Raw genomic sequence first — 110,545 nt, 5'->3', positions numbered from 1 at the left:
GTTGAAAGACACATTTTTGAGATTCTTTCCAGTTCTCTTCTTTAAGAACACCCCTCTCCCTCACCCAAGAGGACCAGCTGTGAGCCCTTCTTCCCATATTTATACCAAATAAAACCAACCCTCCTTGACTAGAGAAAAGGTGGACACCTGGACGATGAACTGGAGCAGTCTAATTGTTTTTCTCTTGAGAATTTGAACTGAGAGACTCAAGCTGGGAATCACATTGTGGGGATCACTGGAGCTGCAGGAACCTATCAAATGTGAGGCTATGAGAGTCATAGGGGGGGCATGCCTGTGAGGGGCACACAGAGAGCCAGTCTGTGGGGAGGGGCCGGACAGGACAGCGGAAACAGGGTAAGAGTGTGCAGCCCCAGAGAAAGCTGTGGGTTCCTGTAGCCTTTCAGGTTCCCAGTCTAACTCTGGAATTGCATGAGCGCTGCTGTATAAAGTAAATCTTCTTTTACTGAAGCAGCCAAAATGGGTTTCTGTTTCTTGCTACCAAATGAGCCCTAAGGCAGAGTGAAGCCATATTCTTTTAGAAATTCTCCATCTCTGACTGCAGTTACAGCAAGGGAGTATTTGATAAGGACATCTTCTTCAACACACTTCCACAGAAGATGTGTGGATGCATTCTTCAGAGACTACCAGCACTTAAAACTTGCTGTTAATTACAGTATTGGATTGATACATATGGCCTCAGAGAAAGCCAGGCCACCATGTCTTCTAATTCCATTCCTCTGTAGAAGGAGTTGTCAAATTTTATGACTCACTTTGCATTTGCCCTATTCTTTTCAAAATGAAGATGCTTCATTTTCCTTGGTGAAAAAGAATGGCAATCGAATACTTTTGCCTTCTTCCTGACGTCTGTTAAACATTTACCATCTTCCCCAAGGAGATAGGCCCATTCTTCTCTTGGTGATTTTCTCCTCAACATTGCTAAACAACCTCTGGTAGCTTTAAGGATTTTTTCAAGCCTCAACTTATTTGGGAGTCAGCAAAGGACTGTTTCTGATATGAAAGCCAGTTTACTTACCTTTTAACCTAATGGAAAAGGTCAAAGTAAAATGTATTTGGGAGAATACAATTTAAGGAGAATGAAACATGTGATAAGAATAACTGTGGTAAAGAGATGAGTCAAGAATTCACCTTGTGGGGAAAATACATATGACTGCAGGGTTCTGAAGAATGTCGTGACAGCCAAATAGAATAGCTCGAAATTTCCTGTGTGGTTGTTTGCCTTTTCTTGGTATCTCTGCAAATACGGTCTTTCACAGCTAAGGTGTGTGCCGTTTTAACCTTGCAATTAGAATGCTTCCAACCTTGTCCTGGTGGACAGACAGTGTCCTTCTACTACTCTGGTTAATGAGCAATAATAACAGCAGCAAACATGTTTACAAAGAGGCTCTGAAGCCAAACTGCCTGGTTTTTGGATTCCAGCTTCAATGCTCAATAGTGTGACCTTACAAGTTACTTAACTTTTTATCCCTCAATGATGTAATATATAAAATCGGATAATACTAGTACCTACCTCACAAGAAGGATGTGAAAAGTAAAAGAGTCTGGTGTATCATAGGGGCTCAATAAAGTCAGCTGTAATTGTTACTATTGAACAAGTCACTGGTTTCAGGCATAGGCATAAGGCAACATGAGGGGGGATAAATGTAGAGTCATAGTCCTCCCAGCGAGAGTTTACTATTCCTCTGGGTGACATAAGTGAGGGGTTATGCAATCAGATTTTCCTTCTTAGTAGCCTCATGACCTCAGCCAAATTACTTCTCCAAGCTTTGGTTTGTTTATCTAAGCTTGGACATAATAATAGGGCCTGCCACATCGTAAGTGCTTGAAGTTACTTATATATACAGTGCTTAGCAGGCTTTAAGTACTAAGTGAATATGTATTGTCATTAAATAAATGCCATAAGAGTTTTGAAAATGATGAATACTGCCCCAATTTCCCCAAAGTAACTGACCGTAGAAACACATACTAAAGTGTTCTGTACAGGCTCTCACAATGCTGTCCTCTTAAAGCACACCCTTAGGCAAAGAAGTAGGTATAGTAATACTTCTTTTGTCGTTTTTCCTTTTGCCTGCTTTAAGATTCTGTCTTTGGTTTCACCAGTATTGTCCGGGGAAGTTTTTTTGTGCACATCCTGCTTTGAGCTTGACATGTTTTAAATATGGCTTGCTATTCTTTCCATTTTGGAAAATTCTCAGCCATTACCTCTTCATGCCTTTATTTTGTCCCATACTGTGTGCTCTGCTCACTCTCTCCTTCTAAGATTACAGTTACATGCATATGAGATGTTTTCACCTCTCCCATATGTCTTTCAAACTCTTTTTGTCTATTTTTCACCCTTTTGTCTCCCTGTGATTCAATCTATGTATTTTCTTCTGACTTACCTGATTCTTCAGCTGTGCCTAATCTGTTATTCAAGTGAATTCTTATTGAGTTCTTAATATCAGTTATTCTGTTTTCAATTTCAAGAATTTCCTTTATAGTTTTTTAAATTTTATTTTTATGTCCTGTTCTCAGCCAAAGTTCTCAGTCTTGCCTTTTAATTTCTTAATGTACTTAAAAATTCCATTGAATAACTCTAATATCTATATCCCCTATGAGACTGTTTCTATTGTCTTCTGTTTTTCTTTAGTCTCTCCTTATGTGCTTGATACTCTTAAAATTTATTGCCAGACTTTGGTATGAAACATTCAGAGATAATCTGTGGCCATCGGTGATGTTTTCTTCCTCCAGAGAGGAAGCGGGGCTGGAGCGGTAGCAGAGGCTGCTCATCTCATCCGCCAGGCTCTGGCCTTTGAGGGCGATGTACATCCAGTGCACTTACTCTTTGGGTTTACCCCCTTAAGATGCCAAACACCCAGTGAGTTTATCATACCTCATCTTCTTTGGCAACCTTTGAACTCTGATTTTTCTTCCCCCCAGTACATGCATCTGCTGAAAGCTCTGTTCAGGGTCCTACCTCTCAGCCCCCACTGTTAGAGGTGGCAGCCATCTGAAGAACAGCAGTTCAAACTCAGGCTCACTTCTTTGGGCCTCCCTTTCATGTTCCCGTATCAGCACCCCATGAACCCATGAACCCATTCCCTTACCACCTAGATGGCTTTTCTAGTTCTCAAAAAAAGGATTGGTTCAAAACATCCTACTCCATGTTTGCCAGAAGCAGAGCTCTTGCCTGTGTTTTTGTTTTGTATCTGATGACCTTATTCTTCAGATTTCAGGCAGCATGCAGATTTCTTAAAAAAATAGTGATAGAGTTCCAAACAGCTTGCCAAACAAACTTTTAGTGGGGAAAATGGGTTTTAGAGCCATGGGTAGGTCAATGGGAAAAGTTGGAAACATCCTTAAGGAGATCCAATCTTCACCAAAGACGGTAAGGCCAGCATATTCTTATATGTTATAAATCACATCATAAATACCTCGAGGAGTCTTTTGTGCAGCCCCTTCAGTTTCCGAGATGTTACTAAAGTACTTGGGAGCCTTTATTCCTGAACTTTAAGATTTAAACACCCTTCTTCTAGTTCATGATCCTAGGGTTACTTTTGATGAGTAAAAACGATTGATTCATTGCCGTAAAAAAGGCAACTGCATGGTGACAGTAATCTGTTTTCTGTGTGTGTGTTTGAAAGAAAACAATGCCAAATTAAATGACTACAAGGGATGAAGGCAGCTGCAAGGTTGGAAGGCAACTCTGAAAGGTTGGAAAGGACTTAATGTTATGTGGTACAATTCCCTTAAGAGTTATGCAGCAGATACCTGTTAAATTATTTGTTGAAAAAAATAAATCTCTCTTCTAGACCTCAAAGAAATTTGAACTGATTATGCCAAGGACTGCCATGAGCTGAGAGGACAGCTCCTGCCTGGCAGGGAGCATTTGGCCTCTAGAAACTGAGCCTGGATAGCAAATCCAGTCAGTGCTTTCTTTTCCTTCTTCTGAGTTGGTATGTGTCACTTTCATCTTTATTTCATTAAAAGTTATAAACTCTTTATGTCTCTAGTCCAGGTGAATCCCTCCCTCTCTTGTAACTTGCATTGTCTCTCCTGTTGGCAGAACTCACACTTGTTGAAGGACAGGAGCCTTAGCTTCCAGCCTCTGTCACAAGAGAGACAGGAAATCCCAGTGGTAAAAAAAGAAAACAACAATAGAAAAGATATGCTCGTAAGAATAAGAATGCAGAAATGGTCTGCATTCCTTCCTCTCCCAGATGCTGTGGAAAGAGATACAGCCACTCCAGAGCTTTCTATTCAGATATGGCAGAGGGTGGACTGTGATCTGGATCATGCATGTTGGAGTAACACCTATGTTAGGCTCACTTTTCCTAACAACTACCAGTAACCGAATGTTCTCTACGGACCAGGCACACAAATGATGGCATCATATTTTAACTCATTATTTTCACAGTAACTCTGTAAGACTCACGTTGTTGTTTTTTATTCTTTTATGAGATGGTCATTCAGGTGTAGCCACAAAGGGAGATGGAGCAGAAGCTCAGGAAGAAACAAAGTTTACTCACAGATCTTAGAGACAGAGGTGCATAAAGCAGGGTCACAGGTAAAATGGCAGGGTGGTAGGAGGCCAAAGACAGGTGTGGTAGGAGCACCTGGGGCACAGCCTTTACTGGGGTTCCATGGCAAAGGCAAGGCAGGGCAGGCACACAGTTTAGGTTAGTTAATTTGATAGGCTTTGGCCAAGGGGGTGGTCTCTAGTTTCCTGGTACCTGGCCCTGGGATGATTAAAGCAGAGGAATATTGCCTCTGGGATGCACTGGCCAGATACTAGAGATCAGACTCAGATAGGGATTGGTTCATTTGCATATCAAAGGCCAGACTTGGATAGGGATTGGTTAGTGTGCCTATCAAAGGCATGTTCCAGGCTGGGCCCTAAACATTAGTTAGTCCAGAGAGGCGCAGCCTCTCTCCAGACAGAATAGTTTCTCATGATGTGAAGACGTCAGAATATACAGACCATTATATATGTACAATAAATTAGTATTCTTATATAGTAGAAGAGAAAACTGAGATTCAAAGAAGTTTAGTCAGAGCTCAACTGGTATTTATCAGAGTGGGATTAAATATAAAGTCTGAATGACCATAAATGTTTCCTGAATTAATTTTTCCTTAAGTAAATTTCTTTCAAATTACACTGGATTTTTTCCCAGACATGCATTTTTTAAAAATGAGGTAACACCTTTAAAGTGATTTTATTTCTTTGATGGATTAATGTGCAGATTCATTGTAGTTAATCTGCACATTCACCAGAGTTGAAGACACTCTGTAATTAAAAACATTAATCTACCAATATTCTCCAACTATTCAGTTTCAATGAGTTTTCCATTTCAAGTTACTTGCCCTGGAGAGTAGGCCTTCTCATTTGGTCAACCATTCAGCTTGAGCTGTGCGCAGTATGGTGTTCAGTTTTTTCTACCTGGGACAGAACTCATAAAAGTGGTCTTAGTGATTTATGTTATACTGAACATCCCAAAGAAGAGTTGTGAGGTCTTGGAATTGTATTTTACATCTTCATTTAGGAAAAGACAATCTATTCTATGGGAGACAGATTTTTTTGTTGTAACAGAGGGGACAAAAGTGAACTGTTATCAAGAATGTGACCTACCTATAAAATAGGAAAGATAGAACAATAAAAAATTTAAAGATTTTTTTTTCTGGAGAACAGAGCTCAATGTGAGAAGTGGGAAAAGAAACTTTGATGGTAAATACAAAAATATTAAACAAACAACTAGGCTACAGATTTTAGATCGACCCTGTATGTTAATAGTTGGGAGACTGTATTTTTATCTTTCTACATTAGAATTTACCATAGTCCTGCTTCTTTCCAAAGCAGACTTGGAGGAAAACCTCAAGAAATGATAACATAAAATAAGGATAATAAAAGAAAATTCTGTTTCTTCCTACTCACAACACTTCTGACACCTAATGTGCAGGTTTTCCATATCAAGCGATTCTCCAGTTCTCTGCGGACATAGCTGGGTGACATACAATTTAATTCATCATGACACCAGCTGCCCAGAGTTCATGTGGACCCTGCATGTTAAGAGCACAGGGCACTTCGGATGCCAGCCGCAGGGCCCAGGGTTTCACTGGTAACTTCTGACTGACCAGCTACAAATCAGGGCTTCCACGATCCTGTCCCTGGGTTCAATGTTTTGCTACAATGGGTCATAGAACCAGGGGAATACTGTATTTAATAATTACCGATTTATTAGAAGGGATACAACTCAGCAACAGCCCAGATGGAAGAGATGCTGGGGCAACCTCTGTGGGATGGTGCAGAGCTTCCGTGCCAGGCGGCCACCCTCCTGGCACGTGGGTGTGTCCACCAACCTGAATGCTCTCTGCACAAAGTCCTTTAGGGTTTTTATGGAGGCTTCATTACAGAGTATGATTGATTTAATCATTGGCGATTGAAGACTGAACTCAATATGCTACTCTTCTCCCCTGCTCAGTCTCAGGGAGGGGCTAAAAGTTCCAATGTCTAACTTCACAGTTGGTTCCTCCGGCAACGAGCCCCCGTCCTAAGGCTATCGAGGGCCCCATCGACAGTCACCTCATTAACTTCAACTCAGGTAAGGTTGCAAGGGGCTTATTATGAATAACAAAAGACATTCCTTTCAGCCTTGTTCAGGAAATGACAAGGGTTTTAGGAGCTCTGTGCCAGGAACCAGGACAAAGACTAAATATATATTTTTTATTCTATCATAACATCTCAGGTAATAAAACGGAAAGAGAAAATCAGAACCAGTTAAAGCAGGAAAAAAGCACAGATGCCAATCTGCTTTAAGAGTTCAAATAACTTGTGCGGCAGAATTTTTAACTCTGAGCTTCCTGGTAGACACTTTATATATATAGAAAGAGCAGATTAGAGCAGTTTTAGGTTCACAACAAAATTGAGTGGAAAGTACAGAGATTTCTCATATACTCCCTAACCTCACACATGCCTATCCTCCTCATTATCAACACCCTCCACCAAAGAGGTACATTTGTTAAAAGTAATGCACCTACACTGACACATCATGATCACCCGAAGTCCATAGCTTACATTACAGTTCGCTCTGGGTGCTGGGCATTCTGTGGGTTTGCACAAATGTAGAATGACATGTATCCACCATTACAGCATCTTACAGAGTCGTTCCACTGCCCTAAAAATACTGTGGCCTGCCCATTCATCTGTCTTTTCATTAATTTCTGGCAACCACGATCATTTTACTGTCTTGATAGTTTTCTGGCAGCCACTTTTAAAAGGGAAACTTGTTAAAGCAAGTGTTCAGCAGAAAATAGAAGACATAAAATTTTCTCAGAAGAGGCAGAATTGTTCATTGGCCCTAAATTCTGTAAAACTTGTTACCTGATGGGGTCAAAATACGCACATCAGATAATATCCACAACAGTCTTCCAGAAAGTGCAGGTACAGATATTATTTAATTATGTCTTATAATAATCTAATAAAAGCTGAAAGTCCAACCCAGTAGAGTCTTCTAGGTTCTAAGTTGAGTTCCAAGAGATTAACTTGATCCAAAGTCACTATCTGGGAAATCCACAAGAGTTTATAGGTAGCATATCCCCTATCTAGACTGCCTTCTTTAAATATAACTTATTTTAACAATGATTTTTATAAGTACAAAAGTTTTGCCTAGAGAACTGGTCTTCTGGTCTTCTGCGGTGTTTGAGAACAGATCCGTGTCTTAGAGATAAGGAGGGTAGGTTGATCATTTATTCTGAAAGTTTAAAAGCTTACCTAGTAGCCCCCCTATGTACCTTGTACCCCAGTGGGATGCAAGAGTATTTTAGGCACCTCTGAGTTTGCTCAAAAAGTTTGATAAAAGCTCAGTTGATTTTAGAGATTTATAACACAGCATGTCAGAGCTGGTTTAGGCATGGAACTTTTAATGCAAATATTTCCAGTTGCCTGCCTTGAACAGAGAGAAACCTTAGTAGAGAAGCATTTCATTCCCAGCAGTAAAACCTTGCCTGGAGGAGGTAATCAATATTAGCTGAGCACTTACTACATGTACAATGTGCTAGACTAAGTACTTAATATAATTTACTGAATTTAGTTAGGTAAATTATATGTTAAGAACTCCCAAATAAATCTGTTGACTTGATTTATGATGAAAATCATTAACTAAGTGAATTTTGGAGAATGACTTTCAAAGACAATGATTTTTTAAGTGAGTGATGTCACAATGAATGTTAAGCTTTCTTTCTGGTAATAATTAAATACTACATTCACTGGCTTCTTGAGGCTTCTTAAATACAAAGACAATGCTAAGTATTCAATGAAAAGTTTTTATTTTCCTCCTTGGCACATTGGAAAAATACGTTTTCCAATTTCTCTTCCAGTTAAGTTGGAGCAGTGTGCCCAGGTAGTGGCTAATAGAATGCCACAAATCCCCAGGCGTGTCTGCCCTGCTCTCTCCTCCCCAAGCCTCCCTTGTCCACGTGCCTACATGAGGAGAATCCCAGGAAGACAGAACCACAGGTTGGAAGATGCCCAGATTCCTGAATAGCCACTTATAAAGGATCTTTTAGGAAAGCTGTCCAAACTGCATTTAATTTTGCACTAATGAGAATAATTTTTACTGTTGTTAAGTTTTAAAGAAGCTAGCTAGTGTTACCACTCCTGGCTTTCTGATGCTAAAATTTCATTGTCAACAGAGAAAAATCTTTCTATTTTTATGCATAAGAACATAAATAGAAATTCCTGTATAAATTTGTATCAGATTTCAAAGTTACTATTTAAAAAGGCTGAGAGGGAGGAAATTAAACCATAGCTTTATTTTATATCTCTTGAAACCACTTTCTCATTTGTTGGTCAGCCCCTCATGGCTGTTTCACTTCTTCCAGTGATACTACTATAGAATTAAAGGACTACGAAATAGTCTTTCATGGTCTCTAGCAGGATGATTCGAAGGTGGGTGAGAAACATCAATAGCAAAGGTGTCTGCAGCTTGCTGGTTCTCCTGTGAGCTGTATTAGACCAAAGACTTCAGTTGTGAAAAGAGCAAGCAGCACAAAAATTTGAAGGTCAATCTTTTAAGTTGCTAATTTTTAAATTATGTTTTAATTTGTTCATATGGTGTGTGCTATATACTCTAATGACTTTTGTAACTCTTAATAAATATTCTTATTTTTTCCAATAAGTTTTTAAGTGATCCTGTGGATAAAATGAAAGTTCCTGTGGCCAGGATTCTTACCTGGCCCTGGTTGTCTAGCTCACTACACACATGTGGACAAGTTGTTATTGACTTTATATAAAGAGCTCCACCCAGTGCTCTGGGTGACACAGTGGCATGGCTGCAAGGCTGCAGGAGAGCAGAGATGAGACTGGAGTGGTGACAGCACTGGGGACAGAGACTGAGATGGCTGTAGGGGCAGAGAGGCCCAGAGGCAGAGACCAGTTGTTGCATGCAGACTCGCTCTGAGTGGACGGGATTCTGAGTGGACGGGATTCTAGTGATTGACCTAGCACCATGGAAATAAAGTTGGGTATATCCTTTTCACCCCAAGAACATTCTGCTGTCATTTCTTTGGTCACATTAAATCCATAGTAAACTTGCCCGGGTCTGAAACCCATTGGCAAGACAGAGCCTGTCACAGCAGAATTGCTCAGGTGCAGGATGAGGCAAACTACACAGGTGTGAAACTGCTCTGGCTTCACAGCCTTAGGCCCTCCTGGAGCCACTAGCTCTTGTTACCATCTCATAGGCATAGCATCCAAGGTCTCTTCAAGGGACATACCCAGTTCTGAGAGTCATTGAACTCAGGTTGGTCCAGTGCTATGGTCTGCTCTCAGGTGTATTTAGTTCTCTCTGTCTCAATGCAGTTTATCAATCAGGGTCCATTTTTACCAGTAACATGGCAACATAAACCACCTTATCAGGTTGCCAGGGAACAGGGGTAGAAAGTTAACATAAGGTCAAATTCTCCTGCAGAAGGAGAAAGGATTTTGTTAACCCTTTACCCACCTGGAGGTTTTCTGTCAACTTGATTGTAATGGATTCTTTTACTATATTAACAGATTATACTTGTTAATCATTTATTTAGGGCTTTTGCATTGATATTCATAACTGAATGAGTTTTATATATGTGGGTATGTTTGTGAGCATATGAAAAGGCTATTTTTCTTCAGGTTTAAACACAATGACTTACAGATATTTGTAGCATTCCTTTTTTGATACTTTAGAAGAGCTGAAATAGTACTGGAATTATCCCTTTTTTCTTTGAAGGCGTATGTTCTGATTGCAGGACAACTATAGCGGCTGTGTGTAGGCTAGAAAACTTACAACACTTACCACATACTATTTCATAAAATCTTTACCCATGATCACTTGGAAGGCCCTACATCTATCCAGATAAAGGGAATATCATTGTAAAAAACGAATGCTAGTGTATTTTATTGCTCCTTGTTGCTTTTATAAGGTACCTTAAGGAAGAGATGAACTCAGCCAAGATCTGGCTACTTTGCGAGTAGAAATGGAAGGAAATGAGAATATTCTGAAATTTCAGGTCTCCCAGAGTTGAAAAAGATAACTGCTTTGAATACCAAACATTAATATAAATAAAGGGATCCAAGCCTTGTGGCAAGGATCAGCGTAAGGGTGTTGCCCTCTCAAGTAACCCTATTATTTCAGCCAGCCTCAAGGTGGCCTCCATTAAGATGAAAGAGTAAGGTATGGACACAAGGAAGAAAAGAAAGAAAGCAGGCTTAAGAACTGGGACTAGAAAGGACTTTGATTATGGTTATCCGCACAAGGGACTGACTGGAAGCAATTAGATCAGGAGACTTAGTTTTAAGGAAATCTTGTAGCCACAGAAACCATGAGTCTGGCTTGAAAATGTCTGTGTCTGTTAGTGCCTTAAAGCAACACTCAGGCCTTTACATTTTTTACCAGTAGAAAAAGAACTGTAAATGATGTACAGCCCGTAAGGATAGCATATGCTCCAAAGGTCACTTCTGATGTGGCTATGGAGGATGAATGGGCAAGGCTGTAGAAGCAGGGGTGACCTGATGGTCTGGCCAAAGCACTCCTCACTGCCAGAGCAGAAAACCTCCATAATTCTTGCTCAGCGGGGAGTCAGAATTGCTGTGAACAAGTAGCTGTGTGTTCCTCAGCCTTCTCTTTTCTTACTAGGAGTTTTTAGAACAATATTCCTGTCCCTGTGCCACTACTGTATATAGGATGGGGGAGCAACAGCTTGCTTAACAGTTTGCATGACACTACAACACCTTGATAAAGCGCATCTCTCCCCTCTGCCTGGACAGCACCTCACCATACATCCTCACTTCATTCAGCCTCTGCTCAAATGTCCCCTCCCACTGGTGACCAAATCACTCTACCTAAAATCATACCTCATCTCTTCCTATTACCTTATCCTTCCTTTACCCTCTTTACAGCTTTAGCCTCTCTTCATAGCCTTTCTTGCTGTCTCGCTCCCCAACTACAATGTAAACTTAGGCCATGACTTTGTCTTGCTCCTAGCTGAAGTCCTGGCACTGAGACGAAATGGCCAATACACTGTAAGGTCTCAATAAATATTTGTTGAGAAAAAAACAAAACACTTAAGAGCTTCTAACATCCAGGTGTTTTAAGTTGTGTTTGTTTGGTTCTATTTTGTTATTTATTTGTGTCACATTGTGCCCAGTGGTAATTATTTGTGAGTGAGAAAATTGGAATTACTACTTTCAAGGTGCATTATGTGATACGAAACCTAACTAAGGGGTTTTCCTACTGGAAAAATACAGATGTTGCTTAAAAAACAACAAAAAAGCTATTTTGATCTGTTTTTTTCTTGTTTTGAAGACCTTGATAATGAAATGCCACTCCCATGGGAACTTCACCTCTTTTTCTGGAATGATCACTGGCCATCATTAACTGTCGTGTACTAACCAGTTAGGCCTTGGAATTCCTTTAGAGTCTCCTCAATCCATGATTCAACAAAGACTGATATAATTAGCTCCTGCTTACTCAAGGGAGAAGCTAAAGTTCAGCAGGTAGAATTCAATTCAATCCAATCCAACCTATTTAATATTTGTTGAATTTAAGCCTTGTGCCAGGTACTTTGCTGGGCATATAGTAACAACTGCCCTTGCCCTTCTGTTGATTAGATCACTATCTTGGGGACCTTGGAATGGTAGAAAAGCATTTCCAACACAGTGCATTAAAAGTTACAACATGGGACGTATAATATCATAGAAGCACATACCACAGGAGTCTCAAGCCAAGCTAAAAATCAGAAAACCCTTCCTGGGTAAATATTAGCTAAGCTTGGACCCAAATGGTAAATGGAGAGTGTCCAAATGAAGAAAGATGATGAATGGAATGTTTTCTAGGCTAAGGAAAAGATACGGAAAAAATAAAAGAGGCACACAGATGGGCATTACACTTCTGTTCCAGGTATTCCATCTATTTTCACCCATGATGTATTCTCCTTTCTTTGTATCTCATTTTTAGCCTGTAGGTTAGTCCCTTCTCTCTAATTATCCATTGCTGGTGGGACTTATTTGCAAATCCAACCCAGGAACCAATAAACGCAGATAATGGCTAAGGAGTAGCCACTGGAACCTGAAACCAAGCCTACATTTTTAAGAGTTAAAAAATTTGATTTTCTACAGAAAAAAATATTTTGACTCCTACATTTTTAGGCTTCATTAGAAAGATCTGAAACGGATGACACCAAGCTGTTTGCCTAAAATAATGTCCCAAGCCTGAGTTGGCATGGATATTTCCTGAGATTAAAATGGAAACTTGTTTTGTTAACAGAAAACAATTTGGAAATCAAAGAGTTGTTTAAGTTGAAACCGTTATTTTTCCTTTTCTTGCAGAAAACTCCTGTTTTTATACACATGAAGAGATCAGGATAGTGAGGCCACAGTGCCACAGAACTTTCCATGAAAAATTTGAAGTTGGAGAAAACTCAAGAAGGAAATGAAGATAGTAAAAAATGTTTGCCGTGCAAGGAACTCATTTGACAAAACTTTAGGAGCATGAGGCACAGTTCTAGAGGCACGAACAAAAAAGTTTGTCCTTGAAGAGTTTGCACTCTAGCAGAAAGAAGACATACACTTAAGAAACAAGCAGGTTATATAGGAAACTAGATGAGACATACAGAGAAAATACAAAGTACAACAAGAGCAGGGGGAATCTGGAGGGAGGAGGTTGCTGTTTAAAATTTGGGTAGTCATGGTTCATTTCTACAAAGAGATGACATTTGAGCAAACAAAGACTGAAGGACACGAGAATATGACCCACACAGATATCTGGGTACAGGCAGAAGTAACAGCCAGTCAACGGCCCAAAGACGGGAATCCCTGAAGTGTGCAGGAATGGCAAGGAGGCTATGGACTAGGGGAAGAGGGAGGAGATTAGGTCTGAGAGGTATGGGAGATGGCAGGCAGATCATGCACAGGGGAGAAGTCGAGTGACTTGATCCGAGCTACGTTTTAATGTGTATTTTAGGGTTATCATCGCGTGTTTCATATGAACAAGGTCCCTTAGTGCATTGTTTTTTACTCTACAACCGAGCAATGTTTGCTGACAGTGGTTTCTAGATGACCTGGGCAAGATCAGGCTCCACGAGACTGCTAAGCAGTAACAGCTCTCGGTTTGGAGGGCACGTGTCCCGGGAGGGGACAGCCGTCGCTGTCCTATTGTGCTGGAGTTGAGCTGGCAGAGAAACAAACAGTCTGCACGTTCTATAAACTCAACTGGAGAACCCAACATTTCTTTCGGCTGGTTACAAAATTAAAAATATGCCTTTGCCAACTCTGCGGGAGAAGCCAACTCCCAGAGTTTGCCTTTGCTAATTTGTCCAAGTCGTGCTGTGGTTTTAATGAATACAGACCCTGTTCCGCTCAAGCTCCATAAACCTCTCTGGTCTTGGGCTTTTCCGCCCTGCGGTGAAAGCTACGGCGCGCCCCTGCGGTCACCACCTGCTCGGGCGGAACCCGCGGAGCGCGCACCTACGCCCCGGGCCCCTTTCCTCCCCGCCTCACCCTTTCCTGCCGAGCACCCTGCTTTCCCTTGCCCTGGCCCGGCTTGCAACTTTCCTTCCAGCCTGGCGCTCGCCCCACTTGGCTGGCCCCCAAGGGACGCTGCCTTCCTTCTGCGCCCCCGCCTTCCAGCTTCCCGCTCAGGGGCCGCGAGCCCTGCCCCTGGCCCTGCGCTGGAGGGCGGCTAGTCGGGCGCGCGCGCCCCCCGTCCGCGGGCCCCTCCCCGCCCGCGGCGCAGCTCCCCCTGCAGCACCTCCCCTCGCTGGGAGGGAGCCGGAGGGGGCTCCCGGCGCCGCGGCGCAGACCTGCTCGGGCCGCGCGCCGCGCCGCTCTCCTCCCAGAGCGGCGGCAGTAGCGGCGGCGGCCGCAGGGGGTTCCCGGCGCCCGCAGCTCCTCCTGGGAGCCGAGCGCGCCTCTCCTCGCGCCCGGCATCCCTAGCCAGATCCCCGCGCGCAGCTGCGCGGCCGCCAACATGGATTTGCTCCTTGTGCTGGTGCTCGGGTCCTCGCTCTACCTGCCGGCGGCCGCGGAGTTCGACGGGAGGTGAGTCGGACCCCAGGGCGCCCTCTCCTCCTCCCGTCTAGCGCTTCACGCTGCCTGTCCGGGGGTCCCCTCTCCCTGCTGGGTTGCACCATCAAAGAGGCGCTCACCCCTTCCAGAAGATGGGCCACCGCACAGACTCGGCGGGAGGAGAGCCGTCGAAGCGCCGTTTTGGCCGGTGGTTGCCCAGGGTTGGGGAGGGTGCGTCCCCTGCGAGTCCCGGAACCCAGTCGCGGCTCCCGGCGGGGCGAGCCGCCCACCCTCGGCTCCCAGCTTGGGAATTAGGGCTGCGAGGGAAGAGAGGCTCGAGCCCGGCGCCGCGGCTCCGAGGACGCGGGGGAGCCGCCAAAGCGCAGCGGATGCGCAGGACATCCCCGGCCAGGAGCTCCCGCTCTGGGTTTAGAGGGCTCTTCGGTGGGGAACTTCCAGGTGGTCGAGGTCAGATCCCGGCTTGGAGCTGTCGGCGCCGCTCACACAGCCGGTGGGGGCGAGAAAGAGACTGGGTCCAGAGGGACCCATTTGCCTTGCAATTGGTTTTCTTGAGGGAGGAGACTCAAAATAAGGACTGAGGTTGGGGAGTGCTACGTGTTTGTGCGTGTGTGTGTGTGCGCGCGCGCAGGCACACAGCTCCCGTCCCGAGCCCTGGGGCGAGCCCGTCTGCTGCGTGCTCTGACAGGTTCCGACAACCCCAGGCCCGTCGCCGCTGTCACTCAGTCCGTCTTCCAGCGGCAGCTCTCGGCGCTCTCCTCCCCGCCGCCGGATCCGCTCCGGCGAGTGATTGAGTGTGTGTGTGCCTGTGTCGGGAGGGAGGACTTGCTTGGTTACCCCACCAACGTGCATTGACAGACCAGACCCGCCCCGAGCGCCGATCGCTACCTGGTTGCGCAGACCTGGCAGGAGTAGCCAGCAGAGATTTTAACCTGGGTCACAAGCCATCCAGTCTTCCTCTTTCAGAGACCCCCCTCCGCCCCCGCCAAGTATCTCCCGGCGCAGCCTTTAAAGACTGCCGCACCTGTTTTACTTGCAATCTTGGAACCAATCAATTCCACGACTGATTGGTTTTCTTGTACCTGGAGAGGAACCAAAAGGAACCAGTAGAGCGCTGAGAGAGAAAAGCGCAACCGCTTGTTATCACCTGGTCGGAGGAAATAGAAAGTTTGGGGTTATTTTGTACTTTGGGCTTGGGGGAGTAAGGGGGAGATAAACGAAAGGGGAACTGAAAAGGTTAGGAGCGGTTAAGTAAATATGAGCTGTAAAGCAATCCTTGGCCTACACTCGGGTATGTTGTGCATTTCTTATATGCACGTTTGCAACAAGAAATAATAATTTGAATTTGAATCAAGAAAACATGATTATGAATAAGTTTTCATGAAGCTTTTAAAAGATGTCTATGTCTAAAACAGCCTATCAAAATAATGATCCTCTGTGGGTAAAAAGCCATTTAGGTGTGAATCTAAACAAGGGAATGATTTACCAAATAAAGTGTCAAAGTGGAAGCTGGTGGATATCGATATTCTGAAATTGAGTAATTTCAGAGTCTTTATATTATTGAGGAAGGTAACATGAATTGTTGATTCAAGGAAGTTTCAAAGCACAAGGAAACTTGAGATGGTAGCTGCACTTTAAACTCTCCGTTTTAAGCAGACTTCTTTTCCTAGTCCTTTTTTTTTTTTCTGGGAACTTTTTCAGCCACAGAGTCATATCTCAAAAAGAGTTCTGGTTCATTTGAGTTTGAGGAAACTCTCCGCTTTCTGCTCCTTCCCAAATCTTTTTATAAGGTAAGAATGTAAGGCAGAAAATGTTTTTCTTTCTGTTTTACATGTTTTATATCATCTCAGTTTATGATGAAATTGATCAAGTTTTTCCTCCAGTAACAGGTGTCCTCCATGAGGCATCTGTTTTATTTCAAACTTCAGAAACCAACCTGTGAGTGGCAGCCTTGAGAATTCTCGGTTTTTAGCTGATGCTATTTCAATTTGAAAAAAGATCTTCCTCTCCCTTTTCCTCTCCTATTCCTGTCCTGTGTGTGTCTGTGTGTGTGTGTGTGTGTGTGTGTGTTAGTGTCTGAAATGTGAAATTAAATCATAACAGAACTATTTCCTTCATCCTTAAATTTCTGCAGACGTGATGGAGTTCCTAAAAAACTGTTGGATATTGATTTAAATTTTTTATTCTGAAATTATAACAAAGAGGAAATGAAATTTTAACTTCAAAATGTATTTATTTTTAATCTTTTTGTTTGATAGGTGGCCCAGACAAATAGTGTCATCAATTGGCCTGTGTCGTTACGGTGGGAGGATTGACTGCTGCTGGGGCTGGGCCCGCCGGTCATGGGGACAGTGTCAGCGTGAGTATCATCCCCCCGGGACCTCCGCGTCCTCGGAGGTGGGGCTCTCCATGGTCATTCATGGCTTCACTCTGCACACCAGTGGGCTCATTCCTGAGCAAGGCTTGGTGGTGTGGTTCTGACATGGGAATTTTCTTTTCCTGACTCCTTATTCTGCCCCGTTTCTAACTGAGCCCCTTGGAGTAAGGTATTAGTTTTGTTATGCACAGAGAGCCACCCAGGATGCTCATTTTAGCATTTCTCCCCAATATCTCCACCTCCTGTCTGCTCATCCCGCTTACTCTTTTCCTTGCTCCAGGCTCTGAAATGGGGGTAAGATAATGAGTCTAGACTGTATTTACACTAAACAGACTGAACTTCATAGCACTTATAAATCCTTACCATAGCTGTTGTGGAAAGTGGCCTATTTGTAAATCTTTTTTTGAAGTGAAATTGTATTGACTGTGTTCTCAAGGGACCACCCACTATAATCAAAAAATAGATTATACCTCTGGACACCTCTGAGAAAAACATCATTATTAAGTTCTCTAAGTAAGCAGCATCATGTATTAAGTGCCAAATCAGAACATTGATTTTTACCTCTTCTCTGGATATTTTAATGGTAGAAATCAGAGATGCAGCATGGAAGTTTGAGAAATTTATTCCTAGCATTTCTTTTTGGATCTCAAAATTTTATCTTACATACCCTACAAAAACATCTGCTAATGATCCAGTAAATTTCTAGGGCATCTTTAGAGTGCTAAGTTGGGATGTCTGGTGAGATGAGGGCACCTAAGCTGAGTTCCATATAAGCCACTGTGTTATTGCTAGTGAGAAAGGGGTTTAGAGGACTAGAGAAGTGCAGTTAGGAAGGCTGGGTTTGGAAAAGGAGGAGCATCCTTAGAGATGTGTTGGCAGTGTGAGGGAGCAGGTAGAAACACTAGGAGTTTCCTCAGCTATTGTAATCTTTGAGAATTCCGCACGATATCTGTCCTTAACTTTGTGAAGGAGGGAGAGTAGAGTCACAGGTTGACGTCCCTGGTTGGGGACGTTACCCTGGTTAGGTAACAGGAACTAATATTTGCCTGCCTGCTTTCTGCAAGCGACGGGGCCAGACCTTTTGCACAGTTGGGTCGTTGCATCTTTTTGTAAAGGGAGAGGTCAGTAACTCCAGTTGCTGGTAAACGAAAGAACTGGGCAAACTAATGTGTCCCCCACTGGTTAGTTTACATTGTTAAGGGGAGATGGTCAAAAAGAAGAGTGTTACCTGGTGGAATATAGTCTTCTGCTAGTCCTACGACGATGTCAGAAGTGTTTGCACAGCTGGAGGCCACAGGAACAGGATCTGAAGAGTACTCAGGCTTTGGCAATCAGAGGGTAAGGAGAGGACCCTGCTCTTAGCCCATACAAGACACAGGCCTTTCCCAAATAAAAAATGAGTAGTTTCTTTGCAGGAATGGAGATAGATGGTTTCCTCCTTCTTTGCTGCCCTAAGTCACAGATATCCCATAGTGAATGTGGACGTGCTCTGGGTATGTGCAGGTGCCCAGCCCCACCCAGGACAAGCTGCCTGCTGGCGGGCCCTGAACACAGCGGGTGCACGTACCTGGAGGCAGAGGCATAGGAGGACAGATGCTCTCCGCCAGATGTGCTGAAAGAATTGCGAGGAGAAAATTCCTCTGTCTCCTAGAGGTCAGCTGATGGTGGAATTTCCCAGAAAGAACCTCCAGGAGCTGTCCATGTCTCTTTACCATGTAATTACATTTTCACTAGTATCCACCAGAATGGCAAGTCTGACTTTGAGTGAGTGTACAGACCTTTCAAATTACTGTGGCCTTAGAAAATGTAAACATCCAAGCAATTTCCTACTGTTTCACTTTATGCATTGTTGCTTTCTGAGCAAATATGGGACACTATTTCATTAACTTCTGTACCTTCATTTTGTTTCCAAAAGAATGCAAAGTGGGCAAATTTGATAGTATTTATAGTATTTGATAATATTTGATAGTATTTATCTTTTCCTTCTTGTTACTCCTCAAGAATATGAGGAAGCTGCAATATGACATGAGTTAATTATTGAAATGGTAGTGTTGTAAAAATGTGTAAGATGGTCCTGTACAGATCACAGTTTATCTTCACTTTGATTTGGTGAAAGTTTGAGAGGACAGCATATGAAGGAACATGGGCTCTGGAGCTAGCCTGCCTGGGTTTAAATTCCAGTGTCACCTCTTATTATATGACCTTGAGCAAGTCATTTAACCTCTGTGCTTAATTTTCTTCATCTCTAAAGTGGATCTAAAATAGCACAATACCTCATAGGACCATATGAGTTGTAAATGAGTTATTTGTAAAGCACTTAAAACTATTCCTGGCCCAGAGTAAATGCTGCGTATTTGGTAAAATTAAAGAAATATAAAGGACTACTGCTATGGAGACAGTGTTACAGGATTGAACATCTCGTGCTGTCAGAATCTTTGTTCTCTAGGCATGACACATGTATTTTTTTACATTCATACTGCCAAAATACAAAATGGTTCCTAGGTCCTCTGTGTTACAGTAAAATGAAATGCCTTTATTGAGAATGGGCTAGGTGGATCTTTACCATTAATATGGCAGATGGCAAAGTTGTAAAAATGAGCACAAAGATGGATGTTCCCTTGGGTGAGTTTCATTTTTCTAGGACTTCAGAGGGTCTGAATGGCTCTTGTCAGCTCAGAGTTCCCTCTGTTTTTGTTTGTCTATAAACAGGTAGAGGAATGTGGGGTGAGAGGTCAGCTCCAAGTGGGAAGAACAGCATCAAAAAGGCTTGTTAAGAACAAATGGAAAAATCCTGATTAGTTTTTAACAAAAGATTTTGTGAAATGAAAACCTTCATCAACACGTTATTCCAGGAAAATGCCCTGCTGTTCATGAACAATAACGTGGTAATGGATCACCCATAAAAATTCCAAAGAACTTCTGGGAAATTTAAAGTGAAAAATGTTTTTGCCTTTCTGACCCTTAGATAATCTGGGTTCTTTCCCGTGAGGAGCATTCTCCCTTCCTTACAAAGGTGCCCTGGTTCTCGGTTTTTGGAATGATTCACTTTGGAATTTTCCTTCACATCAGTCCTGCAAAGAAAAAGGAAACTATTCCCCAGCTGTACACAGAACGTCCCAATTTATCCCTCTGAGGATGTATGTGTAAATTGCGGGGATGGGGGTGGTGCCCTCCTTGTTCTCTGTATCAGATCTCATGCCCTTGTGTGAGTGCTTATTCCATTTGGTTTAGCATCACGTGAGACATTGGCTCAATATTCATGGGAGTCAGCTCTAAGTATTTACACACAAAGTGCTGCCTTTCATTGTCACACACTCCATCCTCCCCACTTTCACGGACTTGCTGGGGGAGGACACCTTGCAGGGGCTTGTGGTGCTCAGCCTCTGCCCTGGCTCACTGTGTCTAACCAGGAAGCCACACTCAGCCAGACTTCCCATCTCTCCCTCTGAAGCTTAGGAAGAAGCAGAGGCTGTGCACACAGGTATAGGAAGCTGTCCTCCTGCTTCTTGCCTGGGCCACCAACATGTACTCCAGCTTTCTGGCCTGCCTGTGGGGGAGCATGATCTACCCCAGAAATGGGGCACTGGGGGTGAGGGGCTGTTTTCCTAGTTCCCTTACAGGCCACACCCTGACCTCCTTTCCATTAGTTGATTCTTTGCTTTGTATTCCTGACTTGTTCTCACACTGTGATCTCTGGTTTTTTAATTGTCTTTGGCTTTATCCCTTTTGACTGTTGATGTAGCTTCTTTACTGTAAGGTGAAATAATTCTTGATGTGTGCTCTTAACACACTGATGGTTATGTATTTACAACAAAGCACCTTACTCAGATTGTCACAGAATGTGTGTATCTTGCTTTATAATTATTCTGTTTCTCAACTTTTTCATCATATAAATGGCACACTTCATTCCAATTATTCTAACAATTTCTCTATTCTTACCAAGCAGAGATCTCTGAAATAAAGACATCCCAGACTTTGTATATTTAATTTAAATAGCTGTGCATGCCATGGAACCAGTTCTTCACTAAAAGCACTAGACAATTGGGACACCTGCATTGAGCCCTGGCCTTTTTTATATCTGATTAGCTGTTTAACATTTCTCAGCTGCAGTTTTCCTGTTTTACAAGCAGACTTCTAAGGTGCATTGCAGCTCTGAAATCCATCTGAGAAATTCCTTACTGTAGAAAAGAGTGCATAGGATCTAGATACTGTATTTCTATAAGGTTGTCTTTTTCTTTATTTGGAGATTTTGCTGTATATGTGGCTATGACAACAGTGTTTCTGTTGAAAGCACTTAATAGAGGTGTGAAGAAAAACTCAAAATACAAGTAGTTCCAGGTTTCAATAAAACTCTTCAGTTTCTGACTTCTTTGGCTGTCAGTGAGAAATTTGTGGTTTCTGAAGGAAATTATGTGAATTAGAGTTTTGTATCACTTTTCCTTACAACCAGGCAAAAGGCAGATGGTTTTATGTTTCTCTGGAGATTTTGGAAATATATAAAACCTATACCTAGAGTTCAATTTTGCTTTATTAGTTCTAAACCTTGTTTCCACCTCCTCCCTGAGGTTAGAAAAGGTTACAACTGTACAGATGTCATGTAAAGTGAAAATTTTGAATTCTTATCAATGTTAGATCCTGTACAGGTTAATTCAACAGAGGGACTGAGAAACTAATTCATGCTGAAGTTATTTTGGACTTGTCAAATAATTGTCTAATGATTGTAGAAAGAAAAATGAGCAAATTGTTAAATTAATTCTTTTTTATTTCAAAGGAAAAGCCTTAGTTTATGCAAGTAAATTTAATTTAGTAAATGGAACATTTAAGTTTCATGTTTCATTCCTTACTTGTACCTGGGTTCAGAAACAGCCTCATAAATGAAACATGATTTATTAATTTTTTCTCCCTATGCTGGTCATTGGCTTCCTGTCACTAGTCACAAAATTATATAGGTTATACCTTTATTGGATTATTTAGATTTTGAATGCTAAAATCATCAAGAGTAAATAAATACTGGAGTTGTCTTTGAAGGCCACACAGTATCTCCAGAAGGAGGCTGTGCCTGGTGACTAGCTTCCCTTTGTAGTCAACAACTATGGCAATCCCACTGGACAGGAATGAGCATTTTATAGATAAAGCTTTTCTGTCCTGCACAGTGGCATGTACCCCAGGAATAACTGGGGGTCTCAAGGCAGGTTGTGTTGCCCAGAGCCACACGGAAGGTTGCTGCAGATCCTGGGAGAGCTTCCTGGAGCTGAGCACACACACTTGACTGTCTTAATGTTTATTAGCTTCCTTCTCTAATTTTTGGGTGAGAATGTAGACTCAGGTTCTTTCTTTCTCTGTCTTTCTTTTTTTTAAGGTAGGAATAAAAGTAAGGCAGTGGGCAATCATAACTACTCTCTGCACTACACCTGAATTGCCATGTCCCTGGAAAGTGAAGTTTTTTATTAAGATTCTTCAACCAGCACTTTCCATGGAAAGGTTATTTAAGAACACCATATACTTTGGGTAACTTCAAGTGGTCTTGGAATGTAGATTCCAAACTAAGGTGAAAGCAGTTTGACCTCTTCAAGCAGGGAGTTCTGAGTGTGTGTAAGGGAAAGAAAAGTTTCACAGAAATTACTTCGGTCCTTCATTCTTTTCCCCCACTAAAGCTGATCTTTATATAATACTGTGACGATTTACTTATTTCCTAAGAGCCCCTCACAAAGTTCATCTGGACAGGTCTTAACTTTCATAGCTTATTAGACATTTTAGTACTTTGCAAGCTGGGAGGTCACGACAAAGGGAAGTAAGTGCTTGAGCTGCCTTCAAATCCCTGCCACTGGGCTCTGCCGCTGGAGAGAAGAGCTCATGTGCACGTGCGCTGCACCAGGAGGCACTTCTGGCTGCAGAAACAACACTGGGTTTGCTCCTTGAAACTTTCTGATAAGTCCTGAAAATATAGGCATGCTTTTTTCCCCATTTCCCCCATTACATCAGTGTAATAGACAGCATTTCTGCATGGTGCTTTTTATCTGTAGAATTCAAGCTATATGCATTTTTGAGCCAGTTGAATCAACTGGATGCTTTTAAAGTGATAATCCAGTGATGCTGAGTGATTTTATGCAACATTTTGCAGTGAGTAATGGAACATATTCATCACAGGGCTGGGCCTTTATCACGGGGGAGATGAGAGAGGAGAGCGGCGTGCTAATGGTCTCCCCCCTCCTTCCCTACCACCACACAGAGATACTGTTGCCCCTTTCCCACCAATTTTGTGCAGGTTTATAAAATGTTCCCATCAATCTTTTAAAAATATTTATTTGTAAGAGAAAAGGCATTAATTTCCTCAAATACCCCTTTTCAGAGCAATAACTATAAGCAGCTTTTTTGTGTACCTTTCTGAAATGTTTTACATACTTACGGCAAATTCCTATACATCTCCTCCCTTATCTCTTTTATGAAATCAAAATATGCTCTATACACTGTTCTGTACATTGGTTCTTTTTCTTAACAATACATCTTGAAAGGCTCTCTTTATCATCAGTACATGAAGAGCCTGCTCACCTTTTTATGGATTTATAGTATTCCAGTGTATAACTAGCCCATATTTCATTAACCAGTTTCTTATTGCTGGACATTTATATTGATTCTAGTCTTTTACTAAATACAAACAATTCTAAAATAAGTAACCTTGAACATACAATGAAAAAAACATTGTTTTGCTTGTGTTTTTGTATTTCTGCAAGAGAACTTTTTATATGGGACTAAATGGCTTAAACATTTGTAATTTTTACCAGTTGGCCAATGGTTTCTTACTTGCGAGTAAGTAGATAATGGGATTGAAATGCTGACCGAAGTTTGCTGTATTGTTAATTAAAGGCCAGTCCATATATGTATATATTTTTTCTTTTTAGTCCATGTATCTTCGAGACCAGTCATCAGTTGATGGAGTTGGTAATCCAGAGGCATATTGTGAATAGAGTGCAGATAGGTGTCTCTTATGATCCAGGATAAGGAGGTTCTGCAAAGAAATCAGTGGGAAAATTGCTTATATCGACTTTGTATGAGTTATTGTTTTCATCAGTATATAAGCAATTTTGCTACTTTCTTATTTCCAAGCAAATTATGACTTGGGATAAGAGATGAAATACAAACATTGCTTCCAGTCATCATTTATCCTACTTATGCTGTTACATGGACTGAAGGCCAGTGAACTGAGAAACAGCACCATCCCTGCCCAGTGCTCATTCCCTCAAAGCTCCTTATGGTCACAGGTGTGCACGGAGCCTATATGACCCTTAGTTGTTACCCTAGTTCACCTGGATCTCGTGGAAGCCCGCCTGACTTAAGCCACTTAGGCTCGGATAGACTCCAGGCAGTCTGTGGTAAGTACACTTGTGTCCCCACCCAGACCCAGGCTTAACTCTCTTTCCCTGGGGTGTGAGGAAGGGCTGATGCTCAGGCAATTGGGAAGCCCTGGGGGCAGGGAACCTGGGACCCCACTGCACACACGCCCTAGGAGAATCTCTCAAAACAGAGGAATAGCTTGATGTGTGTCTTGAGAGGGCACCAATGCAGAGGGTATCTCCAAGGGAGAAGCACAGAAGGGGCTTTGAATGCCTTTCCTCGAGATCAGGGTCAGTCAAGAATGTAGCCTGTCTGAGAAGTGTCACTTCGTATCAGCCTGGAGCAGAGCTGAGTTTACGTTGCCAGGGCCAAGATTTTCCACTTCATGGGAACAAATAAATAACCAGTTCTCAAAGATAGTAGGATGTAGCCAAGATACTTTGGCTTGAAAAAATTTCAGTACCAGTCACTGATTATAGAAAAATACTAGTAGCAGAGGCCTAATGTAATTGACAGAGCATTCCTAAGACTCTACCAGGATAAATTATTTGCAAAATGTATTCCAAGTTACTAAAAAAATTGGTGAGTTACAAGATATACAGTTCAGTTAAATAATATCAGATATAAATAAACCTTCCATTTTAAAGCACTAAATGTTCCTTTTAAGTTTTCTGATTTCATCATTGAATTGCTACTAATGCATAATTAAAGATATAATTATGGTCATAATAGAATTGATCCTATATTCTTTCATAGATTCTCCAAGAATTTCAGTTTTAACTTATTCTGATGAAATGCTGCTAAGTCAACTTGTTATTCCTGACTGTCATGATGGAAAAACAGGTGAATAATCAAAATGGTTTCTTAGCTTTAGAATATAGATTTTGGGAGAAGAAACAAGTTTCTCCCTAGTTATATTGAATTAAAGGCCTTCATTTCCTGCCATTTATTAACTAAAGGCTGCAGCCAGCCATGGTAGGTACTAGATGTCAGGGGAGAGCCAGTTTGGTTAAGGATTTGTCATAGATGATATGCATGCAGGTAATCTAGAGCCAACTAAACATTAAACCAGAACACTTCATTTGGACAATATCTTGTTGATCGTGGTAAATTAATGATCCAAATTCTCCAGAACTGACATTGTTTTCCTATAATAACATCATCACATCACAAGATTGAGATTGCCTTTTGTAGATACTGTTGACTTCCTGAAATTTTAAGAACTATGTCATCACAATTTAAATATGTGCTAATGTGCACAAAGGAAGAAACAATTGGGATTTTTAGATTTATGCTTATTTTGCCCAAAACAGTGTTGTTTTTCTAGAATCTTAAGCCTTGTTTTCATATATCAGGGTTCTCAAACTCAGTTTCTATGAGAGACCCTAAATGTGCTGCTAAATTTACAGGAAGTAACTCCACAGGTAGACTTTCCAAATGTAAGCTTCCTGCCACCCAAAATATTTTTCTAAGCCTCTGGGACCTTCTGTGTTATTTCAGTATTAAGATTTTATAGGTACTTGGTCATTATCTGCCAAGTGTTTACATGCCAACAAAATAGCAAATACTAGAAAACACAAATTGCAGCTCATGCCTAGTTATGTTTTTTTAAAGTACATGGGTGTTTGGAGTGGATTTTATATTATATACACTTACTGTGATAACAGTTTCTACTGGATAAATTGTTCCATGTGATTCCATAACTATTTCAGGTGTTTTGAATAGGTAGTGGTGCTTTCAACATCCTTTGTCCTTCGGATTGAGTTTTAAAATGACTGATGAATTAAAAGATTCATTGTATCTTGGTGTCCATGTATGACCAAGAATTAAGACATTCCCATGTGAGGTTTCGTATCCTAAAGTTAAAATGTTTTTTGAAACAAGTTGGGGAAAGAAAATATAAAATTGTGAAAAAATAATTTGTAGATCTGCTAAACCTTCTCTGATCTTGTAAGGAAGTCTGGTGAATTCTGTAGCTTTAGTACCAGTAAAGTAGTAGATTGAATGTTGGACTCATCCAAAGTCTTACTCAGAATGCTATTCGTGGGATCTGTTGTCCTGGATATTGGTGCTATAAACCTGCAGAGTTGAACAGTTGTCTATGAATAGAGTTTGCCAGGCTAGTATCAACTTGTTTGACAATGAGAAATACAGCATGAAATTTAAGGTTGGGCTGTGGGGAACTTTCTAGACTTAGCTACTTTTCCTAGCTGAAGATGAGGCTTGAGAGACAGAAGTACCATGATGTCAGGGAGGACCTTTCCCTTTCTTGCATGTACCTGGCATTTGTCATCTGTAAGGAAGTGCATGTTTCATGTTGTGCTCTTTGCTTAAGAGGCTGTGTGACTCCTGTCTGGGTTGTGTAAATTCATCAGTAACTTAGTCCAAAGTATTTTATTATTTCCTTTTCAAAGGTTATGCTTGGCCTAACATTTGGGCATTTTACAATCTTTTACAGTAAATTCAGCTGTACACCAGAAGACAGGCATACCTTCGGATAACAAGTGGGCTTATTAGTTCCTTAGGTTTTTTTATTCCTTATCTTCTTACACTGTCCAAAGCCCAGGATTGACTCCAAATCTGTAAACCAGTGTTTTACAGGCAAGAAAAAGTAACCCCCTTATTAGTTTCTGTAGTTTGTATTAGTCACAACTTCATCAGAGTGCTTATTATTTTTAACTATGCCTAATACTACTGAGAACCCTCACTGTGTCACTGAGACCCCTTATCTGAAGCAGTGGTTCTCGGGCAAGTCGATCATAGACTGTAACTGAGTGCTTTCGCTGGCAACAGTGCGTGTATTTACTACTGTGGCTATTTACAATGGCTGTGGAGGAAGCAGATTGCCAGGAGAAAATGGGACAGATTTTTCTATTCTGTTACGTGCTGCTAATGAATCCTGTTTTAGTGGCTTTCACAGTGGAGTTTATACCACAAAAAAAATACATGTAGGGCATTTATTTTTTGTAACTTTCACAAAAATTGTGGTGATGGTTGTCTCTGAAAATTTCCTTATACGTTGATAGAGAATAGATCCCAGAAACTTCCTGGAACTAATCTATTCCAGGTTTAACATTGCTTTGATTTAAAATGCAGTTTTGTATAGTTTTAAAAGACAAATTTTAAAATATGGAACATTGTTAAAATTTCATGCTAGAAGTCTTATTTAATGGATACACATACTGATACCATAAAATTTACTAAATCTGTGTGTGTCAAGGCTAATTTATGTTAAGTAGAAGAAATGTGACCCACCTTTAAGATATGATGCAAATAAGCTATACAGAACTGTTGGCTTCTTGGTACTAACATGACTACTTAGAAAATAATGATGTTTGCTATTCTTTATTGTTTCACTTTTATTTAAAATCATTTAATATATTTTTCTTGATAAATTAGATTACTCAAAATTGGCAATTAAAGAATATTAAAGAAACGGTATCCTTTTATATTTTTCTCTTCTCATATAAACATAGACTTAACAATTTTCCTTAATATGTGATCCAGAATATAATTTGCAATTTATATTTTGACCTATTTTCAGTTTTTTTGCTTAGATTGACCCTGATATAGTTTAAGAAATGTGTCAATATCGAGATATGGTGAGTTCTTTTAAAGTTTAACAACAGCAATAAAAAAAAACTAATTTATTATAAACCTAACCAACATGAAAAAAAAAACCTCTAACAAGTAGGTGCAATGTGTGCTTTTAAAAATACAGAGCAGTGATTCTGGATTGCTAGTTAAATTATTACTTTAATTGAATAAAATTGGACTTAGATTTTTTTTTCTTCTGACATTACCCAAAAGACGGCTCCATTTTTATTTTAAATTATACAAATAAATACACAAATTGAAAGTTAAAATGAATATTCTATGCCTTAAAGAGGGAAAGTGTTCATCTAAGAGAGAAATCATAAGATCATCTCTTTCCTTACTTCTAGGATTTCTTGGCCAGTCGAACCCTGACCATTATTAGCAGCGTTTCAGGTTTCTTCCATTTACTTTCATTAAACTGGGTTATTTATGTATCTTCACATGAAATGGCTGAGCTTTCTTGGTAATTCTTGTTGCTATCCACAACCAAAGCAGCCATGCAGAAGATAATGCTGTGGAAGGAAAGAAAAAACCTTAATATTTCTTCCTCAAGGCTGGAGAAGGGGAACATACAGTGTGGAAGGAACAGGTAAGTGAAGATGTGTCAATTCCCAACCTACCAGCATTGGTTACTAATTGACCAAAAGTTTTAATTTTTTTCAGATATTTTGTCCAACACTCATTTAAGTAAAAGGATACTGTCTCTTGGAACCAAAAATTAATATTCTGAAAATGAAAAATTGGATTGGAAGGTACAGTGTCACAAAAGGTCTGAAATATTTTAATGTAGAATTTGGACTATGAAAGAATAGCACAACTTCAATTATTGGGAACTATTTTTGTTACAAAATGTTTTTTAATGACAAAATGGTGACTAAAATATTACTATTTTAAACATGTCCTAGATTTTTTTTTTTTTGTTTCAGAAGAACACTGAGAGTTGAATATGTGTAAGTCTCCGGGAATGTAACAAGTTGATAAATACCCAAGTCCAGCCTCCTTACAGAGAAAAGATCTGGAATTTCTTTTTTTGGACATTTGTTTTGCAGCTTTCTACGTCTTAAGGCAGAGAATAGCCAGGATAAGGTGCCAACTCAAAGGTTAGATGAACATATTTCTTGAAATAATTTTGGCTAATCTATGTCATGAAAGGCATAACATCTAAATAGTAACTTCACAAAGCTATCAATAAACTTACCATTAGTTGTGTTTCTGAGTTGCCTTTTGTGGAAATAACTATATTCCTTAGAGGTAATGTTTATGCATAATCATACTAAGTTACTTTTATTTTAGTTATTACATTAAACTTTTCCCTTTCAGTTCATAATTCCTTTCTCCTGTTTTATGAATCTAATAAATTGACCTCCATTCTAACCTAAAGAACAGTTTATATTTTTAATACTTATAGAAGCAAATAAAATAAAGTCCACCAAATGAAATTACTAACACCAGGGTACCATTAACCTGGGAGAATTGTATCATATCTCATATTCATTAATTTTCCATGGAAAAATTCAGGTAAGAAATATTTTTATTGTATAAAATATATGCAGTGTTATAATACACCTATGAGTATACATGCTTTTGTTTTGATACATAAGGGCTCCTGTTTAAAATATCTTCAGAAGTGAATAATGTCACTTAACAAATCACCTTTTATAATACTTTATTGGGAAAAATTGGTGAAATATGTGAAATTCTATTTAATAGAACTAGTGCCAAGAAGACAATGTACTTTAAAGTGATAGATGAAAGATCCTATTGCATGTCATAGAAACTTTTTAAGGGAGGATTTTAGTAGAAACATTTGGGAACAAAATTGATAGTGCTAGAAATAAAAGTTAAAGAATTTCTTTGTTCAGGGAGACAAAAATGCCAAAGTGCATGTTTCTTATAATTACTAACAGGTACAGGAGTAACTAGAAGAACTGTGGCTAAGGTTAGGGAGGCAACACCAAAGAAAGAGTAGATATTGAGTTCTGTCACCAGTAGATCGGGGTTCAGGACCTCTTCCTGTGACTTACCAACTATGAAGTACTAGACATTTCACTTTAATGAGCCACAATTTTCTGATCTTTATACTTACTTTGTCAGGCTGTTGCTGGATGGAAATGCCCAGTGCAGATCAGTTCTTGGTAAATGTTTGCTGCTGTTAGTGCATGGTTAATATATAGAATACAAACGTACAACTGTGGGCACCCTAGGGCCCATCAGTATCCATGGTATAGGGTGTTTTTAAGTACATTTTGTTTACCACACCCATCTTTTAGAGAAGTAGAAAGTATCTCAAATTACTCCTTTCTAAAATAAAAACTTTCATTGGATAGCTGTCTGCACTTCTGAACCATTCCTTTCCACTTCTCTGAGAATATCCACGTGCAGACCTCAGGAGTGGAGTATGGCTTTGGTTACTGACCCAAAGGAAAAAGGACTGGAAGAAACTAGAATTGTAGAGTTCAGTTAGAGTTTCTGTGTGTGTATTTGACATACACTTATTTAACAATCCAAAATTGTATGTAGAGTTGCTGTGATTTATTTGACAAACATTTTGAGCACTTTCAAGAGTCAAGAAGCTAAGTTAGGTGCTGAGAGAGACAAAGATGAATCAAACAAGGACACTTGCTTGCAAGGAGCTCTTTTGGTAAGATGGTTGTCTCTCATTCATTCCAAGATTCTAAACTAGGAAAGAGTTGGGGATGAAGAGTTGGGATTGTTGAGAGGAAGAACATTTCCTACTGGAGAGGATCTCCAAGGAAGATCTCATGGACTTGGTGGCTCTCGGTACATTCATTCTTTCAGTAGATGTGTTGAGTCTGTTCCCTGCCTGATCTTAGGCCAGCCGCTGCAGATACTACCTGCAAGACGGAACAGCATGCACATCATTCACTGTCATGTTGAACGCCCACTGATGGTGACAATACTGGATGGGAAGTCTGTTTTGATACAGGACACTGTGAAAGTATATCTCAGGAGGTAGTATTCCAGCCCGGGAGTGATGGAGTGGTGGCCCAGCTAAATCCTGAGGGATAAGTATGTCCAAGGAAGGGCACCCTGGCCAGACTGAAAATGCGGAGTGAGGGGCATACACCAGGAAGTGTGAGAGCCGTAATCTGCACTGGGATATATGTTGGAAGTGTATCCAGTGAGAGATGTGGTGGGAGAAGTAGAAATGGGCTGATGCATGGAAGGCCTTTCATGTCATCTTAAATAGATTAGCCTTTTTCCCAAAGCTGTAGGGGGGAGCATTGTGATGATTCTAAGCAGGAAAATTATATAACCAAATTTATATTTCAGGAGTTACAAGCTGGTGCTAATGGGTCAAATCTAGCCTACAGGCGAACCTAGTTTCACTCACAGGGCATTTTAACATTTTCTGAAATAGTTGCCAGTGTCTCACAGCAAACACGAGTATCAGGCTTTGTTAAAAAAGCAGTGGTTCTGTGTTGCTGCAAAGATGTTGCTTAGCAGCTGCCCCATTTGGAAAAAAGCATATTCTCCAGTTTACCACGGGGCCCACTTCTTCAGGGCGAATGCCTGGGACCTGTAGGCATTGAGGTTCTGGGGCCAATTTCTGGATGTTTTCCTCACTGGCAATTTAGAGAACAGCTATTTGAGGTTTAGGACTAGAGGCTATTAGAGAAACCAGGTCTTGTTTTAGGCAGTTGTGGTAGGAACAGAGGGGATAGGGTTTGAAGGATATTAAAGGAGAGGAAGGTGAGGTGTGCCGTGTTAGGATGGCGGGGAGCGCACCTCGCAGGCTGCTACTGCTTGTATGGCAGCTGCCTGCCTCTGTGAACTGTGTTTTTGAGAAATTTATCTACCTTTCTGAGCAGTAGCTTCTTTTTTGGTAAAATGTAGAGAAAAGCCCTACTTCACAGGGTTTTTATGAGAATAAATGAGAAAATGCTTACACAGCACTTAGCTCAATCACTGGCTTGGGGTTTCAGTAAAGTGGTAGCTGGTGATGGTGACGATGGTTGTAAGAAAGGAGGGCGATGGGCTCAAGCACAACACCCGTTTCTGGTGTGTTACTCGGTGAGCCAGAGAAGATGGCGGAAAGGCACGTGACGACTTGTGTGTTGGATGTGACGTGTGTGCAGGCCCTGTGCGACCTTCAAGTGGAGACATGTTTTGTGTGGTTGGGTTCTGGCATCTGGAGCCCAGGGGCAAGGTTTGAGCAGGACACAGGCTGTGATTTGATCATCTGTCCACCACTGCCCTACTCAGACCTCCGTTCCCTTCCGTCCCCTTCAGTCAGCATCAATAAGCATCACAAGCACCTCTATAAAGGAACAACTTTCAACAGAATTGGAAGTCTGTAGGAGAGGAAAATGCTATTACAGGTTGGCTGAAATATGATCTAAGAGCTTTACCTTCTTGCCAACAATTCTTTCCAGTTTACTATTTTGGCCTACAGTTGAAAGAAATGAATAATTCAACATTTGTGTATATCAGGACTGGAGAAAAAGTCTACAAACATGTTATTATTTTTCCCCTTTTGATTGCTCTTTTCTGCTTTACATCACTATCACTTCTAATTCTAAGCAAATATGCAGCTACAAGTGAATCAGTGCTGGGAACAAATGGCCACACTTTTGAAATTTGCATCCTTTCTTACCTGAACATACTGAAAACCAGCCCTGCTTCAAGTCCTGGCTCGAATGCTACCTTCTCCTCTCTGCCTGTGGACGTTAGACGACAGCCCCTGTTCTTCCTCTGAATTTAGTTGTAACACTTGCATGGAGCCTGTCATGCTGCCCTATATTCTGGTTATTTGTGGATCTATATCATCTGTTCTGAGATTCTGAGAGACTGTTAGTTACCGAAAACTGGGGGACTGAGTCTTATACATCTTTATATCCGGTGCAGTAGCTTCCTCAGTGCCTAGTCTAGTTCTGTAGACTTTGGAAGGTGTAAGCATCAGGCACTTTGGTATGAAAGGGATAAAAAAGATGAACATGATGCAATCTTAATAAGCAGATTGGTTTTCAGGAAAGACAGTTTACTGGGAAAATGAATGTATTTCATTTGTCTGCCTATCTTAGGACCTTATTACATACCACAGATCTTAACTCGTGATTACAGTTCCAAGAAGAAATCAATTTACATGCTTGAAAATACATAAAATGTAATCTGGTTGGATCATCTAGTGCTTACAATCCATTGATTGTTTGCAGTTATGGACAGAAACCTGATTTTTTTAATACAAGGCCCTTCAGGCTGAGAACTGCCTCATCTTTGAAGCACTGTTTTCTCGCTGTGTGGCCCTGTAGCACCGGACTGCTGTTCCTGCCCAGACCCTCTGCTGCCTCACACCTTTTGGCTTTGCTTTTGCTGCTCATTCTGAATAAAAGGCCCTTCTCCCACCCACCTGGTGAATCTTTACTCATCCTTTAAAATTCAGCTCACATTGCCTCTTGCAAGCCTTTCCTGACATTTTTCCTACTCCCACCTCTCTGCAGAAAAATTCTTTCTTCTATATTCTTTTAACATCTTGTACACCTGTCACATCTGTCTGTGTCACAAGACTGTACACTATTTCAGAGCAGGTACTGTGTAAAGAGCTCAAAGTCTAATGGGGGAGTTAGATAAGAAAAAGAACTGTGTAACTATGGTGTAGCATGATGTGTGTATATATGAACATAAACACATACAAATAATTTATGATAGAGCTGTGCACAGGGACTTAGGAAAGCACTGAGGAGGGCTTCAAACTCAGAATGAGGGTCTAAAGCAAATCTTAGAGATGGAATGTTTAAACTGGATATTGAAGCCTGTCTAGATGTTATTTGAGCAGACAAGAGGAAGAATAACATCCCCAATGAAAGCATCGAGGTATCAAAGAGACAGAACTTCCTGGTGACTGCAATTAGTTGGTATATTTGTAGATGTGATTGGAGATGAGGCTGGTGAGATAGGCAGGAGTCAAGTCATGAAACGCAGTGTTGAATGAATTACTGTGATGAGCCAAGTAAATATAATGAGTCAGTAATTGAGTGTGAGGAGGAGAGTGGTGTGGTGGCAAGGTCCCTTTCATAGCAGACTGGGTCTGGATTGAAGTCCACAGTACTGGAGGTGGGAAGACCATTGGGCCATCATTTGTTTAACCAATCCCTTGTTGATGACATTTAGGTTGTTTCTGAATTTCTACTTGAGGTTCTTCATCAGATAAATTTAGAAGAATTAATCAATTAATGTTTTTCTTTAAAAAAAGGTGACAGTTGCCTCACAGCCTGTGCATCTATGTACAGTCATAGAATTGATTCTATTTTTAGAATAATATGTAGCTTATTTCATAATACATCAGTGATCCTTTTAAACATAGAGATTCTGGTTGCTGAAAGAAATGATAATAGCTACATTAAAATTTTCTGGCCTTTTGAGATGATTGCTCAGTAAACCTGCTCAAAATTAGGGCATTGTCTCCTCAACTCAAACAAGTATATTAATTTTCACATAAAAGAAATACATTAATGTGTTTCATTATATTCTAATGAATTATTTCTTTATATAATCTGGTGTCTTACAAATTTCCTTTCTTGAAAGAAGATTTTGGGCACCACTTTCTTTCTGAAGCCTTTGCTGAGTTTCTTAAACCTGTGTAGTTGATCACTTCCTTTTGTGTACCTTTTACATACATCCATAATTAAGACATTTTTGTTTACTTCCATCTCTCCTTATTGGCACTTTACCTACTTGAGGATGAGGACTTGATATCTTACTTATTTTCATATCCTCATTTCTTAATACAATATCTTAGACTCTGGAGTTTTTCTTTGTCATCCTTACTATCCTCTTGATAGCTAGCATTTATTGAGCTCCTACTATGAGATAGCTACTGTTCTAAATGATTTTTTTTACTTTCTCATTTAACTCTTCCAACAGCTCTGAGCAAGTTCTTTATGTACCAGGTGGGTTTACTATTTTTAAGTAAAAAATGGTAATGCTGCCAGCTTCCTCTGGTTCAACCTATGATCTCCATTTTAGATCAGGGAGAAGCTACGTGATCTGGATAGGTCCCACATTTCCTAAGGGACAGAGATGGGACCCCGGCAGTCTTAACTCCAGCATTTGTGCTCTTCTCTGGAGCATGGAAAGTAACAATGGTTCACAAGTAATAATAGCATATGCATATTACCCTACTTAAGTTTATCAATATTTCCCATTTTTATAGTAGAAAAATTTTAAATCCACAGGTGGGTTGAAATTATAGGAACAATGAACACCTCTATGCTCTTCATCTATAATTGTTAACATATTATACATTCTCTTGCCCCCTCTCTCTCTCTCTCTCTCTCTCTCTTGCTGAGCCCTTTGAAAGTGACTTGCAGACATAATGGCACTTTGTACCCAAATACTTCAGCATGCATCTCCTAAGATCATAGATATTTACCTATAAACCACAATATTGTTGTCACATTTAAGAAATTTAACATAGATAAAATAATATTATGTAATAAACAGTCTATATTTAGATCTCCTCAATTATCCCAATAATGATTTCTATGGATTTTTTTCTTTTTATTCCAGACCCGGTCAAGGATCACATGCTGCATTTAGCTGTCTGGCCTTTTTTTGGTCTCCTTTAACTTAGAACAGTTCTATAACCTTTTTCTTTTTTTTTTATACTTTCTGACAGTGACATTTTTTTCAGACTCTGGATCAACTGTTTGGTAGAATGTTCCACAACCTAAATTTGTGTGTTTCTCATCATTATATTTTGATAATATTACTATTAGCTAAACCTTTTTTTGCAAGAATATTACATAGGCGGTTATATTATGATATTCCCATTGTACACAATGGCACTTTGTTCCATTACAGGGGATGCTGTCTGATCAGTTGGTTAAGGTTCAGTCCACCAGATTTTTCTACAGAAAGGCACTTTCTTTTTATAATCAGTGAGTAGTTGTGGGGTGATACATTGAAACTGTTTAAATATCGTGTTCCCTAACATACTTCCAACCAGTGAAAATTTTAACACCTATGGGTAATTTTTGCTCAGATTAATTATTTCAATGGTGGTTGTAAAATTGTGTTTTTAAAATTCTGTTGTCCCTTGGTCCTGTTTTTTGATATTCTATAAAAAGGAGCTCTGTCCGTTTATTAGCATCACTTTGGACCCATGGATTCTTCTATTATTCAGTTGTTATCAGCTACTAGCCTTATTCTTCTTGGTCCTCAAATTATCACAAATGTGGTCTGGGAACACCTTCAAGCTGGCTCCTGTGTTCTTTTTGCATTTCCATTATTCTTTGAAAACATCCTTACTTTTTGTTGCAGCAAAATATTCCAGCCTTCCGGGCCCAGCTCTGATTCCTTTTATGGTGAAATGGTATCTAGAGATGAAGATCTGGGTGCTAGGGATGCACATTGCTACTGTTAGCCCACTGAAAAACAAACCCGAAAAACCTACTTCAAATAAATGGTAACGGTTTCTTAGGTGTTCTTAAAGTCTCATTTGGTATTGTAAATTCTACTCTTACATCACAATGGAAATAGAAAAATTTTAATCCCAAGTAACCTGAAAATGACAGCACTCTTCAAAAGATGATTTTTTTTAAGAGGAAAGGGACAGTACTTAATTATGATAAATAAAAGTTGGCTTGAGGTACACAGATACGGACGCAGGCACTTACTCTCTTTAGTCTGCTTCAGGAGTTACAAGTGAAATGGTGAGAGATGAAATGGGTACTTGGGGAATATGTCTAACTCGGATGTTCCCAAGGACCAAAATAAAATGGTTGTCAGACAGCTCCTGGAAGATATTATATAGACCAGAATCCCTTATTTATTTTAACATTACGGTCTTAATTATCAATTGACTGATTGACTTAATACTTGAATATATAGTTTACTATTCATTTAAGTTCTTGATAAAAGTACTGTTAGATAAAGTATGAGAGGAAAATATCATAGATGTAGCAACATTTCAAAAGAGATAATCTCTCTTCATAAATGATTCAGAATCTGGGATTTATACAAAACAAATAATGAAAGAGATTATTTAATGTGAAATATTCTGGCAGTGTTTTTAAAATTTTCTTAAGTCTATAATGATTGTGTTCTTCAACTTTTTCTTCCTGCAAATGTAATGTAAATACCTTTATGCCATTAATCATCACTGACATTCTCTACCCCTCCTATCATGTCCCGCCTAGTGTTTTTACTATAATCTCGCTCTCATTCCTTCCATGTCCATTCAAAATGCTAGGCTTTCTGGCCTTTTCTGAGCATTGGAACTAGTGGAATGGCATGGAACTGGGATAAGAAGTTTTTATTGAAATTGGGCAAGTCACTTAAATTTCTGTGGCTTCCCTTGTCTGCTGGTAAAATGAGAGTCATGTCTTTCTCTCTCTGCTATATAAGGCAGGATCAATTTAATTAGTCCTAGAAAATGGTTTTGAGTTTTGTATTGCTAAAAGAATTTAACAGATAGTATTTTACAGAGAGTACAATAAGAGGCACTTTCATACCAGATTTTAACTACACCAGGAATTTCTATTTAAAAATAGGATAATTGACACTATATCACAGGCTATTGGGAAGGCTGAAGATCTTGGAATCTGTAGGATTCTTCCCTCTGGATTTTGTTTTACCTATGCTAGGGGATAGCTCCAGGCCCTTTCCAGTGGGGCTCTGGACAAGCCTGCCTCCATTGCTTCCATGGCCATACGGCAGTGAGTCATTGCGTGTCTCTTTCAGCCAGTCGTCTCCCATGGCCAATCGCTCTTGAAGAAGACAGTCCTCATCATACATTCCTGTTCCCCTCAAATGAGTTTGTCATGTCTGAGTTCTCAGAGGCTTGTTAGATATAATGAGAGCTCACTGAGATCCCCCAGTTCTGCACCCATTCATTCTTCTGCCCTACCCTTGCATACTTCTTTGTCACCTTTGTCTCAAAATTACATATCCTGGAGGACAAGGTTCTTTGTTCTGCTGTTAGTGGTGCTGTGTCTGAATAGGAACATGGTGTAGTTTGCTAAAATTACAGATGATCCTTAGGACTCTAAAGACAATCTTATTTACATTAAGAAAATCCTTTTCATGTTCCCAGCAAAATCTGAGATTGAGCTGGCCTTTCCCTAGTCGCTCTTCAGAGCCACCAACTGCTTGGACGTATCCTTATTTGCTCAAATGTTGACACAAGACTCTCTGTGAGTAGTTTACAGGAGATAAACACAATTGATACGGAGTTTAATTTCCCCTAACATATTCAATAACTCATTACTTATATTTGTGTCAGAAACTCAGAACCCCAGTTACACCAGTTAGGATAAGTTCGTAAGAGTAAAATTTTAGATTGCAGTCAAACGAGATTTGGACATAAGGCATGAGAGAGCTATGTTTGTTTTGCCAGTTGACACTTGTTTTTCTAGTGTAAATAATGACTTAGAGGTTATTTTAAGAGCATGTTAGAGATTATGCTGCAGGAATGTTAAATCTGAGTGTGATTTTCCCACTTGGGCTTAATCCTGGTGTTGGATTTGGGGAAAAAATTGTCATCCATCAGCTATCTATGATCTGACTTGTTTACTGAGCTGCTAAACTGTATGTGAGACCAGACAATGGTGGACTATCAAATACAGCCCAAACTTGTCTAATCCATGTCAAGGTCAGAGAAACAGTGCTGCCTTTTCTGATTAACCTTTAGCACCAATGGGCATGTTATTTCCTCCAAATCATGTACCAACTATTTTTTATGATTTTAGAAGAATACTAAAAAATGGACCATTTATTATCATTTTTTCCCTGACCTGCTTATCCACAGCGGTTGTAAAAGTTGGTGTTCTGGCTCCTGGAGTAGGTTTTCAAAAAGTAGACCAGTTTAACAGAAGCTGGAATAAATTTTCTTTAGTTTCAAGAAGGATATGTAGTTTTCAATCTAATTCTTTAGATTCAGAAATGAAGCTCTTTAGGTATTTCTGTAACTATATGGTATAATAGGAATAAAGTAAATTTGACAGATTGCATTTCTTTACTAGGATCTACCCATAATATTTCTATCCTAAGTGTGCATCCAAGGATAACATTTGCTGGCTTGATAATAAACACAGATTAAGTCCAATTCCATAGCTTTGTGCTCAAGGATAGTTAAGAATTGTATTTGGCTTCAAGTAACAGTGACATAAAACCAGTGCCCTAAACTGCTAGGATGGCAATTTAGGGTTAATATTATGACTTCTTGCTCTGCCCTCTCTTCCATTCTCAGGTTTACCTCATGGTCATAAAGTGGCCCCTGTATGTGGCCTGACTTCTATATTCCAGGGAAGAGCAGAGGAAGGCATACAGGTCAGCCCCTTCCAAGGCCCCATCCAGTAACGTTTGTTCACATTCAGTTGGCCAGAATTTAGTCACTTGGCTACCCACATCTGTCAGGGAACACAGGGAATGTAGTTCTCCTTTGCTAACCCAGTCCCCATTCCCTAAACAAACAAACACAAAACCTATTCTGCTTTAAAGGAGAAGGGAAAAATAGATGTTGATAGGCACCCAGCAGTTCCTGCCAGCAAAGCCTTTGTGATTTGCCCTAGCCTCTCTGTAGGTCTCATCTGTTGTTCTAAGCACCAGACACGGTGGCCCTCCAGAACACTTGGCACTCCGGGAACCCCCTCCATTATCCTTCCCCAGGCTTTGCTCGCATCCTGAAAGGCCTCGGCTCCCAACCCCACCAACAGTCTGAGCCTCTTCGGTCTACCTCGTTGCTCAGAGCACATTTCCTCAGGGACCTTTCCAGGGCCTGCAGGCATGGTTATTATCTGCCCCTCTCACCTTCCTTTTTTCATCTCCTCTCTGTCATAGTTCTTGTTACTTTTCGGCCAATATATTTTGTTTTCACAGCTAATTTTTCATATCCTCAGTGACTCTCTCACCCCTCACCCCACTCGCCTAGTGCAGCACGCTGTATGTAACACATGTTCAATGTTTGTTTATTGGGTTCATTACAGACCTAATGCCAGGAGGATAATGGGAGAGAGAAACTCTTTGGCACATTTCTCAAAGGGTTTTGTTTTGGTGAGGGAATAGAGTCGGCTCTCGCAGCACCAGGCCACCCTCCCGTCCCTAGCTGGTGACTGATGCACAGGCTGTTGGTGACTTCAGGGAGCAGCCTGCTGGGTAGAAGTGCAAACCGCAGTTCGTTTGAAAACACTGATGCCCTTAAACGTGTAAGAAACTTGAATATCCTAGTCTCTCGGAATGTGTGCGTTTGACGTGCCTGGGATTAGGGCTCTCCCCTGAGAACAATGAGAGAGGGAGGGACAATAAGCACTTCTTCCTCCACAGCACCTGTGAACACTGTGCACGGGCAGCCATCAAGCTGGTCAGGGGCTCTAAAGGCGGGAGGGCCTGGGTGCCTCCCGTGTACTTGTCCCATAGGTGTCCTCTTCTCCGCATTACTAAGTGGCACTTTGTCGTGTTTTGGGAGGTATTTTCCAATTCCAGTTGCTTTGAAAGGTTGGTACCTTAGGTGATGCTTTTGATTTGGGGATGCAAGCTCTTGTGCTCTGGGCTTGTGTTCACATATAAACATTATGGTTCATGGAAAACTTTTTCTTTAAAACAAAATGATTTAAGTTGCATTTCTTGGTTATGGGGCCTAGAAATTACATACAAACGATTGATTTCTGGACTTGTTTTCAAAAGTGCATATAAACCATCTGCTAGGTGTACAATTGACTAAAGAATACTGTCGGAGGCCCTCCTAGATTGTGTCTTCTAACAGATCTAAACAGAATTGCTGCCCTTTGAATTTCATGCCATGTTTAAAGTTAGATTTTAGAATTTTCCAAGTCTCTTTCTCTTCTATTTACACTCTAGAGTCTGCTCATCTTTTCTTTCTGCAAGCTTTTCCAATACCTGCTGAGCAGCACTCCCTAAGGATTAGTACTGGTACAGGGTCCAGCAGGGGGGACAAAAGGCAGGAAAGGCCTGCCAGTAAAATTGGCGAATAAGCCCTGTCCAGTGCCAGGCGAGGGAGGGGTTAGTGAGATGCCAGTGAGGAAAGGTAGAAACACCAAAAATGACGTGCATGTCAGCTTCACAGGCATGTTAGAATTTTGAAGGAAACAATGTTTAAGAATTGTCAAAAGAGACTGGGAGCAGATCCCAGAGAAGAAAGGAGCCTGGGCTAGTATGGGAAGGAGCAGGTGGCAGGGATTCAGAGTTTAGGGCCATTGTTGGCCCTGTTCCCCCTGGTCCTCAGGACGTGCTGCTCTTCACTCAGCGGCCACTGCAGCCTGTCTCCTCCCAGTGCAGACACAGTGACGCCCTCCTTGTGGCAGTGGGACTCTTTCTAGTCCACCCTGTGTATCACCACCAGGCAAATTCCCAGAATTTTGCTTTTTATCAGGTGATTCTGATGATGATAAGTTCCCAGCAACTTCCTGTTTCTTATAGATAAAGTACATATAGGTCTGAAATGTACAGAGCATCATCACCAGATGCCACTGACCTGTGATTGTCTACTTTTTGCTCTTCCACTAGCATTTACCTATTTCTTTAGCTTGACAAGCTGCCTCAGTGTCCCCTAAGTAAATGATGGTCCATTTTGCTGTATAATTCTACTTCACATCGTCTTCTCCCTTCTCTGTCTACCCAAGTTTCAAGATCCAACTCAAGTCTCTTCTGTGAGGCTTTCTGTACAAATCTATATGGCCATGCTTGTGTGAGATTATCTTCACAAATTTCATATGTACCACCCATTTTGCTCATAAGTAAATGTTGTCTTGAATTGAAAACATGTGATTGCTTTGTCTCTTCATCTTGATTGTGAGCTTTTTGGGACCAGTGATCACGCTATGCAATGATTTTTTCTTCTGCTGTAGCATTTGGCCTAGCACTGTGCACATACTTGGTACAGAGCAAGGTCTCTCAACCTGGCTCCATTGCATGCTGGGGTGGGTAATTTGTTTGGGTTGGGAGCTGTCTGAGCATTGTAGAAAGTTCTGCACCTTCCCTGTATTCAACCTGCTAGATGCCAATAGCACTTCTTCCCAGTGTGGCAACCCAAACTGTCTCCATTTATGCCAAAATATCCCCAGTTGAGAGTCCCTGTTACAAATAGAATAAATTCTAACCACTGTCTAGGTGGGAATGGAAGAATGTAAAAAGCTTTAAGTGTTGATTTACAGCATTTTGGATTTTTGAGAGAAGACAAACTCAACTCAGTTGATGGAAGATAGTAAATGTAAAATAGAACTTTCTCCTTGCCATGACAGCCCATAGGAAGGCCAGTATAGATTGATGAGCACCTGTGCTACACCTTAGGGCTAAGAAAGCTCAAAATGACAGAAGTGGTCTTAAGTTGAAGTTCCAAACATACTGAGTTTTAGCTTTCAGTTCATTCTGAACTGTTTCATATTAGAAATACCATTTCCAATAAAACAATAATTCTAATGTTTATTGGAAATTTATTTGGAGTTTATACAGACATCTCTGGAATAAGAGCTACTTTTTGAAATGTATTTGAGAGAATGAATATGAAATTATGATTGCAGGTTATTGTAAAGTGACTATTGACACGTATCAGTTGTGTTTACTCATAATTTTACATATTTTCCTCCTTTTTTTGACTAGAATATTGTACTCAAGTTTAGCCAATTTTGCAGCCCCATGTGATACACACACATAGCACATACGAGTGTGAGAGAGTGTGTAATCTAGACAGGGCTGACCACTCCACAACACACTGATAACTGTATATTTCTGCTACTCTGTTGTAAGTTCATAGTTATTTTCTTTTATTATCAAACTAATGCATGACATAGACACTATACGGTTAATATGCTGCTGACCTAGAAATGACGCATGCTCTTTTCACAGCTGTGTGCCAGCCACAATGCAAACATGGTGAATGTATCGGCCCCAACAAGTGCAAGTGTCATCCTGGATATGCCGGGAAGACCTGCAGTCAAGGTAGGTCCAGATGGACAACCAGGAGTCCCCTCTATTCCTGCCTAATATAAACATCTTAAGTTCTCGTTCCAAACCACGTTTCCTTGGCTATTGTTTCAAAATACATGAGCTGCCATTTTGCTAAAAGATAACAAGATAATAATGGTAAATCTAAGATTTGTTTCATCAGAGAACAATTAAAAGAATTTCATTTTCTTATTCACTGATAAAAATTTAAATGTATTTTGAAGAAAAGAATCACAGCATCAATAATGTAGAAGCCTTACTTTCTGCTACTGCTGGTTCTTCAACTAACCAGTTGGGAAGCGTTGGCAAGTTGTTAGTCTCCTTGGACCCCAGTTAAATGAAAGCCCTTTATAATCCCAGTCAGGTAGGAAGTTTGAGTTGAGATTTTGAGGTCCCTTCAAACATGGAGCCCTTTGATTTTTTTATATTACATTCCCTCCACCTGATCTCAGTTTGCAGGGTTCCTCTGAGAAATAAAGATTTTGACTCACTTGGCTAGTTATTTTAAATTGGCATCAGTTGCTTAGAAAAGCAAACATTTACTTAGCACTCCCAGTGCCCCAGGTACTTAAGTACTATCTAGTACTATCTATTTTCACCACTACAACATCAGGAGGTAGAGTGTTACTGGGATAATTAGTTATAAATAATAACATTATTATTTCATTTTTCATTTGAAAAGATATGAGGAATATTAAGTGTCTTGTCTGAGTTCACAGATTTAGTTGGTAAAGACCTAGTATGTCAACCTAGAGCTATTGTCTATATAATTCCTTAGACACCTTAGCACCTTAGACAATCTCTGACTCTACCAATTTGGTTTTGTATGAAAAATGTATCATTGGAAATATTATCCTCTGACTCATGCTAGCAAGTCTGACAAGGCTTGTTTTTTAAATTAATTTCAGTCAAAAACTTTCCACCATTCGGAGTAAAAAAAAACACAAATAAAGGAAAGTTAGGGTTAGGTTTCACTAGAAAGTTAGGAGGATAAAAGAGTCAATTTTTTGCTTAGTTCTTAAATTAAAGTAACACTCGCTATCATTCTGAATGTCAAATGAAACAATTCTGTGGAATCTGACTGTCCCATACATACTTACTTAAGCTCCCTCATCAGATGCAGAAAAGATTCTGTCAAAACACTACTGTTCTTCAATATCTGATACTCCTTGAGGTGTGTCACGTAAACTCATGATTCACAGACTTTTCACAATAATCCGGAACACAATAATCCAGAACAATTGTGTATATTGTTCCTGATCAGATGAAATCCATGCTAGTGAAGTGGGGCATGTCCTATAGTAGGACAAGCTGTTATTCTAAAACATGTTCTATCTTATCTGCTATTTGATTGATAACTGAATTTTTACAGTTTTAACTTGAAATTTACCAACCATACCTGGATAGTACATTTGAAATAAGTAGGGTTCTTATTATCTCAATTAACTTTTTTAAAAATCCATCTGCTTCTCCTTCCCCCCTAAGTTTGCAGGTGGCAGTGTGCCTAGCTTTGATTATTGGGTTGTCAGTGTCCACCTGAGTCTTGGGATCTCTCTTTTTTTTTCTTCAAGTAGTGAACATAAACCATCAGGGGTTTCATTAATATGTCAGCACCATAAAACTTTGTTGTCCTGGTGCCAGGAATTTCTACAAAGAAGGTTATTGTAAGAAGTCACATTGAGGTTGTAGAGAAATGCACTTAAATTTATTTGTGCATCAACTTTAATGTGCTTCAAAGACACTGAAACTATCATTGAAACAGGGCTGCATCTCTGAGTGTCCCTTAGTTTCAGAAAACCAGTTTATCACAAGTTTTTTCTTTTAATATGCACTTGTTTCTCTAAAGAAAAATTGAATATATGGAGCTGAAATTTTGCCTTCCAAAACTATATTCCTTCAGGAAGAGAGGATTTCATTAGCAGCAAAATGGGATTTTATACCTGCAAGAATAGGGCTGCCACTAAAATGTAATTTCAAGTCCATCTTGAATATAAAACTGCAGCTTACAGTAAACTTTGTGTTTTAATCATCTCTTTCTTTGCTTTCCTTACCAAGAAAGCAGTTGTGGCACATTCCTGATGGAAAGATCGATGCTTCTGAAGGCAGGAATCCTTTGTGTGTGTCTCTGATTTCTGGGTTACTGAAAGCTGTTACAGTGACATGCATATCAGTGCACATTAAATATTCATTAAATGATAAATTGTTTCATATAATGGTTCTCAGACCTGAATGCCATAGGAACGTGGAAGAGTTCATGGAGTTTTCCAGTACAGGACCTTAGATACTCTCTGACTCCAAGGACTGGGGGCCCTTGTCAGGGTGAGAGAGGCTGCTGTGGAGGGAGCTGGGGTGGGGAGAGCTGTCAGGAGACCCCCAGATGTGTTATTAGGGCAAATTGTCTGTCTGCTGCACAGCAAATTAATTTGGACTATTTCTTTCTGGATCATACATTTTAATAAAGTAGAGAAGATGCCTTAGAAGCATCGGAAATCAAGCTGGTTTCTTTTTTCTTGGGGAGAGAAATGTCAAGAAAAGATATGTTTGAAATAATTTCACAGAACTGGTAATCAACTTCTGATTAAAAGTAGGTTTTGGTATAAGGTAAGTAGTTGCTAAAAATTTTGTTGTGAGTTGTGTATTATGAGACATAACCCCTTAGAGACATGCTTGGCAGAGGGAACAGCTTGTGTACATGACAAGCACTTAGCAAGTGCTTTTAGCACGGCCTGAGGACCAGCCAGCATAGTAGGGCAAGCCCACTTGGGGACTGGCTTAATTCAACAACCTTGTTATGAGATGAGTGTGAATCTGCTGGTGGTAGCTTGCTCTTTTCTCTGAGTCATTTACTGGATTTGCTACAGCTAATCATAGGCTTGGATTGATCACGAGCATACCCCAGAAGGCCCGTGGTACACAAAAGATGTGTACCTAACCCAAGCTCTGACAAGATTTGTTTTTCTCTACCTTACCTTTTGTGGTAATTTTATTCATGCATATTTTTCCCCTCCTTGAGTTTCTATACCCATACAAATCCTCTTCTCCCTCAGTCAACAAAGAATACTATTACATAGTAATCTTTTTTATAACTTTCCCACTAGGTAATGATTTTTAGCATTTAATATGTCACATTATTGCATATTTTTGAAAATGAATGCCATGTGCTTTGAATTCACAGTGTTCTCTGTAATATTTCAGAAGAAACAAGTTGTAAATTTAAATTACTAATGTTTTGACATGGCTACTGTTTCATACACTAAATTCCTCATCCCAAGAAAAAAAATCAGTGTCTGTATACGGAACCAGATGGTAAACTTTGATGGACCAGTTAAATAAGAAAGTTGATTGTTTTCCTTAGTACAACAGTCTAAACGCTTTTAATATTAAGGTAGTTTCTTATAGCCTTCCTTTTTGAAAGATGTGTGGGTTCAATCCCAGAAACCTATGTTCATTTAATTTGGAAGTTTAACTGGCTGTTAATACTATGATAGTCTTGAAACACGATGTGGTCGCCTCTTTGACTCTACTTTTGAGTATTGCCCATCTTGTAATATTTGGTAAGTTAATAATGGCAACAGTTAATATCATTATCAGGAAGCATCTTACATATATCCTAATGAAATGTGGCCTAAATGTAACATAAGTTCTTAAATTTGAATTAAAACATTGATGATCCATCATAGTATTTATTTAATTAAACTTTTTATGTGAATCATAAAGTTGTGCATAATTTTGGAGTATTGTAAATTATCACACAACAAAATAATACAGGAAAAAGTCTTCAGTTGGTCATTGAAGACCTCCATGTCACTGAATAGAGCAGGTTGATTGTAATTAGTTTTTGTATTATCTGTTTTTTGAGTTTTCTTTGTTGATGTCTAAGACCATGCTTTTAAAAATGACCATCTTTCTTTTCACGGATTTTTAAAAATATTGGTATGAGAATGATGAATTATTAACTTACAACATATATGTATTCTTAGGAAGCAAGCTGTCAGTGATGCATTTTAAGGAAAATAGAAATTAAAATAAAAAAACGAGAAGAACTAGAAGTGAAATTTTTAAAGTAAACCATTTTTTTTGCACTCCACCACCTTTATGTAATTGTTTAATATATACTTATAAAGATTTTTAGGGCTAAAAATGACAGTTCAAAGTTAACTCTTATTACCTTCTCCCTGGTGTGAAGACGAACACTTCTACCCAACTCCTCTTGACCAAGGCAGTGAGCAGCCTCTTTTCCAACCCCTGGATCATCAAGCCACAAGTTTACCTTCAAGGGGTGAGCGTGCATTATGTCAGGTGGTCTGCACTCCCACCTGCACGGCTTCCTGCAGTTATGTCACTTCTTGCAAAGACTAGCCCCCGGAGTGCCCAGCCTTCAGCATCCTGAGCATGTGAAGCAGCAGCAGGAACTGTCCCCTGGTGCTCATTCTCTGTGCTCTGAAGAACCTAGTGCCTCCACTGTCCTTTCACTGCATCAAGTATCATTGCTTTTCTTTTTCTTTTCTAGGTTTCAAAATGTTTTCTAAAAATCAGATGGTAAAATAACTTTTGTTTTCCTATGTAGGTAAATTTAGGAATTCCAGAGGAACTGAGAATGGCTTTTGATGGCCATTGCTAAGTCGATTTCAGAAGTGATGAAGTCCTCTTCCTCACCATCATATTTGAGTCTAGAGTTTTAGGTTACCTGGAAATCAAACCATACACTAGCTTCCTTCTTTTGGTGTACACCTTGTAGAAGCAGAAAGCCTAGGCTCTGGTTCCAGCACGGCTGTTACATAGCTGTATGTTTATGAGCAAGTCATTTAATGTGTCTGGGAATTAGCATGCCAGCTAGTAATAGGAGGAGAGTTATTTCTGCTCTATTTGCCTGCAGGGCTAGTGTGAGAATAGGAACACCAAAAATATTAATGTCTTCAACATGTTGGAAAGTTTTGTAGAAAAATTAGGAGGCAACATGATTTTACAGTTCTTCCAAAAGACTTTATCCATCACTCTTAGATTTAGGAACTTAGAATGACTGAGTTAAAATAATTTAAATTTTTAATTACTGTTTCTCTGTTGATAGAGAACTTAATGCATTTGTGTATCTTCTGCACAAAGAATTAGAGCAATGGGATTACTTTCAAAGTCATTGATAATTTAAAGAATAAAACTTGTGGCAGTTGACATACCAACATCTGTATGTTTACAGCCTTCACCTTAGTCAAATTGAATGTAAAAGGTTAGACTTCTGAGGCATTGCTCAGTTTAAGCGTCAAAAGAAAAAAATGTCCAAATGCATTAAATGAGTGAAAGATTATTTTACTTAAAAATCCACTGGGCTATCTTATTCAATGATTCGAATCTAGATTTTTCAAGCTACTTTTCAGTGCCTGCATGCTAATAAAATTTCTGATTCTTTTTTTTCCTAAAGTGTAATCCTATGCTATGCAGCTTGCATTTTTGTTCTGGACCAGCTCCTTTCTCTCTCCCTCCTCCCCCTTCCCAAGCTCCTGAGTCCACCAACCTGCTCAGGTGCACTCCTGACCTGTAATAGATGCTCTTTAAAAGTTGTATACCTAGTGATTAAAGTGTTTGAAATGTAAGTGTTTTAATTGTGAAATTTAAGTGGTTTTGATTTTAGTATATGATAGAATTCATTAATTTTTTAAATATAAGTTTTCCTTATAATTCATAGTACATTATAAACCTCTAGAGAAAGAGTAAGATTAAAGTAAATTGAAAATACTAAAGTTTTCTTTCCCAGATTCTTTCATCAACTTTGAAGACTGATTTGAGAGAGTGCAATCAAGGAGAGTTTTCATGTTCTTTATATTGTTCTGCTTATTATTATAGGAGCATTTACTATAAATTGGAAATGTCATTTTTGAATTTCTGGCTTAATTTGATAGTAACACAAGTGTTACTAGGCCTTAAGTCCAAGAGATTTTGGAAGTAGCACAAATTAATTCAATTTTATAAGGCACTAGGTCAATAAGAAAATAAGGTGTAATAATCATAGACTAGAAATCCTAAAGTAAGTTGAGAAAAAAGTTCATCACTAGGACACCAGATGTTTTTAATCTTTTGAAGCTCCCTGTTTTAGCAAGAGTCAGATATTTGGTAAATATTGATAATTGTGGATTATTGTGGAATCCTATTTCATAACTTCTGTGGTGCTGGTTTGGAAGGGTCACCATGAAGTTTTTAGGACACATGCCGGTGGCAGACGAGCAGGGATGGCAGTCACGGGGGCCGTCACAGCCGCCAGCTGTCAGGCAGTATCCGCTCCATCGCCAGCTGTTAAAGCTTCCTCTAATTGCTTTCATCATATTTGGATACTTATGTGTCAGTTTAATAATAGCCCCAACAAAATGTCTCTGCATTCACCCACCACATGCTGCACGCTGGTTTCTTTTCCATACTATTCCACAGAGTGAATCCCAGATGCCTTTTTAAAAAAAAATCTCAACTGGTTTTTCATTTCCTTTCAATTTCACTATTCATAACCTCAAAGTGCTTTTTCCATGGGAAGGAAAGGAAAAATTTGGATTGAAGACCACCAACAGCCCCAGCCTGGATCCTGGAGACTCTCAGAGCAATCTCAGAGGGTCCTTTATTGACTAAGACTGGAGCTGCCTCAACTGGGCTTCAGCTTTAGTCCATGGAGAGGGTGTTGAAAGAAATTTCCATCAGCATAAATACTCCTGTACATGAGCTGCCTGGAGCTATAAACATCTGGCCAGTTCCCACCAGGAGCCCACAGAAGTTTCTATGGCTCTTTAAAAATAAACCTAAGGTTTCTTAATTAACACATTTTACAGCCATTAATATCCTTCCTTTGAGATACAGAATTCAGTCTTGCTCAGTGAGTTTGTTGTTCTGGTCTTATTTTTGCTGAGTGCAGAAAAACATAAAGCTTTTCTCTAAAAATGTACTCAGATTTAAATACTATTTATTGTAACATCAATCAGGGATTCCAAAGCCAGGTGGGAACTTCAGGGATGTATTAGGAAAGATAATTAACTTCTCTTAGAACATGAGAAAAGATTCCATGACTAATTTAATAAGTACTGAAATACAAGGTAGAAGAATATGAGTGGAGTGAATCTCTTTCTGTCTTTCCTCCCTAATTTTACAGTTGTACTTCATTTAACAGAGAGAGAAATCAAATTTTTGTTGATACTATAATCAAAAAAGCAGATTCTCTGAGGATATTTTTTTTTGAAGTATTTTAAAATCTGATGCTGTTTTGAATGCCCTCAACTGGGCAGAAGACAAAGTGGAAAATTGGAAAAAGTATAGGAGATGAAGAAGGTATCTGGTTTATTTATTTAAACCTCCCAGGCTTCCCCTATTTAAGGATCTGCTTACAGTTGTGTTAAGGTTAGAAAAAAGACCAAGCTGGAAAACCAGTAAAATATGAAAAAAAAAATTTAGATGAAATAATTATTTGGTGGTTTTATAAAACAATGTAACTTGATGGTTTAGTTAAGTAAAATATGTAGATTTCTAATAAACAAGGAAGATGGATCTAAATTTAATTGGATTCAATTAAAAACACCTTGCAACTAGATGTATTTCTGATTTGATGATATGGATTAATAGGTAATTAAATTATGTGAATCAGGTGCTTATGCTGGCAGTTCTAGACAAAATTAACATGTGGGTATATTTCTTTTTAATGAAGTCTATATTTTGGCATCACTATCTTAGTATTTATTTGCTCTTATGAATTTTATGTTCACTTGAGGCAGTGTTAAGCTTGGGCTGGAAAATTCGTATAATGTGAAGTCTATTAATTCATTTCCTATTGATATTTAAACCTATAAACCAAAAGAACATAATAATAATCCATTATGCATCACTCCTAGTATTTCCATATGCTTTTCTTAACTGCTGAATGAATGTAAATATGTGGAAGGGTCTTTTTTTTAGTTTGTTTTGTGATTTGAATGCATAATTAAAGGCAGAAACAAGTTTCTTCTTTACTCTGAGATTAATATAGAATCTCTGAGATTGAGTGAGAAAGCACCCAACAGTGATCATTCTAATTCATGTAGCTCTTAACCTCTGAAATTATAGCTCTGGGGGAGAAGGTTGAAGCAGTCTAATGTTTTAAAATTCATATATTGTAAACTAAAATAGGCTCATATGATCGCTTTTTTTTAAACGGAAACAGGAAGAAATGGGAAAGGTTGATCACATAGTCAGGAGTAACTCTAGTAGGATAACCCAGATATTTTGAGGATATTGGAGTCAGACAGATGGAAGAGCATCTCCACCTAGGCGGAGGCATGTGCTGCTCTTTCCAGGGATGACAGGTAGGCGTGTGTCTGTGAAGTGACTCTTCCTAACTGTCCTCTGTGGACAAAGATCACATGTACTGTGTAATTTAAGCTCCAGGAATTCACACGGCCTTCCCATTGTTATAAGGCTTTCCATCACTTCTGATAGAAAACTCACGGCTGCTCCTCATGAGACCTGTATTAAAATTAAGTCAGCATGAACAGGCTCCATCTCTTACGTAAATGATGGGTTACTATAGCTTGACTGCCTTTTCTCCTTCATCCTGCAATATAGAGAAGTATTTAAAATGAGGTTGAGTTGTGAGATGGTCTCATTTCTCCGCTCCACCCCCTTCTTTTCAGATCTAAATGAGTGCGGCCTGAAGCCCAGGCCTTGCAAACACAGGTGCATGAACACCTACGGCAGCTACAAGTGCTTCTGTCTCAGCGGGTACATGCTTATGCCGGACGGGTCCTGCTCAAGTATGTCAAGAATCTTAACTGTTTTACAAGGGCTTTGGGCTTGATTTCATGTTGTGCTCTGGTTGTGTGTGAAAGCGGCCTCCCAGGTCCTCCTGAACAGGATGTGAGCGTGTGTTTGTATGTGCACCTAAGGTATTGAAAGTCAAAATAGGAGCCGCCCATTTTAAATGTCTAACATTGTCTCACCATGGGTGCCAATGTGAAATTGATTTGGAAGTGCAATTTAGAACAAGAATCACAAAACTAAGTGTATTTTCCAATGTTTTTCCCAACACATTTTTCCATGTCTTCTATCTGGGCATAGAACTATTCCAGCTAGAGAAACATTAATGACTATTTGAGGACCATTGCTATCCATAAGGATGAACATTAAACTATTTGCTGGTAGAGAATCCATCAAGTACATTGATTAAAAATAAACCATTCATAAATATCTTCTCACTTCATTCTCACCTTTCTTTACAGTAGTCTAAAGACTAAGTAATATCTCTTTTCTAAAAAAATCTAGTTCAAATGAAAAATTATAATAACATGAAAGCAGATTTCATGTGTCTTTGTAAGAAAGAAATGTATGGTGTTTCTTATTACCATTTGGATGTATTTATAACATGGACAATGCCCGGATACTTTCTGCAGCCTGAATTGAGATTGTGTTTATATGATACCCAACCATTGATGACTTGATTTTGATTTTTTACTAAATTGTCTGTTAAATTATTTAATTATCTATTAGTTAATTATAAGTTATCTCTCCCTAACTGGGTTGCATTTTATAAAATAAAAAAGATTAGCTAATGTTATTTAGCATTGCATATCTAGCATGGACATTTCTGGAGTGGGGTGAGTTCCTCTACTAGAATCCTCTACTGCTGTGAAAGTCGGTGGGAAATCTGCTGTCTCTGGGGAAATTTAATGGGAAGTTGAGAAAGTTGCTTGTATGTTTTAAAACCATCACTTACCACAAGTAATCTGGAAAAATACCTCAATCCTCAACTTCCTGGGCCACTGGAGAATTTTCCAGATAATCTATGTGAGCTAAGGTATTACATTTGTCTTTTAACTCTTCATCTTCAAATGCATTATAAAGATGTTCCCCAGATGATAACAACTGGCTCACTTTTTAATCCCTGGGGGAGGAAGGGCTTTCTGTGCCTCCCCCTGTTTCTGACTTTTTTAGACTGTTGTATGATTGAGGCCTTTTCATCTTCATTGTTGATTCAGTGTCACTGGTATAAAACCAAGTAAAAAACACAGTTATTTCAGTTACAAAATTTGTTCTCTACACTTCTAGTCAGCCAGTCACTCTTTCCAGGTGCCCTGACATGCTCCATGGCAAACTGCCAGTATGGCTGTGATGTTGTCAAAGGACAGATCCGGTGCCAGTGCCCCTCTCCTGGCCTACAGCTGGCTCCTGACGGGCGGACCTGTGTGGGTGAGTCATAAAGCCAAAATTGCTGTCAGCCCCTTTAAGATAAAAGAAGAAAGTGAGCATGATTGCAGTAAGGAGAAAAGGCAGTCAGATCAGGTAATTAGCTATCCTTAGAAGACAGCAGATGTCTTAGAAGAGGACCGTTCTCTGTGAGAGGAACATGGATTCCTTGTCTCGCTAAAAATGAGGGGCAGGAGGAAGCTTCAGGCAGAGGAAACCACACGTGCAAAGCACTGACGCCTCAAGGACCACAGTGTCCAGGGAAACCGGAAAAGCTCAGGATTTCTAGAATGTGAGAGGCAGTGAGTGATGAAGCTGAACAGGTAGAAGGGGCTAGACTGTAATTATTGTGCTAAGAGTTAGAATTTCTTCCTATAAATTAGGGAGGCAGTATAGGATTGCAGTCGCGTCTGGGCTTTGATTTCAAGGCTGGCTCTGCCATATATTTGATATTTAACCTGAGGCAAGAGACTTCCTGTTTTTGAGCTTGAGCTTCCTCATCTTTGAAATGGGAGTAATGCCACATAGACCCTCATGAAGACTGAGCGAGCTGGGCAGCATACCTAGCATGTAGTAAGCACTCAATGAACAGAGATATTAAGTGATTCGAGAGATTTATTGAGTACTTTCTATTTTGTAGACTCTGTGCTAAGTGCTAGGATACACAGCAATGGGCAAAGCAGGCAAGATTTTTATTTTCACAAAGCTGATATTCTAATGGCGGAGACAGAAAAGAAACAAATATCCAATAAAATGACAAACATTGCTGAGTGTTAATATGAGGTACTAGGAGATAGAAAAACAGAAAGGGTCTATTTTAGAAAATGGATGAGGAAAGCTATAAAGACAGACCCTGACCACTGGCCATGTGAAGAATCAGCTTGCAGGACATGGCAGGGAAAGAGAGGCTGGCCTGGGTGAGGTTTTGAAATAAAAAGCCGGCACTGAGTATGAGGGCTGGTGGCTTGAGACACAGTCAGCAGGTGAAGTAGGTAAGAACTATTGCACAGCCATCAAGGACATGATGAGGAATGAGGATTTAATTCCAAAAGCAAGGAGAAACAGTTGAAGAGTTTTAAGTACATGGGTGTAGTCCAGTCTTATGTTTTAGTAAAACCATGTTGACAGCTGAGTGGGAATGCTTTGGAGGGTAAGCCGGGCCCGAGAGAGTTGGTGTGGAGGCTCTTGCGGCAGCCTAATCTGGGGACAGTCACATGGACCAGGGTGGTGGCAGTGGGTGAAGAGAAGGGTAGGTGAGTTCAGGCCATTTTTCAGAGGTAGGGTGGGCCTGGTGATCGGGGGTTCTGGGGAATAGGGCTGTCAGGGGCGGCCCGTGTTTCTAGCTGGAGCAACAAGGCCGGGCACAGGTGCAGTGTGTGAGGACAGGTGGGCAGGAGGAGGATGGCTGGGTGAGGAGGAGTTAAAATTTGAACGTGTAGAATTTATGTTGCCCATGGAGACAACCCACCGGGTAACATTTATGATGAGCCACTGTGTGCCCGGCGACCATTTGCTGACAATCATTTATTTTAAAATCTACTTCACCTGAACATGCTGTTATTCTTCCTAAGACACAGCTGATTTTCGTTTCTAGATGTTGATGAATGTGCTACTGGAAGAGCCTCCTGCCCTAGATTCAGGCAGTGTGTCAACACTTTTGGAAGTTATATCTGCAAGTGTCACAAAGGCTTCGAGCTCGTGTACATCGGAGGCAAATACCAGTGTCACGGTAATGAGCCCCTGCCACTGCCTGTGTTTCTTCTGGTGGTGGGGAGAAGTCTCTTAATTGTGGTGACGACTGGAATGTCAGATGGAGGGGAGGGTACTGGCATTAAATTAAACAAACAGAGGTCCAATTCAGCCACTGGTAGTTCTGAACGCACACATATTTATTTCTTGTTTATCTGCTGATTCTACATGGGCCCCCACACTGCCAAAAAATAAAAACAATCCAACATTTTTTTGAACCTGTGTATGTTTTGTAAGCCATCACATTTATCTTCCAAAGAGACCTCCTCTTTTCCTACTCCCCCGTGCAGACATCGATGAATGCTCCCTCGGTCAGCACCAGTGCGGCAGCTTTGCTCGATGTCACAACATACATGGGTCCTACAGGTGCAAATGTAAAGACGGATACCAGGGCGACGGACTGAGCTGTGTGTGTGAGTAATGCTTGTCTCCCAGCTCGAAGCTCCACCAGGAAATACAGGATTACACACAGGATAAGGAACGAGATTAATCACCTAAGAAGTGTAATGTTCATAGGTAGTAATATTAGTCTGTGCTTTCCACAGACAATAAAATCACAGGCTCAGGTATTTTTAAAGACCAGTATTACATTCTAATCTTAAAAGCCTTCAATTCCTTGACTAAAATCTCTCAATAGCTGCCCTATAGGCAAGAATTCAGAGAGCCTTCCCTGAGAATTTGATTGCATTATAGTCAGAAATAACTGTGTTTGTTGTTAGCATTAGAATATAATGGTGGGATAATCTGAGTACATTCTATTCAGATTATTAACATTTTTTGTTCCTCTGTTTTATGCCCTCTAATTCTACTACTAAAAAAACCATCCCCATATTTATTTTCTCTAGTGTTTCAGAAGTGTTTTGATTTTTAAAGTTTTATAAGCTCTGTTTAGAGTATGGCTGTGTTCATAGATGAACATGAAAAGAAATACCCTCCCAGATAAAGTTGCACAAACCAAAGGCTATAATTTGGCATGCATTTTGTGTAACAATAGATAATTTTTTAAATTTCTGGAGTATTTAATGGAAATCATGAGGTATAAAATTATGAGGACTAAAGGATTTTTTAAGGGTCATGTAGTCATACTCCCAGTCTGGAGTGTATTGTTCCAGGAATATTAAATATTAATTCCTTTTGGTGAAGATAATCAAGGAAGAAGATTCCACAGATGATTTTAGTGATCTCATGTTTTCTTTTTAAAAAGCAGTTGTATAAATTAGGAAGGAGGAAGGGAAACCAGTTATGGAAACAACATGTAAACATTTAAGGAAAATGTTTTTGCATGCATCAAATTTACATAAATGTGGAAAAGTATTAGTCTTTAGACAATTCTAAGTATGATTTTATAATACACATGTACCATAGGGACACTTAACAGATTCTAAATGTACATTTCTAATATTTGAAAAAACAGAATGTCTCTGTATTTTAAAAATCTCATTCATTGTTTCTACTTTACAAATACTTAAAACTTTGTGTTTCAAGTAATACATATTCATTACAGAAACAATATAATTTTTGCATACATTCTTGGGATGGATATATGTATATATGAAAAAAAGTACGTATCATGTACACACACATGTTTGCTCTTCAGAAAACAGCATGACATACAGTAGGGGAGTATTCTGAATGAAAAGTAAGCCTGGCTGGCATGAGTTCATTTTGATGGTTTGTTTTTTACGTTTTGATGTTTTACTTTACAAGGAGAGATGTTTACATACTAATTTAAATCTTTTGATTCTTTTAGATATTCCAAAAGTTATGATTGAACCTTCAGGTCCAATCCATGTACCAAAGGGAAATGGCACCATTTCAAAGGGTGATGGAAGACACAATAATTGGATTCCTGATGTCGGAAGTACTAGGTGGCCTCCGAAGACACCATATATTCCTCCTGTCACTACTAACAGGCCCACTTCTAAACCAACAACAAGGCCTACACCAAAGCCAACACTGGAGCCTCCCCCACCCCCTCCCCCACCCACAGGACCCAGAACACCTCTACCACCTAGCCCAGAAGGACCAACCAGCAGACTGACAACGGCAACCCCAGTTGCCACTACATCGCTGAGACAGAGTACAGTCGACAACAGGATACAGACGGATCCCCAGAAACCCAGAGGAGATGTGTTCAGTGAGTCATATGTTAGCATATTTCTTAGGGTTTTTTCTAGTTTTATGGAGGTAATAATTGACATACAGCCCAGTATAAGTTTAAAGAGTACAGTATAATAGTTTGACTTACATATATCGTGAAATGGTCACCCCAGTGAGTTTAGTTAACATCCATCACCTCATGTAGACATAATAGGAAAAGAACTATTCTTTTCTTTGTGATGAGAACTCTTAGGATTTACTCTTAACCACTTTCATATAAATAATATGGCAGTGTTAATTATAGTCATAAGTTTGTACACTACATACCTAGTACTTATTTATCTTATAAGTTGAAGTTTATACCTTTTGATCACCTTCCTCCAATTCTTCCTCCCCCAAACCCCTGCCTCTGGTAACCAAAAATCTGATTCTTTTTCTATGACTTTTATATTGTTTTTTGGAGTCCACATATGAGACGATACAGTATTTGTCCTTCTTTGTCTGACTTATTTTACTTAAACATAGTGCCTCAAGATCCATCCATGTTGTCTCAAATGGCAGGATTTTTCTCATTTTTTATGGCTGAATAATATTCCATTGTATATATATATATGCCACAAGTTCTTTAGTCCATTCATCAGACATGTGACACTTTGATTGTTTCCATATCTTGGCTCTTGTGAATAATGCTATGAACATGGGGGTAAAGATATCTTTTTAACATAGTGTTTTTATTTCTTTTGGACATATTCCCAGAAGTGGGATTGCTGGATCATATGCTATTTCTATTTTCAATTTTTGAGGAACCTCTGTACTGTTTTCTGTAGTGAATGCACCAACTTACATTCCCACCAACAGTGCACAAGGGTTCCTTTTCTCCACATCCTCACCAGCTTTCATTATCCCTTGTCTTCTTGATAATAGCCATTCTGACAGGTGTGAGGTGATATTTTGTGGTTTTGATTTGCATTTCTCCAATAATTAGTGGTGTTGAGCATCTTTTCATGTACTTGTTGACCCTTTGTGTTATCTTCTTTGGAGAAATGTCTATTCATGTCCTTTGCCCATTTTTTAATTGGATTGCTTTTTTTTTGTGCTGTTGAGGTGTAGGAGTTCCTGTATATTTTAGATACTAACCCCATAGCACATATAATGGTTTGTAAGTGTTTTTTCCCATTCCACAAGTTATTTTGAATTTTTTGATTCTTCCATTGGCTGTGCATAAGTTTTTGAGTTTGATGTAGTCCCACTTGTTTATTTGTGATTTTGTGGTTTGTGTTTCACTGCCAAGATGCACATTAGAGTTTTTTTCTTTTATTTTCTTCTAGGACTTTGAATGACTTCAAGTCTTTAATCCATTTTGAGTTATTTTTTGTGTGTGGTATAAGATAAAGTTCTGATTCGTTCCTTTGCATCTGATACTCATTTTTTCCTACTGCCATTTATTAAAGAGACTGACTTTTCTCCATTGAATGTTCTTGGCTTTCTTGTCAAATATTAGTTGACCATATATATTTGGGTATATTTCTGGATTCTTGAATCTTCTGTTGGTCTATGTGTCTGTTTTTATGCCAGCACCATAGTGTTCTGATGACCATAGCTTTAGAATATAGCTTGAAATCAGGAAGTGTGATGCCTCCTGCTTTGTTTTTCTTTTCTCAGAATTGCTTTGACTATCTGGGATCATTTCTGTTAGCACAGTTTTAATAAGCTCTTTATGATGACATTTTGACCACAGTGCATGCTTTGAATAAGAATCAAACTCATAAAAAGAATAAGGTATATGGAGTGTAAGTCATATATCCCTATTGCTAAATATAAGTCAGCTAATTGGGTAAATAAGAACGTGTGTAGAAATGAAAAGAATATCACAAAGTCATATAGTAGATCACAGCTCCTATCCAGTGTGAGAACTCTCCTTACTCAGATTTATTTGAAAATTCCCAGAGATAGGGGACTTACTATATAATGTGCCATTTAACTTTGAAGCTAACTGTTCATTCATTCAATCAGTAAACATTTTGAGTACATTTTAGATTGCCAGACCCTGTACCAGGCATTGGGCTTACAAAGATAAAACAGAAAAGTTTATAATCTGGTGGAAATGACAGTCACCTAGAAGATAACTCTGATACTATGTTAGTGAAAGAGATTTGTGTAGGACTTTATGGGAGTAGAGAAAAGAGGTACCTAGTCTTTCAGTGTGAGTATGAGGAGAAGCGTTCCTGAGCGAAATGGGGCAAAGAGGGTGAGAAAAGGGTAGGAAGCAGTACAGCATATGCAATAAATTACCATAAATTGGAGGATTGAGTCAAGGGCTGGTGAGAGAAGCTGGACAGCTATCCCTTGCATGTGCTGTCAGCTGAGTTAGATCTAGACTTGAGCTAGATTAAAGACCCCCAGAGTTTTAATGGGGGCCTGGGTAGAGTGCTTCCACCAATGGAGATAGAGTCTGTAGGTAAAGAAGCAGGTTTTGAAGGATGCAAAGGTTGTTCCCTTATTACCTGACCAAAATGGGCAGTTGGTACAACTTCTGGGTGTTCCCTGTGTTTATCCATCTGCAATTACTCCTGTCTCCTCTTCTCCTTTTGACATTGCTAGTTTCTTCTTTTACTTTTCCCATCCCCCCTTGATGGGACTTTGCTCCTTTTATATTGAACACTCCTACAGTGTTTTACCAAGTGAGTGCAAAGAATACTGATCGTGATTTTTTGAAGAAAAACTTCTTTTTGGTTGTATGTGACTCAATCAAATTTTTCTTCTAGGTCATTGTCCATTTAAAGAGAGATTGAGATTGTCTAATTCTTCTGAAGTTGTAATTGTGTATATTTTGGGTAATAAACACAACTTTTAGAGGAATTAGATGGTAGGTCTAATAATACATTTTATGTGTACAAGTCTCTAATTTTTTGAAAAGCATCTTTTTGTAATCTTTCTCCTCTTTCCCTTTCTCCTCCCTCCCTCCTTCCCTCCTTCTGTCTCTGCTGTTTCTGATTCTTCTACTTTTTTCATCCTTTCTGATCATATAATGGGATTTTTATTAATGGGAACTTAAGTAAATATTAGTATGTATATACATATTATTGTGCTGCCTTGGCTATTTAATATAAAATGATGCTAACATAGATATTAACATTTTTCTGAGTCTTTTTATGTTTTGTCTTTTGAAAATGTGTCTTTCTTCCCACTATTCCTCTCTCTATCAATACACATGTGCATTAAAAATAACATCTGAGTTCACCAGTAGGATGAAATGGGGGAAACGTGGAGTTGCGATGATGTTTGAGAGCACTCAATCTAAGAGAGTGTGATTGGAAAGACGTGCCCTGGGAAGGAATCGCCTTGATCCCGTGCCAGAGCTGTTGCATGCCACAGATAGCATTCTGCCTTTGGGCACCGCTGCCAAAAATCAAATTCCACTCCCATTTCATCTTCAGCTGTGGCTGCTGCTTAAATTAAGCATGTATGAGAATATTCTGGACGCATTTGAATTTGCTGTCTTATGATTGTAGCATACCTTCTGAATAAGGGAAGGGGTCAAAGTTTTTAATCCAGGACAAATAACTAGTGTTTATTCACTGTGAAAACACAAAGGAATCTTAGTATTATTTTAGTTCAGCACCATTTCTTCATTGAATATTTTCTTTACTTCTGGCGTAATAATTTCTTAAGCTATCCTTATCCTGCACTGGTCTTAGAAAAAGAATTCGGCTTTCCTCATTTCATGAATTCAGGTGATGTTAATGACAGCCACTGTTGGGCAGTCCTCAAAGAGGCCCATACTTCAATTGTGTTTTCTTCTTACATTGAAAGATACGTATTTGTTTAATGAAAGAGGTTGTTAAACAGAGCTTTTATTTGTGTGTGTGTGTGTGTGTGTATATTGTCCTGAAAAAAGGGTATATATATTCTAAAAGGAAATCAAAGAAGAAGAAAAAATATATAACACAAATACATCTGTAGCCCAGACTTCTCCCCAGACTCTAGCTGTGTATATCACTTGTATTTCTTCAGTTAGATGAAAATATAGGTCTCAAACTCAGTATGTCCAGTTGTTCCTGATCATGACCCCAAACATTCTACCCACATTTTACCCTTTCCATCCCTGGAGACAGCAGCTCCATCCTACCAGTTGCAAAGGCCAAAGAACATGAAATCATCTTATATTACTCTTTTTAATACTCACATCCAATCTGTATGGACATCCTGTTAGCCTTGCCTTCAAATTATATCTAAAGCGTGACCACTGCTCACCACTCCAATGCTAGTACTCTGGCTCCTGTCATCCTTCCCCTGGGATGTGGGCTGCAGAATCCTTTATACAGATGAGTTGTGGAGTATAGCAGTGTTCACGTTTTAGTAAAGTAATACCATCCATATGCTGCATATTACATGCTGAAGCATGTTAATGTGTCTACAGTGAAACATGAATATTTAACTTGGCTACTAAAGACGCTCAGGTTAGGTTAAGTGTAGGTTAGTTTTGCCACCTAATGAGTTACAGCAGCAGCTCTCCACTCACTTATGACTGGGTAACCAGGGCCTGTGCTGTAGTAGCCTTTCCACAGGCCTCCCTGCCTCCACCCCTGTCCCTGGGGTCTCTTAACCCAGCAGCCAGAGTGAGCTTCTAAAACAGAAATGAGATGTCACTGCTCAGAGCTCTGCACTAGCGTCCATGTTCTTCCGCGAGAACCTCAGCCCTCCCAATGTCTTAGAGAGTCCTAGAGGCTCTTCCCTCCTCCCACCCTCCCTCATTCACTCCACTCCAGCCTCCTCGCTTTCCTCAGACTTCTCCCACCTTAGGACTTTTGCCCTGACTGTCCCCTCTCCCTGGAACACCCTTCCCCCAGCCATCAGCTTGCCTCACTTCCTTATCACCTTCCACAGCCCTCAACCTGCCAGTGAGGCCACCGTCCCCCTTCTCCCGACCACCACCAGCACACCTGGTCTTGCTACTTACTTTCAGCTGTTTTTCTGTTTTTAGTAGCAGTTATCACCTTCTAATATACTATGTTATTTACTTATTTATAGTGTCTGTCTTTATCTCTCCTTACTGGAATACAAGCTTCTTCAAGATAAGGAGCTGTGTCTTGCTTGTTCATCAGTGTACCTCAAGAACCTAGAATAATGCCTGGCACATGAGTGGCCCTTGAACACTTGGTGACACAAAGGAATGAATAAATTGATCTCTCATAACATTTTAAAATAAGTTATCATGATGTAAATTTTCCACAGCAAATTTTCCATACAAAAGCTAGTTTAATAATAACAAAAGCTGGCTTCATCTATAGTTAAAATTTTTTTTTGAAATATCCTTTTCTGATTGTTACTTATTTTTACATTATGGGCAAACTTTTTATTGTTTCCACCAATTTTTTTCTTTCTCCCCTCCCTCTCTTCTCTGTGGAGATTGGTTTTCTAATCAGTGGATTTTTAAATCTGAAAATGCAATATAAATGAGAAGGGAAATTATGCCAATTTAGAGATAATGTCTCACAGTATGTATTTCCTATACTCTGAAACTAGCTCAAATAATTTTTGCTTTATCCTCTTATTATTTGAAAGCTGGCCTGTATGAATGTGTACACATTTTGAAAGTAAGAAAGATTTAAGAAACAACCCCTTAATACAATGTTTCCCATAAGTATCAACAAAACACCGTTGAAGCTGGAGTTCTTGTCTTTTTACCACTCCTACAAAAGAAAGGGGTTCAAAACAGCAAAAATGTTATTTAAACTTTAAATAAGCAGTTGGGATAGAATATACAATAGCCTTTTCTCATTTAATTTGGGGCCTATAAACTTTCACATCAATTAATGATTCAAGTATAAGATCCTTATGTGGTTTTAAAAAAATTATCCCAGTTATATTCAGAATCTCTCAAGGAGACTAAAGTCCCTCCCAATAACTCATTCTGCTGTTGGGATATCCTTTCTTATGTTTAATCTAAATTCATGAAATTATAATTCACACCTCTTCAACATTGCCATTTTACATTGGGGCTGATGGACACAGCTGGTCATTGTCTCCATGTATTACAGGAACACTCCCAGGAAGTTATTCATTTGTTTCTTCTTTGGCTCAGTAATTTCTGTTTTAAAAGTGTTTTCTTAGAAATACTGTTTTTCAGTCCTCTTAGCAGTCTGTTTGGTTTGCCCTTTGAACATTGTTTGTTTTCTGAATCTGTCTCAAGTTGTGGCATCCAAAGATACATAATAGTCAGATCTGAGCCAGTACTGATTGAAGGGGAATTGTTTTAAACATGTTTTTCTAACTTAAATAATTTCCCGCTGTTGCCATTTATGTTACAGTGCAGGTATTTAATCCCCAGATGTTTTCTCCTCAAATGGTCATACAGTGTCTAGCATATAGTAGGTACCCAAAAATATTTGTTGAATGGAGTGAAAGAGAATTCTATATTGGATTCAACTTCTTTCAATCTAAGTAATCCTTCATATGCCCAAGAACCTAGAATAATGCCTGGCACATGAGTGTCTTTATATAACTTGTTGATTCAGGTAGGCCGTCCCCAGGTGATCAAAGTTGTTTCAGTTTCAGTCGTTCTCTTTTCTCATGCAGCTTGACATAGCCATTGAAAACAGACATTCTCTAGAAACTCTAACGTACTTGTAAATGTTTATATTTTTTTGTGCTGTTGAGGTGTAGGAGTTTTTTTCTTATATTTTTCAATTGAAAAATATAAGAAAAAAACATTTTTTCAAACATTTTTTCAAACATGATGTTGAGAAATAGAGAAAAGACACTGAAAGGAATGTGAAAATAAGGTTGAGGCAAGTGAAACTGAGGGGTTCTTAACTACTGCTAAGGGTTTTTTTTTTACTACTCACTATTGAGTAAGAATATTTGGTTTGATTCTCACCTCTATTATTTAAGAGTTACGAGACTTTGGACCAGTTACTATATGTTCCACCTAAATTTTGTCATCTGTAAAATGGAGGTAAAAATATCCCCAGCCATCCATTCTCATAGAGTAGTTTCAAGGATCAGACATAAAACAAGATAAAATGTTTGTGAATTATTAATTAATATAAAATATAAAAGATTATGGTATTTTACAGACATACCTGTGATGGGGAGTGATACAAAAAATGAAGCATCTATTTTTAAAATAATTTCAACTCAAGGGACCCTAGGCTTGTTAGCTTGTGTTAATAGAATTGCAATCAGATGTATTTGCAGGGCTAGCTCTATAGACATGATTTGAGCAAAACTAAAGTTCCCTAATAGAGCATGAAATTCTTGTTCTTTCATTAATGCAACAGACCATTGCTTCTCAAACTGTCTTTCCTAGAACATCAGTTCTCTTGGATATTATGCAAGTATATGACTAAAAAAGTTCTGAGGTCAAAGAAATTTGGAAGATCCTAGGTTTGGTCAACTTAAATAGACTTATTAACTGTAGGATGTCTCAATATGCGAATGGTCATTGTGAATGTCTCAGAGAGGCACATAATGTGCATTTTTCAAATAGATTTAACCATGGAATTGTTTAACTCTTGGGATTAGAGTTCTTTGTAACCAATTTCAGGTCAGATTGGGCTGAACTAACAACTATGGAGACCATTTTCTACAAAACCAAGTAGCTCTTTCTCCTTAGCTCTCATCTGCAGTGTTTGGAAGACCAGTAGTTGATCTTGGAATCTGGAAAAAGCTGGTGGAATCTGGAAAAAGCTGGTGGGGGTGCAGGAGGGTTGGAGAGGGAAGAAAAGTGCTGGACAGATTTAAAGCAAGAAAAGCAAATTTAACTGGTGATATCCCAGTTCAGGTACCAGAGGGATGCTGCAGAGAATTGCTGAAAAGTTGGAGACCACCCACCAAAGACAAAAATCTTGTATTAGAGCAGATAGGAGCTACTCCAAGGCAAAGCAAATAAGAAAAACTTTATGCAGAAGCCAAAGTAAAGGGAGTTAGGAGAAAACGCATTCTAATCTAGCAACACAATGATATATTATGCAATGATGTTTTTGGAAAAATATTAGTGACTTGGGGAAATACCCATATTATAAAAATGTGAAGTGAAAAGAATATACAAAACTGTATATACCATTTGGCCCCAGTTGGATATAAAATACGTGTCTACATACGTCTAGATGAATATAAAAGTCTGGGAGAAAAAAAAGACTAAAATAGTAACCATGGATATGTCCAGTTTTATAATATTTAGGATTTTTATTATTTTTTTGTTATCTCCATGCTGTGATTTTTCCTTTCCTACTGTCACTGGTCAAAGTAATTCATTATAGCAGCAAATCCTTAGGAGAAGGGCCTGTGGTAATGGAATCCCACTATTCCCAGCAGGAGAGTGAGTTGTGTGTTTAGAAAAAGTACCTCAGGGAATTCTGATTTTGAATCATGTTAATTTTATTTAGAACATACTGGTCTTTAAAATTTCATTAAAGGTTTTTATTAACTTCTATTTTTAACCTTTCAAAGTTTTCTTTACAGTTATGCCAGATAAATCCATTTTAGCTCAAAGCTCAGATTACTGCCAAATATAATATTCTTGGACCAGAAAGCAGATTTTTTTTTCAAAGTGTTGTCAAAAGCCCATTTGAACCAGAATAACCTGGGGTGCTTATTTAAGATGTAGATTCCTAATCCATACTGCACATTTCCTAAAATAATTTCTAGGGAAGTACTTTTCAGTCTTTAGTGTATATAATAAGTTACATGGGACCTTGTTAAAATGAAAACTCCAATTCAGGGGGTCTAGGGGAGGACCTGAGATTCTGCATTTCTAACAAGCTCATGTACTGCTAATCTATGAGCACACTGAATAGCAGGCTCTCTACACCATAATATCATTCAACTCAGCAGAACTATGTCTGGAATGGAGACAGAATTAGCCTGATGAGGAATGTTTAAAATGTAGCACTTATACCTGAATTGTAGTATCAGCATCATATAAAGAAAAGTGTTGTAGAATAAAGATTATAGAATATAATGTAGTATGTATCAGGTGCTCTTGGAAGTGGCCATATCTGAGAACCAGACTCATTATGCTATGTTATTCTAGATCACGAGAATGTGTTGAAATTCCATGTAGGTAATAAGAAGAAAATTGTTTCCACTTTAGTTATTGCTGTTTTGGTACATGCTGTCCACAGGTTCTCTTATTTCCCTTCAACAGATTTTACAGAGTCTGGCTAGTGTAATCGCATTGTTTGTAGTCATGAAAATATGACCTCTTTTCTGATTCTCTGTAGTGATGAGTAAAAAGATTGTTGCTGCTGAGGGGTGAAGAGGTCTTCAAACTAGTTTGCTTTCTAGTAAACAGCAAGGCCTAACGAGAGACCCTGAGGAATGCCGGACATCTCCCTGAAGATTACCTTTCTGCTAGTGTTTTAAAGGAATGAGTTGTTTATGGGTCAGGTTCTGGTGCTGTGAACTCTGCAAGTTTTCAAGATTTTCAATTTATATTTTAATTGGATCCTATGGTTGCTGGTAAAGGAAAAAATAGTTCGTTCTGGAAAGTATAAATCGAGTTCTTGGTGAATGTGACCAAAGTCAGAAATCGTTTTTTGTTGTTGTTTGTTTTGTTTTGTTACTGTTTTTTAAGTTGTAGGCACATATATCTCTAGAGCTGTAATGAGAAGTGCTGTGCTCAGCCACTGTGTGATTTGGGGCTTGTTATTATATCTTCCTGTGCCTTTGTTTCCTCAGCTGTGAGTGGGGGTAATAATAGCATCTGCCTCACTGAGCTGTTGTGAAAACCAGATGAGTGTGCATGCAGAACTCATACAGAGCTTGCATATAATAAAACTCAATACCCAACAGCTATTATTACTACTTCTGGTGATGTGAATTCATTTTTATGGTAATGATGACATTTCCTACTTAACTCATAGAAATACAGCCCTATTTTGTGTTCTAATTCTGATTTTATACTTTTCTGATGCTTTTTACTGTGGTTCATTACAATTTGAATGTTATTTTTGGCTAACCAGATCCTTTAGAAATGAATTGATTTGTGAGTGTGAGCTATTTAGTGAGCAGAGAAAATGAAAATAAAAAGCTGCTGCTTCATCTATCCTATATTACCAAATAATTGGAACACCCTGTTTTCTGTAGGTGTTCATAGTACCTAGTTAAACAATTGTGATGTTAAAATAGAGTATCAGCTCAACTACTTGATGGTGGCAATAGTGACATCAGCCTTTTCAGAGATGACTCTGAGATGGGAAACTTACATGATGGGTCTGATAAATGTCAGAAATAGAAGCTTCCTTTCCTCCTTCAAAGTGATTCCTTTGGCCCAAAGGCATTGACCCCTGTCCCACACAGCAGGTGGGCTTCTGTGCCAGCCCTAGTGTCTGTGCTGCATTCGGTCCACACAGCCCCACTGGACAGTCTGCCCCACCTGTGTTTGGTGTGCGGCCTCCCCCTCCAGATAGGGCCTGACCTTCATGGTTTCCTTTGGCTTTGAAGATGGAAAGAGACCAAAATCTGTCAGGTGTTCTCTTGATCTGGAAAAGTTGTGTTATCATCCTTATGGTCAGACCTAGAAAAGAGCCATCTTTTAGATGTTCTGTTCTGTGGTTGCTCCAGGCAGTGCTTCGAGCTGTTCAGAAACTCAAGGATAAATACGTAAATCACAAAATTGGGCTCCTATTGACTACTATAGCTGTGTCTGTGCTCTGCCTTTCACCAGAGACTTAATTTTTTCCAGTTTTGCTCTTTTCTCTCAGCCCAAAGGGCTGTCCTTTGATCTTCTTAGATTCTTTCTAGGGAAGGAAAGCTTTGGCACACAAGGGCTCGTTTTTGTGGAGCCCAGCAAGCCTTTCCTTTTTGCTAGTAACAGGTATATGGCTAAGAATTTTCTCTAATGGTTAAGGACATTTCAGAAACTCTTTTCCAATCATTGTATGTGCTTCTCTCTGGTCATGTGATATAATGTATATGTTCTTGTATGTGCTTCTCTCTGGTCATGTGAAGGTATAATGTATATGTTTTTATATGTGCTGCTCTCTGGTCATGTGAAGGTATAATGCATATGGTCTTTATCTGGAGTGGGAAGGCAGCAGGGGAGAGAGGAAAGGGAGCGGGAGAAAGGCAGGAGACTGCCGCATAAAACCCTTGCCACTCATCCTGCCTCTGCTGTATTTAGAAATCCCTAGGTTTTGCCACCAAAAGCGCCTTCAGAATATTAGGAAAGTTATATATGTACCATCTCCTTCAAAGAACTAAACCCCTAAGCATAGAAAGAATTTAAGACAATGTTCTCTTTAATCTTTTAGTCCTACAACAAGTTCCAGAACTGGCCCAGGTAATCTCACAGGAGCCAGCCTAGAACAGAAACAGAATTTGCAAAGCAACCTTTAATAAACAGTGCTTACATTTTACTATAGTTACTCTCAGGAAGAAATCTGGCAGTGGGAGGTGATGATATGTATGTTTACTTCACTGTGCTCACTCTTGATGCTGTTTGGGTGAAACATAATTGACTCTGGGAAACCTCATTTATGAACATGGTTATATATTAGTATTGTATCCCCGGGGAAACCATATTTTCTGGAAAGTGCTGGGCCAGAGTTACTTCTAAGCAGTTCTCCCTTACTTGTATGGCCAGTGGTTCTAGGGGGCCGCAGATCTCCTCAGCCACTATGAGAGACCCAGGCCCCTACACCCAGTCTGACCGCCTTTCCGTCCAGCTGCCTGCTTGCTTCTGTACCTATAAATTCCCTTTAGTTCATGCAGAAGGTTGTAAGAAACAATGGACAATAAATGTTTTTCGGTAGGTGAAATGTTGACCAATGGAAGAAAAATTTTTAGGAAATCATTTGAAGAGTCTTTATGTAAATATGAAGTCTTTATATTAATTCTGGCCATTATTACCTTCTGGACCCGTTCCCAGCTCCCTGCTACTCCCTCTCCACTTATATAGCCAGAGCAGTGTACCTGATCTTGGCCCTGCTGTGTTCAAATCTTCCCAAGGCTCCCAGTTTCCACTAGGATAACGTCCAAGATCTGTACAGGGCTTTGAAAGGTCCTGACAGTCAGCCTGCAGCCCCAGCTTTACTTGGCGCCCCTCCTCGGGTGGTGCCCGTTCTCCCCGGCGAGCGCCGAGGCTGTTTCAGTTCCACCGCCGTCATTCCATCCCGCCATGCCGCGCGCTCACGGTATCTCATCCTTCACGCCTCGGTGTGAGCGTCCCCCCCAGGCGCGTCAGCGCATCCACCCTGCAGGCCAGCGCGGCCAGCCCGGCCACCCCCCTCACACACACAGCGGCCTCTGCCTCTTAAAGCATTCATTACCTGGGGGGATTGTTAGGTGTCTGTCTTCAGCCCTAGCATGCAGACCCTGTGATGGCAGGAGTATGCTCATGGCTTCGCACAGGCCCATAGCCCAGCGCCTCGTACCCAAAGAAGTACAGTTTCTTGATCGGGTGCATTAATAAGTGCACAGAATAGAGGGAGGGAAGATGATGGACAGATGGTAGAGGAATTGTTAGCATTTCCCTTATCCTTTTTTTAGTCTTTAAAATTATACCATTCTAAGAATTAATGGTCCAACTACAGAGGATATCAGATATATGTATTTTATATAAACAAATACATATCATGAATTTAATTCGACTATTAGCCAAAAATGAAGCAAGAAAGAATAATTAGAAACATAATATAGCAGCATCTATCCAAGTCATACTTTTATTTTCAGGCAAAGCTAGTCATTCATTTAATTAACATTTTCTACATTGATTAAAATAGTTCTTTTGAAGCATATGTTCAAATTTCACAAATACATTTCAATGTCATAGCCTCACATGTATTAACAGGTATCAAGACTCTATTCAAAGTTCTCTTTGAGCAACCAAACTGTAAATAACAGATAGTCATTATAGGGTACAGGTCTGTACACGTGCTCTGACAGAACTCTCTTTTCTTTCAATGTTTTGGGTAAGATTTCTTTTCTTCATAATATAAAATCTCTTTTTATAAATGATCTTAAAAAGAGAGTTACAAAGGGCAAATAAACAAATGAAAAAATATCACTTTTATTTCCAGTACTCACATTACCACTATTAGCATATTGGTGTTTTTCTTTTTTAAAAAGTGAGGTGTAATTGACATATCACATTACATTAGTTTCAGGTGTACAACATGATGATTTGATATCTGTATATATTGCAAAATGACCACCACAGTAACTCTAGTTAATGCCTGTCACCACACATTGATACAAAACTTGTGACGAGAACTTTTAAGATTTACTCTTTTAGCTGGCAACTTTCAAATATGCAATATAATATTAGTAACTGTAGTTGCCATGTTGTACTTTATATCCCATGACTTACTTATAACTGGAAGTTTAAGTAACAGGTATATCTGTTTATATAACAGGAAGGTTAAATAACAGGTATCCTTTGACCCCCTTCATCCATTTTGCCCACTACTCTACACCCCCACCTCACAACTACCCATTTGTTCTTTTTATATCTATGAGGTTGGGTTTTTTTGTTGTTGTTTAAATTCCACATGTAAGTGAGATCTTATGGTATTTGTCTTTCTTTAATTTATTTAACTTAGCATAATGCCTTAAAAGTCCATCCATGTTGCCACAACTGGCAAGATTTCATTCTTTTTTATGGCTGAGTGGTATTCCACATCTTCTTTATCCACTGATGGACACTTAAGTTGTTTCCAAATAATGCTGCAACGAATAGATGTGTCTGTGTGTGTATCTCAAATTAGTGTTTTAGTTTTCTCTGGATAAATATTCAGAAATGGAATTGCTGGATCATCTGTTAGTTCATTTTTAATTTTTTGAGGACCCTCCATTCTGTTTTCCTTAGTGGCTGCACCAATTTATATTCCCACCAACAGTGCACAAGGGTTCCCTTTTCTTGGCATCCTTGCCAGCGTTTGTTATCACTTGTCTTTTTGAAGTTAGTCATCCTTATAAGTATGAGGTGACATCTCATTGTAGTTTTGATTTGCATTTACCTGATGATTAGAGATGTTGAGCATCTTTTCATGTACCTGTTAGCCATCTGTATATTTTTGGAGAAACATCAATTCAGACCTTCTGCCCATTTTTTAATTAGGTTGTTCATTTTTTTTGCTATTGAATTGTATGATTTTTTTCATATATTTTAGATGTTAGCCCCTTATCAGATATATGATATGCAAATATTTTCTACCATTCAGGAGCTGGCCTTTTCATTTAATTTATGGTTTCCTTTGCTGTGCAGGGGCTTTTTAGTTTGATGTGGTTCTACTTATTTATTTTTTCTTTCATTGCCTTTGCTTTTGATGTCAGACCCAAAAAAATCATCAAGACCACTGTCAAGGAGGTGATCACTTATGTTTTGATCTAGGAGTTTTATGGTTTTAGGCCTTACATTCAAGTCCTTAAACCATTTTAAGGTAATATTTGTGTATGGTGTAAGATAGCGGTCCATTGTTTTGCATATCACCATTCAGTTTTCCCAACACCATTCACTGAAGAGTATGTCTTTTCCCTGTTGTATGTTCTTGGCTCCTTTTTTGTAAATTAATAATCAGATAATGCATAAGGATGTATTTCTTATGACTCTCTTTTCTATCTTTTTTTGTTTTCTTGTACATAGATGAGATCATACTGCTTGAATGAATTTTTCCTACTACTTGTTTCACTTAATATATTCACATAAATTATAAGATATTTGGGAGTGGGTAGTACTTTCTCCTGACACTTCAGTGGGACACTCTTAGCAATGAATACTGGTATGTGTGAGGAAGGAGAAGTAGTTTGATAATTTGGCAGAGTTACAGAGTAGAGTACACAAAATTGTCAGCACTAATAGCTGCTGAGCATTTTAAGTCTCCAAATTCCTTGGAATGTTTCCCAATGAATTGCAGTGAAGGTGTGTGTGATCAACTGCCGCCAAATTGACTAATTCTTGAAAGCCAAGTGTCTAAAACACTAATGAGCCATCTGATACTTTGGAAGTTGTTAGATGACTAATTCTTTGAGTTGCTATTTTCCAAATGTATGATCTTATTCCTTCCTCTTCAACCTCATCCTATGTCACTTTCTTCCTCCATTTTTCTGTGTCCTCCAGACACTGTGAACTCCATCCCTTAAATGCTTTGAGACTTCCTTTCCACTTGCTTCCTGAAGCATTTGTTCTTCCCGTACCCCTACACTTGGCTTTTTGCTTGGGAGGTTCCACATGATACCCATCTTGGCCTAAAACGGTGCTTTCTCAGCCAGGGCCCCTTGTACACTGAGACTCTATTCACCAATTAACAATCCTTCATCTGGAAAAAAGGTGGCTGACAAAACTGTCATAATGCCCCTAAATTATGTTACTATAAGGTTTGAGCTACTCTAATCCAGAGATAGTTTGTATGTTATAATAACAAAGGGGAACAAAAACCTGATTGTTCTGTAGAGCATGTTTTTAACATTCTCTGTATCATGAGAAATGAAGGTCACTTATTTACTAACTTCGTAATATTTCTAGTAAAAAAGCCCTAAATGAGGAAAAGAAAGATGTAATGGGATGTCGTGGCTGTCAGTCGCCTTGCCCCAGGGCACCTGTGATCGGTGCGTCTCGGGAGCCCACGTAGGGACCAGGGTCTCTTCTGTTCCTTTCAGATCGGGTATATGTGAGTGTGTGGTGGGGGACAGGAGGAGGCTTCACTGTTTGGACTTTTGAAACTAAGAAAGAACTTCAAAAGCAGTGAGTTCAAAAAAGAAAATCAGTGGGATTTTTACCTAAACAAAGTGTTACTGTTATTTAATTTTAAAAATTCTCACTGAAAGTAATAGGAACGTTGTTGAAAAAGAACCTTTTTGACTGATGTTGGTTCCTTGGCACTCTACATCTTTTACTCCCTGCCTTATAAAATTAGAGCTAATTAATTAAGTCCTGGCAACAAAAAGGGAGTATCCCCTGGTCTTCAGCCAAGAATCACTCCCTCCACCACCAGCCTTCCCACATAATCCCAACCCCCAACCCAGTTGCTCTTCATGACATCCTCCACTGTTTCTCCCTCCTAGCCTTCATCAGAATTTAGAATTGTAGTCTTCATTTACCTCTGTGCTTAATGCTTGGCTCCCCTGTTAGAATGCAGGCCCCATGAGGGCCAGGTCCATGCTGATCCCGTTGACCCCTTTCCCACTGTCCCCTCTGCCTACCACAGGGCTGGGCACACACATGCCACTCAAGTATACAGTGAGGGAATAAATAACTGATGATTTAAATGACTCCAGTTTTCAAAGTAGATTCTTAAGTTCTGTCCCACTCATTTCACTTGTAGGAAAAGGATTGACAGTGTGCGTGGGTTTCTGACAAGATCTCCACATTCATTTCATAAACACTTGCTGAGTGTCTGTCAGCAGGTCGAGCCCTGGAAATGCCACATGAATAAGACATGATGGATAACCTCCAGGACCTCAGAGACTAGCAGGGAGACAAACACACATGTGTGTAAATAACTGCAGTGCTCTGTGGAAGAGTGTAAAAGAGGGAGTAAACAGGAGCCTCAGTACAAGAGGGAAGAATTTAATTTGCCTGGGGCAGGAAAGTTTTTGCCCAGGCAGTGATATTTATGCTGGGCCTTGAAAGAAGAGGGGAGGTGTGGCAAGTTAATTAGCAGGACCAAGAGAATCCTGAGCTGCCACAGAGTCAGAGGCATGGAGATGAAGGCACATTTGACAGCATTTTGTGTTTTGAGGGGTAGATTGGGAATGCTATGCCAAAGAGTTTGTGGAGTTGATCTTAAAGGAGCCAGGGAACCTGCTTAAGCAAGGGAGGCCATGGTAAGAGTACAGACTGGAAGCAGTGATGGGCAGAGTTCCTTGGAGAGGAGTCGATAATGTAGTTGGAAAATCAAACCATTCACTGCAATTGCCAGCATTTTACATTATAACAGCCTTAATTTAGAGATCATACTGCATCTTTCACAGAGAAAAATTCTACAGTTTCATAGAGGTGAATATCTTGCAAAAAGTGGTTAGCTCTTTTAAAATATTTTCCAGATGAAGACTTTTTAATGTATATCTGTTGTTTTAGAAACTCCTGAAAACCATTTTTAAAAATTGTACTTACATAGATGTTACAGTAAAAGTCCATTGTACTTACATAGATGTTACAGTAAAAGTCACTGCAGAACAAACTACATGAATCTTCAGGTGAAGTGTAATTAAATATTTTAGATTTTTCCAGATGAGTGAAATGCCTAGGTCTTCTCCCGCTGCCCTGTTGTTAAAGGCAATGCCTCTTTATGAAAACCCAACAGAATAAAAAACTCTCTCTTGCAGTTCCACGGCAGCCTTCAAATGACTTATTTGAAATATTTGAAATTGAAAGAGGAGTCAGTGCAGATGATGAAGCAAAGGATGATCCAGGTATTTATATTCTTAGTACCATTATAGCGACATTTTATTGTCTCCCTCTATTTCATTCATTTTAATCTGTAGATGGGTTATATCTGGGAAAACTGTATTTTTTTACTTTTACAAACTGGCTTCCTTTGTAATTGAATCAATTGAGCAGGAAACTGTAAGGAGGAAATCATATTTTACAAGTGATGATGTAACAAGGTCATAATTTGGCAACATTTGTGTTCTCTATTTTTACAGCTGAGAACATGCACAATGGTGCTGAGAAAGGATTCATGTCATTTCCTTTTGATCTCACAGAGAGATGTTCTGGTGGGATACTTACATGACGATAGAGAGCTCTTGTACAGATACCCTTGTTTGACAAGGTCATTTTTGCTGTTCATTGTTTGTGATCTTCTCATCTTTCTGGTCATTTCCTTGCAGGTGTTCTGATACACAGTTGTAATTTTGACCATGGGCTTTGTGGATGGATCAGGGAAAAAGACAATGGCTTACACTGGGAACCAGTGAGAGATCCAGCAGGTAAAACCTGTTCATCTAACTCTCGTACACATTCTGGCTTGCTCCTGTCTGAGGACCCAGTTCTGCTAAGCAAGTGTACTATAGCACATAACTGCATTTACTTAATAAAAAGGTAAAGGAAGATATTGTCCAACATTCGTATTGTTTTTTTTTAAGTGAACTAAGTTTGTTAGCTATCAACTGGAATTGTATTATGGGAAGAGGAGGCATTCATTAAAAGGCCGGCAAATTTCTCTCAAAAAGCTTGGCAAATAAAACATTTTGACAAACGTATAACTTCGAAGCTACTTGTAGTGCCCCATTCCCAAGTATAAAGAAGTAATATAGTGGTACATCAGTTGTTATAGACCCTGGTTGTTTCCTTGATTACTACGGGGTTAGTTATAAATTATCACTTATAATTATTTACAAATAAATGGAGATTTATTCCACAAGAGAATGTTTTTAGAAAGGTGGATTTAGACATAGTTCCTTGGAAAATCAACAGAGTTTTAAATTGCATACTTCATGTTAACTAAAGTTACAGTGCTTGCAAAATGCTTGGTTGTGTTGTTTCAGGAACCAAAGCTACATAGTGGTTGTTTTTTCTGCCCTCAGTAATTACGTCTTTTATGGGTGAGGCCAATTTAATGGAAGGGTGAGGAGTTTGGTTTCTTTTTTCCTTTTTATAATCCAGATTCTAAACTTAAGAATGAAAGATAGAAGATATGAAGAAAAAAAGTATGTTATTTATTTTAAAAGCCTCGTTTTTAAATACCATCCCAGGTTTATAGATAGAGCATAAAACATGCAAAAGTTAACTTGAAAGAGGGTATGCTCTATCAAACCAGTTCTTAAACTTCAGTGTGCATACAGATCAGCTGGGGGCCGATTTGTTTAAATTGTAGGTTTTGATGCATTTCTAACATGCTCCTTGGTGATACCTATGGTCCTTAATGCATATTTTGAGTAGCAAAGTGTTAAAAAATTAGTCAAAAAATCTATTCATTAGATCCCCTAAGATTGAAATATTAAAGTTATTTACAGATAGAAATTTGAGGTAAGCTTTAAAAATGTGAATATGCAATAAATGCAAATGGGCTTTTAGATTTCTTAGCTATAAAATAATTTGTAGTGCCTCCCACACTCAGTTCAGTCCCTCTCATTCCTGTCATTTAAGGGTAACTCTGAGTAGGACATTATTATTAATGTGACCAATATTTGGAATAAGAGAAACCTATAGTCCCGACTCATTCATCATCTCATTAATTTTATTTAATCCTCTTATTCACCCTGTAAAGCAAGGAAGGTAGTTTTTATTTCAAAGGAAATACTGATGCCCAGAGGTTACATAAACTTCCTAAGGCCACAGAGCTAAAGAATGGACTTTATACCCAGGCTGCTCTGTACTGCCCATGCAGCCTCCAAGGCAGTTCAGTGCCCAGAACATGTGCAGGACTACTCCAGGGGTCTCACTGTCCTGCAGCCAGGCCCCCATCTCCTGTGGCAGTGTGCATGATCCGCTCAGCAGACCTCAGGCCTGTAGGTCCGACTGGCCGCTGACCGGAAATAGTTTGCTGCAGAAGGAAGGATCTTCGGCAGCCATGTGTGATAGAATGGTGAGGAGTGTCCATGGCCAGAATGGAGAACTCCTACAAGTAGGGCAGACTGGAGAGAGTGATTCATGTTAAGCTCAAAAGACTTCATTACACTTCTATGTAGAGAGTCTAGGTAAAATATTTGATTTTTAGAATTCAAATACTGTATTTTAGAACTAATTTAGTACTTTTCAACCCTTTTTATTAGTCATCCAATAACTAGATGTTTGGATTTTCTGTGACTCAAATTCCACTTGCCCTCTGATAGAACAATGAGAAAAGGATTGGAGATTAGGAGACCAAAGTTTGAAATGGTCATTTGGCCGTGAGAGTATGGAGCTAACTGAAGGAAAGTGGAGGCTGCTTGGGGGACTAGATGGCTCCTGATGATTGGCTCTGGCCCCTGAGCATGCTCATCTGGGGTTCCAGCTTCCAGGGTTTTCACCAACAAATTAGATGCACTGGATATTGGACTTGGATATTAAAGACATACTAACCAAACTGTGGATGACTCAGAGCCAGAGGAGAACTTGTGGCTGTGCTGCCACAACCAGCTCCCAAAGATTAGATCAGCAGGCCATATTTAGGAGGATGCCGTCTAATGGGGATGAATCCGGCTCATGGTCTAGAAACCACCTACACAGCTTTGGGAGTTGGCAGAGGTGCCTTAGCAGTAAATGTGAAAGACGCCAGAGTTTTAGTGAGTAACAAAATCAATAGGAGTAAAGTCTGTGCTGTCACTCCCAAAAAACTGGGTCAGTTCTACAGAAATTTTTTTCCAGAATGGAAAATCCATTTTGGTGTGTTCTTCCTAGTCAGGAAAGAATAGAATTGTAGGTCACTCAGAAGAGAATGACCCGGATGGAAAGGTATCTCAAAAAGCCTATGGAAAAACAGAATGGAAGAAATCAGAATGTTTAGCCTGGGAGGAAACAATGGAGCAGGGCTGCTTTTCAAATACTTGGCCAACATCTCATTGTTCTATGACTGCAGGGGGGTGAGAAGTGAGATCAGTAGGTGAAAACTACAACAAGGAGACAGGTTTTGGTTCACTCTCAGAAAGCGCCTTCCAGTAGAGCTGTCTAAAAGGTCAGGCTGACATGGAAGGGAGCGCTCTGTCAGTGGAGGCGCTTGACTGGGCAACATATAGCAAGATGTTTTGAGCTTGGACAAGGCTTGCATTAGAAAACCTCTGATACCACCTCTGAGAGCCTCTGACTCAGAATGGAATGCTCCAGGTAATCCCAAGGAGAGAGGTGAGCAGAGAAGCTCCAGCCTGGAAAATAGATGGGAAGACCAGAGGACGGCAGAGAGTTGGAAAAAGAGGTAGGAGTGGATGGCATATGTCAGGGTGGCATTTTAGACAGGGCTTTAGACTGTTGGGAATTCAACCATATACTGATGGAAAAATATTACAAAAACAGTATGAAAAATGCCTATTTTTCTTCTAGGCAGTTTAGATGGGTTTGTATGTATATATCACATGCTAAGGACAGAGAACGTAAACAATTAAATAAATTATTGTGTGTACCATCTAATTACCAAGCTAATTATTTACAAATGGTATAAAGGAACCTACGTTTGGATTTCCATATTTATGTCTAATTCTAAAGTAGTGCATTTCTTATCCAAGATCCAGATTTGCAAATATTTTCTACACTCATATCTCTAAGAAAACCCTCAAATAAGCTTACATTTTTGAGAAACAGCTGCAAAACAAGTGTATTTGCTAGCTGCCGTTCCTGGCACTCACTGGGTTTTAGCACATTCAGTCGGGAACTTAACTGTCTGATAGTGAAATTAATACATTCCCCTAAGGAATGGAAAAATGTATAGCTGACAGGTGTAGTGATGCTCTGCAGGCACACAGCTGTGGCCATGTAGACACACTCTTCTCCTGTAGATGTCCAGGCTGGCCCTGGGGCCCTTCCCTGGAACCTGATCCCTGGGGTCAAGGGTTAAAGGCAACTCAGTACTCTGCTACTTAGAGCTACAAGGAATTCACTTACATATGTAACAGGTATGCCAGCATGTACAAACAAGTATGTCTATTGTAGCATTAAAAAACACTTTGAAATATGTGTAAATGGAAAAATAAATCAATGGTGAAAATAAAAGCTCTCTCCCAGACTTGGCTGGCTCCCAGTTGCCCTCCCCAGATGCAAACAGTTTCTTGGTTATTTTGCCAGTGATGTCTTTCCACACAAGAGCACCTTCTTCTGTACCTCTCTTTTGTCATTTAACAATATTTTGTCACTTAACATGGACTCTGAAGCCAGAATGCCTGGGCTGAAACCTTCTGCCACCACTAACTGGCTTGGATTTTGAGTGAATTACTTAACTGAGGCTACCCAATAGTATCTACTAAATATATGTACGGCATTTAAAGCAGTGCCTGTCCCAGAGTCACCATTTAAATACCATTAGCTAAAACCCAGTGAGTGCCAGGAACAGCAGCTAGCAAATACACTTGTTTTGCAGCTGTTTCTCAAAAATGTAAGCTTATTTGAGGGTTTTCTTAGAGATATGAGTGTAGAAAATATTTGCAAATCTGGATCTTGGATAAGAAATGCACTACTTTAGAATTAGACATAAATATGGAAATCCAAACGTAGGAACTGTCCTGTATCAGTTCACACAGAGCACCCTCATTTCTAATAATGGCTGTTACTCCATTCTCCTTGGATATACCACCTTGCATGTGACCAGCCATCCACTGAGGAACATTACAATTGTTTCCAGCTTCTTCGTAGTTAAAACATTGCTGTGGTGAATAACCTCGTACATATATTGTACATGGATCATTTCATATGTTTGAATATGTCTGTAGGATAAATTCCTAGATATAAAATTGCTAGCTCTAATGAAATTTACATTTTGAATTTTGATAGGTCTTCCTAATTCCCCTTTACAAGAACAGTTTATGCTCCCACCAACAATATTATAAGAACTATCCCCAATACAGTTCTGACTCAACTATCTTTATCTTTGCCAAGCTTATAGATGAAAAGGCCTTTAATTTGAATATGAATTTGAAAAGTTATCTTTTCATATATTTGAGGTTTTTTTTGTGATGTCCTTTTTATTGGTTTATAACATTCCTTACATAAAATGGAAATGTAGTCCTTTTTCATGTGTTTCATTTCTTTTTTTCTGTCTTACTAGTTCATGGTATTTTTTTAAAGTGAAGATTTGGAAACAAATGTTCTTCAATAAGAAATTAGCTAAGTTATTAATGGCATACTTGCAGCTATGAAAAATATCTGTATTTTTTGGAATAGAAAAATGGCTAATATATTTAATGAAGAAAAAGCAAGTTATAACACTGCAAAAAATGTTCATATTCATGTACATTTGTGTTCATGTATTTACATAGGAAAAGTTAAGAAGTCAAAATGTTAGTAATTACCTTTGACTTTTGGGATTATGGTTTATTTAACTTCAGATTGTGCTTTTCTATTTTACCTTTTTTTTTTTCTTTCTGCAATGGGCATGTATTCACTTCTTAGAAAAAAATTAAGCTCTTTGCATTTGTGAGGTTAAGTACCAGCAAACTGTAGGGATCTTAATTGGCTGGTTTCTCAGCTAGGCCAAAAAATATAAATATAAATCACTGCAAAACTCTCCCACATTTCCTCTGACCACACAGTTAACAGGTAATGGAATGGACATTACATTAGTCTCTTTGTAAATTGAAATTATAAGGAAACAAACCAGTATAAAATTAAAAACAAGTATATTAAAATTTTATCACTTAACTTTCTGGCATATTTTACAGCATGTACCATTTCTCCAAACAGACAAAAACTAGACATTGTGATGCTTTAAACTGAAACCATGAAAATATTTAATACAATTTTAGAATTAAGCGAGTATTTTGGAATCAGAAGTGAAATTTTTATTTAACAGGTAACTTGCTTGGGGTGCTTAGGTCAGTTTTTCCCTTAGCTCCTATTCCAACTTTGTACCATTTCCTTTTATTGAAAAGGGAAAGAATTCTTCATGGTAAAAACGAAACCAAAAAGCCTGGTGCCCTCAGAGCAGCTCTGCAGAGGAAGGGCATTGCAGTCTCTCCTATGTTTTACATTTTCGAGTTCTAAACACCCACAGAGGGGACTCGCCTCTTTAATGAGGCTGCCTCTGTCCCTTAGGTTGTCTTGTTCGCAGACAGTGTCTGGCATAGGGTATTAGTATGCATTCCACAGGGACTTAGGATAATCCTTGTTTTCTTAAAACTTTCAGGTTAACTGTAATAATCTTATATCTCAGTCTTAACCAAAATACCTGTGATGATTCAAAAGTTGACTTACAGGGAGACATCTAAAATCTATCTAAATATTTTGGCCCAAAATATTGTTTGGATTAATTTGGCTGGGGACAGGGGTGGGTAAGGAGGGTAAGTTGTGTGTTTATTTCTGGTGAGTCAAGCATATGACTCAAGGACCTATTTCCCTTCATCTTTTTGATGTATTCTTGAAACATCATTTATTCAACAAATGGCATTAAACTCCTACCATATGTTAGGAATGAAAAATGGGTGGTTTGGGGAAAAGTTGGCTCTGACATGGAGGAGTTCATGGTCTCCTGGGGGAGAGAAACACATAAACCAGGGATCCAGCGAGTGCTGAAAGGGGGTGAGGGGGACAAGCAGTTCTGAACTCAGACCATTACTTGGCCCCTCACTGGCTGGATGACACCTTGGGTGACCTCACCTTGCAAAGCCTTTGCTCCTTTACCTGCCAAACGAGCCCAACAAATGTTGACATAAAAGCTTGTTAGCAGGGTGAGACAGTTGCCCCCGCAGAGCGCTGAGCACAGAGCCTGCCACATGCTACATGCACAGAAATCACCTATTTGGTTCTTCACATGCTCAGAGGGGACTTGGTAGAGAAGTCACCTGATGAATAGGGCATCCCAAACCTTATCATATCTTATACAGATTAAGCATGAGACAGAAAGGATGCTTTATCTCTTAACAGAAAATAGTGGGTTTCTACCAAACACATATATATGTTCAAAATTCCAGCCACATTTTTCCTATGGATAAATCAGTGTTGAAACACACAGTGCGTTTTTCAGTTGGCTGCAATAAAAAAGCCTGAAGGGCATGTCATTTGGATTTGGATTGAGTTTCAAAATACTACTTGCAACTGTCTCTCTCTCCTCTCCAGCAGCTCCACTTCACTGGTGCTTAGACATCCCCCCTCCCCACTAATTGTAGTTCCTTGAACAACAGGAGGAAGCAACTCTGTAGCCCTAGGGATGTGAGAACATTCTCAGTGTCCTATCCAAAGTGAAAGTTTCATTAACATTTGCATTGATGTACGCGTAATAGAAAACATATATGTTATAGATTTGTTTTGCACCAGGAAGATTAGAGGGTTTCCAGAACATCCAGGGTTAGATGTACTCCAGCGTGAGAAGCCTTTTTTAAAGGACCCCTCTCTTTAGAGATTTTTTTTTTAAAGTGGAGGAAAAAAGAGAATAATTAGACTAATGCCTCTTTAAATCACCATATGCTGTACTACCCAGAGGTTAATTATCCACAGAATATGTTCCCCAGTACCTGAGAGTCAACACCAAGCCAGCCAGCCAGCTTGACAAGAGTCCTAAATTGACTAAGAGCAGGGAGTGGTGAATTTGTGTATGCCTGCGTATGAAATAGTCATAGTGTTAGGGTTACTAATTGTTGTGTCCTTGGCATAACTCATACTCTCCATGAGCAAAGTGAGTGTTTTCTGTGATCACAAAACCATAGAATTTAAGGAAGTCATAGAAATGTCATATTTTTCTCCTTCAAAATCTGTAATTCCATACAAATGACTGTCACAGTTTGAAGTATGTTAGAAGCCAAGCTCCTGCCCACCGTGTTTGTACCAGAATGGGGTGTCAGCATGCACACACAGCCCTGCTTTTCCCATTTCAGGAGGACAATATCTGACAGTCTCGGCAGCGAAAGGCCCTGGGGGAAAAGCCGCTCGCTTGGGGCTACCTCTCGGCCACCTCATGCATTCAGGGGACCTGTGCCTGTCGTTCAGGCACAAGGTGACTGGGCTGCACTCGGGCACACTCCAGGTGTTTGTGAGAAAACACGGTGCCCACGGAGCAGCCCTGTGGGGAAGAAATGGTGGCCATGGCTGGAGGCGCACACAGATCACCTTGCGAGGGGCTGACATCAAGAGTGTAAGTAGAACCGCAAAGGAGGCAGAACCTGGGAAGTTTTCCTTTCATAGGAGAACTCTGGGGACAGAATTGGAAGACGTCTTGTTCTCTTCATTAATTCAGGCACAAAGGTGTGTGTGCTTTCTGGGCATGACGACGCCCTTCATTGCTTCTTTCTGCAATCTGTTTTTGCTTCCTCACTCATCCGTCATTGCATCCTGTGACTGCCACCATCCTCCTTTGCCCTACGGAAAAGCCCCTATTTTTAAAGAAAAAAAGTTTTTAGGAATTGAATTAAAGGTTAACAGAAACTTCAAAGGGCAGGGATGGTGAGCTTAATTGTTCCTGCTTTTCCTTTAGCTCCTTATACCTTAAACTTTTTCCACCATGAGTTACCCTGCTTTTTTTTCTTTTTTGAAATGTTTCTTCAAAGTCTTTTTTTATTTTCTTTACCTCAGAGATTATAGTTAAGCAGCCTCGGGTGGGAACTCAGAACAATATGTTTCAAAGTACTATTCTACTCAGGACAGGATGTGGGAAAGGCTTTGGTTGAATATATAAATTTTAAGTAATCAAGTCTTGGGTAGCAATAAAGTGATCTTCTAACACCCACCAAAATAATGTATTTGGAAAAAGTGTCTTCCTTATATTGATACTGACAAAAATGTTGCTATTAGGAGATTCTGCACCTATGCCTATAGGTATAGTTTCTAGAAACTATTTTAAAAAGGAATAATAGACTCTGTTAATACTCCTTTTATCAGAGTCTTGAATTTTAATTTTTCTTGAAGTCTTTCTTTATATTTATATTGCTTAATCTCAAATGATAGCTTTCAAATCAAGCAGTCAATTCAAAGTTTCTGCTTTTAAAGGAACAAGGATGTTCTACAGAAGATAAAACAATAGATTTTGTACTTTATATAAATGAACAACCTGTGATTGGATTGTGTTTGGTTCTATTCATTTTAGGAAACAAACCTGTATTAACCCAAAGACAGAACTAGAAAATGTCTGACAGGCTGCATAATTATGATCTTTCAGATCTTTGGCTCTTAATTTCTGCACCTTAATATTCCATCACACTCTTCTAACCTTGGTAATCTTTGACAAAAATATCTATTTCATAAGCATTCCTAAATTGAAGTAGTCATTTAGAATAGCTTTCTAAAGAGTAATGGGTTCTGAGTAATGTGGTCTGATTAACAGTTTACTGATGATTGACGTTTCCATCAAAAGGCAAGCCTCAGGTGGCACTGGCAACTGTGGTCTAGTCTGTCCTCCTGTTATGTAAGTTCACCATTTAGTTTTGGGGGAAGTGTGCCTTTATTTTACTAAATGAGTGGGCATCAGAAAGGGGCAGCAGAGGCCTGACCCATGTGTATGTTCTCTCCTTAGGTCATCTTCAAAGGTGAAAAAAGGCGTGGTCACACTGGGGAGATTGGACTGGATGATGTGAGCTTGAAAAAAGGCCGCTGCTCCCAAGAACCTGAGCAACTCCAGGACTAGCAATCAACACCCCTGTCGCTTCCTCTTCTTTTTCCAATCTTCACCTCCTGTCCTCTCCTCCCTCTTATCAGGCCTAGGAGCAGTTGGTTATGGGTCAGGAGAAGGTTTGCTTGTTGAACCATGTCTTGCTGGCCTGCTTTTGTGCAATCCCAATGAACAGTGACCCCCTCCTTGAAATACAAGGAGCATCTGTGGACACATCCAAGCCAGCTTTGAGTGTAACCTTCCACACTGTCACTTTTAGGAAGGCCTTTGGGGTGTATGACCTATACTATCCTTCATCCTGGTTAAAAGGTGCTGCTTGTAGCAAATTATGGGAAAAATTTTCAGAAAAAATCTGTGCAAATGGCCATTCTTTTATCTGTTAAGTGTTGTGCCATGAGTCGTATTGACTTCCCTGAAGCTACATTGTACAATGTGCTTGTGGAATTGCTTTCTCCTCCTCGCTTGTTATTCTAGCCTGACCCGAACTCTGACTTCACTGTCATTCACTTTATAAAAGGGTGTGTAATATATCAAGATGCATTTATTCTTGTTATCTGTAATTTTCTTTTAAAGACAATTATGTTGAGTGGGCACATAATCCTTCACTAGTAATGTTGTCTTTTGTGTAAATGTGCTACTGATACTATGTAGTTACATGTTCCTAATATTTGTGGACTCTAGTTGCAAGGGAAAAGGTAGTTTGTGATCTCTTGAGTTAAAAAAAAAACACCGTGAAATGTCATCCAGTTCCATGACCTTATATTGGCAGCAAGAGAAAATTGGAAGAGGTGTCAGGTTGTGGTAGTGGAGGGATGGATTTTTTAATGGCCTTGAGTTTGATTGCTACACAGGAGAGAAAACCATTCAGGTAGACAAGAAATTGCAGTTAACATAAAATCCACACTGTTTCAGGTTACACCTCAAAACCAACAGTTTTTACCATAATAACATGGCTCTCTCTGGTAATCTCTAAGAAGCTTTGTAAAAGTTTTGCTTGTTTCAGAGAAAAGATGCTGTTTGGGGAAGCAGGGTGTAAGGGAAGCATGGAGGAAGCTCAGCTGGAACAGATTTTCATACCAATTTTTAAATCAGTATGAATTTTGGCAGATCTCACTCATAACTTACGTGCCATCATGTCAGGATGGGTAGGGAGCAAGCCCAGTCCGGGGCTTTGAGGTATTGGGTATGTCGGAATAGGATTCACACCACACTAGAGTAATAGAACAAAATTTGAATTCTAAGATGTATGAACCCTCCATTGTATTTCCTCCCTGCATATTTTACCTTTATATGAAAAAATATGTAACTTTTAAAAGGCAACTTACTCCTGAGGCTTTTCTTCATTTCTGATTGAGTAATCAAACAATTTTCTGCTGTTTTTACCAGGAATCACAAAGATGATTAAAGGGTTGAAAAAAAAGATGTCTGATGAAAAATGAAAGGAACTGGGATTATGCAGCATGGAGAGGAGAAGGCCGGGGGCAGACCTTTGCTGGTTTTCAAGTGCATGAAGGGTTGGTACAGACAGGATGGTGGCCAGCTGTTCTCCATGTGCACTAATAATAGAACAAGAGGAAGCAGGCTTAGACTGGAGTATGAGGGAGCATTTCCTGGAAGGGACAGTTGTTAAATTAGAGTCCTTTGTTTGAAAAAAAAGTGTGAGTCTTTTTTTTTTTTTTGTGACTTTAAAAAAATTAGATAAAAATTTGTCTGTTTAAGGTAAAGATGTTCTTACAGAATCTCCCAAAAGATGTTCTAATCATAGATCTAATGATATCTCCAGAACTAATAATTTGGACTGAGCCAGGGTCTAATTTAGGCATTTCCCTCTTGGCCTCCCAATGGAGAGGAATCAAAAAGGGAAAAGCCCACCAAATGCTGAGCTCACTAAAATGTCTCTCCCTTTATGGCAAACCTAGCAGTATTAAAATAAAAAGGAAAGAAAAGAAAATATATATTTATTTCCAAAAGAGAGTATGATGTACAGATATTTTAGTATCTTGATAATGTCCTAATGTGGTGGTGGTCATTTTTTTTCTTGGTAAGGTATAAACCTTTCACTTGCTCAGTGGATGATATTTTCAGATTTTTTAAGAGACCATAACAAAGAACACAGCTTAGAGAGATTTTTATGTGGTGCACTCTCTCTGCAATGTGTGTGGCAACTTGGCTATACAGAATGCCATGCCCACCACCACTGCTGGGACCTTTCCTTTCAGTAGCTATAATTTAGTTTCTTTTCTCAGTTTCGAATCTCCCAAGGTCCACAAAATTGCAGTGTTTTTTGAACAATATGTACAATAGAATATCTTTGTTTTAATTTGGTGGAGGCAGGGCCAGCGGGGGTATATAAATCAGTGAGCCTTTGACTAGAGGCCAAAAAATATGGCTTTATATCCATTTTTTAATGATTCATTTCCGTTTTGGTCATATAACTGCACAATGGAAGATGAAAGGGGAAAGTAATTGAAAATTTCACTTTTAGGTGCCAATAATACATTGCACTAAACTGATGGAAGAAGTTATCCAAAGTACTGTACAACATCTGTTTATTATTTAATGTTTTCTAAAGTGAAAAATGTTAGTGGTTTTCCAAACAGCCAAATAAAAATAATTCTTTGTAAATAAATCATTGTTAATACCAGTTGTCTTGTTTTGTTTTAATAGGGAGAATATTGAGGTAGTCTGGTATTTCACAAAAACCAACTTTAGTAGAACCAACCCCCTATACTGCTTGGAAGATTAAGGGCAAAGATATTACCTATGTTTTTATGCTTTATATGTTATAAAATATGAGACACTTTTCATCAGCATGCATAGGGAGAGAGCAGAAGATCACTGTAATGTAATATCTTAGCAAATTGCTTTATTATGTTTTCTTATATATGTAAAATGAATTTCCTTATATAAAATGAATTATAAATGAACATCTTTTTTCTAATGTTTGCCAGTTTATGACATTTTACTCAGATTCCAATACCTTTCCTAATGGAGAAAACAACCAAGGAAACATAACTAATGAAACCCTACAAGATTAAAGGTTAGTCCTGCAGAATTAGAGAGAACATGTTCAATGACTTCTTTCTTTCCAATACTCAGAGAACCCTTTGTGACTGGGAGACTCAAGTTTTGAATAAATACATACTTTAAGCAAAAGGTAAAGAAAAGCTACAGTTTCTTTATCTCAGAGATCCTTCCTAATTTTCTCTAGATCTGAAAAAGCTCAGGCTTTCTGAGAAGATAAAGAGCAAATTAAATCACAGTAAGCACAAGAAAGGAAAGAATAATCAGAGCAGTACAAAGAAAGGAGAACAAAACAATATAGCAAATCAATTAAACTATAAGTTGGTTCTTTGAAAAGAACAACATTTATGAACATTTAGCTAGATTGAAGAAAACAGGCAAAATCAGGAATGAGAGGACATCAACACTGACCTTGCAGAAATACAAAGGATTACAAGATAAATACTATGAACAACTTTATCCCACAGATAAGATGACCTAGAGGACATGGACAGAGTCTTAGACCCAAACTGTAGAAACTGAACCAAGAAGAATAGAAAATTTGAATAGATGAAATACAATAGGTTGAATTAATAATCAAACACTTTCCACAACAGAAAGCCAATGTCCAGATAGCTTCAATAGTGAATGAAGTCTATCAAATATTTAAGAAAAAATTAACACCAAGTCTTCATAAACTCTTCAATAATATAGAGGAGGAAATTACTTCTATTACAAATACAAGTAAATAGAATAGTTTGGAGATTATTGCCATCTTAACAACATTAAGTCTCCCCTTTTGTGAATATGTGATGCAGCAAAGGCAGTTCTCAAAGGGACTTAGAGCAGCAAACACCAGAAAATAAAAAAGAAGAGCTCAAATCAGTGCCCTAAGTTTTTAATAACAAGGAAAACAAGTGCAAACTAAACCCAAATCTAGCAGAAGGAAGAAAACAATAAAGATTTGAGCAAAGATAAATAACTAGAGAAAAAGAAAACAGCACACACAATCAACAAAAAAAAAGTTGGTACTTTGAAAGGATCAACAAAATTTAAGAAACTTTAGCTAGGCCAATAAAGAAAAAAGACAACTAAAATCAGAAATGAAAATGGGAATATTACTACCAACCTTACAGAAATAAAAGGATTATAAGAGAATACAATGAACAATTATATGCCAGTAAATTAATTACCTAAAGGGAATGGTCCTACAAACAAGTTACCAAATATAGCTCAAGTTGAAAAAAAATATGAACAGACTTATGACAAGTAAAAGGACTGAAGCAATAATCAAGACTTCCTAACAGAAGTCCAGAATCAGATGTCTTCACTATTGAATTGTACCAAAACTTAACATCAATCCTTCCTGAACTCTTCCAAAAAACAGAAGGTAACACTTCTAAACTCACTTTTATGAGGCCATAAAGCTAAAGACACCAAAGAAAAGAAAATACAGACCAGTATCCCTTAGGAATACAGGTGCAAAAATCCTTAACGAAATACTGGTAAATCAAATCCAATAGCATATTGAAAGGACTATACATCATGACAGAGATTTATGCCACAACCAAAATAAGAAAAGTATTTAACATTTTACTGGTTGTTTTGGCCAAAGCAGTTAAACAAGAAAAATAAAATTATTGGGAAGAAAGAAGTAAAATTGTGTTTGCAGATGACATGATCCTATGTCTAGAAAATCCCAATTAACAGACAGCAAAGCTACTAGAGCTAGTAAACAAATTCAGCAAAGTTGTAGGTAGGCTACAAGATGATACTAAAAACTCAGTTTTTCATTGCACTAGCAATGAAAAATATGAAAAATATTAAGAAAACAATTTCATTTATAGTAGCATCCAAAAAAATAAAATGACCAAGAATAAATTTAACCTAGGAGATGAAAAACTTGTATGCTAGAAACTACAAAACATTAGTGAAAGAAATTTTTCTTACTGAAAAGAAAAATTCTCACTGAGAAAGAAGGCCTAAATAAATGAAAAGACAGCCTGTGTTTATGGATTAAGACATAACATCATTAAGATAGTAATACTACCAAAAGAAATACACATATTCAGTTAAATCCCTATCAAAATCCCAATGACCTTTTTTAAAGAAACTGGAATACCAATGCTTTCATCAATGGGCAATTTCAAGGAACCCCATAGAGGCAAACTAATATTGAATATGAACTAAGTTGGAAGATCATAGTTCTCACTTTCAAAACTTAACTACAAAGCTACAGTAATCAAAACAGCATGGTACTAGCATAAGGAAACATAAAGATCAATGGAATAAAACTGAGAATCTAGAAATAAACCACATACACATGGTCAATTGTTTTTTGACCAGCTTGTAAGACCATTCAGTGGGGAAAGGAGAGCCTCTTAATAAGTAGTGCTGGGAAAACTAGATACACACATGCCAAAGAATGAAGTTAGACCCATACCTCACACCATATAAAAAAAAATCACCTCAAAATTGATCAATGACCTAAATGTAAGAGGTTAAATTATAAAACTTGAAGACAGTAAGGCAAATTTTCATGACCTGATTTGGCAATTGATTTTCAACTATGACACCAAAAGCATGTCTTGACACAAAGGTTTTCTTGACACAAAAGAAAACAGATAAAAAGGACTTGATGAAAATTTAAAAATTTCATGCAAAAGACACAATCAAGACAACTCATGGAGTGAGAGAAAATTTTGCAAATTGTTTATCTCATAAGCATCTACTATTAAGAATATGTTAAGAACTTTCACAACTCAGGAGAAACAATCCAATTAAAAAATGGGTAAAAGATTTTTTTACATTCACACTGCTCAATTCTGACACTATCTACCCGGAGATAGCATCAGTGTCCACAGATCAGGAGTTCAGTCTTACAAGACTGTCCCCATCTCCACTTCAGAGACCAGTTGCAAACCAAAGCTGTTACCTGTGCCTCTGACTGACCAGCTACAGATTGGAGGTTCCACCTTCCCCCACTCCTTGGACTTTCAAACTCCATTCCCAGGTCCAGATCGTTACCAATACTGACTATCTATAAATCTGTCTATAAATAGAGTGGATATGAATTTCAAGTTTTTAAAATTTTTGCTTTAAAAAAAGTAAGTTTTTTCAATGTTAAAAGAAACATTTACCAGTTTACTGTAAAAGGATATAACTCAGTATGAGTCAAATGGAAATGCATGGGGAAGGTGTGGGGAAAAGGCAAAGAGCTTCCTTGCTCCTCTCTGTGTGCCACTCTCCCAAATCTCCACATGTTCACCAGTGTGGAAGCTCTCCAAAACCTGTTCTTCGCAGTTTTTATGGAGGCTTCATTACATAGGCATGACTGCTGAAATCACTGGCCATTGATGATTGTTTCAACTTCCAGTCTCACCCAACTCTGCAGAGGTCAAAAGGGTGTAGGACTGAAAATTCCCACCATCTAATCATGTGCCTGGTTCTCCTGGCAACCAGCTCGCATCCTTAGGTCACTCATTAACATAAAAACAGACACCTTTATGTTCTCACTTAGCAATTTCAGGGGAGATCTGTGTCGGAAAGAGGGTGGGAGTGATTATAAATCACATATCACAATTAGTTATTAAGGGAATGCAAATTAAAACCACAGTGTGGTATCATTTCACACCCACTATGTAGGGCATAATCAAGAAAGTGGAAAGTAACAAGAATTGGTGAGGATGTAGAGAAATTGGATATTATTGGTGGGAATGTAAAATAATGCAGCCAGTGTGGAAAACAGTTTGGCAATTTCTCGAAAAGTAAAAACACAGAATTACCCTTACCCTATGACCTAGAAATTCTACTCCTAAGTATTAGAGTAGGCAATTAAATAGATGTAAGCAGGAAGGGAGAAAGGAGGATAGCAGACCACCCAGTCTCCACATAGTCTCTGCCCCAGAGACTTCTCTGTCTCTCTTAGACCAACCCTTTATGCAGTTCAACACAAACTGATAAGCAAAAGATACCAGTCACTGGGAACTTCCTGATTTTAGAGCATCCCCGCTTAAAAGAAGACCGTGTCGCTAATGACCCTGAGACCATCATAATATCATTATTATATCATTTACATATGGTTTTGGCCCCACCGTGGTTTTTTCTTAGATGCTCATGAGAAAAATGACAAACACAAACTTGCATGAAGAGGCTGAAGGGGAAGAAGCAAGACCATACGCTGATGTAAGAATGACAAAATGGAAGGGAGGAAACCAAACAAACTCATAAAAGAGACAGTGTAAAACCCGGGGGGCAGCTACCCACCCTCTGGGTCAGCCAGCTCCTTTGTCTCTGGAGCCCACTTTCCCTTCACTTTGTTAAATTAAAAAAAAAAAAAAAACCCCGCAGCTTTAACTCTCTATCTGGTCTTTTGACTGAATTCTTTCCTTCAAGAAGACAAGAACCAAGGAATTCCACAATCTGCTGCCCAGTAACAGAAGTATGTTCAAAGTATTGAGAACAGGCACCTAATTATTCACACACAAATTTTCATATCAGCACTACTCGCAATAGGTAAGAGGTGGAAGTAGCCACAGTGTCCATTAACAGATGGATAAGCAAATTAGGGTGCAGCCATACCTGAAATATTTTTCATAAATATTATGGACTATTTATAGCCATAAAATGGAATGGACTATTCCATGCTACAATGTGGATAAACCTCAAATAGATGATAAGTGAAAGGAGTCAGATACAAAGGTCACTTATTTTATTATTCCATTTATATGAAATATCCAGAATAGGTAAATCAATGGAAACAGAAAGTAAATTGGTGTTTGCCAGAAGGGCAATAGACAGTAACTGCTTAATGGGTAAGGGGTTTATTTTGGGTGATGAAATGTTTCAGAACTAAATAGAGGTAGTGGTTGAACAACATTTTGTGTGTAGTAAATGCCATTGAATTTTTGCTTCAAAATGGGTTATTCTATGTCAGGTGTGTTTCATCTTAATAAAGCATTTTTTAAATTGTCAAATAATGCAGCAGAAAAAAGGAGAACAATAAGCAGATAAGACATAGAAAACAAAGAACCAGTTGGTAGATTTAAAACAAACTCTAACAATAACCATATTATATGTATAAATGTTCTAAACACCCCAGTTAAAAGGAAGAGATTGCCAGATGAGATTTAAAAAGCAAGACTCAACTATATGCTGCCTACAAAAAAAAATAAAAGTAACAAAATAAAAACCTTTGGGAGAGGAATATTTAAACTTGTTAACCTGGAACAGAACACTGCTTTGTGTAACAAAGTATCAGGGCATTCAGAGTAATGAAGTCATAATTGAGGACAGTTGAATGTAAGTCAGTGGTCCAGGAAGCCTACATTTTAGAAGACAAAGTGACGTTCATGAATTCGGGGTAATTTACTAGAAATGCTTTTCAGGGCTCCTGGAGGCAGAAACCTGAAGGCAACTTGGAATTACACTGGAGATTAGCTCCAAGTGGATTTTCTGGAGTTAATTCACTAAAAGCTAAAAAATTTTAATCTGGTAATTTAATTTTGAAGAGCATCGATTACTGCCCTGCAGACTCTATTCCACTGTTGCATGCGTTTCTTCATTTTCAAGACCACTTCCCCTCAGGTGTTCTGGATCTACTTGCAGTTTTTTCAGATGTGTTGAATTATCTAAAGTAGTAGGTCCCAGCTGGGGCCATTTCTGACCTTCATGGGACATTTGGTAATGCCTAGAAACATTTCTGGCTTTCACAAACGGTAGTACAGCTGGCATCTGGTGTAGAGGCCAGATACGTTGTTTTACAACCTAGAAAGCATAGGACAGCTCTATACAACAAAGAATTATCTAGCCTAAAATGCCAATACGTCCAAGGTTGTGAAAGCCTGACCTAAATCAGTGATTTCCAAACAGTGGTCCCCAACCTAGAAGCATCGGCACTAGGAACACAATAGAACTGCAAATTCTCAGCCTCCATATCCAACCTACAGATGCAGAAACTCTAGAGGTAGAGCCCAGCAAAGGGCATTATACCAAGCTGCCCAGGTGATCTAATCAGTGTTGGTTTGAGACTGAACTTCTGTACTCTTTCCACTTTCTGATGACTATCTAGAAAGTGACTTACATGGGACTGATCCTCCAGAGCCTTACTACCACTACTGTCTCACTCCTTAACTCTGAACTTAAGAATCACTGTTCCACCAAAACTGTTTTGAAAGCTGCTTGTTATCTTGCATATGGTTCCACGCTTCAACCCACATGTATTGTCATACCAGCACCATTTGGCAATGGTGGTTGCTACCCCCACTTCCTTGAAATCCTCTTCTATCTTAGCTTCCATGAGCTACACTCCCACATTTCCAATCACTGGAAAAACCCAGGGAGTCCCAAATTTACCAAGTCCCAAACTTCACTAATTACAGTTTCTTATTAATCCTTCCCCTCTCCCCCAAACCTGCTCCCCCTTGTGAATTCTCCCCTTCTCTGAATGAAAGCTGTATCTTTTCAAGGTCACTAATGCTTGAAATCTGCCACTGTTTTTTATGTATTTATTTATTCAAGCCATTGACGAGTTTTAATAGTTCTGCCTGTATCCCACGCCAATAAAAAATGCAAACTATTTGGGATGACACTTTTTAATCTGAATTTAAGAGAGAGAAAGATGATGTAATTCACAAGGCATTTTGAATGACGGGCCAATCATATGGCTCTGTCCCCTCTCATATAATAGTTTTGTGTCTTTGGTAGGCAAGAGCCATGAATGCACAGCAGAATCTTTTCAGCTTTTTGTGTTGTATGTACTTCTGTAAACTCTTTCACATCTGTTATCATATAAAGTAACAAAAACAAAACAACAAAACATCCCATAGTTTCTGCAGGGCTGAACCCTCCATTCAAACAAGTTATCTGAAGAGCTGGCAACTGGCTGAGAGCAGGAAGCTTGTAATATTTAAGAATAAATAGGGAACAGCCTTTCCTTTTTCTGTTTTAATAGAAATCAAATGCATAGCTACAGGGTGGTCAGCCTTTGTCAGTCAAAGTATGGTCAGCAGACCAGCAGCAAAAGACCTGGGCATCCTTAGAAACAGAGTCATGAGCCCACCACAAACCAAATGAAGTGAAACCCACACATGACCAGAGTTCCGGGTGATTTGTCTGCCCATTAAAGTTTGCAAAGCACACCACTTAAGAGAATCAGCTTCTCTATAACACTTAGCCTTCTCCCACATATGAGTCCCAAAGGAACAAATCTGCCCAGTCTTACCGTGCTTTCCATTAGTGGGTTCTCAAAAGGTGGCCCTGGAACCAGCAACTTCAGCGCCATCAGGGTATTCGTTAGAAATGCAGATATTCTCCAGCCCTCCCAGTTCCATTGAATCAAATCTTGGGGGTGGGGCCCAGCAGCCTGGGTCTTCATGGCCCTGCAGTGATTCTGATGCTCACTAACGTTTGAGAACCACCGCTGTAGAGATGGCAGCTCAGGACCACAGACATGCACAGAAGCACCCTACTGTCCCTAACAGTTCACTGGCTGCCCGTGAAACCAGCACTGCTGCAGCACCATCAAACACCTACACGAGGCTTTAGGGCTGATACACAATTAGGAGAACTTGAGTTGATTCTATTGCATTGGCTCTGTGGATAATAACATTTTACATATATACAGAAAATGAACAGTTCACAAAGTGCTTCCCATGGCATTTAACAATCCTCACTGAAACACAAGGATATAGATATAATTGCCTTCTGCAGCAGATGAGGAAATAGATTTTTTTTCTGTCAATCACCAAATCTTTTTTGGAAATAAATTTTTTTTATTAAGGTATCATTGATATACAATCTTATGAAAGTTCCACATAAGCAACATTGTGGTTACAACATTCACCCATATTATCAAGTCCCCTCCACACCTCACTTCAGTCACTGTCCATCAGCATAATAAGATGCTATAGTCATTACTTGTCTTCTCTGTGCTGTACTTGCCTTCCCTGTGCCCCACTACATTAAGTGTGCTGATCATAATGCCTCTTAATCCCCTTCTCCCTCCCTCCCCATCCATCCCCTTTGGTAATCGCTAGTCCTCTCTTGGAGTCTGTGAGTCTGCTGCTGTTTTGTTCCTTCTGTTTTACTTTGTTGTTATACTCCACAAATGAGTGAAATTATTTGGTACTTGTCTTTGTCTGCCTGGCTTATTTCACTGAGCATAATACTATCTAGCTCCATCCATTGTTGCAAATGGCAGGATTTCTTTTCTTTTTATGACTAATATTCCATTGTGTATATGTACCTCCTCTTCTTTACCCATTCATCTACTGATGGACACTCAGGTTGCTTCCATATCTTGGCTATTGTGAATACTGCTGCAATAAACATAGGGGTGTATATGTTTCTCTGAATTAGGGATCTTGTTTTCTTTGTGTAAATTCCTAGGAGTAGAATTACTGGGTCAAATGGTATTTCTATTTTTAGTTTTTTGAGGAACCTCCATACTGTTTCCACAATGGTTGAACTAATTTACATTCCTACCAACAGTGTAGGAAGTTCTCCTTTCTCTGCATCCTCGTCAGCATTTGTTGTTCCTTCTCTTTTGGATGTTGGCCATCCTAACTGGTGTGAGGTGATATCTCATTGTGGTTTTAATTTGCATTTCCCTGATAATTAGTGATGTGGATCATCTTTTCATGTGCCTATTGGCCACCTGAATTTCTTCTTTGGAGCATTGTCTGTTCATATCCTCTGCCCATTTTTAATCGGGTTATTTGCCTTTTGGGTGTTGAGGCATGTGAGCTCTTTATATATTTTGGATGTTAACCCCTTAATGTATACATCATTTACAAATATATTCTCTCATACTGTAGGATGCCTTTTTGTTCTGTTGATGGTGTCCTTTGTTGTACAGAAGCTTTTTAGATTGATATAGTCTCATTTGTTCTTTTTTGCTTTTGTTTCCCTTGCCTGAGGAGATGTGTTCAGGAAAAAATTGCTCATGTTTGTATTCAAGAGATTTTTGCGTATGTTTTCTTCAAATAGTTTTATGGTTTCATGACTTACATTCAGGTCTTTGATCCATTTCAAGTTTACTTTTGTGTATGGAGTGAGACAATAACTCAGTTTCGTTCTCTTACATGTAGCTGTCCAGCTTTGCCAATGCCAGTTGTTGAAGAGGCTGTCATTTCCCCATTATATATCCATGGCTCTTTTATTGTATATTAATTGACCATATATGCTTGGGTTTAAATCTGGGCTCTCTATTCTGTTCTATTGATCTATGGGTCTGTTCCTGTGCCAGTACCAAATTGTCTTGATTACTGTGGCATTGTGGTAGTGCTTGAAGTTGGGGATCTCAATCCCCCCCTCTTTATTTTTCCTTCTCAGGATTGTTTTGGCTATTCAGGGTCTTTTGTGGTTCCATATGAATTTCAGAGCTATTTGTTTTAGTTCATTGAAGAATGCTGTTGGTATTTTGATAGGGATTGCATTGAATCTGTAGATTGCTTTAGGCAGGATGGCCATTTTGACAATATTAATTCTTCCTATCAATGAGCATGGGATGTATTTCTATTTATTGGTGTCCTCTTTAATTTCTCTCATGAGTGTCTTGTAGCTTTCAGAGTATAGGTCTTTCACCTACTTGTTTAGGTTTATTCCCAGGTACTTTTTTCTTTTTGATGCAATTATAAATGGAATTGTTTGAGGAAGTGTTTTTTGAGAATTTTACCAGACTTTTGAAAGAGCATATTAAGGGCCAGGGTTAGTCTTCAAACCCAAAGGCACAACTGTAGTGAGATCTTCTACCAGCTGTTTGAAAGTTAAATGGAAGAGAAGTTTCAAATGCTGCTGAAAACTCCAAATGTTTTTTACCTTCTGGGAAACAAATGTCATATTAATGAAGGAAAACTCGTGAAAAACAGAATTCACAACAAAAATATGAGTATACACACACACAGACACATAGATAAAGCAAATGAGGCAAACTGTTAACGTCTGGTGAATGTAGGTGAAGGATTAATGAGTTTTCATTGCATAATTCCTGCAACCTTGAAAAATAAAATCCATAGAGTTGTCAACATTAGTGTACTTAAGTAGATGACACACTATAACTGCTTACCTATCATTGTATATATTTTTAGGACTTCTATCAAATAGCTTCTCAGTTTAAAAGAACTGAGAATTATCTATGCCTATATTGTGAGAAAGCAGAGAATAGATATACAAGTAGCAAAAAAATGCATTTATTTTTTTTTCTTTTTGCAGTGAAGTTTATTAATCTGTGGTAATATCTTCATTGGGGTCAATAATTAACTGTCAAATGGGCAATTTTGGATTGCAGTTTTATTAACATGGCTGTGTTCTGTCTAACCCTAGGCAGAAAACCAGCTTCACACAGAGAAGTCCTGGGGACTTTCAGAGAATGTGGCTTTTCTTATGTTGCTTTGACCCTGGTGCTGTAATTCTCAAATGCTGTAACCAGTGACCACATTTGGCTACTTCTCAGTATATTTCATAAACTGTTCAACTTGTAGACCACTTTTCTTGCATTTCACAGCTAGCATTTCTAAAAGTCTTTTTGATTAAGTACTGGATTGGGAAAAACAAATACAAAGACATTGAGACAAAACAGAAATTTGATTTAGATAAAGCATTTCTGTCAAAAATGAATGATTACACCCCCACATACCCCTAACCCCTTTGTAAGGAGCAGTCATACTACACTGGACTTCGTCCTTCTGACAACCATTATTCCTGAGTAGACAGCCAGGAAATTTTAAGAGCTGACAACTGCAGGTTGTTTACAGTTGACACACTCTTCTATTTACTATACCATTTGGTCTTATAATTTATGATGCCCTTATAATTTGTCAAGCCGGAGCTTGAGTGTAGGTATTAATAGGCTTCTTCTTTTACAGAATGGTAACCTGATGGTCATTGAGTAATCAAATTTCCAAAGGTCACTTGGATAGTAGGGGTCAGTTCTGCTATTTAACTTCAGGTCTTATCTTCACAATTTTCTTATCTACTGCACAGCCAGATCAGTGAGTCCCAGGGGCCCTGCAGGACTGAGGGGCAAGGCCAGGAGTAGAAGAGGCATCAAGGTCTGAACGTCCACTTTGGTGTACCCAGAAAATTGAGTAAACATTTTTTTAAATGACAGTAGTAAATGCTTATTCTAGAATACTAAGAAAATTGAGGAAGGAAGGAAGGAAAGAGAGAAGGAGGGAAGAAAGGAAAGACTCATTATATCTCAGCCTGGAAAGAGGCATTGTTGCTACTTTGGTATATATAGATATACAAATATAATTGTTTATATAGCATTATTTTTATATATAACAACATATGTACTGTTGCTACTTTGGATACCTATGCTATCCAGATAAAGGCTTATAATTAACAACACTTAGTGGAAAACTTTCCCTGAAGTTGAACATGCTTCTACTACCTCATTTGAATGACTGCGTAGTATTCTATTGAATGGATAAACCATAAACATTGAGTTGTTTCTCTGGAACTTTGGACTGCCTCTGTAGTCAGACCCACTAGGAACTCCAGAAGCCTAATTATGCTGTGGGAAATGATTCACAGTCCGTTTAGAATTGCTGGCCCTTTTCCTTCCCTTCACTTGCTCCAGTGAACCATGGAAACATTCACTGGAAGCCTGGGATGTAGAAAAAGGTTAGATTTCCATAAAAGCCAGAACTTAAGAAGTTGGTAGTTCTTTTAGAAATAGAAATAGGGAAGAAACTGGCCAATAGGAACCTGTTTTTTTAGATCCAAAAACATTTCACTTAAAAACCACATAAGAAAATGGGCAACAAAGTTGGCTGCTTCCTCTCAGATGCTGCATGGGCCAACTGTAGGGGAATTAGCAATGGGCGGTGTCTTGCCAATGCATTTCAGCCCGGAGCAAGTTCGCTATGGATTCAATGTGAGCAAAGAAAAATGACAGCATAACGTTCTTGGGGTGAAAGGGTTATACCCAACTTTATTTCCAGGTGGCAGGTCAGTCACTAAAATCCCATTCACTCAGAGCAAGTCTGCATGCATCAAGGTGGTCTCTGCCTCTGGGCCCCTCTGTCTGCACAGCCATCCCACACAGCCGTCCTCTGGGCCTCTGTCCTCGGCGCTGCCACCACTCCAGCCTCGTCTCTGCTCTCCTGAAGCCTTGCAGCCCTGCCACCATGTTGTGCCCAGAGCACTGAGTGGAGCTCCTTTTATAGAGTCAAATTGCCCACAGGTATGCAGTGGGCTAGTCAACCAAGGCCAGGTAAGAATCCTGGCTGCAGGAACTCTCATTTTATCCACAGTGGTAATAGAAGTCTGTATGTTTGCAGGGTCTGAAGTAGAGTTCCCGTGGGTTATTCTCCCAGTTTGGGTAATTAAAGCATCATAACAGTGAGGCTAACATCAAAGTTTAGGTGTGTTTGTGGATAACTCACCTTTATTCTGGTTACCACAGAAGGCCAAATTGTGAGGCACATTTGAGGTGGAAATTCATGTAAATGCATGGCCAGACCAATATCAATGGTGGAAAAATAACTTCCAATTTTATCTCTAAATGACTGTGGAGCCATTCTGATAAGCAAAGTACAGTATATAATTTTCTAGATTAGGTTTGCATTACAATGGCAATTTATTCCAACAGCTACTTAAACTGCTAGATGTTAGCACAAACTGTGTTGCTTAGGATTAAACACTGAGAGAATTTTTCATAAAAATGCCATTAAGTCCAGGGGCTTCAGAGTAATACGTGAAAACAAAACAAGCAAAACAACACAAAAATGCCTCATTCTGCTTGATAGAGCGTCAGCTTTTCGGCTTTGAAGGTGTTCATTGAACAAAAGGTTTTTCAGCAGAGGTTGAAATTGTTTGGGAGGCAGTTTGTTCCCTTCCTGGAGGGCTACTTTAGTGGGCTGTCCTGTGTGTTCTCGGAGGTGCATGACCCCTCCATGCCTGTGCCTTACGATTCCTTTGGCTTCCGAGTACAACCTGGCCCCTATACTCTTGCACCACAGCCGATTCTTCCCGAGCAGATTCACCTTCAAGCTCCTTCTCTACTCTACCCTTAGGCAGTCCTTCCCCATCAGCCCAATCTAGCATTAAACCCTGAGCCACCCTGTTAGCCATCCTAGAGCTTCTTGGTTATTTTTGGTTTCCAAATGATGCTCTAAATAGTTAGATGGCTCTTTCAAAGAGCTGCAAGTCCCCTCCCAACCTCTAGCGCTACTTTTGCTTCAGGTGATCCCAGTGAATTCACTGAACTTTCCCTCATTTCACATACAGTCTGATCTTCTTCAAGCCAGAGCTGATGCCCTTTACAAAATCAAAGGTCCTGGTTCCTACTGGAAGCTGCATACAATCAAGCTTTGTAAGGTATCTTCCCGCAGGTATGAAAAAGCTTGGCTATCTGTTTTCCCGCAGGAGACCATGAGATTAGGGTCTCTCTAGACCTCTGTGTCTCTCCCTTGTCGTAGGTGACTGTTCAGAGCAGTTTTCGGCAGTGTTAAGTTGCTCTTGTTCTGGCAGCATCGTTGAGAGGTCATGCCAGAGGCAGAAAACAAAATAAGGTAAAGAAAATGTATTTTAAGTAATTTTCTTTTCTCTACTTAATTTCATCACCTCACATCATATTATGTTGTCAACAAAGAAGAAAAATAATGACTTTTGACCCATTTTTATGAAGTCTGTTCTGTGTTTGAAGGAATGAGAAAGATGTACCTAGTGTTTCTGTATTTGCATTATGGTTAATCTCTAAAAGTATCTTTTTGGTCTAATAAGTATGTGGGAAATGGACTTGTTCCAATGTCATTTCAAAGCTTGATGAGAACATATTGCAGAGGCTTTTCAGGATGTAGAGTTCTGCATCTCCAAGGCATGCATTGCTGCACGAGTATGAAATCTTCCAAATGCCTAGGCTTCTATAGGCTATTGGTGAAAAGGTCCTGGTTTGAGTCACTCTTGGATGTCACTCTAACTGTAACTTGAGGTATTTATACCACCATCTCCTCATTTAACTTTTTCCCAGACTTCCTTAGAGTTATCTTCTGACAGTTATTTCACTATAGGAGATAGATTAGTTTTCTATTGCTAGCAATATTCCACAATTTCACAGCTTAAAACAACACATATTTATTATCTCACAGTTTCTGTGAGTTAGGAGTCTAGGTATAGTATAGCTGGTTCTCTGTTTCAGGGTCTTATAAGCTGCAATCAAGATGTCAGCCAGGGCTGTTGTCTCATCTGAGACTCAACTGTAGAAGGATCCACTTCCAAGCTCATGTAGTTGTTGCCAGAATTCAGTTACTTATATCCACCTCATTTTTTCTGGCTGGAGGCTGCCCACATCTCCTTGAGGCCTCCCACAGTTCTTTGCCTTATGGGGCTCCCCAAGATGATTGTTTGCTTCCTTAAAACCAGCAAAGGACAAGAGAGACCCTAGCAAGATGGGTATTCAAATCTTATGCAACATAATCATAGACATGGAATCATCCACTGGTCCCTTTGCATGTATCTGATTTGCAATGCACAGAATATCCTAAACACTGCCCTTTAATATGCTTAAATGTCATGTATTTCTTTAGTTCCTAAATAGGAGTCAAAAACCTTGAATTCTTCCTCTGCTTCCTCCAAGACAATAAGAAAGTCCCTCTTCGTACAACACATTTTCAAAAGGCAGTGCTCATTCTGGGAGAAAAACTTTGCAAAATATTGTTTCCACTTAGATATGCTAGTTTCTACCCTATCCAAAAGCAAGTGTCTCTCTATTCATATTTTTATGAGATCACTGAGGAACTTAGCTGCCATAAATTTCTCCTTTAATGGGTCACACTTGTATGTGAAAAATACCAAGTTTTTTTTTAATAAAAATGTTAAGTCTGTAGGTATTTTTAAAAGCAGTATTAATGGGGAATTCTGTCAAGTGTGCACTGCTATTGTTACCAAGTATATATCTTTTTAAGTTGGTTCTAACTTGATTAATCCAAGAAGATTAGCCAGCTGTCCTAAACAATTTCTTTTTTGCTCTAAAGTTAGTGCAGCCTTATTAGAGCACCCCTGGGGAGGCCTACTAGCAAACACTGCTAGATGCTGGCTTGATTCCCACCCTCCTGTTCTCTTCTATACAAAGCCTATGGTTTCCTTGGGCATGAAGGAAATCCTCTCATGGCAGGGAGTGCTTGGCAGCTCTTGGTATGAGATCACTCACTATTTTGTTCAAGGTGCAAGATTTCCCTTTGACCTGGCAACGCCACTTCAAGCTCCCAGCATTTTCAAAGGAGATGAAAAGAACCATATTGCAAAGTGGCTTAATCCAGTTATTTTAGTAATTTTAAAAGCCCAAACTAATTGAATAATGAAGATATGATCTTAGTTTATATTCTTTGAGGTTTTTCGCTGCTTTAATAAAAAGAATCAGTCATTAAAAAAAAAAAATTCCATCCTCACCATAAGTCATGAAAGGTATATTTCTGAGTACGCAGTTACTTGAGAATGTCAACCATTTTTCTCCTTTATTCCTTCCTCTGCAACCTTAATGTGTTTAGGTCACACTGCATAATGTTCAGTCACTTAAAAACTGTCTACAAGATCATAGATATTTGAATCCTTGCATCATTCTTCAGGATGTTTCATGTTTCATGTTTCATGTTTCTATTATTTCCTTCTATCCTTACACTTTTTTTTTTGGTCCACTTTTTTCTTCCTTGTCATTCTCATTTTCCTTCAGAATCTTCCTTTCTGGGCTCATCCATACAACTTCTGAGCCATGTACATGGGGACGTGGGTTCAGAGGGTTGGTGGTGGTCACTAGGGCCTCCTTCCCTTGGTTCCCACAAGTCCACAGATTTAGGAATGCCTGCATTCTCTGAAGTAGCAAGGAAGCTGCTGTGTTCTCTCTCCTCCTTCCTCCCACCCCAGACTGTTGGTCCACGACTCCTTGTTGGATGAGGCTCATGGGGCCTCCCGCCCATCTCTTTGTCTCCCTGCAGCCCCCACATGATTTTCTCCACCTTGTGAGGCCCTGGAAGAGGAAGGGCAGTGCAGACCTGCAATTGTCCAGCTGCTCTGGCCAGAACACCAATTAGGTCAATGGGGAGGAAGCCATTTAGATTGCAAGCCTGAGCTGCCTTCTCAAATCTTGCTTTAGCAGTGAAACAGCTAGTGTTTTGCTCTCTATCTGATGAGTGGTTCTTTTTCAGTTTAATGCTCCTCTAGAGCAGAGAGGTGCTATAAATTAATATCCTCAAATGCCCATAAAGACAGCTGTGCTATCTCCTTTAGTGACCGAGAGATGGAGGTGATGGAATAGGAGTCCTGAGGGCAGCAGGGCTTGTGAATGACTTCATGAGGCCTGGTCAGGAAGGCGGGCAAAAAGCCAGATGTCCTGTGAAATGAGGACACTTGGGATATGGGCCACCAAGCCAAGTGTGGTTCTTTCTGATTCCATCCACATCACAGGAGTAGGCCAAAATTTCAGTGCAGAGTCCTGGTAGGAAGCCAGTCTTGAGAAATCTGCTAAAAACATGCCTGGCGAGTGCCCAGGGCACAGCTCAAGAGACTCAAAGGTGGACACTCTCGGTGAGTCATGCTGCCAGAAAAGGAGAGCCAGTTGTGGTCCCTGAGGAACCAGTGCTGACTTCCAGTGATTCCCAGCGTGCCGAGGCAGGAGCAGCAATGTGTCCCCGGTTTGCTGTCCTCCAAACTAAGAGTCATGACTTTGACCAACTCAGATTTCAGTAAAGTGACCATATTTATGTATTGGGCCTCACAGATTCCATTACAAAGAAGAAAGAGCCCAGGAAAGTGGTAGGACCAATGGTATGATTAGAGAACTGAGCATATTTACAGAATCTAAGATGTCCTGCTTTCGCCGAAGTGTGCATCAAAAAGAACTCTCCTCCCATCTCCTATTAGCATTGGCCATGGTTTTGGGTTGGCAAAGAGAATATTCTTGGGCTGGCAGAGAAAGAAATGGTGTGTCTTCATTATTTCATCTTTGGTGAAGGAGGAAGTTTACGGAACAAGATGCCTCAAGGCCAAATAAAATGAAGTGTCTGGCCCTAGGCATTTCCATGGGACCTCTATAAGCACCCAGAACGATGGTGGATTCCCTGGGTCCTATCATCTCACAGTGTCACCATGAGCATCAGCTGCAGCCCCACACAACCCACATTTGTGACTCTCTCGGCAGCCCATCCTTTCCCCGTAGTTCTGCGCTTGCCTCGGTGAGTGTGGGGTAGATTGGCATGGGGACAAGTGGCTACAGGGCCTCCTGCCCTGGGCACCAGCTGTGCTTCCGTTCTCCTCTCCCTAATGGCACCTTACCTTCGTCCTGCCACCCTGGTCTCCTGGTTCATGTGCCCAGGAGCCTTCTCTTTATCATCACTGCCACAGACTTTTTCACAGCCCAGTCATGCCCGTGTCTGCCCAGTACCAGCTCTGTATTCTTGGGTACATTAGCCTCTCTGATCCTCAGCTTCCTTACCTTAAAGTAAGAGATATAAATACTTTTTTCAGGATTTGTGTACAGATTAATTTAAATAGTATAATATTTGTATAGCTCTTCACAGTGTCTGGCCATAAGTGGCATTCAATGTGTAGAAAGCCATTATTATTGTTATCAGAATTTCCATTTGCACCTTATTACTGATGGCTTATTTCAACTGCCTGATGGTAATGTTTGTTATACAGTCACCCATACATGCCAGTTCTGACTCCAAACATTTAGACCTTTGAATGACTAGCATTTACAAGGAACAGCACACATATTTTATGAATAGAATACATTGGTTATTTTCAGGGCAACAGGATCAACACACAATGAGATATCCTTCCTATTGCTAGTTTTGGGATAAAACAGCAGCATTCAGGTTTTATTTCCCCATTTCACTGTACAATTGGCTTGGAGACCAATACGATATCCATTGCTTAGTCTGATCAGGCTGGTGTAACAAAACACCATAGACTGGGTCATTTAACCAACAGGAACTTATTACTCATAGTTATGGAAGTTGAGAAGTCCAAGATCAAGGTGCCAGCCAGCTGGGTTCCCTGATGATGGCAACCTTCTCACTGTGTCCTCAGATGACAAAGCTCTACGGTGTCCCTTCTTTTAAGGGTACAAATCCCATCATGAGTGTCCCACCCTCATGACCTCACTTAAACCTAATTACCTCCCACTACCATCACACTGGAGGGTAAGGACTTCAACATATGAATTTGGTGGGGGGACATAAGTCATCCACCACAGGCATGTCCAGCTGTCTCTAACCTAGATATAGATCAGCCCAGCAAAGGATCTGGGGATTCTTCAAGATGGCAGAAACAATGTAAGTGGAAATATCACTGTGTGACACATTCTCTCCAGGATCTAGGGCAAAGAAACTCTCTGACTGGTGGTTACAAGACCGTGACTATTTGCTTTGGAATGCTCACTCATCTCAGAATAACCATCAGCCAAAAGGCATGGGGAATTCAAACCCCATCTGGAAAAGACAGACTTAGATTCCCAAAGAGCATAAACCTTTGGCATCAGAACTAACTCAAATCACTAATTAACCAATAGGATAAGAGAAATGAGTTATACATTTTTCTTGTTGTGTGACTCTAGAAAAGGTAACATAGGGACAAAGTGAATGTACCAAACCCTGGCAAAGAATCTGAGAAAGTTAGAAAGCCACAAAAACACAAAAAATAACTGTTGGAGTGTTCAGCATGGGCCAAGCTACAGAGATACACTGTTTTCTTTAAACTTCACAACATTCTTTTAAAGAAGTATTATTACCCTATTCTATAGATGAGGACACTGAAGCTTACAGAGTTCGAACAACTTGCTTACAGTCATTCCAGTTAGTAGCCAGCAATGGGACTCAGGTTTCCATTCTTGTAAATAAACCACATGCTGCTTTGTTATATATTATGCTAGCACCCTTACTGCTTAGCTAGTCTGCTGCATAAACTCCGTTTGAAAGCACAGTAACAGAGGCAATGCAGAACAGGGGCAGGTAGCTGGGGACACGTGGACAAGGCATTCAAATGTCTCATTGGGGTTCTCTCTTACAAATCCTGTGGTGCGTTCCTTGAACCTTGTTTGCCATTAGCATTTGTGTCCTGTTGACCACTGATCCATCAGCCATGTTCCAAAATAGTAACTTGGCACTTTGACAAGCTGACACTTTTAAAGGAATGCCATCACTAAATGCTCTTAAGTTTAAATTTCTTATTTAAAAGATTTTTTTCAGAGCCCAAAAGACAGCAATGATTCCATACATCTGAAACATCTCCACTTTAAACAACCCACCTCTCAGGGCTTCAGAAATGAAGCCCACTTCTTGACTCTGTATACCGGGAATGGAGTGAAATGCTTTCTCAAACTGATCCCCCGCACCACCCTGCAAGGGACAGCTACCCCCACACTCCTCTCCAGATGAGGAAATTAACTGATGCCCAGAGATTTCAGTAACCTGTCCAAAGCCACATAGGTGGGGGGTGGGTGGAACCCTGAACAAACCCAAAACATGGGTTCCACAATGCTGGCCACACTGCTAGGCTTTGTGCAGAAGGTATGGGTTTCTTCCTAGGTGGGGCAAGAACCCCCTATAAGGGAAATAGACCTGAGCCTGGGAGGATTCCTCCTGATACTTGAAAAATTTCTGGAGAAAAGGTTTCACTCCACACAGGCACTGATGTATCTGAATTTCACACTCTTAAAGTATAAACAGTGTCTACTAATGAAGCAGGCAATCTCCAACGATAGTAAGGAGATGCCCCTAGTTTGCCCTGCCAGCCTCAGCTCCCATTGGGCCAGCACACAGCTTTAGGTCCCACCTGTGCTTTCCTCCCAGCAGCAGGTGAGCAGCCAGGCCACCTGCACGGGGAATCAGGTAGCTTGGGTCACCTCTAGATCTTCCCTACCACAGGAGCTTCAGTTAATCTTGCTCACTTCCCAATGTTTTTCCATTCCACTGCTATAATACCATCTCTGTTATATCCACCAGGCAGTTAATGACTGCCATGTAAAACATTCATTCATGTGTTTACATGGAAGCAAATGGAGGCTACCAAGCTTCCCTATGACAATAGGGATTATTATTCTCATTTTATAGAGGAGAAAATTTTGGATCAGAGGGGTTAAGTAACTTGCTCAGGGTCACACAGGTAGGAACTGTGAAGCTGACTGGCTGACTCCAGAGCCCTCATGTTGATGCTGCCTCCAGTAAATTAGCTGCATAGGCCAGACTGGAAGCTGAGCCTTTTTAGGTCTATTTTGAAGCTCTCCTCAGTTATTATACTGTTCACCTCCCTGAGAGGACCTGAACATTATCTCACCTTTTCCTAAACACCTGGCGTCAATATGATGAATATATTATCAATGTGTGTTGAAGAAGTGGCTGCCAAGGTAGGAGCTGTGGGACATGGAACGGTGGGGTGCTGGTCTGAAACCCTTCAACTTTTGCTTGACAAGTGCTCTGGGTGGAGCCGACCCCACACTAGCTCCAGGATAGACCCTGCTCACCCCATCAGCAGTAAGTGGTTCCAGCAGAGGCCTGTAATGCGGCCTTGGGCAGAGTACTCCCCTTGCTCAAATGTGGGCGCTCCACCCATGCTAGGCAAAACCACACAGGCCTTCCAGTTACTGCTCAGAGAGCTAACACAGTGACTCTCCTAGTGCTGCGGTGTTAAGGTGCAGCAGCCACCACTGGCCACCATCAGGGGCCTTTTGGGCCTTTGGATACACTGACCCTGTGGAAAACAGAAAGAAAGACAGAGAGAGAAGCTAGGTCCTTGGGGACATGGCTGAGCCACTAGATCAAGCTTCACTTGAAGTCAGTTCTCTGTCGGCCTTTGAGTCACATTAGCCCAGGCATGTCTGTTCATGTTCCAAGCTGGTTTCGTGTCCCTGCAGTGCACAGCCCTGCTCTTGAGGGCTGCTCCCATTACTTACTTGTCTGTGTTTCCTCCGTGTTTGCTAACACTGCGCTTTGCTCATACTAGGCACTCAGTAAAGGCGTTTGGAATGAATAAATCAAACATACTTTTGCAAAATAAAAATAATTCATGACATAACTCATTCAGAAGTCAGTGCAGCTGTGAAATCAGCATGTGTTGCTGCTGCTCTTACAGTTCTTGGTGCACAAAGGTTTTTCACAGCCAGATCCATGACACTAACCTGCCACTTCAAGGCTGAGAATATTTAGTTTTCCAGCACACACGGAATGCTGCAGGGAGAGAACATATAATTAAGGTGAGATTTGTCATCTGTGTCATACACAGGTGCTCTACACAGGAATTATTTTGGCACTCACATCAAGCACTACTGGGATCATCAAAAAGCTGTACATGAATTTCTACTTATTTAATGGATTCTTTACTCTATAATGTATTATATTAAAAAGAATTCCTTGGAAAGCTTCTAATAAATGAGAATTTTCTACATAGTCAAAGGAATTAAATACTTAAAAGTCAGTTACTGTGACAGAATGCTGACACAGAATTATTTTACTGAACAATGTATTTTTTGTAATGCTCACCACTACACTAGACAAAAGCCTTTATAGTTTTTTGCATAAAGGGCAGTGATTCTGGTGCCTGAAAAATGCCTGCATCACCTTGAGCAGGTCGTTTAACTACTCTGGGCCAGATTTCACTCTATAAAATGAGCAAGTAGGTCTCAGGGAAGTTCTCTGTTTAAAAATTATTTAGATGCTCACAGTTAGCATTTTGAGTATTACATGGTGTTTTCTCCAAGGGACTCAGAAATAATTGGAAGTGCCCTTGTCCATGAAGGGCCTTGTCTGGAGCCTGGAGCATATGAACCCTTCATAAGTGACCTCTGAATGTAATTTACATAAGAAAGGAAGAGCCATTCCTGTTTGAATCAGTCTATCCAAAGAATTGGTTGAGCACTACCTCTGTGCTTTACTCTGGCTAGGGTTGGGGTGGAAGCATATCTGGCCCTCACCTCAGAGAGCTTATTTGTTTGTGGAGATGAACCTAATAGTCATGGAATAGTAACGGAAATGACAGTTCACAGTTAAGTGCCACTGCGTGTGGCATAGACTGTGAGTACTGAAAGAATTTAGAGGACTGGGTATCTGAAAGGGTGGAAAAGGTCAGGAAAGGACTGGTCCTCAGGCAGGATTCAGCAAGCAGATGTGTGTGTGGTGTGGGAAGAAGGCTCAGGGAGGGAAGCCAGAGTGTACTGTGTGAGGCTCTGCTCGGCCTTAGCTTCTGGTTCAGTGAGCCGTGACTCCGGCAGCTACCGTATCTTTAAAGCTTTTCTGCTGCTGTGGAAAATCACGGCTCACTGGGGTCAGAATGTTACGGCTCTGACTTAGGCCTCTCCGCAGAGAGGGTGATATTTCCTGCATGTCAAGACAACACGGTCAGTTACAGGACCTGCACACGAGGGAGCCAGTAAATAAATAAACCTTTACATTCCGGATCAATCCATCCGGCCTCTGACACTGACTTATGCCTAGTAGTTCAGGTTAAATATTAGTCACGGGTGCTGGAGTCAGCTCACACACTGAGATTTCTGGAGGACAAGGGCATCAGCCATGAGCCTGATCTATGAACACAGCCTGGGCCCCTAAAGGGAAATATTCTGGGCCCAAAGCACTAGGAAGACCGGGGAGAAACCAGAGGAGTAAGATACCATCAAACCACAGCAAACCCACTCCTGAGAGAGCAAATGCTGTCCACAACGTTTTCAGAATTAACGCAAGCGAACAGAGAGGTCCTCCAGGACTCATCATCATGATGTATAGTCCAAGATAACAACATCCAGGAGTGATCATCAAAATAGTAACACGAGGTTCATGTCTTAAATGCTCTGTAGTGTTTTATATTCCTTTACTGATAGTCCTATGACCCTAAGAGATAAGCTCCATTTCCATTTAAGAGCAAAATGAGTGTCTGAAAAGAAATTCCTTATTCAAAGCCATGCAGCTGGAAGTGCATGTACCCATTTACATAAAGAGATTTAAGAATGCATCTGCTGAATCATGCACTAAGATATTGCTTGGAGTGACAACATGTTGTCCCACAGCTGGGGATTTCTGAGATACATTACAGCACAGCCATACCACAGAATACTCTGCAGCCATTAAAATCTATTTTGAGGACCTATACCTATTAACATAAAATGATATTCATGCTATATTGCTTAGTTAGAAAAGCAGTTACCAAACTGAATATTGGGTAAGATACTCTGTTTGAAAATCAAAAGCAATTGCATAGCAAAAAAACCATTGACATATATATATCGAAGGACTGTTAATAATGTAGAATTGTGGGTGCATTTATCCTTACCTATTTCTGTTTTTCTGTGTCTTTAAATTTTTCTGGTTTGAGATTTTGGTTTTGAAACAAGACCTAAATATCGAAAAAAGCAAGAAAGAAAAAGATAAACTCTACAGAAAAAGCCAAGAATTTACCTGTGACAAAATGTTCAACCCACCCATTTGTCTCAGTGTCTGCAGTTTCTACCATTATCCCTTTTTTTGGATGAAAACTATTTCAAAAGACAAGAGTTCCTGGGCCAGTGCCACTAATTCCCACTCTCACCCTGGTTTAGAAGCAGATGAGCCAAATCCCATCTAGAAAAGCCTAAAGCAGGGCCTTGAAGGAAATTTATATCTGCATCACATGGAGGAGCTACTCTGCGGGAGGACAGAG

The 110,545-nt window shown here is 39.5% G+C and overlaps 1 protein-coding gene and 1 long non-coding RNA gene across 9 annotated transcripts; one reads left to right on the top strand and one right to left on the bottom strand.

Moving 5' to 3' along the window:
* Nucleotides 1-14,051: 14,051 nt before the first annotated feature.
* NPNT (nephronectin) lies at nt 14,052-86,558 on the top strand. Of its 8 annotated transcripts, XM_037020150.2 has the most exons (15): nt 14,057-14,563; nt 16,807-16,907; nt 25,014-25,100; nt 28,904-28,954; nt 42,678-42,770; nt 46,963-47,055; nt 51,410-51,529; nt 52,842-52,961; nt 54,553-54,687; nt 54,998-55,120; nt 56,458-56,844; nt 74,079-74,165; nt 74,586-74,684; nt 82,188-82,444; nt 83,819-86,558. In XM_037020150.2, exons 1-15 carry the CDS (start codon nt 14,493-14,495, stop codon nt 83,927-83,929), a joined length of 1,935 nt encoding a protein of 644 aa, XP_036876045.2. In that variant the 5' UTR covers nt 14,057-14,492; the 3' UTR covers nt 83,930-86,558. The 8 variants fall into 8 exon arrangements, with proteins under 8 accessions (XP_036876048.2, XP_036876045.2, XP_036876046.2 ...); XM_037020153.2 differs by lacking the exon at nt 54,998-55,120 and having other exon boundaries at nt 14,052-14,563; XM_037020151.2 differs by lacking the exon at nt 25,014-25,100 and having other exon boundaries at nt 14,062-14,563.
* Nucleotides 86,559-103,707: 17,149 nt separating this feature from the next.
* LOC140849799 (uncharacterized) lies at nt 103,708-110,244 on the bottom strand. The gene is made up of 3 exons (XR_012131990.1): nt 110,180-110,244; nt 108,036-108,084; nt 103,708-104,351 (listed from the first exon to the last, which is right to left on the bottom strand). It is a non-coding gene; the product is annotated as an uncharacterized lncRNA (long non-coding RNA).
* Between the last annotated feature and the right edge of the window lie 301 nt (nt 110,245-110,545).

This window comes from Manis javanica, chromosome 5, assembly GCF_040802235.1.
Source record: "Manis javanica isolate MJ-LG chromosome 5, MJ_LKY, whole genome shotgun sequence".
NCBI lineage: Eukaryota > Metazoa > Chordata > Mammalia > Pholidota > Manidae > Manis > Manis javanica.
Note: the sequence above shows the minus strand (reverse complement) of the source record. Positions and strands in the feature narration are given on the sequence as shown.

What these genes read in the sequence shown, in the direction of transcription:
- NPNT (XM_037020150.2), top strand. Translation starts at nt 14,493, where the DNA reads ATGGATTTGCTCCTTGTGCTGGTGCTCGGGTCCTCGCTCTACCTGCCG. An exon ending in CTGTCATGATGGAAAAACAG is followed by an intron (nt 25,101 to 28,903) that starts GTGAATAATCAA and finishes TTTGTTTTGCAG; the next exon opens with CTTTCTACGTCTTAAGGCAG. An exon ending in TGACGGGCGGACCTGTGTGG is followed by an intron (nt 52,962 to 54,552) that starts GTGAGTCATAAA and finishes TTTCGTTTCTAG; the next exon opens with ATGTTGATGAATGTGCTACT.